The sequence below is a fragment of the Cetorhinus maximus genome, chromosome 3 (genome assembly GCF_964194155.1).
Source record: "Cetorhinus maximus chromosome 3, sCetMax3.hap1.1, whole genome shotgun sequence".
NCBI lineage: Eukaryota > Metazoa > Chordata > Chondrichthyes > Lamniformes > Cetorhinidae > Cetorhinus > Cetorhinus maximus.
In genome coordinates this window covers 189,147,113-189,291,291 of record NC_135881.1, presented here as the reverse complement: position 1 = coordinate 189,291,291, position 144,179 = coordinate 189,147,113, and positions in this window count along the sequence as shown.

Genomic DNA, 144,179 nt, shown 5'->3' with positions numbered 1-144,179 from the left:
GAGTGGAACTTGGACCTTCTGACTGAGGTGAAATTGCTACCAGCTGAGCCACAGCTAATTACTGTATACCTGTATTACATTACCAGTATTGCTTTTGGTTTATTTTAAGTTTGATTTGGAAGGTCATTTTGTCATTTTGGATTTATTTTCACTTGAATTTTCTTCACACAAGGGAGAGAGAAGATCCACCCCCAAACCCCAAGGGCTTCCTGAAAGTGGTATTTATCCCATCCACTGATCAAACCAAATCATTCACAGTAACAAAATTGCTTTTGATTCATCCTTTAGATAAATACCATATTTACTCTCTTCCTGAATCCTTCCCTTATGTTTTAGGTTTGCACCATGAATACAAATGGAAATGAATATTAGCTAAATAGAAAAAAACTAAAATACTTAGTATGCAGGGAATGACATGCATAGTGTTGTTATGATTCACTAGGGCTGGAAACTGCTTGGGAAGGGCATGATTTCCTTTAGCATGCAGATAATGGCGTTCAACTCCTTTCTGTGTAAACACTCTGTGAATTCCAGTATCACCATTCAAGGGACAAAAATAGTTGATACAAAAACATTTGTGGCAAGTCATCTTGTGGGCTGAGCACATGTCCCTGGGTATAAAAATAATTCTATTCACTTAAAGACTTGACAAGAGACACCAAATTATATACCACTGTACCTAATAAATCGCACACTATGATGAAGCAAATAGCCAGTTCTACAGTCACAAATACTGTCCTCTCCCTCCAAATAGCTGAATGGAGAAGTGCAATTTTAAGATGATTTTTCAGACTAAATGCAATCTTCTCCTCTACTACACCAATGGAAGAGTATTAATAATGTGCTACTAGGACCATATGAACATCCAGCTTGTAAAAACATGCACTTGTATGTAAAAGAACTTGCAATCATACAGAATCTTTTATGACCACTTGATGTCCTTATGTAGCATTTTCTAATTAATGAAATGCCCTACCTGAAAACTTTGACAGAATTCTGTGCGCAACAGTGCTAACTTGCACTCAGATGCAGTACTTTGAATTCTGAAGTGATCTGTCAGTCATCATTAGACATCTGAAAGTGATCAAGTGAAGTCACTGACCTGAATTGAATTCACACAGCACTCAGACCACATCAATTGTAAACATTTATTTGCCAGCAAGCATTCAGCTGACATCATTGGTGTTCAAATTACATGGGATGATGCCTCAGCTCTCAGTTAGCTTTGTCTGTGCTCACAGCCAGAACCTCAGGGTTGTTTAACCACTCACAGATAGAAATATATAGGTCCTTGCAGCTGTTCGAAATTTAACTAAGTCCCTGCGTTTTGGCTTAAGTGTGGGTACTAGCAATTATTCATAGCATCCTTGCCTTTGAATCAGAAGGTTGTGGGTTCATGTCCCACTCCCGGAAACCAAGAACTGTGAATGTACTCGAAAGAGTTACATGCGATCTGTTGATAACTCGAAAGAGTTACTAGCAATTATTATGAACTGGCTTCTACACATCTGCCTCCCAATTTCCAGTGTCACAGAAATGTACACGAAACCCTTGACCTACCCCCACCCTCCCCTACTACCCCCACTGACCACCTGACTCCCCCACATCCCAAACCCCCAACCCCTACACCTCACCCCTACACCCCACCCCCTCTACCCCCTACTACCCTCTGCAGCCCCACCCACCACCCTGCTTTATCCTACCCCTACCCTCACCCCCTACCCCCATATGATTACCCTCCCTAACCCTCACATCCTTACCCCCTCTTACCCCCTGCCTCCCTCCTAACCCCCAATCCCTCCCATCCGCCCAGTCCTCTGACTCCCCACACCACTCCTACCCCACCCCCTAACCCGCACCTATCCCCCACCCACTCCTAACCCCAGTACCCCTCTACCCCAACCCCTCCTAACTTCCTATTCCCAGCCACCCCACCACCCACCCCCAACCCGCCCACACCCCACCACCCACCCCTTAAGGCCCCCACCACCCATCCCCTACCCCACCCCATGCTCAGCCTACCCCCCCCACCCCACCACCCCTGCACCCTATCCTCCGTACCCCCATGCCCCCTACCTCCCTACACCCTCCTATCCCGACCAACCTGCTAATCCCCACCCTGCCCCTATCACTGACCATTCCCCTACCCACTCCTAATCCCTACGCCCCTCATACACCCACTGCTACCACTACCCTTACCCCCTGTACCCCCACCCGCTTCCAGGTTGGCGGCTGTTTGGAACCAGAAGTGATGTCGTGGACGACCAGAAGTGACATCAGAGGCTTGTTCAGCACATATGCAGCCTCCGTGGAACCATTTAAAAGCAAGGTAAGGTTTGCACTGTGAAGACTGGGAGGGAGACAAACAGAAAGAGAGAGTAAGACAGAGAGCAAGGCAGAAAAAGAGAGAGAGAGAGAGCGGGGGGGATAGAGGAAGTGAGAGAGACAGAGAACAGGCAGAGAGAGAGAGAGAGAGAGAAGGGCAGAGAGAGAGAGGGAGAGAAACAGACAGACAGACAGAGAAAGAGAGGCAGAGAGACAGAGGGCGAAATCATCCGGCCCCATAGTCATCGGACATCATTGGAGGGCTGGGGGACAGAAATCAGTTTCATGCCGACGTGAAAACACAGTGGATCATCCAATGGTGTCCACCATGGTGGAATGCGAATCTCACTGGAGGCCCGCTAATGGGATGCAGAGTAACGTCCGACCAGAAATGCTCCCCGCATCCTCGATTTACCATTATGCCAGGGGAAAACACGCTGGACCAGAACATGTCTGGACAAACGTGACATGCAGAAGTCAGGACTAACCGTTAGGGCCTTGCTCAGATCACGGACTTCAGAGGAGAAGAAGATGCTGGAGCCCTACAGCTATTGGACCCTGGAGGAAACGTGCATCGCGTGCTGGGTGAATCCTCATGGACATAGCTCCACTGAGAAGCAGCTCTCGGAAGGTGGGAGATCTCTGTTGATGCTTTAGATCTGCTTCGGAACATCACTGTCTTGGCCATGAGCTGCTATGAATGAATGGCGAAGGGGGGTGGTGGGAGAGGAAGTTCTAGCTGTGAGTGGGAGAGGGAGGTGTACCAGGAGGAGGTGGAAGAGGATGGCTTAGGTGTAACTGGGAGAGGAAAGTGTACCATGGGGGGGGTGAGGTTGGCGTGGGCGGGCGAAGGTGTCGGGGGTGTGAAGTTGGGAGGGGAGGATGAAGGTCTCATGGGGAAGTGAGATTGGGAAGGGGAGGAGGGAGTATGGGGGCAGGAGGGTGCAACATGGGAGAGCGCAGCAAGTGGGGAGGTAGGTGTAAGTGGGGGAAGAATATGTAAGGAGGGAGTTCAGAGGGGGGAAGGAGTTTAGAGGGAGTAAGGTATCCGGGGGGGTAGGAAAGTGTCCAGGGATAGGAAGGAGTTTGGAGAGGGGAGGGAGTAAGGGTGGGGGAGGCAATAAGGGTGGAGGAGGGAATAAGGGTGGAGGACGGAGTAAGGGTGGAGATGGGAATAAGTTGGGGGCATGTCCAGGTGAAAGAGCAAGGGAGGGATCTGTAGAGTTAACGACTGCCTTCTGGGGAGCAATCAGAGGGTGGACATGGTAGGAGGGAATGTGTTGTATTGTGGCCTTGTCACCTATTTGTAATAGAGTTAATCTACAGACAACTTTCTAAGTGGCAGCTACACGTGTGTATTCAACTTCATCTCTATCTCGACACTGACTCTGGAGGTAGCCTGCGCTGCTAACACATTGGTTTACACAGATCATGTGATCTTACATCACAGGACGATTCTTAAAAGTACTGTCCAACAAAACCATAATTACTACATTCCTCCCCCTTTAACTTTGCTGTACATATTATATTTACAAGTATATTTATCTCATTAATAATATTTACCAGGTCATGAAATTTACAAATTCAGTCTTTCAGGTGGCTTCTTGATTCATGTGGAACATCGCAGCTCCATGATTTCAGATTATTTTTCCAGAAGCACATTCTCTGGAACTGCATGAACATCAGGTACCTCGGTGGGCACTTGCACTTCAGTGTCTTCCACTCTGATAGAGACATCAGACATGTCAGTCCTTGGTTGAGCTTCTTCAACAGGGAACACTGGTTCAGTAATGGTTACAGGTGGAACCATATCTTGTTGTTATATCTCTCTTTTTCTTAAATGGTCCACATGCTTGCATGATCCGGCCTTCCACTTCCACGTGGTATGATAATGGTTCAGTCGCTGAACTTACTTTACCCAGTAACCACTTCGGTCCTCCACTGAAATTCTTCACATACACTGCTTCTCCAACAGTAAATTGTCTCTCACGACTGTACAAGTCATGCGCAGCTTTTTGATTTCCTTGAATCTTCTCCACCTGCCCCTCCAAATTTGGAAATATTAGGCTCAGTCTTGTCCTAAGACGGCGTCAGTCCGTTTGGTGACAGATGGTACAGTGCAGTCTTTCCATGGGTGATACCATTGAGGCTGATAAATCATTGGAACTCAGCACTTGTGAATGCAGTGCCATTATCGGATACGACTACTTCTGGTAATCCATGGATGGTAAAGCTCTGGCATACTTTCTCTATTGTAGCGCCCGATGTGGGTGACTTCACCTCATAAACATCTAACCACTTGGAATGGGCATCTATAATCAGCAGGAACGTGGTTCCAAGGAAGGGTCTGACGTAGTCGATATGTAACCGCACCCAGGGTCTACCGGGCCACTCCCATGGGTGCAATGGAGCTGCCACCGGCAACTTTTGCAGCTGCTGACATTGCACACAGTGCTTTACCACATTTTCAATATCGCCATCCATCCCCGGACACCATAAGTAGCTGCGCACTATGGTCTCCATTCGGGAGATCCCTGGATGGGCACTGTGTAGTTCAACTAAAAGTGGATCCCTTCCCTTTGGAGGAACTATTACCCGTGCACCCCACAGTAGAATGCCATCTTGACTGCTCATTTTGTGTCTTCGGTTGAAGAATGGTTTCATTTCATCGGAGACTGGCTCCTAGGACCATCTATGTAACGGTTCCCACTCATCCAATCTCGGATCTGTCTGGCACATACTGGCGAGGAATCTAGAAAATTTAACAGTAAAACGAGTTCCTGTGGAACTGGGACGTGTTCGTCATTCTCTTGTAAGGACAGGTGCCTCAGGGCATCAGCATTTGCGATTTGAATTGCGTTTGAATTCACGTGAATGATGCACGAAGGTGTATTCATAAGCCGCCAAAATTAGAGACCATTGTTGTATTCTTGCTGAGGCAATGAGCGGAATAGCCTTTTCCTCGTTAAACAACCCCAATAGCCATTTGTAGTCTGATACAATCATGAAATGCCGGCCGTGCACGTGTTGGTGAAATTTTTTTACACCAAAAATGATCGACAAACCTTCCTTTTCAATCTGAGAATATCCTTTTACAGCTGTGGTAAGTGTCTTGGATACATAGCCTATTGGACGCTCAGTGGCGTCGTCCATTCTATGAGAAAGTACCGCTCCCGCTCCATAGGGAGACGCATCGCATGTTATCACTAAGTCTTTTGTCTGGTCATTAGGCACTAACAGATTGGATGAGTGTAACAGCTGTTTCACTTTCATGAAAGCTTCTTTTTGGGGTGCCTCCCAAGACCAATGTTGGTTCTTTCGTAGCAGTGAAAGCAGAGGCGCCAGAAATATAGGCAAATTAGGTAAAAATCGCCCACAACAATTTATCATTCCTAAAAATGATTTAAGTTCAGAAGTGTTCTTGGGTGCAGGTGCCTCTCTTATTGCTTTAACCTTCTCTTCAACCAGGTGTAACCCCTGAGAATCTACCCAATGGCCCAAATAGATTACTTCCTTTGTTTGAAAAGCGCATTTTCCCTTTTTCAGTCACACTCCTGCTTGTAAAAAGCGTTTCAGGGCTTCCTCTAGGTTAGCCAAATGTTCCTTTTCAGTGAATCCAATTATCAGCACATTGTCTAAGTAGACTACAACCTGGGGTAGTCCATGCAGTAAGCTTTCCATTGTTCTCTGAAAGATGGCACAGGCTGAGAAAACACCGAAAGGCAGGCGTGTCTATTGGTACAACCCTTTGTGGGTATTAATTGTGATGAATTCCCGGGAGGTGTCATCCAACTCTAACTGCTAATGTGCGTGTCTCATGTCAAGCTTTGTATACATTGTTCCTCCTGCTAGCTTGGCATATAGGCCTTCAATTTTTGGAATGGGGTACCTGTCCAGTTTGGCTGCTCTGTTGACTGTTAGGTTATAGTCCCTACAAATTCGGATGCTTTGGTCTGGTTTAAGGACAGGGACTATGGGTGCTGCCCATTCTGAGAACTGAACCATTTTTATGACACCCAACCTCTCTAGTGTCTCTAAGTGGAAACATTAGGTTTATTTACAATACAGCCAACAGCAACAAACGGTGCTTTCAACTCCATCGCTATCTCTACACTGAATGTGGAGGTGACCAATGCTGCTAACACATTGGTTTACGCAGGTCATTTGATCCTACGTCACAGGGCTATTCTTAAATGTACAGTCCAACATCTAACAAAACCATAATTACTACCAAATGGGGAGTATGAGAGGGGGGCAGAGGGAGCCAGTAGGGTGGGAGGGTGATGGTGCATTGTTGTGGTAGAAGGGATGATGAGGGTGGTTTGTGGGGACTTGGAGGCAGATATGACTCTGAGGATGGGAAGGAGGAGGTCGGGGAGGACAATATGGATGGGGGTGGGATCCTAAGGAAGGTAGGGAATGTGCACGTTCACTAGGACATCCTGGAAAGGCAAAGGCTCGGGTTGGTAGGTAACAGTGGGGAGGTGGAAGGTGATGTTGGGAGGGTTGACAGTGATGGGGGAAAGGGCATGGGTGAATAGGTTACGGGAAAGGATGGGGGAGCTGACAATAAACTTGACAACTACCATTTCACAGAAATCAAAAGTGAGCAGAGCCTCAGGTTGGACGGGTAGAGGTACTGCATGGGAGTGCAATCAGTGGATGGATAGAGATGCAGGTCAGCTCGGAAGGACAACTGAAAGAGAACTCCAGCAGCTAGCATTGAAAATGCTTGGGACAGTAAGATGAACGTTATGAATGAAGTCTCTGTGTGCATGGGAGAGTGCTTGCATGTCGCTCCGAAAGACCCTGCCACACACACACTTCTCCCTCCAGAATCATTCGTGGTCTGGCTACGTGCAGCTGAACTGCTAGTGGTGGGGGGAATGTAGTGGGAGGACTCGGGAAGCCTGTCAATGAAGCTGAAAGACAACATTACACATTATTTAGTGAAAGTGAATATATTTTCAGATTATAAAGTGACAAAATGTGTTCACCCGTGCAACCACTTGAGATCAGAATTTCTTAACCTTTCTAGGCCTACCGCTTCTTCTAGGTGCTGCCCTGACATCCGCAGCAGGGGTGGAGACAGCCTGTGCAATGGTTGGCCCTGTTGCCTCTAATAACACCGACGTGTGTCCTCTAGAGAGCAGAAGCCTTGAGACCCCGGCTTGCTTTGAAAGACAATGAGGTTGAGGGGATTACAGGCAAAGGGGACTCGGAGAAAGAGGACAGCCCCTAAAATTCCTGAATGGGTGACCCAGGGGTGCCCAGCTGCCACTCTTCCTCCCTTCAGGTGCCCAATGGCCCCGGACTGACTCCTAGAGGGGAAGAAGCTCCTAGAGGAATGTTGAAATGCCCTGTATCCCTCTCGCATTGCCATTGCACCCATGGTTACCGCGATGGAGTACAGGTCTGCATGCGTCTCCGCACTCTGCTGGACCAAGGTCTCCATAGCGTCCACCATCCTTCCCATGGAGACCTCCATGAGCGCACAAGAGGGCACCACTTCTTCAGAGAGCAGACAGACACACTCCTCCAACTCGTGTGCCACTTTGTTGAAGGCTTCCAACAGCTCTGCGTGATGACCCCCTGCCTTCTGCTGACTCTCTACGATGAGTTGGAAGGTCGAATCCAGAGGCTCTCCATCTGACTCGGACCTCACAGATGCCTCTTCCCCAGCAGTGCTCAGAGTGCCAGAGAGCTTGTCTGAACCTGCCTCCTCCTACTGTGGACATGTGTCCATGTGGTGACCACCAGATTGTGAACCCAAGCCTGCTCTGGATCTAGGTCCCGTTGAGGCGTGTGTCTCTGAGCTGGTAGACGGTATGGGTAAGGACAGTGATGGGTCTTCCAGGCTGCTTATTTACAGCTCTTCAATGGAGGAGGTGTCCTCTTGGCTGGAGGTGAGGACATGGATGGATCTGAGGGACTGGCTGGTTGAGGGTGCCGGTCACTTGGCAGATCTCCCAGTGAAACAGTGTGGAGATAATTATTGCGTAGCAGCAGAGTCAAAAGCAGGAGAGAGAGCACCCACAGTTGCGTTGAGAGAGGGAAGATGTGGTACAGGATCCTCAGGTGGGCGTTCGCCGTCAACCTCACTGTCGCCGTAGGCATGGTCCATGTCCTCACCAGCACATTCCCCACATTGAGCAAGGGATCTAATGTGGGCCACTTCACCCCCAGTCTGGGGCCTCTCCCTGCTGTTGTGAGCCAGCTTCTCCTGCATGAAAACAGATGGAGAGAGTGTGAGCAGGACACATAGTACGGTGTGGAATGTTTGTGTGGTAAGTGGAGCCATGGATAGGATGAGGATGTGAGCTCCAGAGGATATGAGCTTGATGGAGATGTGAGGGTGTGTGTGAGAGCTAGTGATGTTGTCCCTTGAGGTGTGAGATCCCTGTGGATGTGTGATGGGTTTGTGAGTGTGTGAATTGAGAGCGATGAGGTGGTTGACTTACCCTGGCGGAACGGATGAGAGCATTCATCCTCTTCCTGCACTGGATGGCTGACCTACTCTTGTGCTCTCGTGTTGCTGATCACCACTGCCACTGCCTCCCAAGCTGGATTGGTGACTCTGGTGGACCTCCTGTGGCCAGAGCGGGGGCAGAGGACATGGCGGTGGCCTTCCACTGTGTCCAGCAGGCACCCCAGAGCGGTGTCATTAAATTTGTGGGCTGCCGCCTTCTTTTCTTTTGCCCCGACCTGTTACTTGGAGCAGTCCTGGTCTGTAGACATGAAGCAGACTGCGCTCTGGTGTACTTTAAATACGGTGCCTGGAGCGAGGAAGCACTGATGTCATGCTATGGCAGACAAATCTAAGCCTACCTGCCAGTGATCCAGTGTGTTTCTGTGAATGCATTATTAATGAGGCGGGATGAGACAGGAATGGGACAATGCAGCGTGAAAACTCGCCATTGCGGCCGGCGGGTGAAACAACTTCTTTCACGCCCAATGCCGCACTTAGTGCATATCTGGGATGATTCCACCCTGACAGAGAGAGGGGACAGGCTGTGGCAGGGAGGTTGGGAGGAAAACAAGTCTGGAGGGGAGTGGGAAGAGGCTGGTTGGGGAAGGGGCTTGAGGAGGGGGTAAGAGAGGCCGAGGCTTGAGGGTGGGGTGTGTGGGCCCAAGGTTTGAGATGATATTGGGGTGGGCCCTGAAACAGAGGTGGGAGCTAGTACACAGTCCCATGTAGCTACATTTTCGGCAGGCCTGAGAGGGAGGGGAAGGAGCCAGCCTGGTGCTGGGTGTTGGTGACTTACTGCAGAGGAGTGGGATCAGGGAAGAATTGAAGGTGTGCATTGGGCGATATATCTTTTTTAACATTTTTTTTATTCACATTATGTTTTTACCTTTTTCTGACCTCCCCCCTTGAGGCGTAAACCTTGCTGAGATGTTTGGTATTCATGGGCAGTCGCACGGCCTGGATGTTCGGGATGACCCCACCCTGGGCTATGGTGACTTCTCCAGGCAGCTTGTTGAGCTCCCCATCATTGCTGAAGGTGAGCTGCAGGTGGTGGAGGATGGTGTGGGTCTTCTTTTTGCTCCACACCACATTGCCCACCAGCCCCTGGGCTTCTGTGATCAGGTACTGAAGAACAGCAGCCAAGTAGATAGGCTGTTAGGAAAGGGATTCCAAGATTTTGACTCAGCAACAGTGAAGGAATGGTGATAGAGTAGCAAGTCAGGATGTTGTGTGGCTTGGAGAGGAACTTGTGGGCGGTGGTGTTCCCACGTATCTGCTGCCCTTGGCCTACTAGGTGGTAGAGGTCATGGGTTTGGAAGGTGCTGTCGAGGGGCCTTGGTGAATTGCTAACCTTCATATTTCGTTATATACTTTGAAATTTAATTCTACTGCACTGTTACTTCTCAATGGGGGTGCCAGATTTATTTGTTATTTAGATTGTTGACTAGTTCTTTACCCCGCGAAACATTCCGTGTTTTACCCCAGAATTGGTGACCCTAGTAGAGTCAACCGGGCAGAGGCACTGGAAAATGATCAGAAGGAAGGGATAACATGGCAGCAGAAATGGAACGGGTAAGGGAAGTCCTTGGGGGGAAAAAAATCCAAACTAAGCAGTAAGATTTGTTTATTTTTTCCATCGTAACATGTAGGAAGTGGCACTGATATCCTGGGTCGCCTTGAGGCCTAATGGTCACACTTAATGTCTATAATGCCTAATCATCACTTCTGAGCATGAATGATCACTTCCACAACTTTAACAAGCAAGCTATGACTGCTTCAATGATTTGTGATCAATACCCATTCCGAATTACACTGCTTGATATCAGATCAGTGCTGATTACTTAATGAGCTTTAATAAACGCTGAACCGATGGCGGATCTTTCAGCTAGGGCGACGTGCAGTCTACTGTTGTAATGTAGGAAATGCACACAGCAAGATCCCATAAGCAACAATGTCCAGGTCATCTCTTTTAGTGACAAAAACAGAAAATACTGGAAAAACTCCACCTGCTCCATCCACTCTCAAACAGTTAAAAAAACCCATCAAATTTCTACCTCTGTTTAGCTCTGAAGGGGAGTTGCACAGACTCAAAACATTAACTCTGTTTCTCTCTCCACAGATGCTGCCAGACCTGCTGAGCTTTTCCAGCATTTTCTGTTTTTATTTCAGCATCCCGGCATCTGTAGTGTTTTGCTTTTATTTCCTGTTTGAGTGATTTTGGTATATGGATGAACTTTGGCCAGGATACCAGGGAGAACCACACTCCCCCACTTCTTATTCCCGCAATAGTACCATGGAATCATTTATGTCCACCTGAGAGGGCAGACGGTTAAGTATCTCATCCAAAAGGCAGCACCTCCAACAGTGCAGCATTCCTCGGTACTGCATTGAGAGCGGCGACTTGGCCTACGTGCTGAAGTCTCTCGAGCGGAACTTAAACCGTAAACTTCGGAGTCAAAGGCAAGAGGCCCTGACACTGAGCCACATCTAACAATTTGTTAGGTGACTGTCACTTTTATCATTGGATATCAGTGCTGACCACTCAAAAAAAGACCTGTGATAGTTTGGCCAGCCAGCTGTTGGCATTCAGAAACTGAAGGTAAAATCTAGGAGCAATCCTACGGAGTATCTGAACTGTTTTTATTGTTCCTTAATATGGAAACACTTGCGTTCTAAGAGTTTTGATCTCAGTCACACCTTGATGAGTTGATTGAGGCTGGCTGTATTGGACGGACCCGTTTTTTGAAATATCAAAATAGGATCTGATATCTTCTGGAGTTGAATTCAATCACTCCCGACACAGTTGCACAGATTCACCTAAATCAAGACTTTCTCTTTGAAGGGCATCATCCCACCTTCGATGATTCTGTGCCACCGACCACCCATATCTGAAAACACGGCCCTCTCCCTCGTCATCCCATGTTGAAACCAGTCACTGGGCTACTGCCTGTAATTGTGTCCCTCCCTCTGGTCAGTGCTTAAAATTGGGAAAACTCCGTGGCTTAGATATTCCTGAGCTGCTTCAGCCAATAAATGGGCATAAATGAGGTCAAACTGACATCAAATTAGAGTGCAGGTGGATCTCTGCCCATTTGACGTGCTGAGCAAATTATCAGAAGCCTCGCTATTTTGTGTCAATCGATGCAAAGGAGGTCAAAATGATCTAATAACACTGTACAGATGAATTTTCACAGCTTCATGACATGAACCACACAATATGGTTTCCATGGTTCCTAGAGATAATGCTACATGGCTTTAAACAACCCTTTTAAGAAGACTGATGGGAATATTTAGCTGCATTTTCTGCACCATTCATTGTTTTTCTTCCTTCATATTTTTGCAAAAAACTTTTAAGGAAATTGCTTAGTCATTGGCATAGTTCAACACAGCAATGTATGGGAATTACACTTAATTATGAACAACGTACTTTCACATTTAGGGGCAGATAATACCATGGCTTCAGTCCTGGCTCTCTCTAAGATTAGGCACAAAGGCTGACTGGAATATACCAGTTTTGCATGTAAACTGCACACGCCCCTCCAGAAAAGGTCAACCATCTGTACTGTAGTAACCAAGGCAATTAAGGTCATCGCACTGTCCTCAGTGTTAATGGGCTGGAAAAATAAGACCATAAGATGGAGGAGCAGAAGTAGGCCATTTGGCCCATCGAGTCTTCTCCGCCATTCAATGAGAACATGGCTGATCTGATAATCCTCAACTCCACTTTTCTGCCTTTTCCCCATAACCTTTGATTCCCTTACTGATTAAAAATCTATCAATCTCAGCCTTGCATGTATTTAATGATCCAGCTCTACAGCCCTCTGTGGTAGAGAATTCCACAGATTCACTACCCTCTGAGAGAAGAAATTCTTCCTCATCTCTGTCTTAAATAGGCGACCCCTTGCTCTGAGATTATGCCCTCTGGTCCTAGACTCTCCCACAAGAGGAAACAACCTATCAGCATCTACCCTGTCAAGCCCCTAAGAATCTTATATGTTTCAATAAGGTCACCTCTCATTCTTCTAAACTCCAATGAGTACAGGCCCAACCTACTCAACCTCTCCTTATAAGAAAATCCCTCCATACCCGGGATCAACCTAGTGAACTTTCTCTGGACTGCCTCCAATGCCAGTATATCTTTCCTTAGATACGGGGACCAAAAGTGTTCACAGTATTCTAGGAGTGGTCTAACTAGTGCCTTGTATAGTTTTAGCAAGACTTCCCTATTTTTCTTCTCCATTCCCTTTGAAATAAAGGCCAACATTCCATTTGCCTTCCCTGTTACTTGCTGAACTTGTATGCTAGCTTTTTGTGATTCATGCACAAGGACCCCCAAATCCCTCTATGCTGCAGCTTTCTGCAGTCTTTCTCCATTTAAATAATATTCAGCTCCTCTATTCTTCCTGCCAAGGTGCATAACCTCTCATTTCCCCACATTATATTTCATCTGCCAAGTTTTTGCCCACTCACTTAACCTGTCTATATCCCTCTGTAGACTCTTTGTGTCATCCTCACCACTTGCCCTCCCACCTATTTTTATGTCATCCACAAACTTCCTTCATCCAAGTCATTAATATATATTGTAAATAATTTTGGCCCCAGCACTGATCCCTGTGGCACTCCACTAATTACAGGTTGCCATCCTGAAAATGCCGTGTTATCCCAACTGTCTGTCTTCTATTAGTTAGCCAATTCTCTGTCCATGCTAATATACTACCCCCAACACCATGGGCTCTTGTCTTATTAAATAGCCTTATCTGCGGTATCTTTTCAAATGCCTTTTGGAAATCCAAATATATTACATCTACTGGCTCACCTTTATCTATCCTGCCTGTTACCGCCTCAAAGAATTCTAATAAATTTTAATAAATTCCTAATAAATAATATCATGTGAATGACACATGGTGTTATTATTCCACCATTTGAGCCATGAGTCGAGGGATTAAAGGATACCCTGTGAGTTGCAAATCTCCAGAACTTGCTGGTCACTTTATACCATTTGATTCACATAAACAATATCTCAACCTAAGCCTTCACATTATTTTTAAGAACTTTCTGGATTTGTATATTAAACTCGCTGCAGATAGGGCTAGAATGTAACAGCATTAATAACTTTTTAACAAGGTGATAATTGCTGAAAAAAAGAGATATGCTGTCTAAGCTTTTTGTCTCGCACTCATCAGGACAGATTGCAAGATTACCAACAGTAAAGGGAACAACAATTTATACTGCAAGAGAAGAGGGCACTGATTGGTTGGCAAGCAAACTCTGATTGCTAGAGGTGTTGCCAAGGAGAATGCAGCAGGGAACAGTTAGCTGCCAAGCTTTTGTTCAAATTCAAACCTGGCAGGCCAACTCTGATTTGTCAAGGCATTGCAATGGGAAAGGAACCAGGAAATGGCTGTCCCCCAAGCTTTTCTTTAGTTGAAAAAGGTGCAATTCATGGACATGCTCCTTCTGTCTGCAAATCTTAGGGCCCTGTGTATGAATATGTGTGACTTCTAGCATGAGTAAGTGAGCCATGCTATGAGCCCGACTGATAATTTTAAATTCACTTTCAGTGTAATTCTTAGCACAATCAGAATTGTTTAGCAAGTGTTGTCCAATCGCAGAGTCACATCGCACGTTAGACACTATGTTTTGAATTTTGTAAGCATGAGCTGGTTGAGTAGGGCCAGTACTTTGCCTGTTGCTAATAGCCAAAGGTAAGTGTTGTTTTATACGATCCTGGTACATTCCCCTTGGCAATGCCTTGACCAATCAGAGTCGACCTGCCTGGTTTGAATTTGAACAAAAGCTTGGCAGTTAACTGTTTCCTGCTTCATTCTGCATGGCAATGCCTCTATCAATCCGAGTCCACTTGCCAACCAATCAGCACTCTCTCCTAATGCAGTATAAATTGTTGTTCCCTTCACTGTTGGTAATTTTGCAATCTGTCCTGATGAGTGCAAGTCAAAAACCTTAGACAGCACATCCCTTTTTTTCAGCAATACTCAAGTTCTGTACTACCAAACAACTATAAGGTGATAATTGTTAGTACAAGGCCCTAAACAACCAATCTAGCACAGAATGGGAACAATTTAAACTGTTAAATCTCATTCCTGTATGTAGTAAATAATTGTTCCAGATTTTAAAATTAGCAAGTTTTTCAAAACAAAACTTACTATATCCACCTGTTTCAGTTTTCCCCTCTCTTGATCTCCCTTTTGCAATCCAATCTTTCTTTGCTTCTCTTGATTTCTCTTTCCTGATTTGATTAATCGACCCTATTTCCTTCTCATCCATATTGTTCACCAAGGCTCCAGTTTTATTGATATCAGCTAACACAGTGAGCAGAGGTTTTTGAGCTGAGCAATGAGGGGATAATATCTAAAGAGCACAGCAGAAGATGCCATTCCGAGCCAATACAACACATGTTAGTTGATCCATACAAGCCATGATCTTCAACAGGCACAAATTAAGCCTGGAAGCTCTTCCCTCATTAGCTGCACAACTTACAGTTCTCACAAGACTAACAGTTCCTCCCAGGTGTGTTCACCTCATGTCCTTACTTGCACCAAGTCCTGTTCACCCATCAGCCCTGTGCTCACTGACCTACATTAGCTCCCAGTCAAGCAACACTTCAACTTTAAAATATTCACCCTCGTTGTCAAATTCATCCATGGCCTTACCTCTTCCCTAAATCATTAATGTCCTCTAGCTCCAAATCCTGTAAGATATCTGCGCTCCTCTAATTCTGGCCCCTTAAGCATCCCGATTTTCATCACTGCACCATTGGCGGCCATATCTACAGCAGCCTAGGCCTTACGTTCTTTCATTCCCTCCCTCAACTATAATATTTTTGGATTAGTATTGCCCGCCCCAGATCAGCTGGGATGAGAGAGAAAGAGAGCCCTCAAAGCAGAACAACTTAATGGAAATAAATCACAATAAAATTCCTTGTTGAGTGTAGATTTGTTTTTCCATATGCAAGCTAGGCTTGATGCTTCCCTTGGGTATTTGTAACTCAAGTGTATTGAAGTGGTGGAGATATATATTCCAGACTTCAAAGAGTTTTACAACTATCTCCCAATTGGACATAAATAACAAAAATGCTTAAATTAAAAGGGAGACAATTCTAACCTACCAGGGAACTGTACTCCTGGTTTAGTCCCTTCCTAAAAACAGTACTGGTATGAGATGATCTACAATTTTGAAGGACTTTAGAATTAGGATCCTTAGATGCAGTCAGTTCCTGTTGAACAAATGTGCTATTTGCCAAAGGATTCTATTCACTGAATAGGAATTCAGAGCAATGGCCACAACACTTGTTTCAGTTCCTTACTGTTATGACTAAGTTGGAGTCTTAAAAAGTGCTGAAATGATAGAACTCTCCCAACACATCATCAACACAATTGTGACTCTCCGAAAACTGGAACACAATTGTGTTAAAATATGCTTTCTCGCCAATGTAGATACCTTAGTGAAGGAGGCAACTGTAAATGATTCAGTTGTCAGAACAAATTGAAACCATAAAAAAGATTCTGCCACAAAGTACATACATCTCAGTGTATAGATTACATTGTCATGCAAATTTTTATAATGGGGAAACTAAGAATATAACTGCAATTTAATTGCATCTAATCTCTGCAATCCTAAAAATCAATGCATGTTTTTCTATTTTCCTTGGTCAAGTTTTTTGGAGATTAGTTAATTTGATAACAGTGTGACTGGCACAATGACCTCAATGTTTTAGCAATTAGACCAACAAAGATTACAAAAAGAATCTCTAAAGCCCACAGATGATTAACAACTGGGGGTAGAATTTAATGCCTCCCCTTCCCTGCAACCTGCAGGAACAGTGCAGGCGGGGGAGATTAAGATGGTGGGGGATGGGATTATCCTGTGCTTCTGAAGTGCTCCCACTCTCACCATCTTTACTTAATTTAACTCAGGCACCAGAGTGCCGGTGGCCTCCAGGAGGCAGGGAGCTATATCACAGCGAAAGATCGCAACCCACTGACATTATTGGCACCATAAAGGCGCCAGAGTCGGGAGGCTGCTCAGGGCCAATCCTGCTAGCTGAACCATGATAGGAGTTGCAGAACAGCCAAAAGAGGCCACAGTCAGTTTAAAGATTTAATTTTTGTGTGGAACTTTCGTGGGACAGAATGAACAAGAGCATTTCTCGTACCTCGCCTACCTTCTTCCTATTCTGGGCTCTACATTGAGCCATTAAGCATTCCAGCCCTGGTTTTGCCTCTTCTTTTGAGTGCCATGGCTGCCAAAGCCTCTTCCTGGTGCTAACTTAATGCTAGGGATTGTTCCTTGCCGTTCTCAGCATCTTGAGGCTAATGGGCCCACATTTGACTCTGCTAGCCAACACTGACTTCACTCCTTCAGGTTTCAGACAACATTTAAATGAGGCCCCGCAGTTAAAGTAGCTCAGGCCTGGTAGTGAACTTCTCACAAGGCTTCCTCCCCTCCGTTCCACATCGAACACGCCCCCAGTTACAATCAACATTAGCTTTTTGATCGGGTAAGTACAATCGGTTTCTTTCTCTTCAAGGACATTAGTGAACCATGTCGGGTTTTCCCAACAATCTGACAGCTCCGAGGTCACTTTTACTGAGACCAGATTTTTATGTGCAAATTTTGAAAAAAGGAATGTCAACTGAGTTCAGATTCTAAAACATGTTGGGATTATGCGTTTATGCTGACATGAAATGACAGCAGGATCTTCCGATACTGCCATAGAGTCATAGAAAAGTTACAGCACAGAAGGAGGCCATTCAGCCCATCTTGTCCATGCCAGCCCGAGGATACCCAGGTGCCCTTTCTAATCCCACCTTCCTGCACCCGGCCCATAGCCCTGCAGCTTACAGCACTTAAGGGTGCAGATCCAGGTACTTTGTAAAAGAGTTTAGAGTTTCTGCCTCTTCCACCAACTTGGGCAGCAAATTCCAGACACCCACTACCCTCTGCCCTCCATGGCAGTTCGGGAATCCCACTGGAAGCCAGTGTGAAACCCATTTGCTTCCTACTAATGGGATGCAGATGAAAGCCCAACCGGAATCTTCCCCCCACACCTGATTCTCTGTGATGCCAGCAGGAAAACAAGCCAGTCCGAACACGTCTGAACCAATGTGGCGTGCAAAACTCAGGGCTTACCTTAAGGGCCTTGGTCAGCTGGTGGATATCTGAGCAGAAAGCGAAGGTCCCTGGCTACCGGACCCTAGAGCACCTGTACAGCACAGGTTGGATGGAGCCTCATCCGCGTGACTCCTCCGCCAAGCAGCTTCCAAAAGGTGGGAGTTCTGCACGCAGCAACCACGCTCACGCTTTGGACCTTCTCCCAGGGACTTTGCTTTAGCTTCGGACCATTTTCCAGGGACTTCGCCATGGGATCGGACCTTCGAGCTGCAGGGTGGAAAGCAGCAGGAGATACTGTTGGGTGGTGAGGGGCTGTTTGAGGAGGGCAGGGGTGGTTAAAGAAGGCTAGGAGAGGGTCGAAGATGTGGTGGGGAATTGGAGGCCTAGAAGGGGGGTGGGGTGCTGATGGTTGGGGGTGCTGGAAAGGGTATTACAGGGTACTGAGGTGGCAAAGGAAATGGAGTGGTAGGTTGGGAAGGGCTGTGGTTGCCAGGCAGGGGTGGGGGGAAGGCGTTATATCCGGGTGTGTGTGTGTGTGTGTTGGGGGGGTGGGGGGTGTTATGTCCAGGTGTGTGAAGTGGGTGTGTTATGTCAAGGTGTGAAGTGCAGGTGGTGGGTACATCCAAGTGTGTGAAGGTGGATATGTCCGGGTGTGTGAAGGGGCTGACAAGGAGGCACCGGTAGAGTCCAGTGTTGACTCCTAGGGATCGAACGCAGGTTGGGCGTGATACGAGGGAATGGTCAGGGTTACAAGGAGAAGAGGGAGCCAGTAAGGTGGGAAGGTGAGGGTGCAATGGTGTCCCGTGAATGGGCGGCGAGGGTTGTTAGTGGGGACTCATAGGTAGACATGGGCTCGAGGGTTGGGCAGAAGGTTTGGCAGATCAATGTGTGTGGGGGTGGGATTCTTGGGGAGGAAGGGAACGTGTACATTTACCTGGATGTTATCAAATGAGAAGGGTTTGGGTTGGAGGGTAACAGTGGGGAGGTCAAAGGTAATGCCAGGGGGGTCAACGGTAATAGGGGTAATGGTGTGGGTGACTGGGGGAGGGGAAGTAGTGCCGGAGTGCAAAAAAAAGGTTGCAACCACCATACTGGTCTGGTCGAAACTAAGCAGAACCTCGTGTTGGATGGCTCGAGATGCTGCATGGGAGTTGGGTCAGTGGGTGGGAGGAGATGCAACTAATGTGCGCAGGAGGGTGCTTGGGAGGTTTGAGAGGGAGGGGGGTGGCGTTCGCTAAGCCTGAAGAACCATGCTGAAAAAAGACAGTAGACATTGCAGCAACGCAAGTGATTATATTTATAGAAGTTAGAATTGTGACAATCAATCATTTGTTCACCCATGCAAATAGTTGTGATCAAAATTTCTTTATTTTCCATGGCCTATGGCTTCTTCTAGGTCCTCCCTCAACGTCCACAGCAAGGGTGGAGGCAGCCTGCTGACTGGATTGCTTTGTTGTCTTTAATGACTTTAGCAGTTGTCCTCTGGAGAACCGAGACCTGAAGGGCCCTGGCTCCCTTTGGCCTTCCTCCTGTGGGCCAGATGCACCCTCTGCGGTGACAGAGGACGAGGTCGAAGGGATCGCAGGCAAAGGGAATTCGGAAGGTCCAGACAACTTCTGAGATGCCTGACCTAGGGGTGTCCAGCTGTCACTCCTCCTCCCTCAGGGTGATCAAAGGCCCCTCGACTCCTTGAGGGGAAGGGGCACCTGGAGGGAGGTTGAGATGCCCCATCTGCCTTTTGCGTGCCAAACGCAACAGCACCCCCATGGCCACCGTGGAGGAGTGCAGGTCTGCGTGCACCTCTGTGTTCTGCTGGGCTAGGATCTCCATGGAGTCCGCCAGCCTCCCCATGGAGACCTCGATGTGTGCACAGGTCAGCACAAGTTCATCAGAAAGCAGGCGGACAGACTCCTCCAACTTGTGCGCCACTCTGTTGAGGGCCTCCAAAAATCTGCCTGATGTTCCCCCCGCCTCTTGCCGACTCTCCACCAATAGTTGGAAGACCAACTCCAGAGGCCCATCATTGGACCCAGACCTTGCAGATGCCTCTTTTCCAGCAGTCCTCCAAGTGCTGGTGAGCTCGGCTGACCCTGCCTCCTCCTGCTGTGGACACATGTCAGTGGGATGACCACCAGATTGTGAGACTCTTCCTATGCTAGAACTACTAAGGTGTGTGTCCACGGGCTGGTGGAAGGTGCAGGTATCTGCTGTAATGCCTCTATAGGTGCACATCTCTCCTCTTGCCCTCTGTCCCAGCTCCTCTCTGGGCTAGGGCTTCTGCTGAGGCTGGGAGTCCTCATCCTTGGGCCTTGGCCTTTTCCTGGTGGCAGCTGTAAGTGAGAGGGGAGAGAGAGAGTGTGACAGCATGAACTGCCTCCAACATGGAGGCACATTTAGCCCTCAGGTTTCTATACCATGGATGGATCCTTACTGGGTGGAAGCCCAAGTCCAAGCTCCCCATCACCAGCTGCCCGGTCCTGCTTCATGCCTGCTAGCTGAGCTGCCCTCTCTTCAAACTCCATGAGAGGCCTCAGATGTGTGCAACCCCCTCCCATCTTCTCCCGTTCTCAACAATTGTGCCCCATTTTCTCCTCCTCAAAGACAACAGAAAAGGCGGCTTTGAAAGGAGTTGTGTGTTGCATTCATTTGTATATTGCAGTTTGATGTTCAATTCTCACACTTCCACTCTTAAACAGGCCACAGTTGTGTGGCATGGCATTACTGTGCTGCACATTGTGCAGAAGGGTTGGGGCCAGCTCCCTCCAGATCACTGAGCCATCCACATGCAAGGAAAAGCCTCAGACAGACATCTGATTTGGGGAGGTTGCTGATGCCCTCGGTGCCTAAGCCCGTTCCTCACCCCACCCACACCCCGCTTCCATACAGTTTTCTCTGTATGTGGAAGGGTGGAGGAGGCACAGTGGTCACTCCACTGCAGAGTGGATGTACTGCAGTGGGGCTCTGAGGCACGACTATGCCATTGTCACTGAGGGCCATGTGCCCTGGTATGGTCTCATTGTGGTTGGTGCGAGCAGCTGAATCTTTACTTACACTGGTGGAGCGAATGCAGTCATTCATCCTTGGCATCATTGTACTGCTGACCTGCTCTGAGCAGACTGGGCAGGTATAGCATTGGCCACCTGCGCCCATGCAGGGTTGGTTTCCCTGCTTGGCCTCCTCCTCCCGTCAGCTGGGCACAGTGCATTCCTCTAGACCGGGAGGATATGCAGGGAGGCATCGCTGAACTTCAGTGCAGGACTTTCACCTACCCTTCCAGACATCTCTGTGGGTTCTTTTGACAGTGAAGATGTCCGAGGCGCCTTTTAAATATGGCGTCCAGATATGTTGATGGGATGTGTGCCATCCAGCCCACCCCATCGGGAAGCCCCCACATGATTAATGATGCCAGGGCTGCAAGATACCATGGGACTTCCCGGCGGCCTCCACAGTGGTAAACACGACCTGTTCCCATCCTCGCCACCACCATAGGACTTGCCCCGGCTGGGACAATTCCACCCCAGGACTTGATGGTCAAGGATGATGCATTCATAAAGCAGCCAATCTGGTTGATAATCAACCTGCAAATCCTTCCAACATGCTTTTAGCAGGTGGTGAGCATGGGACACATCCCTGGTCAGCCATGTGATGGAAAAGAAGTTGGAGCTTCCACCATCACTATCCATAGCTCCGAGCTACAACATGCATGTAAAAGCACATGTTGCCACAAGGAACTGCGACTCCCTGAGTGATCTGTAAAACACCACTACCACAACAGAAACCATTGCATGGTCACTGTTACAATGTGCTTACTCCATATAGGAGGCCTTCTAGTGTTCAATGAACAATATTCGAATACCATTTATATCAGACATCTGTCCGAGAATAACTGTGACAGGCAACTATTATTTCTCCTTTACTTATTTGGTGTCTCCATATTTGAAAAAGAAATTGCATCTGAAGAGTAGAAACAGCCAAAGTGTCAAGTAGTCATGCTGACAGCTCACACATTCATTATTCCTGAAACAGAATAATTCTTTGTCATTTTAATAAGGGGCTTAATTATAATCCCCCAAATCTGGTAATTAACTTAAATAAGAATCTCATTCAGTGTTAATAACATTATCTGCTGTTATCAGTTCTATCAGACATTAATGGAATTAGCAACCCAGTAGAAAATTAATCTATAGAAGTTTTCAAAAAATAATCCTTTAATTAAGGAACTTTTGTTGTAGCTTGTGGAGACATCCTGGAAATTGAGTAGAACACAGTGCTCCCACTGTTTTGTTGCTGCAGTGACTTAATAAAAAGTATTTATTTTAAAAGGAGCTTTTTAGCAGGAGATGGCTCTCATGAATGACTCCAAGCTACTTGCTATTATGCTGTGACCTCTAACCTGTAACTTACTTTATCACCAGGCTTTTCTCATCCTGTGAGCCAGACACAGTGGGAATGATGAAATTGCCGTGACCAGTTAGGTTTTAACAACACTGTAACATTCCAGAGCTGCAGTAAAAATATTCCACAAAAAATCATATCCAAAAAAATGTAATTTAACTGACTAGCTTAAAATTCTTAAAAGCCCTCATCGTGCAGTGACAGAGAATAGATTAGTCATAGCGTGTCTCCCATTCGATGCTCTCTTGCAGTCTTGGTTTCTTCATCTGTAAACAGTCCCCTGCTTCACAAGGCATTCACAAATTGGCTCGTGTCCACCACAGTTAGCATCTCTCGATATGTGTATTACTTAGTCTATCTCCCCTCCTCGCTTTCTCCCCTTGACACATGCCTTGATATGTTATTTACCCAGGGTCAGAATAATCCATTGTTTCCCTATATTTTATTGGGTTTAGTTTATTTATGTTATTAATGTTTCTAGCCTTTATTTCTTTCTGCTGTGTAAATTATAGATCTCCAATTTACTTCTCCCTCAGTGTTTCTTTCACCAGAGCTATTTTTTTGCTGAATTCCCTTTACATTTAAGTTTTTGACTCTCAGTCCAGAAGATCAGCAACTGTCTCACACTTTTGCTCTCAGCAATCACCGTTGCTGTTACCAACCCGTGCCCTGGTCTCAGGGTCCTCCAAGGTGCTTTAGCTGGCTCACTGCAAAGTTTGCAGGATTATCACTGATGTCCCTCAGGGCCACTTGCTCAGAGTGCTTCACATGTTCTGCTTCTCTCTTCTAGGTTCAGGGAAAATTCCCATCTCCCAGCTCTTTCAATAAACTCCCTGTCTTCTCTTTCCCTTTCAAAGTTGGAATGACTGTTCAGTCAGTCCGAATCAGGGCATCAAACCAAATCTCCCTCTGGGTCTTGGTGTCTGATCCTTTGACCAGTGGTCCTACATGGCTTCTTGTAGATATTTTTAAGCGGCCAAATTTTGTCCTTGATTAAAACAACAATGTGAACCACTTCAAAAGATTGTTCATGATTAGTGCTTCATGCATATCTACAGCTATACCCAGAACACATGCTCACATGACACATTTTAGATAGCTACCACTTGTGGCAAGAAAATGTCCCTGTGCCCCTACCCTTGAAACAGAGGGTTGAAAGTTGGGGCATTTGTCAAACCAGGGTTTCCTGTCTAGAATTTAGTATTTAGTGTAGCTAAACTAGTGTAACTAGTATTTAGTGTAACTATTTAGTGTAAAGTTGCTTAACCGTTTGGATACAATAATATCCTGGACCTTCTTCAACCCATAATTTTAGGTAGTTGGAGAGGAAACTTGCGAGAGAACTGCTAAGTGCAGGTAAAATGTCCTGTAAATTGCCTGATAGGTTCTCACAACAGGATTTCAGCTTAAAGATGTCCATATAAAATGGAGTCAGTAGTTGAACTGAATGCTGGGAAACAGCATGAATGTGAAACTTATTAAAACCATGAAAGTTTCCAAAGCAATAAAACCATAATGGCCTTATGTTGATAAACGGAAATGAGCCACTGGGTAGCAAGGAGAGTTCATTTCGACAGTGACACTACCTCAGTCAGTGCATCTGTAATCGTTGGCAATTCACAAACTGCTCTTGCTCATCCTAATTTTGCAGTAGGTCAGGAACCATTAAAATGATGTTCACCCTCATCTCTTTAAATGGTGCAATCATGAATGTTGCAAAAACCAAAAAGAAGCGTTCGCTTGATTTGATTTAAGTTCTGCTCTAGAGACTTGAGCACATAATCCAGGCTGACACTCCAGTCTGGGAGCTCTGAAGCACAAAAGCTCTGACTACAAATGAACACATGGGGTATAATCTTCGGCTCGATGAGCAGGGGCGGGGGCGGGGCCTGCCGTCACCACGGGTCATTTAGATTTTTAGTTCGGCAGGCGCCCACCGAACTGACAAAGGCCTGTTAAAAAGCTATTAAGGCAATCAGCTGAGCTGCCCGTCCAACCTTAAGGTTGGCGGGGCAGGCGAAGAACACCCAGGTGGCCTTCACATTTTTCATGGAACCTCATCCTCGGGTGCAGTGAGGTTTCATGAATGATTTAAAGTTTTCAGGAAAATTTTTATTAAAATTAATGCCCATGTCCCAGCTCATGAGACAGTTTCACATGAGGGGACATGTCATAAAAAAAAATTTCAACACTTTATTAAACTGTTTAAACTTAAAACTAATCTCCCTGAGGCACCTCTGTCGGGCACTCCCGACTCAGGCAACACTCACCCCCCCTCCGCCTGCACAGGGAGCGCTCAGCACTTCCCGCCCACGTAAAATGGCGGCGCCCACACCCGCACAATCCTCCCGACGGGGAGAAAATTCTCCCGATGCAAATATTTAATTACTTGCATTAATCAAATGCCTATCACTGAGTTCAAAGTAGAAAGGTCGGCTGGTTCAGATGAGATGCATCCTAGGGTGCTGAGAGAAGCAAGGATGGAGATAGTGGAGGCCATAGCCACAGTCTTCTAAACTACCTTAGATATGGGAATGATGCCAGAGGGCTGGAAATTTGCACCTTTTACATCCTTACTCAGTAAAGGAGGGGTAAACCCAGCAATTACAGGTTAGTCAGCTAATGTCAGTGGTAGACAGCTTTTGGAGACAATGAGCCTGATCTTGACAGGTGGGATTGTGTAGGTGCTAAGATGGAGTTTCAGAAAGGAAACCCATAAGCCTCGGTTTTGACTCCACAGTGGGCGTATTTACTTTTGCCAGAGTTCCCGCCTAGAAATCAGCTTCATTGATAGATGAGTAGGCAGCACTCCAGAGTTACAGCTGCTAATGGGAACATGGAGATGGTGGAAGGGGCAGTCCAATTCCTGACCCCAGAGAGGCCTTACTAAGGGGGAAGGATCTGTTGGTGGGAGGGACTGGAACGAACCTAGGCAAGAGGGTAAGCTTGGGAGCCCTCCTACTCCTCTTGGCCCACAAGCAGTGCTATAAAGGCACTTATATTTACCCTGAAGCTGTCCTTTTCTCTCTGTAGCTGCTAGGTTTCCCAAAGCCTGGGAAACCAGGTGGGCCAGGAGTAAACCTGTGAAACAAATCAAATCTACCAGCCTCATTAAAACCTGGAGAGTAGGTTGGATGGAACCCCCTTGCCCCCAGCCTCATCCGTATTCTGGTAAACCTGGAAGTGGGTAGGTTGAAGACAAATTGGGGTCAGGTTTGAGACTTTTAAAGGCCTAACATTTTACCCGATCCCAACTCACCCATTTTTGCACGTTAGACTTACACCAGTATTCCAAGACAAAAATGAATTGACGCTCGGAAATTCATGGGTTAATATGTAACAGCTAGCATAGATTTGATAAAAGCCAATCGTGCTTGTCAACTGTACTTTGATGAAGTAATGGAGCTGGTTGATGGAGGGAGTTGGTTCTTGCTGTATATATGGACTCACATATGGACTCTTAAAAGGTATTGTTAGCAAAATTGAAGCACATGAGATTAAAGAGACTGGGAGCATGGGTGCAAAATAGGCTAAGAGACTGAAAGCAGAGAGTAGTGATAATTGGTCATTTTTCAGACTTGAGTGAAATATGCAGTGATGCCCTACAATTCACTGCTTTCTCAAAATATATTAATGCCCTGAACTTGGGTGTACAGGCATCATTTCAAACTTATCAGATGGCACGATATCTGTAAATGTAGTTAAAAGTGACAAGAACAGTCACAAACTTCAGGAGGCAAGACAAGACCGATGCAATACAACAGAGAAGAGTGAAATGGTGCACTTTGGTAGGAAGAGTGAGAAAAAGTAATACAACTAAATGCCAGTTAAACTAAATAAATAAACTAAATTCAATTAGGTGTCAACTGTTGCTCATTTAGCAGCATTTTGGCCTCTGAGTCGAAGGTTGTGAGTTCTTGACCCATTCCAAGACTTGAACACAAAAATCAAAGATGACACTCAGTGCAGTACAGAGGGAATGCTGTACTGTTGGAGCTCCCGAATTTTGTGATGTGACTTTAGATCGAGGTCCTGACTGATCTCTTAGGTGGATGTAAAAGATCCCATGGTACTATTTTGAAGAGGAGCAGAGGAGTTATCCTTGGTATTCTCACAAATATTTATCTCTCAAACAACATCACAAAAAGTAGATTATCTGGTCATCGTCACATTGCTATTTTTGGCAGCTTGCTCTGTGCATATTGGCTGCTGCATTTCCAACATTACAACAGTGGCTATACATCAAAAGCACTTAATTTGCTGCAAAGCACTTTGGGACATCTTATGGTAATGAGAAGCACTATATAAATGCAAGTTCTCCTGTTTTTTTATTTTTTAAATTTTGAAGTGGGTGTAGGGACAGAGAGATCTGGGTGGGGTTACACATGTACAAATCCTTGAAGGTGGTAGGACAAGTTGAAAAGGCTATTGAAAAAGACCGCATGGGGCAGAATTTTCTTCCTGTCGGGCGGGTAGGCCCGACCCAATCCCCGCCAGAGAAGCGGGCCCCGCCGCCATTTTACGTGGGTGGGCCAATTAAGGCCTGCTCAGCGTGACGTCCAGCGAGAAGCGCTATGCACTCCCTGTGCGGGTGGGGGGGGATTCCCCAAAAGCGAGAGTGCGCTCTTTTGGCATGCGCACAAAAGAGCGCACATCTCCCTGAGGTTAAGTGCTGCCTCAGGGAGATCGCTGACACTTTTAAAACTATTAAAAATAGAAAAGAAAAAGTTCCCTAACATGTCCCCCTCATGTGCCAATGTCACATGAGATGGGACATGTTCATAATTTACATACTAACTTTATTAAAATGTTTAAAACCCTGCATGAAACCTCCTCCCGCCGCTGGATGAGGTTTCATGTTTTATCTATTTGCCGCCGGGGCTCCTGGCCTGCCCACCAACCTTAAGGTTGGACAGGCCGGTCCTTTAATTGTTTAAATGACCCTGTCAGTGGCCTCAATTGGCCATTGACAGGTCGGCGGGCGCACAGCTGATTTCACTGTCCCCCCCGCCTTCCTGAATATTTAAATGGACCGGGATGACGTCGGGGGTTCCACCCAACATCATCCCGCATCATTTTACACGTCGGCGAGCGGGCCCCACTCCCTACTCACTGACGGCAAAATTCTGCCCCATGGTATCCTTGGCTTTATCAACAGAGCCATAGGAAAAAAAAAGCAAGGAAGTTTTGCTAAACCTTTATAAGGCACTGGTTAGGTGCCAGATGGAGTGTCTAATTATGGGCATTACACTTTAGAAAGGATGTCAAGGCCTTGGAGAGACCATAGTGGGGTTTTATTAAAATGGTATCAGGGATGTGGGACTTCAGCCAGGGGGGGAAATTAGGAAAGCTGGAGTTCCTCTCCTCAAAGCCGAGAGGGGGAAGGTTAATAGTGGCGTTCAAATCATGAAGGATTTTGATAGAATAAGTAAGGAGAAACTCTTTCCTCTGGCAGGAGGGTTGGCAACCAGAGGACACAGGTTAAGATTATTGACAAAAGAACCATAGGTGAGATTCGGAATTTTTTTTCTTAATGCAGAGTTGTTATGATCTCTGTGTTTCTCACGTGTCGGTGCAGACTCGATGGGCCGAAGGGCCTCTTCTGCACTGTGTGATTCTGTGATTCTGTGATCTGGAATGCACTGCCTGAAGGGATTGTGAACACAGATTTAACAATAGCTTCCAAAAAGTGATTGGATAAATACTTGAAAGGGAATGATTTACAGGGCTATGGAGGACAAGCAGGGGAATGGTAGTAAGTGGATAGCTCTTTCACTGTTTCAACAGGCAAAGAGAACTTCTGTGCTCTGTGATTCTATGGGCGGAATTTCACAGCCCCTCCCACCGGCGGGATTTTCTGGTCCCGCCAAAGTCAATGGACTTTTGAACAGCTCACCGAATTTTACAACATCGCGCCCGCCATGCTGGGGATGTACAATCCCACCATATGATTCTGCTATTATTTTTGCAAAAGATGAGTTAAATCTGGAGTAAAGCTTCTACGCATTAAATGCAAATGATGATGCATTTAATGGCCCTCTCTCTTTTTTTAAAGGATCCCTAGTGAATCTCATCTGGTGTTGCTCCCAGTGAGTCAGAGGATATGCTATTTAATATAGATTCTGCCGCGTAACACGTGGGAATAATGACATGTTCCCAGTTGGTTGGTGCATCTATCTACGCCCAAGGTTGAGTCACTTGACAACACAATGCAAGTTCATTTGAATTACTTTCCGGAATATGTACTTTACAACGCTTCAGGACAAAGCCGGGATTTTGGATTCCACTAGCCTCCCGGGGAGCGGAGGAAGGGAAGGAGGAAAGGAAAGGAGGAGAAAGGATGAAATATTTGAGATAGGTTTGAAAATAGTTCGTTCAAAGCAATGGTCATGATGTTCAGTTACAAAAGATACAGGTGATTCTGAAAGGATTGGATAGGGAACATTAAAAAAAAAGGGGGGGATGTAGCTCGATTTCTAAAAGACAATGGGTGGAAGTTTCCGTGCCTGCTGGCGTCAGGCGTCATGGCGGGCGTGAGCAGACAATTTGGCGGGAAGGTCAAAAATCGGTTTCACGATGTCGTGAAACAAGTTTGCTATCGTCCGCTCCACCAGTCAATGGCGAGTCGTAATTCCCGCCATCGCATATTAGGAGCTTCATTTTAATACATCTGCATATGATTATAAGCCCAGCTCACTGGAACCATCCACCCACACTGGATCATCTGAGCATGTTGGTGTGATTGCATACGGATGTGTTTCACAACTGAGCGTAAGCGACATGCCGAGCTGCACTTTGCTTGGACTTTGAGGCTAGTTTGTTCAGCACTTGCGGTCATCAGTGCCAGGCTTCGCAGGCAGCACCACATCACTTTTGGAAGGGGGCTGACAGGCAGTTATCTACTTATGAGACCAGCCATAAGGCAGGGGTGGCTTTTCAAAGGCTGCAGGGCTATAGCTTGCTTGCGAAAGGGGGAGAAGTGGCCTCAGGCAAGGGAGAGGCTGCAGGTCTAGTGCGTTACGGGGCAAGGGAGGCATCCCAGGTTGTGTGTGGGGACACACATGTTGATCTGTGCAAGTGACCTCAAGATGGTGAGGAATGAGGAGGCAGTTTCCAGAGGAGATGAGGCCAAATGGAGATGTGAGGATGTGTGTGAGAGAGTGAGTGGTGATGCCCCTTGGCAGTGAGTGAGATGCCAGTGAATGCCTAATGGCCTTGTGAGTGCGTGACTTTAAAGTGATGAGATGGTTGCCTTACCCTGGCGACGCAGATGAGATCATTCATCCTCTTTCTGCACTGGATGGCCAACCTCTTCCATGCAGCGTTGGAACTGACCACCACTGCCTCCCAAGCCATAGTGGTGACACTGATGGGCTTCCTTCAGCCAGAGCGGGGATAGAAGGAGTCCCAGAAGGGGTCCCAGCGATGCGTCACTGAATCAGGGGCTGAAGTCTTCTTGCCCTTCGGGGCCATGTCTTCTGTGTAGCAGTCCTGGGCTGGAAGCACTAAAAGGTGTGCATGCAGCTGCATTTTAAATATGGCGCCCAGGGTGAGGAAACAACAAGGTGACGGTGTGGTGGGTGAATCGGAGGCCACCCGCCAGTGAAATGGCCTGTTTCCCGGGAATGCATGATTACTGAGCTGGGATTGGGGCGATACAGCACGAAAACCCGCCATTGCGGCCAGCGGGTAAACGTCCTTTTTCCCGCACAGTGGAAATCTGGGATGCCTCCGCCCAATATTATTGCAATGGAGAGAGAAGATATTAGTCAACAAAGAAGAGCTTAAGTAATTTGGATGCTTCAAACAGTTGGTCCAAGGTTGATCCAAGGCCTCTATTTTAAGGCTCCAGTAATAACAGGCTTGACAAGATGAAAATAGTTAGACGGGCCACAGAACCAGATGGTGTTCCTATTAAGAGTAGGCTTGGGTTCAGTTACTCAACCATTGCATGAACTGAAGGGGGTGGGGGGAGGGAGAGGTGGGGAACGGAGTCTAGAGAGAGAGAAACAAGGCAGGACTATTTGTATATTCCATCGATGAATGCGTTCTTACTCATTAGGAAAATACTCTGCCAATATATTGGGTTTGGCCCTCAAGATGGTCCTGGGACAATATCCAATCTCTACGTGTGCGAGTGGATGAGCTTAGCTAACAATGATCATAGTGATCAGGTTTCAGCTGCTGAGGAAAATTAGCTTTAAGGGGCACTCGAATCAAAGAGGTTTCAGGAAGTTAGAGCGGTGAGGATGGTGGGTAGGATGCTATTAACAGAGAAAGTTGTAAAGGACTTGAGATCCCACAGTTGCTCCAGTTACCTCTCAAAGGTAACTGCAGCAGGCATTTGCCAGAACTGCTACCAATTTGAGATGCTGGGCCCCAGGCACGGGTCAAAGTTTCCAGTCGGGCTCTATGAGGCCATTGGTGTAACTGGGCTGTGGAGATGGGACCTCTTTAGATGGGAGATTTGTCAATTATCTTTAGCCATAAGCAGCAGAATTCTAGGGTGCAGAGGGATCTAGGTGTTCTAGTGTATGAGTCGCAAAAAAGTTAGTACAGTCAGTAATTAAGAAGGCTAATGGAATCCTATCCTTTATCACAAGAGGAATTGAATGTGAAAGTAAGGATGTTATGCTTCAGTTATACGGGGCATTGGTGAGACCACATCTCAAATATTGCACGCGGTTTTGGTCTCCCTATTTAAGAAAGGATGTAAATGCATTGGAGACGGTTCAGAGGAGGTTTACTAGATTAATACCTGGAATGAGTTGGTTGTCCTATGAGGAAAGGTTAGACAAACTGGCCTCGTTCCCACTGGAGGTTAGAAGAATGAGGAGTGACTTGATTGAAGTATGTAAGATCCTGAATGATATTGACAAGGTGGACATGGAAAGGACGTTTCCGCTGGTGGATGAACCCAGAACTCGGGGGCACTGTTTTAAAATTAGAGGTTGCCCTTTGAGGACAGAGATGAGGAGAATTTTTTTTCTCTCAGAGGGTTGTGCGACTTTAGAACTTTCTGCCTCAGAAGGTGGTGGAGGTGGGGTCATTGAATATTTTTAAGGAAGAGGTGGATAGATTCTTGTTAGGCAAAGGAATCAAAGGTTATCGAGGTTAGATGGGAATGTGAAATTCAAAACACAAACAGATCAGCCATGATCTTATTGAATGGTGGAGCAGGCTTGAGGGGCCAAATGGCCTATTTCTGATCCTATTTGGTATCTTCTTACGTGAAAGAGATCCCACAACCAACAGATCAGAGCAAAGCTCCATTGCCCAACTACATCTAGTCAAGAATAATGGTGGACGACCAGACAACTAATATCTGCAGGAGGTTCTATGAACAACTCCATCCTTACCCAAGGCGGAACCCAGCACGTAAATCCAAGAGCCAAGGCCAAAGTGTTTCCAGATGTCTTCAGCCAAAGGTACTGAGTTGGAAATCCTTCTTGCTTTCTCACGGTCCCAACCAACATATTTAATTTTTTTTGTTTGGAATGCACGGATGCTTTATTTAAGAGCACAGCCCCTTTGGATATTTTGCACAGCTGTGCATGTACATCTGACAGGGACCACTGGTCCTTACTATCATAGAGACCAATGTCCAGCTAATTCATTTTACTCTGCATGGCATTAAGAAGTGGCAGAGTGGCACAGGGCACCCCACAGGCTAGGGGTTCTGACCACATCACAAAAGCTAGGATTAGAAAGACCAATGAGATACCGTGGTCTCCTGGATTGGCCAATGGGGCTAGAGAGAAATCTTTCCTAAACTGGCCACAATTTTTTCTTTTGGCTATCCATTGTTCCAGAAGGTTGCCAGAAGATTGGGGAAATGGGGAGGAACAGGTTGATGGCATTCATGATGGTACCATATCTGGAGAGCGAAAGACTTGTTGAACCAGATGGCTTTTTCTATCCTTTTCTTTTATGCTTGTAGGAATCTGTGAAGCTTTTTTTAGAAGTGCCGAAGGGAAACAAGCAGAATTAGGGCCCCGTAGTACTGACACGGAGCATAATGTTCACGATGGTGCCATTTCTCATGGTGCCATCTCTCATGGTGCCATCTCTCACTTGCTTAGTTTCCTGCCAGCCCACTCTGATAGCTGCACCTGCGACAGAAAAGCAGCAGGTTCAACTTAGGACATAATTGTCACTGGATGAGAGTTAGCTCATTCTTAGGAGAATCATATTTGCCCATAATTTGTTGTCGTTGTCGTGAAGTTCTCTATCAGGTCACCCCTCAGCCTTATCGTCACTAAAATGCCCCAATCTGTTCAGCTTTTCCTGATAAGTAGATCCTCTCAGTTCTGGTAGCATCCTTTGGAATTTTTTTTGTATCTTCACCATTGCATCTACATCTATTTTTATAATACGGATACCAGAACTGCAGAATTGTTGTCTAACCAAGGTTTGGTACATGTTTAACATAGCTTCCCTGATTTTCAAATCTATTCCTCTAGAAATGAACCCCTTTATTTGGCTTGCATTTCTCATGACCTTATTAACCTGTGTCACTACTTTTAGTTATTCATGTACCTGTATTACCTAGATCCCTTTTCTCCTCTATTTGGACTAAAATGATGAGGTCCGAAGAGCTCTGGATTGTGGGCGTCAGACATCATCATAATCTAGATGGCGCTGCATTGGAGCATGCACAGATTAATGGTCCAATTGATAGGTGAGTGATTGAGTTGGGTTGTGGGGGCTGGAAGAAGAATGGATAGGCCTCAGACAATCAACATCCTAGGGGTTACTGTTAACCAGAAACTGAACTGGACTAGCCTTATAAATACTGTGGCTGCAAGATCAGGTCAGAAGTGGGGAATTCTGTGGTGGGTAACTCATTTCCTAACTCCTCAAAACCTCCCACCTGGTAAGCACCTCATCCACCAACCTCAATATTCACACCCCCCCCCATCACTGACACACAGTGGCAGCAGTACAGGATGCACTGCAGCAACTCAACAGCATATTTTAAACCCATGACCTCTACCACATAGACGGATAATGGCGGCAAATGCATGGGTACACCATCACTTGTAAGTTAACCTCCAAATTACACACCATCTCAACATGTATCTATATCGCCATTCCTTTGCGTTGCTGGGTCAAAATCCTGGAACACCCTCCCTAACAATATTGTGTGTGCACCTACATTGGATGGACTGCAGCGGTTCAAGAAGGCAACTCACCGCCACCTTCTCAAGAGCAATTAGGGATGGGTTAACAAATACTGGCCTTACAACAATGCTCACATCCCATGAAAAAATAAAGAAAATGTTCATGTTTGGTGAATAATCAGGAAGGGAGATTTGAGGCCCAAGGAGTATATTGTAGTGTCAAGAGTTCTGTCAAGCATGGGGGCTAAGAAGTTGTGGAAGAGAGATAGGATGAAGGGGATGACTGGAAGATGGGTCTGGAGGAAGGTCAGAGATCTCAGGACCTGGAGTGTCACTGTTTGTAGTAAGTACTTATCCTTTTTCACTTGGTGATGTTTACAGTTAGTTTCCCAGAGGCAATCAAAATTAGCGCTAGCTGCCTCAGAGAAAACAAAAGTTGCTGCAGGAACAAAAAGTAGGTGTTGGGTCTTTTATTTTTATATGACAATAGCCTAATGCCTGCTTCAGACTTGGATAAAGGATGCCTCTCGTTTGTCCTTTATCAAGATTGACTCTTTGTGCACTCTCCATTGGAAATGTGCACCAACCTCTCGGACCATACTTTCTTTCCTTTCATGATCATGATGTGCATGAGAAATGGGTGCCACTTGGCCAAATTTAGTCCTCAAGATGCACCCTAAATCCCTCCTCACATTCGTCTTCACAATATTCTAAAGTTCTATGTTTATAATAGACTTCGCTTAAAATGCTGTAAGAAGTCAGTGACAGGTATGATGTATGGAGAAGGATGTGAATCTGCTCTCACAAGGTCAATCAGTTGCAATCCTGGGGCTGAAAAACATTCGCTATTAGTCTCCTTAATTATCCTGCCTAATAATAGATTTCCAAATGAAATGTGCTCCCTTGCTTTGTCATAAGCGTACACAAGTCCATTCGTGCTTTCAAATGAAACATAGATTTCAAAAGAAGAATTGGAGTAGGTGAAGTGAATACTTAATGGAATTGCCCCAGTAGAACAGATAATGCTCCTTTTATTTCCATGAACATTGCACAGAGAGTTTGACGTCTCCAGGACGGCTTATTTTTCTTTCCTTTATGTTGTTCCTTCCTTCTTTCCTTTCATAAAAGGATTGCAAAAAAAAAAAAAAAATGACTGTGGTTACACTATTTTTGTTAGGGGCCTCTCATCCAGTTTGAAACAAATCCGATTCAAGAAGACTAATCATGTCAAATATTTTTCCCTAGTGCCACATAAGCCTCTGTCTTATGTCATGATTTAAAATTCTATCTGTGTGGTTTTACTTTGCAGGCTGTGGGAACAATAAGTATCAATAAACCATGGAGAGTGAGGATAATGAGGAAAAGGTCCTGTCAAGAAAATGATAAAGCATTCCTGCATTAATTACTGTAATTAGTGTTAAAAAAATAAGCATCATTTAGATGTTAATTACTCCTCGCTTTGCTATCTTCACAAAGCACCTGTGCTGACTAGCAATGTGAGGGATCCCACAATGGAATTTGTCTTTTGAGACAAAACTCCAAGTCCACACTTGACAACTAGAGTATCTAGCACTTTACCAGTTGACCCAAAGTTGGAAGCCACATAATTAAGGTACCTAATTTCCTATTTTGTTGAAAATTGACAGGGAGGCCTGCTTGATTTATTGCCACTCACTGATCATTCATGAAATGCACAGGAAATGCACACTTTTAAAATTCCAATGCTCAAGGCTCTAGGGTAGACTTTTAGAAATTGGAGTTCCTGGCACAGTACTTCCTGTGCATTGAGTTCAGCGACAGAGACCTGAGGAGGGAGCAGAGCTTTCCCGGACCAAGTTCCAATATGTGCGCTCCACACGTGAAGCTGATTGCCAGAGCACATATTTGTAAAATATTCCCTTCTCCTGGCTGTAGCAAAGAAAGTCAATCAATCAATCACAGTGGACCTGCAATAAAGAGCACTTAATGCATCTGAAACAGCCACAAGCTGCTGGTATCCAGTATAAATCTTCCAAAACTCATTAATTCAGCTGTGGGAATAGCATAACGCAATGCAACAATTGTAGCAATGAAAGCTCCTCTTGTCCTGTGTAGTAATTATAATTTTGATAAGGACTGTAGCTTTAAGAATAAGCCTGTGTTGTAAGATCACATGATCTGTGTAAACCCATGAGATAGCAGCGCAGGGAACCTTTGGTGGAGAGTTCTTCTTTAGTTATAGAGTTTGACACAGACTTACAACTGCTGCTGCTGTCTTGTAATAAAGTTAAATGTGTTCCTCCAAGAAAGGTTGCCTGGAAAATCAACTCTATAACATCCTGAATAGTAGAACCAGAGAACATGGTCTGCACTTGAAGGGGGGTAAATTCAAACGTGTCTGCTGTTTTATTTTAGGGATCAAACTAAAATATTCAGAAAGAGATTACACGCAAAAATATTAACCAATATGGCAATTGACCAATAAATAGTAAAACTGAAGTCAATGAAAATCAGGAGAAAAGCTCTCCACTGATCGGAGTTATACAGCACAAAGGAAGATGGTTGTGATGGTTGGAAGTCAATCAACTCAGTATCAGGATATTGCTGCAGGAGTTCCTTAGGATAGTGTCCTAGTCCCAACCATCTTCAGCTGCTTCAGCAATGACTGCCCCTCCCTCATAAGGTCAGGAGTGCAGATGCTTGCTGATGTTTGCACTATGTTTAGTAACATTCGTGACTCAGATATTAAAGCAGTCTGTATTCCTATGTAGCAAGGCCTAGACAACATTCAGCCTTGGGCTAATAAGTAACGATTAATATTCCTGCCACACAAGTGCCAGGCAATGATCATCTCTAATAAGAGAAGCTAACCATCTCCCCTTGACATTCAATGGCATGACCATCGCTGAATCCCCACTGTTAACATCTTAGGGATTATCGTTGACCAGAAACTGACCTGGACCAGCCGTATAAATACTGTGGCTTCAAGTCTTGATCAGAGGATGAGAATTCTGTGACGAGTATCTCAATCCCTGACTCCCCAGAGCCTGTGCACCATCTATAAGGCACAATGAGGTGTCAGCTGTGGCTCAGTTCATAGCACCCTCGCCTTTGAATCAGAGGGTTGTGGGTTCATGTCCCACTCCCGGAAACCAAGAACTGTGATTGTATTCAAAAGAGTTGCAATCTGTGACTGTTGATAACTCAAAAGAGTATCTATAAGGCACAAGTCAGGAGTGTGATGGAATACTTTCCACTGGTCTGGATAAGTGCAGTTCCAACAATACTCAAGAAGCTTGACACCATCCAGGACAAAGCAGCCCATTTGATTGGCATCCTATTCATCACCCTAAACATTCACTCCCTCCATCACCTACACACAGTGACAGCAATACACATGGGGCTGAATTTTTCCCGCCGGCGGTGGGGGGTGGGGGGGGGGGGGGGTGGAGTTGAAGGGCGGGCGCATGCAGGCGCGCTTCCGATCAGCGCCCCTGATTGGGGGCGTGGCGCCATTTTACGTGGGCGGGCCAATTAAGGCCCGCCCACCGTGACGTCCGCACAGAAGCACTGTGCACTCTCTGTGCGGGCGGGGGGGGGGGTAATCCCAAAATTGAGAGTGCGCTCTTTCACGCATGCGCACGAAATAGTGCACTCATCTCCCTGAGGCTAGGGGCAGCCTCAGGGAGATTAGCTCAAAATGTAAAAAACCTAAAAATAGAAAAGTAAAATTTCCCTAACATGTTCCCTCATGTGACAATGTCACATGGGTTGGGGCATGTTCATAATTTTCACAAAAACTTTATTAAAAATTTTTAAAACCTACATGAAACCTGGTCCCGCCTGTGGATGAGGTTTCATGCCTTTTCTAGTTCATGCCGGGGCTCCTGGCCTGCCCGCCAACCTTAAATTTGGACGGGCAGGTCTTTTAATTGCATAATTGACTCTGTCAATGGCCTCAATTGGCCATTGACAGGTCGGCGGGCGTGCAGCTGATTTCGCTGCACCCCCACCTTCCTGAAAATTTAAATGGGGTGCGGTGACATCAGGAGTTCCACCTGACATCACCACACGTCATTTTACGTGTCAGCAAGTGGGCCCCGCCCCCGCTCGCCGCCACGTAAAATCCTGCCCATGGTATTGTGTGTACCGTACACAAGATACTCTGCAGCAAATCACAAAGGCTCTTTCGACAGCACTTTCCAAACCTGTGACCTCTAGCACCTAGAAAGACAAGGACAGATGCATGGGAACAGCACTACCTGCAAGACCCCACTCCCAACCCCAAGCCACATACCATCCTGATCTAGTACAAAGAACAAAGAGAACAAAGAAAAGTACAGTACAGGAACAGGCCCTTCAGCCCTCCAAGCCTGCGCCAATCATATTGCCCGTCAACTAAAACATTTTGCACTTCCGGGTACCGTATCCCTCTATTCCCATCCTTTTCATGTATTTGTCAAGCTGTCTCTTAAACACCACTATCGTACCTGCTTCCACCACCTCCTCTGGCAGCGAATTCCAGACACTCACTACCCTCTGCGTAAAAAACTTGTCCCGCACATCTCCTCTATAGTTTTCTCCTCTCACCTTAAATATATGTCCCCTAGTAATTGACTCTTCCACCCTGGGAAAAAGCTTCTGACTATCTACTCTGTCCATGCCACTCATAATTTTGTAAACTTCTATCAAGTCGCCCCTCAATCTCCGTCGCTCTAGTGAGAATAATCCGAGTTTCTCCAACCTTTCCTCATAGCTAATAACCTCCAGACCAGGCAGCATACTGGTAAACCTCCTCTGCACCCTCTCCAACGCCTCCATATCCTTCTGGTAATGTGGCGGCCAGAATTGCACGCAATATTCCAAGTGTGGCCTAACCAAAATTCTATACAGCTGCAGCATGACTTCCCAGCTTTTATACTCAATACCCTTGCCAATGAAGGCAAGCATGCCATATGCCTTCCCGACTACCTTATCCACCTGCGTTGCCACTTTCAGTGACCTGTGGACCTGTACACCCAGATCCCTCTGCCCGTCAATGCACTTAAGGGTTCTGCCATTTACTGTATAATTCCTGCCTGTATTAGACCTTCCAAAATGCATTACCTCGCATTTGTCCGGATTAAACTCCATCTGCCATTTCTCTGCCCAAGTCTCCAACCGATCTATATCCCGTTGTATCCTTTGACAATCCTCTTCACTATCTGCAACTCCTCCAAACTTAGTGTCGTCTGCAAACTTACTAATTAGCCCAGTTACATTTTCCTCCAAATCATTTATGTATACTACAAACAACAAAGGTCCCAGCACTGATCCCTGCGGAACTCCACTAGTCACAGCACTCCACTCGGTAGATCCCATCTGACCCTGGGGACTTATCCACCTTAATATTCTTCAAGACGCCTAACACCTCCTCTTTTTTGATCTCAACATGATCCAGGCTATCTACACACTCTTCCCTAGACAAATCGACCGCTAAGTCCTTCTCTTTGGTGAATACTGATGAGAAGTATTCATTTAGTATCTCTTCCATTTCTTCTGGCTCCACATACAGATTCCCACCTCTATCCCTGAGTGGGCCTACTCTTTCCCTGGCTACCTTCTCGCTTTTTACATATGTATAAAAGGCCTTGGGATTTTCCTTAATCCTGGTTGCCAGTGACTTTTCATGACCCCTTTTAGCCCTCCTGACTCCTTGCTTAAGTTTCTTCCTACTTTCTTTATATTCTCCACGGGCTTCATCTGTTCCCAGCCTTCTAGCCCTTATGAATTTCATTTTGGCCAATCTCACAATATCCTTCGTTATCCAAGGTTCCTGAAACTTGCCATGCTTATCCTTCATCCTAGCAGGAACATGCCGGTCCTGAATTCTTATCAACTGATGTTTGAAAGCCCCCCCACATGTCAGTTGTTGATTTGCCCTCAAACATCCGCCTCCAGTCTAGATTCCTCTGTTCCTGCCTTATATTGTTTTAATTAGCCTTCCCCCAATTAAGCACCTCAACCCAAGGACTCCTGTTATCCTTATCCACCAGTACCTTGAAATTTACTGAATTATGGTCACTTTTCCCGAAATGCTCCCCTACTGAAACTTCGACCACCTGGCCGGGTTCATTCCCTAATACCAGGTCTAGTGTTGCCCCTTCCCTAGTTGGACTATCTACATATTGTCTCAGGAAGCCCTCCTGGATGCACCTTACAAATTCTGCACCATCCAAACCCCTAGCACTAAGTGATTCCCAGCCAATATAGGGAAAGTTAAAATCACCCACCACAACAACCCTATTGCTTAGTAACCCTAGTAACACCCATAAACTGGGAAAGAATACATTTTAAAAATGATACCAGAGAAAATTACCCTCCTTAGGTCTGAAATTGCATGAATGCTTACGTGTAAATTTTCCCTTTGCATTATTGCAATGAAGGTGTTTAATTAAAATGGATTAATGCATTCATCAGAATATGTTACCAAATACTGGACTGTATATTTTTAACATTTTCTTGTGTAGCAATGAATTTTCACTGCCATTGCTACCAGTTATCTCTCCTGCCAACCTTAGTGGAGACTTTAGAGCCAAAATCAAAAATTTGAATCCTGAAATGTGTGCTGTCCAATTTAGCACACAGGGATAATTTTATTGACATTCCTGCTGCACATGTTTGATCATCAGGAACAGTGACCTGGAAGGTGGGTGGGAGCATCCTGTTGATACTCAAGCCCCAATGTCCACTCCCAGCAGGTGAATCTCAGTGCTGCAGCTGTGAATTTGTGAAAGTATCCCTATTTTCTGAATGTGTTATGATCCAGTTAGAGACCAGTAACTTATTGTTTGAAGTGGACAAAGATTGAAATCCCAGGTACTTACTAAGAGAATAAAGCCACAGGATTCCATGGTTTTCAAACAAACAAAATAAGCTTTACTGTACAAGTCAGAAAAGTAAAACAATTAACATTATGGGCAGAATTTTACGGCCGCATTTCAGCGGGGACGGGGCTGTAAAATGCTGCGGGGCGTTATAAATTCCATTGACGACAGCGGGAACATAGAAACCCACTGTCGTAAAATTCTGCCCTATCTATCTTCTACTCCAGTAAACATAGCCACAGTATAGGGGCATACCCTCTTTTGAGCACCCAAATTAACAAATTAACCAAATTGAACCAAATTAACAAAATGAGATGAGGGTGTAGTCCCTTAAAGGGACACTGTAACTAAAAACAAAATCCCAAAGGAAACGTAGGCCAGAATTTTGAAGTCGGTGTGCAGGGGTGGGCCCGGCAAGCCAGCATGTAAAATGACGCACGGTGATGTCGGGCGTGTGTCCCGGCGTCACCGCGCATCATTTAGATCTTTTGTTCGGGGGGCGCGCGCCCCCGCCAAACTGTCAAAGGCCTGTTAAGGCCATTAGGAAACTGATTGAGATAATTAACAGGGCTGCCCGTCCAACCTTAAGGCTGGCGGGCAGGTGAAGAACCCATGCGGCCATCGCGTTTTTCAGGAAACGTCATCCACGGGCGGGATGAGGTTTCCTGAAGGTTTTATTCAATAAATGAATATTTTTTTCACAATTCATAAACACGTCTCAGCCCACGTGACACTGTCACATGAGGGGAAATGTCTAAATAATTTTAACCTTTCTTTATTTAAACTTTCAATATGAACTTAATCTCCCTGAGGGAGATTTCTGCGCTCTTCTGTGTGCATGCGCCAAAGAGCTCACACGCTGACTCTCCCTCCTCCCCCCTGCCCGCACAGGTAGCGCTGAGTGCTCCCGGCCATGTATCATGCTGGGCGGGCCTTAATTGGCCTGCCTATGTAAAATGGCAGCGCACAGCCTATCGCGGGCGCCAATCGGCTCCACACCCACCCTTGCCCGCTCCTGACCAGCCCACCCTACAGGCAGAAAATTCGGCCCTTAAAAACTTTAAATTAAAATGCCATTGTGGGGACTAATAATGTCCCCCCACCCCCCCCCCCCCCCTCCGGTGCCCGAAGGTGTCAATCATACTGGCAGACATCATGTTTCTCTCTCCAGGGACACCCGGCCACAAACATAGTCGCAGAAGTTGGGCATCCCCTATTTATACTCTTTTGATGAAACAAAAATCAATAAATCAGAAGGGGTAAACAGTCTCTGATGGGGCACTGCAACTAAAACAAAACGTCAAAGAAAACTTACAAAATCAAATCAAAATGTCATTTCCGGGAGTGATAATGCACCCCAGCCCCTGCGATGCATACTCTATTGTATAGCAATGACTTCTAGCTTTAAACCATTCTGTAAACCAACTTGTAAACCTGCACTATTACAGGTTGAATTGTATCTTTCTTTAGTGTGTGTGTGTGTTTGTGTGTGTGTGTGTGTGTGTAAGTGACACAATGTTTAGACTTTCTGGGTGAATGCATGAATAAATAATCCTCTTTATTTAAACCCACAAAAGCTTACCTCTGATTATTTAAAAATTGATCACACACTCAGGGGTTAAGAAACATACCCACCTTCCTTTCCAAAAACCCACTGATGACCGACAGTAAGGGAAAGGGGACAATGGTTTCAGTTCTCTCCCATCCCTGTCCATAAGAAGAGGGCTGTCCTATGATGAGAGGCTGAATAAATTGGATCTGCACTCTCTGAAGTTCATAAGAATGAGAGGTGATCTCAATGAAACCTACAAGATTATGAAGAGGCTTGACAGGGTTGCTACTGAGGGGTTATTTCCCCCAGTTGAGGAATCTAGAACATGGGAGCAGGATAAGGGACTCACCATTTAGGACTGAGATGAGGAGAACTTTCTACGGTCAACAAATTATGAATCTTTGAAGCCTCCACCCTAAAGGGTTGTGGATGCACCATAATTGAATATATTTATGGCTGAGATAGACAGGTTTTTGGTCTCTCAAGGAAGAAAGGGCATGGGGAGCTGGTGGGAAAGTAGAGTTGAAGCCCTACATCAGCCATGATTGGACTCAATGGCTGAGCTGGCTCAATGGGCTGTATGGTCTTCTCCTGCCCGTATTACTTATGTTATTTTGTCCTTATGACATACAGGCCATGATCCTCACTAATGGAACCACCACAGACCCTATCTCAGTAAAGACTGGTGTCAAACAAAGGTGTGTCATTGCAACAACCCTCTTCTCCATTTTCTTTTGCTGCAAAACTGCACCTCACCTCCAACAAACCATCCACAGGTGCAGAGATAATCTACAGAACATAGAGGAAACTGTTCAATCTATGCCAGCTTTAATCCAAAACTAAAATCACCCCAACCTCAGTCATAGAGTTTCAGTACGCAGATGACATTTATGTGCACGTTGACTCAGAAACTGAGCTCCAGGTCATTGTTGGCTCCTTCTCTGAAGCATATGAGAAAATGGGCCTTTCACTAAACACCTGGAAAACTAAGATCCTCTTCAACCAGCTTCCACATCACAACACTTCCCCCCATCAATTAAGATTAATGGCGAGGCCTTGGAAAACATGGACCATTTTCTATATCTTGGGAGCTTCCTCTCAATGATGGCAGACATAGACAATGAAATTTATCGTCGCCTCCAATTTGCCAGCTCAGCCTTCGGCTGACTGAGGAAGACTATTTGAGGACCAGGATCTCAAACCCAAGACTAAGGTCATGGTTTACTGGGCAGCAATGATCCTCATGGTCCTATATGCTTTGAAGGTTTGGACAACTTTCAACAGGTACCCTCAAGGCACTGCCTTGCCTGATCCTCCAAATTTGGTGGCAAGAAAGGTGATCCAACAGCAGTGTGCTCTCCCAAGCCAACATCGAGGTGCTAATCATTCCGAATCGGCTGGGCAGGAATTGTCATTCATGTGCCTGAGATCAGACTCCCAAAGCAAATCTGCTCAGAACTCAGTTGTGGTAGGAGTACAGCAAAAACACTTTAGGGATATCCTCAAAGCATCCTTGAAGAGATCAAACATCCCCATTGGCTCATGGGGAGCCCTGGGTTGTGACCAACCAAAGTGGAGAAGGTTCATTCGGGAAGGCACCAAACACATCCAGAGACATCATCAGAAGCATGCAATGGCAAAAATTGAGGCATCAGAGAGAGCACACAAACTTCCAAACACCTCATCTACCCAACCCTTCAAGCATCACCTGACCTGGATGTAGCCGAATCTGTAGATCGTGTATTAGACTTATCAGACATCTTAGCACCAATCGAACCGGAATGGAAGCAAGTTATCCTAAATCTCGAGGGACTGTCTAAGAAGGAGAAAGAAGGAATTTGAGGTAGAGAGGCAGCGAGGTATAGGGAGGGATTCCAGAGCTTGGGGCCTAGGCAACTGAAGGCACAGCCTTAGGGGAGAAAAATCTGAATAAGCTTCCTCTCCAACTTCTTTAGGACATGAAAACTAGTCGAGGAGATCATATTAGCCTGTCTTGTATTACAGAATACCTAACATTGCTTGACGATCTCCCCCAACACCCCCACAGGTAGCTTTTACTAGAAGGAAATGATTGATCACTGTATGTCTCTTCCACATTGTCATTTCTCTTGTGAGAAAAACATGACTAGTTTCACTTGAGACTTATTAAATTTCAACCTATATCCTTTAGTTTGCTGTTGGGGGTGGTGGCATAGTAGTAATGTTACTGGATTCGTAATCCAGAGGCCTAGACTAATGCTCTGGAGACATGAGTTTAAATCCCACCATGGCAGCTGGGGGGGCACATAAGTTCAATTAAATAATAAATCTGGAATACAAATCTAGTCTCATTAATAATGATCATGCAATTACTGGATTGGTAAAAAATCCATCTGGTTCACTAATGTTCTTCATGGAAGGAAATCTACTGTCCTTATCCAGTCTGGCCTACACATGACTGCATGTCCACAGCCATGTGGTTAACTATAAAATGGCTGAGCAAGCCGCTCGCTGGTACCAAACCACTATACAGTAGAAAGGCACTGCGGGTGTACCTACATCACATGTACTACAGTGGTTCAAGGATGTGGCTCAACATCACCTTTGCCAGGGCAATTAGGCATGGTCAATAAATGCTGGCCTTGCCAGCAACACTCACATCCCAAGAATGAATAAAAAGATGCTCAATGTCAGATAACCTGCGATTTATATCTGTATTACCTCTCTTGACATTTTAAGGCCTCGGAAGATGTTGTTTTCTCCAATGAAAGTTGAAGCCAAGAACTCCAGCTAGCTCAGGAAGTCAGTACACTCAAAATCCTCTTTGATAAAATCTACTAACAACATGTTGGAGGGTGGTGGATATCATTCAGCAGGTCTTAATGAAGTCTTCATAGTCTTAGGTAGGTTAACTATATGCATTTATTAACATAGAACTATGTGTATATGTATGTGATATATATATATATACAGTAAAGGGATCGAGCTGGGAGCTGTCTCCATGCTTGCTTGTGCACATGGCTCTGTCCAACACTAGACTGGCCCCTAGATGCAGATCATGTGTTCTCTTACACCACTGTGTGGGCGGTACTGTACTCAGTCCCATGTTAACCCTATATGTGCCAGACCCTTATACTACAACACAGACCAGAGATCAAACCTGACCTGTCAAGGTCAGGTGAGAGAACCTCAGAGACATTAAGGAGCTGATGAGAGTCATGGAACCATGAAGGTCATCCAGGAATTTGGTGATATGAGACCAAGTACGTGGGTAGATCATAGAGACATTGGGATTTATTTTAATCTTTAGCACTCCCAGTGCAGTGTCTCGTATGCCAAGAAGGCATGTGAGCAATTCAGTGGCTCTGTCTTATTCCTGTAATTTTCCAGCCAGTAATTCTAATTAACCCTAGGAAATGTTCCCCTGAAGGGGGAATTGTTCAGAGAGGAAGGCATGGAGTTGGGTAGGTAGGGGAGGATGGAGTGGGGAGTGAATGTCTTTCATGCAGTGTCCATATTATCCTTACCAATGTCAATATTCTAAAATATTAGCAATTTGTTTTAGTTGATTGCTTTTCTCACCTGCATGGAGAAAGATATTTCCCTGGAAATAGTGGGAGATAATCGGGTGAACTTCCCAATCCCTACAAGTCAGTGGCGAGGGAAAGGTGGGACTGGAAAATCTACAGTCCAAAGAATTGGATCTATACCAATTAAGTGCTGAATGGAAATGTTATACAGGGGAAGATGTGCAACCTCAATAAAGGAGAAGTAACTTAACATAAATGGTTATTTAATATTTAAATTTAAATTAAAACCAAGCACCATCTTCCGTCCACATAAACTGCAATTCAGCTGGATGCTCCCTTTGGAGTGAAGCTGCTCTAGTGACTAAAATCTCAAAAGCTTAGCGAGCATATTACCCTTTATGAGTTGTGCAGTCCATTTTTATTGCAACCTATTCATTTTGCTGGTATTTTAAGGAAGAACATTCATTTTTAAAAAATTCTTTTGGAGGGGTTCTTTTCATGTCGGTGTGTGACATTCAACCTGAAGTGATTGAAGATGGTCCGTCGGTTCATCAAGAAGGCAAATACAACTGAAGAGTTGTATATAAGAGCTGGAGAATAGGAAGAGCTGCAGAAAAAAAGAAAGGGCACAAGGAGATTCTTGCTGCCACCTGAGCATTGTGAGTGAACAATCACTGACAGTTTGCAAATCAGGTAAAACTTAGCAACAGGGTTGTTCTCAAGTGTCTGCTAGCAATACTTTATGGTTGAAGCTGTATGAGGCATGCCATGGAGATCAGCTGACATTGAACTAGACAGCCCACACACCCACAGGTTACCTCATCAACATTGTCCAAAGGCTTTCTCACACCTTAACTGGCAATGACTAGGGAGAGCTCATTCTGAAGACTCCAGGTCAGCAGGAAGACTATTGCAAAATCTGTGCCATCTGCTGCAAGGCTTATCATGGTTAACATCAGCTGTCCTCTGTCACACATGTTGCATTGTCAACCTGGACTTAAGCTTACAGTGCTCAGGAAATAGAGTGGGTGAAGGGGACTGACTGCATTGCTCTACAGAGAGCCAGCATGGACTCAACAGGCTGAATGGTCTCCTTCTTTTGCATCCTGAGTTTATGGCTCTCGAGTGCCAAACCAGAAATATTTCATCTGCCCAACTCATGCATTATTACCCTGCATTGACAGTCAAACGTAACTTCCTCACAGACTCCATTGCAGGCTCCATGTTTATTTTGCTATCCCCTATCCTCCATAAACTTGAGCTCATCTGAAACTGTGCTGTGAGTCCTAACTCGCACCGAGTCCTGTTCACCCATCACCCCGTGCTTACTTGGCTCCCAACTTGGAAGTACCTCAAATTTTAAATTTTCATCTTTTTATCCAAATTTCTTCATGCTTCATCTCTCCCTATCTCTGTGATAACCTTGTCCAACCGTAGAACACTCTGACCTCTACGTTGCTCCAATTCTGGCCTCGTGCATATCCCTGATTTTCATTGCTCCCTTAACTGATGGCTGTGCCTCAGGCTGTCTAGGTCCTAAGCTCTGAGTGTTCTCCCTGAACCTCTTTACCTCTCTCTCTCCTTCTTCAAAATCCACTTTTCAAACTACCTTTTTTACCAAACATTTGGTCACCTATCCTATTATCTACTCATGTTGGTCAGTGTCAAATTTTGTTTGCTAATTGCTCCTGTGAAGAGCTTAGGAATCCTTTACAAAAGACACTGTATAAGTGTATAATGTAAGTTGTTCTACCAAGTTAAGGGAGAGCAGATTTGTGCCAGCAGGCTGACATAATTCAGTCCCCATTTGACAGGAAGTGCACATGCACATTCGATGTTTTATACCTTAAATATTTCTCAATATAAAATGGAGCAATGTTATTAACCAAAAGTACTTACCTTTGGCCTTCCTTGGCCTTGTAAACTCATTCCCAAAAGAATAACTTGACAATCTGCAATGCAGTGCCTCAAAAGGTAGTGGGAGCAGATTCAATGGAAACCCAGGAAACAGGATAGATACTTGAAACGGAAAAGCTTGCAGGGCGATGGGACAGGTGTGGGAGGATGGGGAGTGGGCTAATGGATAATTCTTTCAAAAAGCTGGCAGAAACACAATGAGCCAAACAGCCTTTATGTTCAATGATTCTAACACTCTTTACAGAAATTTCTATTTTGTATATCTGCCATCCTCCTGCAAAGAGTAAAATCGACAATTTAGCACTAATTTGTGCCATGAATTCATAGGCTTAGTAGGGGCTGCTTTGAGACTGTACAAACATGTGACACTTAAAAACCTTGCAGCCATCAGACAGAAAACAGATGCTTTTCATTATATACTAGAAAGCTGTCTTTGTACTTTCTCATCACAGAGAGAAACTTGGTCCTCTGAGCATCGATAGTGTCACTGTTTATATATTCATAGGCTTTTAGTCTGAAAAGTGTTTCATTGGTTTTCTAAGATATGAAGATGTTATAAACTGCCCAGTTTAATGAATATTAATGACACCTTAGAGAATGGATTATAAAAAGTTGCTCATTAGAAGTAAAGGGGAATGAATGAAATAGTGTATAGGGTAAATGAGAAGGAATTTAAGAGGCTTAAATTAAAAGACCTGCAAGCCAGTTTAAATTCTACCTTCCAGTTAGCTGGAGAGAATGATGAAGAAACGGTTTGGAGTTAGCACTTATTGTCAATCACCCTGACCTAATTTCTTCCTATTATTCTACTATGTTTGTGTTGGATGAGATGCCCAACAAGCCCCTGTCTGCCTGTTCAGGTGGATATAAAATGTCCCATGCCATTATTCGACAAGGAACAAGGGAGTTCTCATTAGTGTCCTTCCCAATAATTATCACTCAACCAAGATCACTAAAATGGGTTACTTGATAATTATCAAATTGCTGTTTGTGGGACCTTGCTGCATGGAAATTGGGACCTTGTTGCGTGTAAATTGATTGCCACATTTCCTACATTACAACAGTAACTACACTTCAGAAACTATTTATTAACTGTAAAGATCTTTATGTCCTGAGGCCATGACAGATGCTACATAAATATAAGCTCCATAAGAGTTATATGTGTAATTCTGTTGTGAATATCAAGAAATTCAGAGAGATACTAAACAAAATGTAACAGTAAGTTGCATGGAGAGTTAAAGGAGAATAAAAGGCTACACCAGTTTCTACGCAATTACAATAGCATTGCAACGTTCCACTGTACCACATGAACACCTTTCTAGATGTGAAACTAGATCAGAGAATTAAACCTACATTGATATAGCCCTTGAGACACATCTTGCCATAGGCATGCGGGTCAGCAGCTGCTCACAGGGGCAGGCTGTCTGACCACCCCAATGCCACCCCCTCTCCCCCACCCTAAACCATGGCCAATTTTAGTTGGATTCCCATCTCTGGTAGGAGAGAAAGGTAGTGGAATGGGCTACCTCTGGAGGGAGAAGGGACTAATTGAATGAACCATGACACCTCTGAAGGAAAAGGGGCGATGGACCGAGCTGCCTCCAGAGGAGTGAACCGCCTCTGGGAGAGGGATAGAAGATTGGATTGTCTCTGGCGGAAGATGGGTAGAGAGGGCTGCCTCTGGCATAGAACATACAACATAAAAACAGGACATTCAGCCCAGCTGGTCAATGTCAGTTAAGCTCCATACAAGACTCCTCCCACCCCTCTTCATCTAACCCCATCAGTATAATCTTCCAGCCTTTGCTCCCTTATGTGTTTATCTAGCTTTATCTTAAATGCATCTACGCTACTCATCTCAAATACTCCTTGCGATAGTCAGTACCACATTCTGCTCTCCGGCTTAAGAAGTTTTTTTCCTGAATGCTCCATTGGATTTATAGTGAATATTTTATATTTATAACCTCTAACACTTGACTCTCCCAGAAGTGGATTTCTCCTCCATGTCTACTCTATAAATCCTTTTATAACATTAAACATCTCTATCAGGTGGAAACCAATGTTCTAAAGGAGAAAAATTGATATTGTAGGTGTATGTGGAATTTTAGTGATGCTGCGCATTTGATAAGAGAGGAACTCATAGCTCCTGGAGAGAATTTTCATATCCATTTTACATCATCATAATTTTTAATACAGTTCACAGACTTTGAAATCTGGTCTTGAGCTGCACACAGGCACATAAGAACTTATTTCTTTTCTTTATTCTTTCATGGAATGTGGGCTCCACTGGCAAGGCCAGCATTTGCCGCCAATCCTTAATTGCCCTTTTTATATGTCTGAATACTTCCACGATATGGCTGTATCTTTACTGCTGAAGTCACCCCAATCTATACCTCAGGTTATCTGTGAGAAAAATTATTCTGTGGATTTTAAATAGTTTAAAGGTCAAAACCCAAATACTCAAAATGAGGAAATGTAATGGGACAAGTGGAGAGGATTGTCCAGTCTGTGGCTGTAGGGCTATTTCCACCTCGTGGGCAGCATTTATTGCTCAACTGTTGAAGTCCAAGTTCGACAATCTTTTCCATGTTTGGTGCCAATGGAACATAATAATGCAAATTAAAATGCTTAACTGCTGGAAGTAACACAAATGACCTTTGTTAATGAATGTGATTTATTTTTTAACTGGCAGTAATCAGAGTAGAATGGCTAACCAAATCAGACCGTGGCTTAAACCACAATTTGAAAAGGGCCGTGCAGTAAATATGTTCATTAAGGGAAAAGAGGAAATTACAGGGTTGTAAATTCATTTGTTTATACCAAAGGAGTCTAAGCGGCCTGGAGCAAAGTTATGTCAAATTTAATGAAACATCAAAAAAGCGAGAGCGATGTAGAAGATTGCAGGAATAGACAAATTTGACTTCCAAGACAGCAAGATCCATAATAATGGCCTGAGAATAAAGATTGGAGTTGAGGTAGTTTCAGCACAGAGAACCTTGGATCTTCCAACCCTCCTTGCTCTAGTTTCTTTCATCCCTTCTTCATTTTAGGTCACCCTTTTAAGTGAATTCCAACTCCCCGTGTCCTGCCATTATCATCACTTACCCTGATATTAGTTAGCTGTCAGTAACAGAATAACAGATTCACTTTAAAATCAATGGCACTGGCTTTATGGCCTATTAAAATTTAAATGCCAAGCTGTCATGAAACTAACATTTTTTTTTCATAATAGTTTTCTGGTTTATTGTGAAGTAGGTGTGTGGGGGTAAGTATAGTTGGGTCTGTGAGTGATTTAATTACATTTTGCAGTCAAGTAGACTGCAAGCTTTAAATCATCAAAAGAAGCTAGGTGCTTGCTATGCTAATGAGTAAACAGGGATGCTGGCTTAGCATGTAATGTGTGAAGGGAATTTGCATTTTTAGATAAATGAAGGGATATTTGGATTTCAAAGGGATCTTAGTCTGTTTACAACTAGCCAGATAAGCAAGGCTAAGGAATGTGTTTATTTTTCCCAAAGGTTACTGACTGACAACATATATGGCAACATGAATTTTTTTCTATTATGAGAAAGATACAGTTTCAAAGACATATGGACCAATAGAATTTACATATTAAAAAGAGAAACATATATAAAGTAGAATGAAAAGTTATGTGTCAGAAGGCCATGTAAGGTCTAACAGGAGTGTGTGAAATAGCCTTAATGAAGCCTCCAGCGTTTGTGCATAAGTCTGCTATCTAACGAAATTGAAGCTGGAGAAAAGCCATTTGGAATTCCACTGTCCAGAGTATTGTGTTAACTTGCTGAGTTTGTTTAAATCTAAAATCTATTGTGGATCATTGCCTTAAAGGGAGTGTAACTTGGGGTCAGGTTAATTAGGAATTTTAGGAATTATTATGGTAATAATTGTAGTCTTATATATGCGCTTGAAATCTTTTATATTGCTAATAAATATCTTAATTTAATTTTTTAAAATATCTAAAGGTCTTGATGGACTTATTACTTCTGAATACAGTACACACATCTCATAATCAATACAAATTGCAAAACCATTTTGATGGCGCGACCAAGTTTCCCACGTGGATTTGGCCCACCTGGCACCCATCATAGGCTACATCATAACACATGCCCACCACTCAAGTGTTGCTAAGGCACAAATTGCAGGAGAAATGTTAAGATGCATTTTCAGTTATTTCTATGCAATTATAAAGTGTGTGTCTGCACTTGGATGATGTATTATCTTCCTGATATTACTTACGATGAATAATGTAGGTTGAAATGAGGAGTTAAGGATGGACCATCACAATATCAGTAAGCTTTTATCTGTCACGAAAAGTTATTGAAGAAAAAAGCATCAACAAGAAAATAAATAACAGTAATAGAAAATTTATAAATGCACTGGAAATAATACAAGCTAGCCATTTAAAACAAAAATCAAATGTTGGCATTTAGTATATTACAATTAACTTCTCTGGCACTGTCATTAAATTATTCTTATATTTTCATGACTATGGGAGTTCCACTGGTATGATCCAATTCTTAAGAGATTCCAATTTGAATCTCTCACATTTTGCATTTCAGCCACTCAAATACTCAAAATAATACACAATTATCAAGGATCTTCAGATTTATATAACTGACCATTAAATTTTTTAAAAGCTGTGAATCACACACATTCATTTGATACTGATTATATGTGATGTAAGGCAGAGCGGCTAGGAATCCTGTGTGCGAGTAACTCACTTTCTGACTCCCCAAAGCCTGTCCACCATCTACAAGGCACAAGTCAGGACTGTGATGGAATACTCCCCACTTGCCTGGATGAGTGCAGCTGCAACAACACTCAAGAAGCTTGACACCATCCTGGAAAACGCAGCCCCCTTGATTGGCACCCCATCTACAAACATTCACTCCCTCCACAAACGATGCACAGTAGCAGCAGTGTGTACCATCTACAAGATGCACTGCAGGGACTCACCAAGGCTCATTAGATATCACCTTCCAAACCCACTCCCTTGTCCTTCTGCTACCATCTAGAAGGACAAGGGCAGCAAACACACAAGAACGCCACCATCTGGAAGTTCCCCTCCAAGTCGCTCACCATCCTGACTTGGAACTATATTACTGTCCTTTCACTGCTGCTGGGTCAAAATCCTGGAACTCCCTCCATAATAGCACTGTGGGTATACCTACATCACATGGACTGCAGCGGTTCAAGAAGGCAGCTCATCACCACCTTCTCAAGGGCAGTTGGGGATGGGCAATAAATGCTGGCCTATCCAGCGACGCCCACATCCCATGAATGAGTTAAAAAAAGAAGTCTTTATTGCAATAAGTTTTTCAAGCTGAATATTCAAACAGCAGCTGGGAACAGTGTTGATGAAGGGAAAGCTCATTTTTAAATCATTTTTACATGTTGGATTGTTGGAAAGCAGAAAAACCCAGATGGTGCTATCAAGAAGCAAGCGACATTGTGTCATTAACTGGCTGTGCAAATGAGGCCTTCTTGAGATTGTATGGAACTCATCAATATACAATCATTATCGGAAAATTTGCCAGCTAGTTGGCTGAGATTTGAATGATACGAAGGTTAGAAATGTTGTCAACTGTGATGGTGATACTCTTGAACTTCAAAAGGACGTAGACATGTTGGTGGATTGGGCAGACAAGTGGCTGATGAAGTTCAATGCAGAGAAGTGTGAGGTGATTCATTTTAGCAAGAAAAATATGGTGAAACAGTATAGAATAAAAGGAAAGCCTCTAGAGGAGGTGCTGGAACAGAGGGACCTCAGTGTGTACGTACATAGGTCATTGAAGATGGTAGGGCATGTTAAGAGGGCAGTTAATAAAGTATATAGTGGGCTGAATTTTACGAGTCGGCGAGCGGGGGTGGGGCCCGCTTGCCGACGCGTAAAATGACACGCGGTGACGTTGGGGGGTACTCCCAACGTCACTGCGCCCGATTTAAATTTTCAGGAAGGCGGGAGTGCAGCAAAATCAGCTGTGCGCCCGCCGACTTGTCAATGGACAATCACGGCCATTGACAGGATCATTAAGCAATTAAAGGACCTGCCCGCCCAACCTTAAGGTTGGCGGGCAGGCCAGGAGCCCTGGCGGGAACTAGAAAAAACATGAAACCTCATCTACGGGCGGCATGAGGTTTCATGTAGGCTTTTAAAAATTTTAATAAAGATTGTGTAAAAATTATGGACATGTTCCAACTCATGTGACATTGTCACTTGAGGCGACATGTAAGGGAAATTTTATTTTTCTACTTTTATCTTTTTTACATGTGGAGCCGATCTCCCTGAGGCTAAGTGCAGCCTCAGGGAGATGAGTGCTCTCTTTCGTGCGCATGCGCGAAAGAGCGCGCTCTCGATTTTAGGAATCTTCCCCCCCGCCCCCACAGGGAGCACATAGCGCTTCGCTGCGGATGTCACGGTGGGCGGGCCTTAATTGGCCCGCCCATGTAAAATGGCGCCACACCTCCGATCGGGGGTGCCAATCGGAAGCGGACCCGTAAGCGCCCACCCATCAGCTTCCCCCTCGACAGGGGGAGAATTCAGCCCAGTATCTTAGGCTTTATTAATAGGGACATTGAGTACAAGTGTAAGGAGGTCAGGTTGAACTTGTATAAGACACTAGTTAGGCCTCATTTGTGTCCAGTTCTGGGTGCCATACTTGAGGAAGGATGTGAAGGCATTGGAGAAAGTACAGAGGAGATTCACAAGAATGATTCCTGGGATAAAGAACTGTAGCTATGAGGATGAATTGGAGAGGTTGGGATTCTTTTCTTTGGAGAAAAGAAGACTGAGAGGAGACTTAATAGAGGTATTCAAGATCCTGAGGGATATGGGCAGGGTAAATAATGAAAAATTGTCTCCGCTCAAGAGAACATCAAGAACTAGAGGACACAGGTTCAAGATAATAAAATAATTGGCAAAAGGAGTAAATGTGATGTGAGGAAAACATTTTTCACCTAGAGGGTGGTTGGAGTCTGGGACAAACGTCCTGAAAGGGTGGTGGATGCAGGTTCGATCGAGGTATTCAAAAGGGAATTGGATTGCTAACTGAAAAGAGAGAATGTGCAAGGTTACAGGGATAAGCAGGGGAGTGAGACTAGTTGGAATGTCCTTTCAGAGAACCAGTGCAAACTCAATGAGCCAAATGGCCTCCTTCAGCAATGTAAAGATACTGTGATACTGTGATGCGTAGTTAAACTACTTTTCTGCCATCAGCCACCAGATGGAAAAGGAGCCCCAGGAGATGAACTGGAACATTGCAGGTTTCCATTCTACTTTAATTAAATTGTATACTACTGCGAAAGCTCTCATCAGCCCGCCCCTTGCTCCCACCAGTACCACCCTCCAGCATCCCCCCACCCACTCTCACCCATGCCTCCCTATCTCCCCAAAGCTCACCAGCATCACCTCCCCTGCCGCCCACCCCCATCCCAACCAGCCCCATCCTTCCCTCTCCAACTGTCACCAGCACCACTCCCCCTCCCCAAGTCTCACCAGCACCACTCCCCCTCCCTATGTCTCACCAGTATCACTCCCCCCCCAAGTCTCACCAGCGCACTAGCACCACTGCCCCTCCCCAAGTCTCACCAGCACCACTCCCCCTCCCTATGTCTCACCAGCATCACTCCCCCCCCCAAGTCTCACCAGCTCACTAGCACCACTGCCCCTCCCCAAGTCTCACCAGCACCACTCCCCCTCCCCAAGTCTCACCAGCTCACTAGCACCACTGCCCCTCCCCAAGTCTCACCAGCACCACTCCCCCTCCCCAAGTCTCAGCAGCACCGCTCCCCCTCCCCAAGTCTCACCAGCACCATTCCCCCTTCTATGTCTCACCAGCACCACTGCCCCTCCCCAAGTCTCACCAGCTCACTAGCACCACTGCCCCTCCCCAAGTCTCACCAGCACCACTCCCCCTCCCCAAGTCTCACCAGCACCATTCCCCTTCCCTATGTCTCACCAGCACCACTCCCCCTCCCCAAGTCTCAGCAGCACCACCTCGCCTCCTGCTCCCACAGTTGAAGCACCCCTTATTTTGTTTCCTAACGGTTGGTCACCCTGGTCAACAAGGGACAACATGATCGGTCATGGAAGGACAGCTGTAGCTAACTGATTGTTGTAAGGAGAATGGTAGTCAAAGAGGGAGCTCAGCTTATCATCAGAGAATATTTGTTTTGAGCTCAGAACTCGATATTTACAGTGAACCTAGCGCATAATCGGAAGAATATCTAAGGGAGACCACCTCATCACTGGGAGGATATTTAAGGGAGACCGACTCACCTGCAAAAGAATATTTGAGGGAGCCTGACCTATCATCAGAAGGATATCTACAATCAAAAGTGTTCACCAACTTCGGGGTGAATGTATGACTATTTACCTCGAGCATATTTGGGCATCGTTTTGCTGGAGCATCTTTATTGCTAAGGGTACATTAAGAAAGGTATTGTATTGCCAGGTACACTAAAAAGAGCTTGTACTCTGTTGGAAAGCTATAATTGTATGTATGTGTGTGTATGTTGTGTGTAAGAAAGAATGGGACTATTGGTGTAAGGCCTATGATCTTTGAATGTGTTTAGCACGTTTATTGTCGGTGCCACATAGTCCACAGTAGAATAGAATTTTGCATTGTATGTCTGACCTAATAAAGCTTAATGTTTAATTCAAATATTTGAGTATGCTCTCATTATTCCTCATAATTCTCATCTCCGAACGCTAGAGTAACCTATCAAATGAAAATGGTTACGTCTTAGAATGAATATAGTGGCTTAGTTATTCTCAAATTTGTAATCCAGAAGATTTCCAACTAACAACAAAACCTTGTATAAATAGTGCCTGTGATGTAATAAAACAATGGGACATTTTATAATGTTAAAGGCACTATAGAAATGCAGTTTGTTGTTGTTGTGAATGCCAGCTCTTTGTATGAGTCCCACTTCCCCTCTCTCTCCTGCTGTTTCCTCATAGCCCTGCAAGTTTGATTTTTCTTTTCATGTATCTATCCAATTTCCTTTTGAAAGTTACTATTGCATCTGCTTCCGCTACCCTCTGGGGCACTGCTCTGTCCACCGTAACACATTGTTCCGTTGCGAATGGGCCTATAAGTGGAAAGAAGGTTAAAGGTGAATAGTTTTGATTAATAGCATTGCTTCATCTTATATTGAGAAATGTTTAATATATTGAACATCTTATGTCCTTGTACAGTTCCTGTTGAATAGAGACTGCAATATGTCAGAGTACCCAAGCCCAATTATCCTCTCCCTTTAACTTATACGACAACTTGCATTAATGGAGCACCTTTAACATAATAAAATGTTTAAGGCTCCTCACAGGAGTGTAATCAAACAAAATTTGATGCTGAGCAATGAGCTTAGACAAAGAGGTTTTAAGGAACGCCTTAAAGGAAGAGAGAGAAGTAGGGAGGTTTAGGAAGGGAATTTCAGACATTAGGGCCCAGACAGCTGAAGGCAGAGCCACCAGTGGAGTTGTGAAGGAAATCAGGAATGCTCAAGAGACCCAGAATTGGGAAAGTGTGGAGATCTTGCAGGGTTGTTTTGGGGCTGGAGGAGGTTACAGAGATAGGGAGAATCTTCTGCTCGCTCTCTGGTGGTGAGCTGGGAGGTGGGAAAGGAATTTAATTAGGTGGGATTGTGGCATACCTGAACCCCGCCACCTTCCTGCCCCCGCCAGGATTAAGTTATGGGTGGGGAGGCCCATGGTCAACCTTCCTGCCCCACTGTTAAATGGGGCCCTTAAGTGGCCAAATAATGACCACTTAAGGGCCTTATCCTGCCATCACTGGTATTAACCCAGCTGCAGGCAGGCCTCTTGCCATGCGGTGTGCACAGCAGCTAAAACCATACAGCCAGCTTGTCACCTCCAGAGGAGTCCCCCATCAAAGGCACTTGGTGCTTGATCGAGTGACTGGGCATTGGGAAGGTAGGGGTGCTGTGAGCCACTTCCCTACCCTTGCTGCTGACCCCCCGTACCCCCCACCCTCCTCCCCACGATCCCCACACCGCGAACCCGCCCACCCCCTCCACATGACTTAGCTGTGGCCTGGGTCGATCCGTCACCCTGGGACTCCAATGCCTAACCTGGCAGCAGCCATGCGCTCCCCAGTGGCACTGCTGAGCACAAGAGCTGCTGGCTTCTGATTGGCTGACAGCTCTCGGTAGGCAAGATTTTCGGCCCCGGGGTCTTGAGTCCAGGGGAAGGCCTGCCACTGCCTGGTTGGCTTGTGCCTTCCCGAAAATTGGCAGCTCGGGTTTCTCGCTGGGTCTCCAGCCAGCAGGCGAGATCCCCAACGCCTCAGCAGGATTCCCCCCAGGGGGAGGGATGAGGTTGTGGAGGGATTTAAAAACAAGGATTTCAAAACTAAATTTACAAGGTTTGTATCAGCTGAGTCGGGGGGTATTAATTTAACTGCAGCTGCCTTTTCAACGCCCTAATTTAGAGTTTCTGATGTAAGCTGCAGGAGGGTCCTGTGCCGAATATTTCTTCAGGCGCAATTCCACTGGCTCATTTCTTGCACCTCCCGGAATTTCCCACCAGAGGTGATGCTGACCTTATAAAGTGTTGCCCAAGTATCAACTGGTAGAAATCACCAGCTCTGTGACTACTGCTCCGAGGATCTGTTGGGAAGTTTCTTTAGCTCTTTCATAAATCAGGCTCAGGCACGACTGACCGAACAATCTGCTCCTGTGCTGAATGACTCTATGGCCAAATGAAATTGCACAAGGTGAGAAAGAGCACAAGACTAAGCCAAATGTTACCGGGAAGTGTGTATGCAGGACGTATATGGGCATGGAAATCAATTTTCTCTGATCATCTGTGTACCTTTAATCAGGCTTACAGCATCTCCAAGCAATGGAACACAGCCTTCCTCTCAAAATTGCCTTGCAAAGAATCCTCTTAGAGCATCCATCCAAAAAGTTGTGTTACTAATTGCCATGATGAGAGTTATGCTGGTTATTAAAGATATGTAAAAGTGCTGCACTGATGCAGAGAAAGGTTCTCAAGGACGCAGAAGAAAGGTTGCACGAGTGAGAAAGCAGGCTCATGCAGATTACATTAGACATGCCATGTTGATAAAGAGGATGTACTGCAAGAAGAAATTTCCATGGGCCAAACTACTTCATCTTAATCTACAGTTCTCTTCCATTTAGAGCACAAAGAAAGTGAGTGAAACATTTAGTGGATCCCATCAGAGGCATCTGGGCAGATATATTTTTTTTGCTTTGGAATGTTGGCATTATTTACTGCCCATCCCGACTTGCTTCTTGAACACAGCTGAGTGACTTGCTTGGCCATTTTAGAGGGTAGTTAAAAGTCAAGCCTTTCTGTGGGTCTGGAGTCACATATAGGGCAGGCCAGATAAAAATGGCAGATTTCTTTCCCTAAAGGGGATTAGTGAACCAAATGGGGTTTTATGACAATCTGGTGGTTCAGGGTCACCATTACTGATACCAGCTTTTTATTCCAGATTTACATAATTAGTTAAATTTAAATTCCCCTGCTTCTGTGGTGGGATTTGAACTCACATCTCTGGATCATTAGTCCTGGCCACTGGATTTCTAGACTTGTAACGTAACCACAATACAATAATATAAAGCAAAATATTGATTTCACGTTTTTTGGAGAAGTCAAGCCAAAAACCTTCCGGCCTTCTCAGGTGGATGTAAAAGATCTATTCGAATGAGAGAAAGGGAATTCTCCTCACGATCCTGAGCAACATTTATCCCTCAATTAATGCCACTAAAAAAAACTGATTAGTTGGTCATCATTGCCTTGCTGCTTGTAGGATCTTGTACACAAATTGGCTTCAGCGTCTCTTACATTAATAATTTTGAAATGTAGTCATTGTTATAAACTGTGTGTAGAGCTCTTTGGGACATCATGAGGTCATGAAAAGCACTATATAAATGCAAGTTCTTTGTCTCTTTTTACTGAGCTGTCAACACAATTGTATATAGTCTAAATTACTAATTGTTAATTGCATCAGAGATTGCCTTTACTTTTGCTTCCGTGAACCAGTTTTAATAGCATATCACTTTGGCCAATACATCAAGCTACATTAAGTGGCCAAACCTTATAGTTTCTATCTTCTGAATTGAAGAAGATATAGTAAGCATCATACACCATCTCTCTAAAGCAATTGACTTGGTCTGTACAAGCTTAATGTGACAGTGGGCATAGGATATCATCTACAGTTGATAATATTAGATGTTCTTTCATGGAAACTGTCATTAAGCTGTATTCAGGAGAGGAGAAGAAAAAACTTGAACTGTAACTGCAAAATCGTGCAACTGGTGAACCTCAGAAAGCCAAGAAAAAGCCATCTACATAAAACTCTTGGCACTATTGCTGCAGTCACGATTGAATAATGCGTATTTAACCTGGGTAGTAGAAAGAGGAAATGCCCATGACCTTTCAAGAGGTGACCCTAACTCCTGCTATTCAGTCCTCCCACCACTAATAACACTAGAATAACTCCACCTGCTTTGCATTGTGCCCTAGGCCTACAGCTCACTTAAAGTTCTGCAGCTGCTGGAAATTTGAAATATATTAAAATAAAAAAACAGAAAATGCTGGAAACAGGTTAGGCAGCATCATAGAGAGGGGAAGGTCGGGTTGCCATTTCGAGTCTATGAAAATTTTGTTGACATGTTAACCCTGGTTTCACGAACCTTACTTTGCTGCCAAACTCCTCCCAGATCCTAAGCCCAATGAAAGAACATAAAGAGCAAAAGGTACGTGAATGTGCTACTAATATTGGTCTTCTCTCCCACTCAATCTTCTAAATGTATTCTGTGCAGTTACCTGTGGGGTACATCTCACAAATGCTGCCATTGTGAAGATCTTTTCGATGAAAGCTCTCTTCAAGCTCAATTTATTAAATTTTAAAACAGCCAAGAGCAGATTCAATTGTTTATTAATATATTTTATTACATGATGTGTTATTCCTGGGTCCTGAGATTTTCCTGTCAAGAGCGTCCCTTAGTAATCCATGCATAAACTTCCCCTTGAGGAGCACAAACTCACAAGATTCCCTCTCTAATAAATCACTATTCATTTTGCAGCACAAGGATTTTCAATGCAGCTCAAAAGAAGAACTGTGACTGCCCATCACCACCTGTAACTAGTAAATAGTAATCTGCTGGGGAAATAAGGATGAAGCACAAGGCACTGTACAAGAGTTGAGCCACCATGGGCTTTGTGACAGCTAAGGAGAGATAGAATGTTGCTGGGGGTGGCGGGGGGGTTGTTGGGGGGGGGGGTTGTGGGGGGGGTGGTGGGGGGGGGAGTTGTGGGGGGTGGGGGGGGTGGGGGGGAGTTGGGGGGGTGGGGGGGGTTGGGTGGGGTTGGGTGGGGTGGGGGGGTGGGGGGGTTGGGGGGGGGGTTGGGGGGGGTGGGGGGGGTGAACTGAGTGTGCTACATTCGTGGCCAACAGCTGAACAGACCTCCAGGGCCAAGGGGGCTTTACAAGCTTGTGGATCTTCCACACCAGGATGTCTTACTGTAACATGCCAGAAGAGCTCCGTATATGAGGAAACTGCACTTCAGCAGGTCAATCTCAGTCACTTGTTGCAGTCAGAATTGGAGCCAAACACAAGGGTATACACCACACTTCCTGTGGCTCTCAACTTCTATACCACAGGCTCATTCCAGCTGCAAGTGAAGGGTGCCATCTTTGAAAGGTGCCAACAATATAGTATGTAAAATAGTTGAGATTTGTGTCCTTTAACAACTCCTTTCTATTTCCATGGTTATTCCTGCCCACACAGTGATGCTAGGGTATATTTATTATTCTTCAGTTTGGAATTTATAGAAGATGAATTGAGGACCCAACCTGTGCTACTTCAAAGATTGTGCTACAAGGGCAGGATTTCATTCTTGCTAAATTCAAAAGCATTCCAAAGCAATGATTCTACCATTTCAGACTAGTTGAGTTTACAATTTCATTAGCATTTCCTAATTAACAATGCTACCTCTGCTAGTCTACAACTGTTGTGTTGGTGTTCTCCTCACTGAGCATAGCAACAGTGACATTAGGTAAAGCATCAATGTTAGCTTAAGCTATTATTAAGGCAATTACGGGAAAGTCCACAGCCTATAACATTTTCCTTTTTTACACTGATGCTTTTTTCATTACAAATGAGCTACATTGAACAGACAATATATACGTGATTAAATTTGCAAGGCACATGTGAAGGACAAGTCAAATGTTTCCAAGTATTTGATATAATGAAGGCTGGCAGCTTCAAACAGATCACAGATATCCGAGTGATTTAGACAATTATGAATACAGATCGTCTGTTCCACAAACAATATCAACCACTTAATGATTCAATTATGACTCAACTGCCTCAAAACAGCAGAAGAAGCTTATTTTTGAGGGTAGGTTTTTGTTCTTGGCCCATTATGTCCACCTGGGCTTCGAATTTTGGGAATCTTTCACAGTAAATGATATGAGAAATGACAGAAGTGGTTTTCACATTCACTGTGGGTAAAACCTAATGAACTTTATTTATAATTTGGTTTTGTAAGAATAAAATGAACACGGTCACACATCTATTCAAAAAATTTCAATGAGCATATTAATAATCTCCAAACACTCACATACACAGACATCAAAACAGAAATATTACTTAGCACAGTTAATGGTGCTATGATGATACACATTAGAAAGAAAACCTATTTCAACAGAAGTTAACTTGTCCTTTGAAATGCTGTCTGCTGAAGGATATAGGGGTGGACAAGCTAATTAATTCATTTTCCTGCAAATGAAATATTTATATGCAATCTTATGTTAATTGAAATTTATGTGGATTCAGAGTATTTTTGCATGCTGCGTTACACATGTCTACCAACTCTGCTTCCTTTCTGAAGTATAGCTTTTGTTTGTGAAGGAATGTAACCACAAATACAGAGTTTTAAAAGAATTCCCTAATAAATAGAGTTATAAGATTAAAAATAGTGATTCCCCGGTGAAGTAGGGATTAAAAATTAAAAGCAGAGTTCATCCACTAGACAAAAGTTCAGAAGTTTATAAACATCCCTGGGCATAACTGTGTGCTCAAGGACACCAACATCCTGTGGCATAGAGGATATTGACTAAAACAAAGGATGTTGACTAAAACAAAGGATGTTGTCCAACATGTGTGTTCAATATGCTTCCTGCTGGTTGAGCTTTTTTATGGTATAAATATTAGAATCACAGAATAGGATTTTTAGATTCATTGGATACACTCCACCATCACTCAAGGTAAGCTATAGCTGCTGTAGTGTAGCAACAATAGTTCTCCCCTTAATTGAGATAGAGGTATCTCACTATACTCTATAGCTTTCTACTCAGATATTCAAGTTAAATACTACCTTAAGTATTGATGGAAATCTTAAATATCTCTCAGTAACATTATTTAAAACTGGGGCAGAATTTTCACCCCGTTGGACAGGTGGGAGCAGGCACGAACCCGATTGGCGCCCCCGATCGGGTCCGCACTGTAATTTTATGTGGGCAGGCCAATTAACGCCCGCCCAGCGTGACACGCACCCGGGAGCGCTGTGTGCTCCCTGTGTGGGCGGGTGGGGGGGGATTCCCTTAGTATGGAGTGCGCTCTTTCACGCTCATGCGCACCAAAGAGCACAGAAATCTCCCTGAGAGGTGCCTCAGGGAGATTAGTTAAAGTTTTTAAAAGCTAAATAAAGAAAAGAAAATATTTTAAGACATGTCCCCTCATGTGATAGTGTCACATGAGCCGGGACATGTCAAGGAACATTAGTGGAAAACTTTATTTAATTTATAAAAACTTCATGAAACCTCATCCTGCCTGTGGATGAGGTTCCATGAAAAATGCGAAGGTCGCCTGGGGTCTTTGTCTGCCCGCCAACTTTAAGATTGGACGGGCAGCTTATTTAACTATTTTAATTAGTTTTTAACAGGCCTTAATAGGCCCTTGACAGTTTGGCAGGTGTGTAGCCAACTCGGCTGCGCGCCCGCCGAACTGAAAATCTAAATGACGTGCGGTGATGTTGGTACGCCCGCCTGACGTCTCCGCATGTCATTTTATGCATCAGCGAGCGGGCTGCTCCCCCATTCACCGATTGGAAAATTCTACCCCTAGAGTCTCTAAAGAAAGAAGATTATACTTCTTTTCCTGGAACTGTCAATGTTGCAATTACCACCAAAGGTGAATTGCATGTTCAGTTCTTTAATAATTTTTTAATATGATTTAGAAACTATATTGACTCATATAGTCTTCTGTATCCAAACTCAAGAACCCATCTCCATACCCTCTTCAGTGGAGAGGTACATTACTGAGGAGAGATGCCCTGACCCTTACAATATCCGGGTTGTTATAACCTGGCTAAAATTTATTAAAAAGGCTATCTGGAGTATGATAATATTCTCTGGCAGTTCATTTCCTTCTGGAAGAGTTAGATAAGTTCTTCAGGCCAATTTAAGAGTCTGTGGGGCCGGTCTTTCTCAACCTTAAGTGAGAGTGATGATCCAAGTAATACGCCTGATCTGGAAAAATCCAAAAAAGGGGCTAGGGTTATAATCCACTTCATATTGCTGTCATTCCATGCCTTTTCAATATATAATAAATACTGTTCTCTGCAGCAAAGACAATGAGACCCAAAGGCTGTGTTGCCTACCTGGTGCCAAGGTTAAGGACATCTCTTCAGGGCTGGAAAGGAACTTGGAGTGGGAGGGGAAGGATTCAACTGTTTTGACAGAACGGAGGTTGGAGTTGCTGATCCCAATCAAGCCTCCAAGGTCTGACAAATTCTCGGCCTGCATCAGGTACCAATGACATTGGTAGGACTAGGAAAGAGGTTCTGCTGAGGGACTACGAGCAGCTCAGGGCTAAATTAAAAAGAAGAACCACAAAAGTAATAATCTCTGAATTACTACCTGAGCCACGTGCAAATTGGCGCAGGGTAAATAAGATTAGAGAGGTAAATGCATGGCTCAAAGATTGGTGTGGGAGAAATGGGTTCTGATTCATGGGGCACTGGCACCAGTACTGGGGAAGGACAGAGCTTTTCCTTTGGGGAGGGCTTCATTTTAACCTCAGTGTCCTGGAGAATCGTATAGCTAGCATTGTAGGTAGGACTTTAAGCTAATTAGTGGGAGGGAGCGTTCAAATGAAAGGAAGTTTAAAAAATCAAAAATAAATGAGAGAGCAGAGGTGCAGGGTAGTGAAGAGGTGAACGATAGTCAAAGTGTGACAGGAAGAGGTAGAAAATATAAGCAGAAGATTGCAGCAGAAATTAGAACCAGAATGAGTAATAATGGTAAAAAGTCAAAGCTTAAGGCTCTTTATCTGAATGCATGCAGCATTTGTAACAAGATAGATGAGTTGACTGCACAAGTAGAAATAAACGAATATGACTTGATAACTATTACAGAGACATGGGCCAGGAATTTCTCCCCGGTGAGGGGGGTTGTGCGGGGGTAGGCGGGGATGGGCACGTACCCGATTGGTGCCCCCGATCGGGGATGCGCCGTCATTTTACATGAATGGGCCAATTAAGGCCCGCCCAGTGTGATGCTCGCCCAGAAGCGCTGAGCGCTCCCTGTGCAGGCGGTGGGGGATGCCCCAAGAGGTTCCCTGCGATCTTTCACGCATGCGCGCAAAAGAGCGCAGAGATCTCCCCGAGGCACGGAGGTGCCGCACGCAGGGAGATTTGTTTCAGTGCTAAAGTTTTAAATAAAGGGTTTTAACACTTTTAAAACATGCCCCCTCATGTGAGCTAGGACATGTCAAAGAATAAACGTATTAATTTTTATTAAATTTTAAAACACTCCTTAAAACGTGAAGGCCGCCTGGGCTCTTAAGGTTGGATGGGAAGCTCATTGAATTGAATGAATTAGGTTTTAAATGGCCGCTGCGCGCCCGCTGAACTGAAAATCTAAATGACGCGCGGTGACATCGGGACGCCCGCCCAACGTCACCACGTGTCATTTTACATGTCGGTGAGTGGGCCCCGTCCCCGCTCGCCGACGGGAAAATTCTTCCCATGGTTGCAGGGTGACCAAGACTGTGAACTCAATATTCAAGGATATTCAAAACTATGGAAAAACAGGCAAAAAGGGAAAGGAGGCGGGGTAGCTTTGTTAATAAAGGAAGGTGGCAGTGTGGTGGTGAGTAGTGATATAGGTGCAATAGATCATGACATGGAATCAGTTTGGGTGGAAGTAAGGAATAGCAAGGGGAAGAAGTCACGGGTGGGAGTCGTCTATAGGCCCCCAAAGAGTTGCCTCACTGAGGGAACTGAGTATAAATCGAGAAATAATGTAAGAAGGGTGCCACAATTGTCATGGGTGATTTTAATTTGTATATTGACTGGACAAATCAGATTGGCAGAGGCAACATGGAAGATGAATTTGTAGAACGCATCAAGGATTGTTTCTTAGGGCAATACGTTGCAGAACCTACCCAGGAACAGGCAATTTTAGATCCAGTAACGTGTAATGAGGTGGGATTAATAAGACATAGGGGATAGCGATCACAACATGGTCGAATTTCAAATTCAGTTTGAGGGCGAGCAACTCGGGTCTCAAACCAGTGGCCTCAACTTAAATAAGGGCAATTACAGAGGTATCAAGAAAGAGTTGTCTCAAGCAAGCTGGGAAAATGGACTAAGGGGAAGGTCAGTGGGTGAGCAATGGCAGACAATTAAGCAGATATTTCATAACACTCAGCAAAAATTTATCCCGGTCAAAAAGAAGGAATCAATGAGAAGGGTGAACTGCCCGTGGTTAAGAAAGGTGGTCTAGGAGAGTATCAAATCAAAAACTAAGCATACAAAGCGGCAAAAACTAGTGGTAGGCCAGAGGATTGGGAATTTTTTAGGGACCAGCAGCGGATAATTAAAAAGCTAATAAAGAGAGAGAAAATGATTATGAAAGTAAATTGGCAAGAAATATAAAAACAAACAGCAAGAACTTCTACGGGTATATATATATAAAAAAAGAGTGGCTAAAGTGAGCATTTGACCCTTGGATGACACGATTGGAGAATTGATAACAGGGAACAGAGAAATGCCATATAATTTAAACAAATATTTTGCATCGATCTTCACGGTGGAGGACACTATAAACATCTCAAAGTTATCAGATAAGCAAGAAGCTAATGGGAGGAAAGATTTTGTAACAGTCTCTATCACGAGGGACAAAGTATTTGGCAAATATGGGGTGGAAGGCAGACAAGTAGCCAGGACATGATGGCCTGCATCCAAGGGTTTTAAAGGAAGTGGCTGCAGAGATAGCGGAAGCATTGGTTGAAATATTCCAGAACTCACTGGATTCCAGGAGGGTCCCAGCAGATTGGAAAACAGCTAATGTGACACCCCTGTTTAAGAAGGGAGGGAGACAAAAAGCAGGAAACTATAGGCCAGTCAGCCTAACATCTGCCATTGGAAAATGCTAGAGTCCATTATTAAGGAAAAAAATAGCAGGACATTTAGAAAAGCTTAACACAATCAAACAAAGTCTGGATGAGGTTTTGTGAAAGAGAAATCATGTTTGACAAATTTGCTAGAGTTCTTTGAGAATATAACAAGCAGAGTTGATAAAGAGGAGGTGGTAGATGTAGTGTATTTGGATTTCCAGAAGGCATTCAATAAGGTGTCACATAAAAGGTTAAGCACAAGATAGGAGCTCATAGTATTGGGGGTAATGTATTAGCATGGATTGAGGATTGGTTAACACACAGAAGACAGAGAGTCGGGATTAATGGGTCTTTATCAGGTTGGAAAGACATAACTAGTGGAGTGCCACAAGGATCAGTCCTAGGGCCTCAATTATTTACTATCTATATTAATGACTTGGAGAAGGGGGCAGAGTGTAATGTATCCAAATTTACTGATGATACAAAAATAGGTGGGAAGGCATGTTGCGATGAGGACATAAGAAATCTACAAGGGGATATAGATAGGTTGAATGAGTGGGCAAAAACACGGCAGATGGAGTTTAATGTAGGAAAGTGTGAGGTCATGCACTTTGATTGGAAGAATCAAAATGCAGACTATTATTTAAATGGAGAGAGACTCCAAAAGAGTGCAGCACAGAGGGATCTGGGTGTTCTTGTGCATGAAACACAAAAAGTTAGCATGCAGGTGCAGTAAGTAATTAAGAAGGCAAATGGAATTTTGGCCTGTATTGCTAGGGGATTGGAGTTTAAAAATAGGGAAATCTTGTTACAACTGTTGGTGAGGCCGCACCTAGAGTACTGTGTACAGTTTTGGTCCCCGTATTTAAGAAAGGATATACTGGCATTGGAAGCTGTTCAGAAGAGATTCACGAGGCTGATTCCTGGGATGAAGGGGTTGACTTTTCAAGAACTGCTAAACAAGTTAGGCCTTTATTCATTAGAGTTTAAAAGAATGGAGAGTGATCTTATTGAAACGGACAAGATTCTGACGGGGCTTGACAGGGTAGATGTTAAGAAGATGTTTCCATTAGTGGGGGAATCTAAAACTAAGGGACGTAGTTACAGAATAAAGGGACACTCATTTAAAACTGAGATGCGAAGGAATTTCTTCTCTCAGAGGATAGTGAATGTCTAGAATTCTCTAGTCTAGAGAGTTGTGGAGGCTAGGCCACTGAAAGTATTTAAAGAGGAGGTAGATAGATTTTTGAAATATCAGGGAGTTGAGGGCTATGAGGAGCTGACATGAAAGAGGAGTTGAGGCCTGGGGCAGATCAGCCATGATTTTATTGAATGGCAGGGCAAGCTTGAGGGACCGAATGGCCTTCTCCTGCTCCTATTTCTTATGTTCTTATAAGTAATTGTTAGTGTTAATAATTAATTCCCAATTTAAAAGGGAGAGGCATTCCATTAATGGTACTTTTACTTCCACTTTGAATGCAACAGTATGGGTTTAACACATTATTTACCATTATTGAACCAAAACTTATTTCTTATGTTATGGCAGTAATTACACTTCAAAAGAAGTTCATTGCTTGCAAAGCACTTTGCAATGTCTTGAAAAAATGAAAGTCAAAGTCTAAACATGAGTTCCTTGCTTCCTAAAAACACTACTGAGTCAATTAGGAGCAGTGCCGAAGCAACTAAAGTACAGAGGTAGTCATGGATTCTTACCAACAGGTGAGGAGAGCTACTTAACCCATTCACAGAGAATAGTAAAGAAGTCTTTGTCACACCTTCCCTAAAAACAAACTACTGCACACTTGTTCCTCCACCCTGCAACACAAACAGGCTGGTTTTGAAAGAAGTAACATATTGAGGCATTGCTGCAAAATCACTGTTAGTGATTTATCTTTTTTTAGCGTTGCATCAGAGAGAAATTTAACCAGGTATTTTCCAATGTTTTTATATTTTGATGTTCACCATATTATCACTAGATTATCTGAGAATTGTCTAATTACTTGATGACGTTGACATTGTACACATCAGGCTCTCATTTGCAAATCCCCCCAAAACTGGGTTTTATGTCATTCCTTCCAATTTTAAACAGCCTCCCTGCACATGGAAAATATGTACATGGAGGTAGGCCAGGAGTTTGATTGAACGTAAATTGGACAACTGGGACAATCAAGTGTATAGAAAATGTGCTGAAGAATTGTCATATTGGACTCGAAACATTAACTCTGTTTCTCTCTCTCCACAGATGCTGCCAGACCTGCTGAGATTTTCCAACACTTTCTGTTTTTATTTCAGATCTCCAACATCCACAGTATGTTGCTTTTATTTCAGTTTAGAAATTGTTGTTCACCCTTAAAGAGGGGGAGAGCATTATTGGATTGGATGAAGGTGCAGGAGTGTTGTCACCTTTGCAATAACTGGGAAGAAGATACTTGCATTTATATAGCTCCTTTTACACCACAGTACATCCCAACGTGCTTTATAGCCAATGAAGCACTTCTGAAGTGTGGTCACTGTTGTAATGTAGGAAATGTGGCAGCCAATTTCCTTACAACAGGGTCCCATGGACAGCAATGTGATAATGACCTCTGTATTTGTAATGTTGTTTGGGGATTAAGTACTAGGACACCCAGGATAATGCCCCTACTCTTCTTTAACATAGTGTTATGGCATCATTTATGTCCACCTGAGACAGCAGACAGGACCTCAGTTTAATGCCTCATCTGAAAGACCTCAGTACTGCACTGGAGTGTCAGCCATGATTTTTGTGCTCCATGTCCTGATGTGGGACTTGAATCTACAACCTTCTGACTGAGGGGCAAGAGTGACACCAATTGAGCCACGGATGACCCATGGTCTGCAGGTCAACCTGTAATAAGGGGCAAGCTCAATCACTGCTTCTCTGGCGAAGTAAAAGCTCCAGAGACAGGTCCTTCTTTTGGGAACAGGAGCTGGCCATTCAGCCCCTCGAACCTGTTCCTCCATTCAGTTGGATCAGAGTGCATCATTATCTTAACTTCAATTACCCACATTGATTCTGTAGCTCTTGTTTAACAAAAAAATGTACCAATCTCAGTTTTGACATTTTCAATTGACCTAGCTTCAACAGCTTTTTGGGGAGAGAGTTCCAGATTTCCACTGCCCTTTGTGTGGAAAAATGATCCCTGACATCATCCCATAATAGCCTAGCTCTAATTTTAAGACACTGCCTCCTAGTTCTTGACTCGCCCTGCAGAGAAAGCAATTTCTCTCTATTTACCCTCTTGACATCCTTGTGTACAATGGTCATCAGTTGAATACTATTGTTACCAGGCCTTTGTCAAGGGCACATTGCCACTGACTATGCTTCATGGGTTTACCCCTTTCCATCTCATAAAGCTATTGAATACCCAAAAGACACTTTGTATCCAATTTCCTTTAAGACCATCCTTAAAATCCACCTCTTTGACCCTCCTAATCTCTCCTTCTCTGGCTCAGCATTCATTTTTCCCTTTTGTCTCGGAAATGCCTTGGATGAATGAAGGTGCTGTGAAATGCAAGTTGTTGATGGTCTAGGAAAGACAGCTAACAGATGAGGGTGAACACAGCAGTTTCGATAGAGAAAGAAACTGCGGCAATGAAAGGGAATCCTTTGCAATCATTGCTCATACATACATTGGTCTGTTCACCTACAGCAGAGCTGTATATTTCACATAAAATTAGAGGGCATTGAATGGGCACATCCCATGAAAGAATAAATTTAAAAAGTACAATTTCTAGTGCAACAGCTTCTTCATTAATATGACAGCCATACTTTGGCGTGATATTTGTTTCTCATTTCATGACTTAAAATGACAGGATTGAAATAATGGCTTGTTGCTAAATATTCTTCACAACCTAATAGGACGTCAGATTGAAAAAGTTCAGATCTAACTGCTTACTGCGTCCTCACATTCCTGGGTAAGATATATTTTGCAGCTATTAACCCATCTAAACTAAATAGGTTAACATCTACATTAAAAGTGTGTGTGATGCAGGAAGGTAGTATAAGATTGCCAGGCAGTAACATGTGAACTTTGTCAATCACTAGTTTTATCTTATAGTGATAATTGTATTCCACTGATCTACCAGAGTGGGTTTTATAGATCTAACCTCACTGATGGTTGCAGGAATAGAAATATACTTTGTATTTCACATGAGTCTTCAAATAAGAAGTAATTTTGAAATTGCCAGAAACCAGATTGTAAAACTGATGGATAAGCCATATTCCCTCTTGTACCTATTTTTGATTATTATACTGAAGATCATCACCATGGCAACGGCTCAGGTGGGAGCTTCAAGCCATCTCTCCACATTACCTCCAGGCTAGCTCAACCTCGTTAGCTACTTGCTTCTGGGTTACTCATACTTGTGACATTTAATAATCTGACCATTTTGGGATATAGTGCATACAAGCTCTTGACATTTCCATTTGATCCCCAATTGCAACAAGCTAGTGAGATTCCAACTCAATAATTAAACCTTTCAATCCTTGGCTCAACTCTCCATTGTCCAATTTCACTCAAGCTTTGCCATAATCCTTTAGACTTTGTCCCTAATGTATAGCTTGTGTTTTAGATGATAAATGAAGTGAGGTCGGGCAAGCTGGTGGGTGGGGAGCAAAGGCAAGAGTTGGAATTGCTGTCTGATGTTTTATTGAGAGACTGATTAATTTAATTTTGTTTAGGAAAAAGGTTGATTTTCCATTTAATCTTGGTGGCATAAAGTGATTACCTTATCTATTTATGGTGCACAACTTCTCTACAATATTATCTGTATTTCCTCATTATCTTTCCAGCCTGGACATGTTCTTTTTTTTTTTACAGGACTCATCTCTTGATAATCACATTACCCTTGGTAACATACTGTGCCACTTGATTGAAGAAATAAAGTGTCCCTCTATTGTAAAATTCAACAGACTAATCATACAAAATATGGATGGCTAATGACAGCTGAGAAAAAAGGTGACAGTGTGTCCTTTCACAATGCCATGAAGGACTCATTAACTCCCACACACATTTTAAACTGTGAATTAATGAATTCACTTCCAAAAAGAACACACAAACATATTCTCATTTCAGGTGATGCAATACTTGAACGCCTGTTATGGCAGGGTGCAGGACATTAATTTTGTTTTACAGGCGGCTACAAAATAATTTGCAGGATTACAGATGAATCCACATGACCTCACAACGCAATGAAACATGTTTAACTACACATTGTGACAAGCTGCCTTGTAGCACAAATCTCTTCCTAACTCAATAGCTAGTTCAACTGAAAGATATTAGCATCAAAAGCAGCGAAACTCGATAACCTCCAAAATGAGGTACGTGTATTGCAATGCATGATTAATCCATGCCCATTGACTGTGATGCAGGAAAACATTGAAGAATGGCACAACATGGGAAAGAACAGGCTCTAAGGTTATTGGAGGCTATACCGCAGGTCTTGATGGAGGAGGTGGAAAGGAGGAGAGATTTTCTCTAACCACAGAGGGCCAGGAGGCAAAGACTCAGAAGGTAGTGGGAATTGTGACAGGAGCCAATCAGGATGCAGTGCCACAAGAAGTTCAATGACCTCACATAAATGATCACAGTCAGTGAATCCATCTTCAAATGCCATATCCTACCAACAGGACCACTAGCCTCAGACACTGTTGAATTTTTACCCAACCCCATCATTCACCTACTGAGAATCTCTATCAATCAGCACTCATACATAACATTCATGGGCTTCAGTGCACCCTGACATATTTAGCACTCATGTATAACACAAGTAATCTCTTCTTAACTCTGTAGCTGTTTCACCTGAAAGGCATTAGAATCAAAGAGAGTTAAATTTGATCATTTCCAAAACTGGGCACAGTGATTAAGCTGTTCTCATTTATTGTGCTGCAGGCAGTACCCCAACTTTATTCTGCCTGCTCATTGCAGTGATTTCAGGCTGCATGCAGCCTCACATCCACATGTCACAGTGTGCGCACATTTCCAGCTATTCAATCATGACAGCCACATTGTACAACAATCATTGATACACTTCTCTCTCTTTTGCAGCAGGCAAGCGGAGGCAGCAGGAACTCACCAAAGGGGGACAGGCGCAACTTCATGTCTTGACCCCCCATGCATTATTGGGCAACAGTCATTGAGGTAGCACTGTGTAGAATCACTAGGACAGACAATGGCACACAGAAGACAGGCTCTAAGGGAATGCACAGGTGTGATTAGTTAGCTTTTGTATGCAATATGGCATGGTTTAATTGATAAATTTTGTTTGAATGTTTATTTTGTGCTTTTATTTTTGCAATGTGGTCAAGCAGGTATTGTGGTGGTCAGAGACAGAGGGAACGTAAGGTGTGGAACTGATGCTGAATGTGACATTAGGGTTGTGGTACTGGTACTGCACTTGAATAAGTTCTTCACAAATAGTTTGTCCAGAAAGAGGCCATCTAGCTTGCTTTCTTTCTTGCTCTTCCTCCTCTTCCTCACTCCCCTGCTCCTCAGCTGCTCACCCATACACCATATGGCAAGAACTGCCCTCAGGTTGTGCAGCTGAGGTTGTGCAGCGTGCAATAGACCACCATGAATTTTGCCGCCGATCTTCACAGCCAATAGCAATGAGGTCCTTGCTGTACTCTGGATTTGCAGTTGTGGTTAGATCAGGCGGCAGATTTCAGTAAGGACGTCCTCACTGAAGCACAGACATCTCACACGTTTTCCTCCGCCGAGGTTTGGGTCGGAGAATTGCCCCCTGAACACCCTGAGGAAAGACGACCTCCTGCTCAGAGCCCTTCTCCTCCTCCCTTCCTCCTTCTTCCAGCAGCTTGGCTGTGCGGTCTCTCTTCATTGTCCCAGGTCTGCTATGTTTGAAGGGAAATGACTTTGAATGCACCCAAGTCACAGAGTAACTGATTTGTTTAGAAGCTTTGAAGTCAATAGAAACTCCTTCAGCGCCCACCACACCACCCCTTGCAGCCATTTACATCTTTAAGCAACCATACAAAGCAACAAACATTAGTAGAATGGAAGCAACAGTTAGAAGAAATCAACCAGCAACTAACTTGTAGTTAGTTAATGATCCTTTTATGTAGGGCTGGTGGTGAGGGTGCTTCTTGCTGAGGAGCATGTGATGTTAAGAGAATGTGATAGCTGAAGCATGAGCAGCAATATGGCAGCACTGGTGTCAAATCAACATTGCACATGAATTGACGGCATGCAAACAGGCAGATCATACTTCTGGTGGACATTCAATGCATGCACTAACAGCCTCACCAGTATGATTTACGATGCGATTTGCCCCTCGTGAGGGTATGCAGAGCTGTCACCAGTTTGCAGCTCTAAGGGCACTCATCACTCCCGAAAAACGAGCACAAATAATCCTAATATTTTCAATAAGGCAGGTCCATCCTGTCTGTCCCGGATCCTTGAAAGGACTCTCTCATTTGACCCGCTCCCCTGCTCTTTCCCCAGAGCCCTGCAAATGTTTCCATTTCAAGTAACTATCCAAGTCCCCTTTGAAAGTCACTATCGAATCTGCTTTCACCGCCTTTTCAGGCAAGGCATTTCAGATCATCACCTCTTGTTGTGTAATAAGTAATTAGTAATAAACTAATAATGATCTAAATGCATATTAAAGATAAAGGCTAAAGCATTATGGCAAAAATTGAGTCAACAAGTAGTAAAGATTAATAAGTAATTCATGCAAAGTTATTATTGCAAAAATCTTTTACACTCAAGGCAGTCTAGAAAATTAGACATCTTTGTTACAAGGTATTTGTTTTAAACAAAGGGGAGAGGCAATTCTTTTAGTGCCTCAGTTGATGCTCCACAAATGATGAAGCCAGGTTAGATTTGCAGACTTATGCAGAGGTATCTGATTTCAGTGACACTGATGGCTGAAGCATTGCAATTGGCCTTGGCATCCGTACATTTGGGAGTGGCCCTTCAGGCCAGGGCTGAAAGAGTTCATGTGTTTGTGCATGTAAGGCGAGGACAGAATGTAGCTTTGGCTGTGATGCCTTTCTATGCTGAAACAGGCTGTCAACCTACTCAGCATCTGGGATCCCATGTAAAAAATTGGCGCAAAAACAGGATGGAAAAACTCAGCGGGTCTGACAGCATCCAGGGAGGGAGAAAAACGAAAGTTAACGTTTCGAGTACATATGACCCTTCTTCAGAGACGAAGAGAAGTGAAAATCTGATGCAATTTATACTGTTTAAGGGGGAGGGTGGGGCAGTTGGAGATGGATAGAAGGCCAGCGATAGGTGGGGACAAAGGAGGAATTGACAAAGATGTCATGAACTAAAGGACAAAGGAAGTGTTAATGGTAGTGGTTAGTGCTAAAAAAAAAGGCTCTAATAGTGGCATAAAGGTAAGAAAACAGAATGTGATTATAGCAGAACAAGGGTAGCGTGGCGCGAAAGGACAACATGGAACAAGTGACAGACGGCCCTGTAGGTGATGGGGTGGAGGGAGGGGGCAGTGGTGGGGGAAATAAAGGATAGAAAATGGGATAAAGGGGATAAAACTGCAGATAAATGAATAAAAGTAAAATAAATTGGCACTTCGGGGAAGTACCAAAGAGCACGGAACTGTGCTCCAATATGAGTCAATCGGGGTAGGGGGAGAAAAGGCTTCATTTGTATTCAAAATGCATTTCTACATTGATTGTAGGTACCGTAGTTATTTAATTTGATGATTCAAACCCCAGATTGGTATGGAATCAGTTCCCATGCCTATTTATCAAGCGTCTTCAAGATCTAAAAGGGATTTCAAAACAATTCCCTCATTAAAACACAAAACCTTATTCTCACCGAGGTTGAATACTCCAATATTTCTTCTCCCCCACTTACCTCTGCTTATGCTAGCACCAGTAACAATTTCACAAGATTGGAAAAACTGAATATTGCTGGAAATTTTCTAAATACTCAAATATTGGATCTGGCCCTTAGCTTAGTAGTAGGAGTGTGAATGAATACTCTCCCCTAGGGTGGATGAGTGCAGCTCCAACAACACTCAAGAAGCTCATCATCATCCAGCACAAGGTAGCCCATCCACTACCTTAAACATTCACTCCCTCCACCACCAGTGCACCACGTCTGCAGAGTGTACTATTTACAAGACGTACTGCAACCACTCGCCTGTCTTCTTCAACACTATCTCCCAAACTTGCGACCTCTATCACTTAGGAGGACAAGTTCAATGGGAGCACCACCACCTGCAAGTTCCCTTCCAAGTCACATACCATCCTGACTTGGAACTATATCGCCGTTCCTTCGCTGTCAAGGGACCAAAGGCCTGAAACTCCTTACCTAACAGTGCTCTGTGGGAGTGCCTTCGCTACACAGATTGCAGAGGTTTAAGGAGGCAGCTCACCACTACCTCTGAAGAGCAATTAGGAATTGGCAATAAATGTTGGTGTTGCCAATAATGCACACATTCTGTGAATGAATGAAACAAAATTTCATCCAGAGTCAGAAGATGATGGATTCGAGCCCCAATCCAGACAGTGGAAACTAGAATAAATAAAAGCAAAAAAGGCTATAAATATTCAGCCAGTCTGACAGCATCTGTGGAGGGAGAAACAGAGTTAATGTTTAAGGTCAATAACCTTTCATGAGAACTGGCAAAAGTTAGAAATATAATAGATTTTAAGTAGGTCAAATGCTTTGGCTGGAAAAAGAACAAATGGGAAGATCTATGATAGTGTAGAAGCCATTAACTGACAAAGAGGTTAGTGGTGCAGAATCAAAGGGAGTGGTAATAGGATAAGTAAAGAAATAAAAGTTGTATCTGAGGAGGTGTAAATGGCAGAATAATAAGCAGTTGTTGTCTGTAAGTAAAAACATGAGCAAAACAAGATAAAGACCAAAACATGCAAATAAAAAAAATGGGGACAGAGATTATGATCTGAAACTGTTGGAAACATTGATTTTCATGTTTTATTAATTCACAGGATGTGTGCCTTATTGGCAACAGCAATATTGATGTTTTTTTCAGAAAGCTGTAAAGGGCTTAATTGAGAGATGAGGTGCTGTCCCTCAAGTTTTTGTGGAGCTTCATTGGAACACTTCGAGAGGCCTAGGATGGAGAGGTCAGAGTGAGAACCAGATGGAAAATAAAAATGGCAGAGTACTTAAAGCTCAAAGTCATGCTTGAGAACTAAATGGATCTGTGTGTGTTTGGTCTCCCCCCCGCCTCAGAGAGCAGACCAAATTGTGAGCAACAAGTACTATATACTAAATTGAAAGAAGCATCTGTAAGTCATTGTTTCACCTGGAAGGAATGTTTGGGAGCTTGAACGTTGAGGAGAGAGGAGGTAAAGGTGTTGCAACTCCTGAACGTCCATGGAAAGGTGCCATGGGAACGGGACAGGGTGTTGGGGGTGAGGCTAGGAGTCCTCCCTCCACACAGTGGACCTCATTTCCCATATCCCCCACCTGGCCTCTTACCCTTTTCAGATCTTTCATTTGAGAACTGCCAGCGTCGCATTCACCATGTCAGTTTCTCTGCTCCCCTTACTCAATCTAACCCAACGCACTCTGAACTTGCTGAATTTCATCCTCTCAGATCCAACCCTAACATTGTCACCAAACCTGCCGACAAGGTGCTGTTGTCGTCTGGCAAACTGACCTCTACTAACAAGGCCAAACGCAAATCTCCTGCACTTCCCCCTAACTCCCCGGACTATGGCTCCACCACCAAACATGAAGTTAATATAAAAGCAAAATACTGGGAACCCGAAATAAAAACAGAAAATGCTGGAAAAAAACTCAGCAAGTCTGGCAGCATCTGTGGAGAGAGAACCAGAGTTGGCGTTTCGAGTCCACATAGAAGAGTCACATGGAATAGAAACGTTCACTCTGTTTCTCTCGCCACAGATGCTGCCAAGCCTGCTGAGTTTTTCCAGCGGTTTCTGTTTTTATACCAAACATCAAGTCATTGTTTCCAGAACTGACCTCATCCCCCTGGAGATGTTCCTCCAGACCATCTCCCCTTCATCATGGATGTCCAATTCTCTCTACGCTTCCATCCACCACCAAGAGCAGAGTTGCATAAGCTGCTCCCATGCCATAGTGAAGGCTGGCTGCAGGGAAGTGCAGCCAAAAGTGAGTGAAGTGCTGGGCAGGTGAAGCGCCTTCCACGAAGTTGGCAATCAAAGGACAAGCAGTAATACCAGCCTCTGAGAGAAGAAGCGCTTTGATAACAGCCTCTCGCCCAGCCCTGACTGGAGTTCTTCAGTTTCACTGATCTAAGCTTTCCCAACTTCTCAGATTCACTGAAGAAACTCTTCCTACTGTGCACTTACCTCAGTGACCCTGGTTAGTTGCTGACAGGTTGAGGAATGGAAAACAAGGACTCGGAGCTAAAACAACTCATAACTCACTTCTTAACAGGCTCAACAATTTCTACAGGACTTATCCGCCAGACCTGGGGAAAGCCGGAACAGGATGGGATCACATTGGGATCCCGACCTGCATTAATTTCCTAGACTTTCCACCCTCACTTTCCCCCGAACTCACTTCCAATGGGAAAATTCTTCCACAAAATTCTATTCGATACTCCAAGGGCAGAATCGTCCCAGATAAGTGTGGTCACAGGCGAAAAAAAGGATGTTTTACCCATTGGCTGCAATGGCGGCTCTTCGAACTGTATCATCCCATTCCTGGTGTGTCCCACCTCATTAATAATACATTCCCGGAAAACACGCTGGGTCACTGGTAGGGCGGCCTCGGATTCACCCGCCCCGCTTCAGGCCTTCAGTAATCCAGGCACCATGTTTAAAGGGCATCCCTGCACAGAGTTAGCGCTGTCTAAGGCATCAGAAGCTGCTGGAAACTCATGGCTGCAAAAAAGAAGGAAACATGCTGCCCCCAAATTTAGCAATGCCTCCCTCAAGCACCTACCGGACGCAGTGGAGGCTCACCATGAAGTCCTCTACCCCTGAGTGGGCAAAGACTAGCAAGCAAGGTCACCAATGCAGCATGGGAGGTGGTGGCAGCGGTGGTCAGTGCCATCGCCTTGCAAAAGAGGACAGCCACCCAGTGCCTAAAGAGGATGAATGATCTCCTCCGTTCCGCCAGGGTATGTCACTCTTCTCATCACTCTCAACTCTCGCACTCACAAGCCCCTCACATATCCACAGGGATCTCACTCACTGCCAGTTCAAGGGCCATCACCGTTCATTATCTCACAAGCACCTTCACTTGCTCTGCGGATCATGTTCTCATCCTGCCCATGGCACAACTCACTGCCCACACATGCCAGGCATCCTTCTCATCTATAAAAACAAAAAGCTAAAAGCTACTGCGGATGCTGGAAATCCAAAACAAAAACAGAATTACCTGGAAAAACTCAGCAGGTCTGGCAGCATCGGCGGAGAAGAAATCAGTTAATGTTTCGAGCCTTCATGGCCCTTCGGCAGAACTGCCGAAGGGCCATGAAGGCTCGAAACGTTAACTGATTTCTTCTCCGCCGATGCTGCCAGACCTGCTGAGTTTTTCCAGGTAATTCTGTTTTTATCCTTCTCATCTAGCCTGGCAGGCATCCTGCTTACACTCTCTCCATCTGTATTCACAAAGGACAAGCTAGCACACAGCAAAAGGGAGAGGTTGCAGACTGTGGAGGAATGCCTAACAGACTTTGAAATTGGAGTCATCCAGCTGGCCAGTGATGATCTGGACCAGTCCTGTGCTGATGGTGAGGTCAGCGGTACTCTACCAAGTGAGGATCCAGCAGTTCAACATCCATCAGACAACCAGTTCCCCTGCACTGCAGTCCCCTGCCATGCACTAATTATCTCTCCTTGCTTTCGCAGACATATCTGGGAAGCAGCCAAGGGGGTCCACAACTCAGGTCCTTGAGTCAATCCCCAAAGACACCTCTGAAGAAGAATCTGATGACACCCTAATTGAAGACCCATCACAGTGCTCAGCCACACCCTCCACCAGCACAGACACACCTCGGTGAGACTTAGCTCTAAAGTAGCCTCAGGGTCACAATCTGGTGAGTACATTGTCTGATCCACAACAGGTGGCAGCAGGGTCTTCCCAGGTTTCCAGCACTCAGAAGACTGCTGGAGGCCAGAGATCTGCTGAACCCAAGTCAGATGACAAGTCTTTGTTTTTGGTTATACCTCAGCTGCTGGAGCTGCAGAGGCAAGCTCGGGAACATCAGGAAGGGATGTCCGCTGCACGCCTCAGATTGCAAGGCGTGATGGAGGAGCCTGTCCACCTTCAGTCCGAGGTGATAGCGCCAGCATGCCAACGTACTGAGGACAACACTTGTAGGATGACGGCCGCCATGGCGACCTTGGTCCAGGACATGCACTGTTGTGTGGGCTGAAATCCATAGATGACGCCATAGTTGGCCTGCAACAGTATTAATGTGAGAGGGGAGTGGGACAGCTTGATCTCACTCCAGCTTCCCCTTCTCCTTAAGGAGTCAGCCAGGGGCCCTTGGGCACCCATCGGGAGGAGGGTCATCCACCCAGGTAACTCCAAAATGTCCAACCCATCTGAATCCCCACTTCCTGTGCCCTCAGCTCCACACGCTGAGGAGGGTGCCACTGCCACACAGCAGGATCCCGAGATTAGGCCGGGGTCTCCAGGTTTTGGGCCTCCAGAGGACACCCGTCATGTCATCACAGCCAGGGCGTAGCAGTCAGCAGGCTGCCTCCACCTCTGTTAAGGTTAAGAAAATGTTGTTTCACAACCTGGGCACAGGTAATCACTTGTACATAATGTTGACTATTGTAAATAAACTCCCAACAATGTCACCCTGTCTATGGCTCCTTGTTATGATGAGTAGTATTCATGTCAGTCTGAAGTGAAAGCTTTGTTCCTGCACAAGATAAAAGCAGGTGTCTCAGTCCAGGGCTTCCTCCCTGTGCTTTGTGCAGCCTTCCCAGCACATTGATGGTGCACCTTCACTCTCACTGGACACATCAGTCATGCCTGCATCTTGATGAGGCTTATCATTGCTGCTAGAATGTCCTGGGCTGGTGGCATAGAGTTCTGTCATCTTCTCTATGTGCTTTCAGCACCTTTAAGGTGCATCTGCCCCACCTCCATCTGAACAGCATCTGTGTCCAGTGACAGTGTGTTCCTAAATGGTTCAGCTCACGAAGGATGCCATAGGTTCAGGAGTTTCCCTACTGCATCTCTATGATATGACCCTGGTCAGAGTGCCAGCGAGCTGCCCTGGGCCAGACAGGAGTCAGACATTCACATAAGCTACGTGAGGATCTATGGAGTGTCCCCACTGCATGTTGTTACCATCCTCCACGAATCTAGCAGCTATGAGGGCCTCCCAAGTGCACCTGCCTCATCTGGACAGCGTGATGGCCTCATGGCCATCATACGCACCTTTAAGGGCCTCATCACCCTCATTCCTGTCAAAGTCCTCCTTACAAGAGGAAACATGCAGCTCTTCCATCTCCTCTTCAGACAGCTCCTCTCCCCCTTGCAGCGCCAGATTGTACAGGGCACAGCAGGCAACAACAATGTGTGACACCCTCTATGGACTGCATCGCAGGGCTCCACTAGACTGGTCCAGGCACCAGAACCTCATTTTAAACATCCCAATGGTTTGCTCCACCAAAGTGCGAGTTGTGGTATGAGCCTCATTGTAACTTATCTCCGCAGCAGTCTGAGGCCGCCACACGGGTGTCAGCAGCCACATCCTCTGCAGGCAGCCCTTGTCCCCAAAGAGCCAACCCTGCAGCCTCTGTGGAGTCTGGAAGACGTCAGGGGTCTGAGGCCTACTGAGAGTGCAGGAGCAATTGATCCTCCCTGGGAATTGTGCGCAGACCTGTAGGATGCGTTTGTGGTGGTTACAGACCAGCTGCACATTCAGCGAATGGAAGCCCTTGCAGTTGACATAGTTAACTGCTTGTTGCCATGGAGATCTGTGCACCATGTGAGTGCAGTCGACGGCACCCTGCACCTGTGGAAAACCTGAGACCTCTCCAAGGAATAGAAGCCCTCCTTACTTTTGCTTCCAAAATACACCATGTCTTAATTATCTATACTAAAATCTCTTTGCCTTTGTGCATCCATTCTTCAAGTTTATTCATTTCTTTTTGTATTTTGTCATGCTCTGCTCTGTATTAACTATAATCTTGCAACTTAGTGTCATTGGCAAATTTTGAAATTCTGCTTTGAATTCCAGAGTCCAAATTGTTAATTCAAATAGTTCATGGTGAGGACTGGACCATTGCATGCAATCTGAAGAGCTATTCCGCACATGTTGGTCTAAACATTTTGAAACAAAATGATGTAAATGTTATCCACCAGACCTCTACTCATCACCTGCAATAACTTTTAATTCAAAAATTTGTGTGTTTTCAGCTAATTTCAAGATATCCCTGGATGGGTCAGGAAAGTAGGGCTTTTTAAAAATTATTCTTTCATGGGATGTATGTGTTACTTGCAAGGCCAACTTTTGTTACCCATCCCTGGTGGCCCTTGAACAGAGGGCAGTTAAGAGTCAACCATATTGCTGTGGGTCTGGAGTCACATATATAGGCCACACCAGATAAGGATGGCAGATTTCCTTCCCTACAGGGCACTGGCGAACCCGTTCGGTTTTTACAATAATTGATGATACTGAGACTGGCTTTCAATTCCAGAATTTTTATTCAACGAATTTAAATTCCACCAGCAGCTGTGGCGGAATCTGAACCCATGTCCCCACAGCATTCGCCTGGGCTTCTGGATCACTAGTCCAAAAAAATAAGCGCCATCTCCCAAGGATGGTGCTTATCAGTTCTGGCACTAACAACCCAATTAGAAGAGCAGCTCATATCCCACAGTAAATTGTGATATTCCATATATTTTGTGAGCTGGCACCAGGAACAAGTGATCTGCCAGTGCTGTAAAAACACAATGGGCAGGATTTTTCAGCTGGTGGGGCTTCCCTCCCCGCCACCGACAATGTCTGTGGGGAACACATCCCCGCCAGTGTCAGCAGCCCCGCAGCCCTCTAGTGCTCCATAGAGCTTTTAGTTCACTGGAGACGGGACTTCAGCCCCTCACTCGGGAGGAAGTCCCTCCTCAGAGAGCTGCCAGCCAATTTGATTGGCCAGGAGCCTCAGCAACTCCACCAGGAACGGTGGCCATTGCTGAGGAAGCAAGGGGCCCTGCAGCCAAAGGCAATTAAAATAAAATTATATCACCAAGGATAGAGGGGAAACCGCTCCAAGGGAAGTGTTGGGACTGCAGGGCTGCCAACCCTGCCTGCAGCCCCCTCTTTGCCAGGCTGCCAGTGGGAGGTCATCCCTTTGTAAATAGCGGCCTCCCCACCAGGCTGTTTGCCAATGACCTGGTAAAATGGATCTGAATATGGCCTTTTACATATTCAGATTGGCTTTCTGCCCCCTTGTGGCCTCCCTTGCCCACCGTTGGTAAAATTCACCAATGGTGGGGGACATGATGGAGCTGATCTGCCTCAGCTTCCCCCTTGATTCTGCATGCCCCCCACCCTCGCAATGCCACCAGCCTCATTCCTGCCTTGCCCGAGCAGGTGAAATTCTCTCGGTGGTTTTCTGAAGGGACTTTTAGATCATAGTGGGGTCCAACTCCAGGGGAGCGTGGGAATGCTCAGCAATACTATTTGACAGAGGTGGGACAAAGCATTGCTGTTGATAGTGCTCAAGTTCAGAATTCCTGGTCCCCATGGGGTATTCTGGTGTCTAGGTTCTGATCATAATTTCAAGCCTCAAGAGTCTAACATAACCAAAAATTTTTCAAAATGGTGTCAGGTCAGCTCCCTCAGCTTGATTTTTATTTCACACACTAAGGCCTATCCATTTTAAACTCTACAATGATTCCTTGATAGATAACAAGCTCGGTGTTAACTAGACTCTCAGCAACCAGGATGCTCTTTGAAGATTCCCAGTGCCAATTGATTCAATCTCAAGGGATTCATTTGTAATGTGGCTACATAGGTGTGTGGCATTAGCCCCAGCAGTGAAACATAAAACAGATCTGAGCCAAGACTATCTTGTTAGTTGTAATGATACAGTTTGGAGAGAACATTTTCCTCCACTGCTTCATGTAGCAGAGTTCAATATTTCGCAAAGGAGAGATGTGAAATTTCCTTGGCTCCTATTGGATGATTACAGCCTCAAATACCAGTTAAAATAATTTTGCAGCTCGGAGTGAAAACCCATCAAAGTTTGAAGATAAGTTGAAGGTGGGCAAACTCAAAACTAGACAAAGTGTGTCTGAAGACAGTGATATCCAAAGTTGAAGGAACTATTGTCCCTCTTCTGCTGGGCAGCTTAACTGGGCTGGCTAATATGCAAGGGTTTTTGTGAGAAAATACAGCAAGTCTTCCAAGGAACAAAGTAAAAGGCAAGTCCACTTTTTTTTTATGTTCTCCTCGTAGGTATATTATTCAACTCGTCGAACCCTCCATTCCTGAAGGTTGGGGTGCGTAAAAAGCAGGTTAACTTGCTTTCTGTTCATTTAGTAAACACAAGAAAATTTAATCCATATAGCGAATCTTGATCTCAGCACAATTTGTATAACTGGCCCACAATCCACTACAAGTGGTATCTGGCGTAGGATATGTAGGAATACATAGGATATATGACACAGAAACAGACCATTCAGTCTCACCAGCTCATGCTAGTGTTTATGTTCAACTTAAGCCTCCTCCCATCTTTTCTCATCTAAATCCACTATCATAGACATCTAATCCCTTCTTCTTCATATGCTTGTCTATTGTTTCTCCATAAATGCATCTATTCACTTCAACCACTCCATGTGGTAGCGAGTTCCACATTCTCATCATGCTCTCTTTAAGTAAAGAAGTTTCTTATGAATTCCCCCTATCGATGGCCTCTAGTTATGAGAGAAGGAATTCTCTCTGTATTCACTTTACTAGCAAAACCTTTCGTAATATTCTTCTTGTGTTCTCTGCCCAAAGGCAGGTCCGACCAACAACATCACAATCTCCACCATGGGTAAGGGTAGGAGGCATGTCCTAAATCCACCCCAGTCAGAACAGGGCTCAAATCCCATGCTGTTGGCACCAATCTGATCCACACCAGCCATCCAGAAAACTGGGCCAACCAGCCTCCCACAAGGAGTCCAAGTTGCTGTGGCAACATGCACTTTTACATGCATGTTGTAGCCTGGACCTATGGATAGTGATGGTTGAGACTCCAATTTCATTCCATCACATGGCTGACCAGTGATCTCTCCCACTCTTTATCCTGCCATTGCTACGTGTTAGAAGAATTTACAAGTTGATACTCAACCTCTTTGGCTACAGTATGAACACACCTTCCTTAGTCATCAGGTCCTTGAGTGGGTCTTGAACCTGGAGCATCTGGCTCAGAAGCAGGGACGCTATCCACTGGGTCACATGACCTCCCTTCATAATTTTAAAGATGCCTATTAGATCACCTCTCAACCTTCTTTTTTCAAAACAAAAGAGACACAACCTGTCATGGATAGCCATGCATTTCTGGTATCATTGTTGTAAATGTCCTCTGTACCAACTCCAATGCCTCTATCTTTTTTATAATGCACTGCGTGCAGTTCTATCCCTCGAGAAATAAAGCCTAGTGCTTGGTTGGGCTTTTCTTGTGGTGTGGCTAACCTATGGCACAACTTTTAGTCTTTGGTGTTTTTGTACACATATATCTCTTTGTTCCTCTCCATCACCTACTCTTGCAGCTTGGAGACCTTAATGAAACTTTTAAAATAATTAATTTAACTTAGGTTTAAAAGGTTTAAATGTAGTCTTCAACATGGGTATCCCAGGGCAAAGTAAACTTACCAGTGAAACAGAGACATGCTTGAGCTGGAGTTCAGTGGGAGATTTTAATTTGTGATTGCCCCATCAGATTACAACATCGCTTACTTTAGTTTGTGTCTCAGTTCCTTCTGGCAGACACAGAGAGTTCCTGTGTGCATACATCTTTTTTCTCCATTTTGAAGACTTTTAAACTGACAGGAACAGGGTGGGAAGTGTATTGGATGTGCTTGGTAGTACAACAGCGGAGGAAGTCCATCGCCATCCATGATAGCAACAAGGTGCTGTGGTGGTATCAGCACATGCACACCAGAGAGCGAGACAGGGGGATGTTGTACAGGAGAGGGCTGAGATCACAGGATGCATTATCCACATCACAGGTGTTGTGAAACAGTGCTCTATATCAAAAAATGATTTTTGAATTTACAGGCTGGAAACCCTTAATTGATATCTTAACAAAAGATTAAAACCACAATCCATTGACTTGTGATTATCATCAAAGATGGCTGCACATTTGCATCAATGTACCTTTTACATTCCAAAACTATTGAAATGGAGACAAACTGGCTGCAAAGCCGCACCAGGAACAATGCCTTTGAAAGAGGATGAATGCGGGCCAGCTCCTATCCTATTAACAAAGCATCCAGGCAATCGTCTGGGTACTCAACTGAATGGAGACAAACCATTAGACATAATTACTTGGACAATGGGGCCCTGGCTAAGAGAGGAATTCCCAGCCATAATCTAATCAATGTGACTGGAGTACACTAGCCATGACTATATTGGGTCACTGGGCAGTTGGAGAGGGGTCATGTGATAAGCCAACCCTTTACATGTTTAAGCACATGTTTTCTCTGCAGAACTGGACAAGCAACTGAGACACTGAAAGATCAAGGCCCTGAGTAGGTCCTCTCTGTCTCTCTCTCCATCCAACATGCAAGTTTTGAACCCTCTCTGCTAATTTTGACTATCCAGGTGCCACAGGCAGAGATTTTAAAAAGAACTCAACCTAGCGATGTTGTCTCCAGAAGAATAGATGAATTATCTGTCTGCAGTTTTAAACCACAGCATGTCGAAAAGAGCAGGACCACCTAGTGAAAGCCACAGGAGTACCAAGTTCAGCCTGAAGCTAGCTGAGTCACTGACCTTCAAGAGCCGTATAGCTCTTTAATTTTACTGGACTCTAAATTACTTAATATTCTCTTCCCAATCTGTAATCTATTTGTGTGTTGTTAGAATATAGAAATAGTTTAACTAAGTTATATTGGTATTTGTGGGTGTTAGGAGTGAGTTTTAGCTTTAATGTTTAAATTTGATTTGTATTTCTGTATCTCTGTATTAAGAAAAGGTCAAATTGAGTTTTAGTTTCACTTTAAAAGTTGCCTGCATTTCCAATTTGAATTTTACGACTGTTGCAGCTAAGTTAAACAAACAAGAGTAGAGAAAATGTTACCTAGCAACAGGGGTCCAGAGAGGCAGGTGCCTCCCATAGACACACACACAGAAGAAACTAGAAACAGTAGTTTGATTTGGAAGCTGCTTGAGTTCAGTTGGTTTTGAAGACAGCTGCCAGAAGAAACTAGAGCAAAGGGGACAGATAGCCAGTCCCAAGCTAAAGAAACAACCCCAAAATCCAGGGGAGTGGAACAGGAGAAAGTCCCAAGCAGACCTTCAAGTCAAAAGTAGGACAGGAACCTGGGAAAAGGTCCTGCTAAGTGAAGTTAAGAGTGGGGGAAGAGAAAAGCTCTAAGCTTCAAATTTAAAACTTCAAGCTTAAAGGGATAAAGGCTTGAGAAGTCAGAAGGTCCAAAAAGACAACTAAAGGTCTATAACTCTTTGTTATGGGCATGTGAAACAGTGGTGTATTGTTGATGGCTGAATCAGTGAGAGTGAGAGGAAGATAGTTTGAATACATGTGGTGACCCAGGGGAGAGGGACATTGGAAAGAGAGTTTGAAACCCTGGAGGTGAATCCGTACAGAAGGCATCTGAGATTTGGGAGAAGATTCCAAAGTGTGTTCTTGGAGAGTGGAGATTGGAAACCTCATGTGAAAGATGAAGTTCAGTGAGACTGATTGGCTCAAAGTGTGAAAATTGTCTGGGGGGAGTTGAGGAGAGATCCATAGCATCTGGTTGAGGTGGCATGTGTAACTTGGTTTCAGAGTGCGGTATGCCTGACTACAGGTCGCCAATTGGTTTACATGAATTGTGTACTTACTGTGAACATTAAAGTGTAAGATAGCTTTTGTAACTTGTGTTATCCTCACAAATCTGTATATAATTGTAAAGGTATAGCTGTGGGTGAAGGAGTTTGTAATTATAATTCATCTTCTGTTTAATAAATGTTTTATGCTTATGTTAAAAGTTCATCTGACTCCTGTGACTCTGTTCAGTAGCCCCTCCCCATGTATCTAAACAAACAAAGTTAGGATCTATCAAATTGGGTTCCATCCTGGGATTAGGCTTGTCCAGTGGTAACCTCAGCCAGGATCATAACAGTGTGTGTGAACCTCGAGAGAGAGAGAGAGAGAGAGAAAGTGAGTGTGAGTGTGAGGGTGTGTGTGAGTGTGTGATTATGAGTGTGTGAGTGCGAGTGTGTAGGAGTGAGAGAAAATTAGTGTTTTTAAATATTTTTTACTTTTACTCTCTTTTCAAAAACTCAAGAAAAAATGCATGAATGTGTATTTTATGGTCATAGCACTTGTAGAATGTGCAAGTATATCTATTAAAAAAAAAACCTGTTGCAGGCAAATGAGGAGAGGGAAAAGAGGGGAGCTATTAGACCCCTCCTCACCGGATTGTAACACAGGGTTTACAGACAGATGCTCAGCTTTGTTGGCTTATTAAAAAAGCAGCACTTCCACTGGCTGAGGTTGTCACATCAGGCGATGGCAGTCAACTGCAGCCTCCTTGGAGAAGAACCTGATACCTGCCGAGCCTGATGGACATGCATTACCAGTGGCTGTGAATGTCACACACCCTCAATATGTTTGCCCCTGGCCCCTTTCAAGATGCTACCAGAGACATCGAACTGCACATAAATTGAAAGGTCCGAGGAATACTCTGGTGCAAAATTTCAACACTCAGAGTCCAGCTGCAATATTCAAGTGGTTCCTTTATTACGCATCCAGGGAACAAACACTGGGCAATCCAGACGCTTCTCCACCGAGGTTCAAATGAGCACAGTTTATATTTTTTTACTATCGGTTACAACTTAATGGTATTAGTTAGACAAAGGCCACAGCACAATGACCCCCCCGGTGGGCTGATAATTGTGTTTTTGTACAGTAATTGCAGTGCAGAGACTGGGTATTGTCCTTTTGGAGATAGCAAAGAATGTATGTTTGTTCTGTACAAACGGCTTACAGAGGCTGACTGGATGTGGTTTGAGGCTATCAGACGGTGTTAAATGGCCTTCCCCATTTCATGATCGAGTCATCCCATGCCCCCGCCCGTGTGTGTCTCCCATTTCCTAATTGCAAATTTACACCTGAGCCCTTTGTACAAGTTTTTAGCTTTCATGTAAGGCTGTGATTGTCTGCGTATGCTTTGGCACCCTAGCTGCTGGTCCTGGCTGGCACTTTAAAATAAATCCAAATTTTCTGCATCTTCAAATGCATAAGGCATGTGACAGAGGGATTGTTTGTCAGGACTGGGAGTTATGTAAACATCTCCTGTTATGACAATAGCCAGAACGAGTGGGCATTCATGGTCATCTCTCTGACTAGATTCCCACAGATACATGGCAAACTGGCATGAGCACAGCTACCAGGAGATTTATAAACTGCATGGGATATTTTTTCCATCAATGCACAAATGGTTTGCAATCACAAGAGGTCATGTGTGCTAGAGTGCCAGGGAGTTTTCATGACTTATTTATACTATGGTGTTCTACATTCCAGACCTTATAGGTGCTGGAAGCAGACTTGAGGGCTGACACATAAGAGTCAAAGGATACTCCCTTTAAACTTGACACTTCACACCTGCGAGGAACCCCACTAATGATGGGTAAGATCATGACAATGAGAGCCACATGGCCAGATGTGTTACAGGGCAATCCAATGGAGTATTGATGATGCACTTCATATGCTTGGATAGGTCTATATGTACCCTTCAGCGAGGGACTCCAGAACAATACTGGTGAGCAGCATCCTGCACAGCATTGCACAGCAGAGAAGATTGCAGATGGAGGACAATGAAGGGGCTCATTAAATATCATCAGTTGAAGAGAATATAGAGAAAATAACTTTGCCTGACCAGCCACTTACATTGCTCCCCAGAAGGCATAATATTGCAAAGTTTCACCCAGTGTTAAAAATAAGAAATGAAATTCTGTGGTCCACTCCCACCATCAGCTCCACCCTTTCCCCATCCTTTGCACATGATAGCTCTTCAACCACTTATCCACTCATTGTACATCTGTCAAGTGACAGCTTACATTGTGAGACAAGTGAAAAGTTGAGTTCACACTGGGGACAGAATAACATGCAAGGTGTGGAAGTGGTATCAGTCAATGAATTCTACGCATTATTAATACAGGAAACTTAACAACACAATATTTTGTAAAACATCCATGTGCATACCCTTGGTGAATTACAACTTCTTGAACTCAGACAGTGAATAGGCATGCAATGTGACTTCAGCAGAGGTGGAGGCAGAACGCTAAGGTTCTTGCTCGGACTGCCGAAATGCCCTCTGAGGTTTTGAGAATCTGAGGGCTATTCCAAAGACTGCTTCACCTGTGCCTTTGCAGGAGCAGACTTGGCCCATTGGAAGACATGTTGGGCACTAGCTGAGCGTGAGAGGCCGGGTAGCAATGAGTGAGAAGTGGGAGAACTTTGTTCCCTCTTTCCATGTCTCCTTTCACCATCATTCCTTTCCTGGGCCACTCCCCTGCAGACCCGCTTGGTGGAGATCAGTGATGAATTATATGACCACTGATAGGGGATTTATCATCTTGTTTAAGATGGCAGACTTCTCTTGCATGACTGTGGTCAGGGACTTCAGAGACAGACTCATTTCAGAGCTGTCCTTGAAACTCCATGAAGGTGGCCACTTTCTCCATGGCCGACATTCTCGTGCCACCAGTCCTCCATCTTCTCTGCCAGTGTGGAGGGTGTGAGTGACACATCCGTCAGAGTCTACCTAAATTGCTGATACACCTCCTACATCTCCTTCTCAATGATAACCCCCGAGGTGCAGTGTCTATGCCCGATTGAGCAGAGATTAGAGAGAATTGCGCCCTCGATGTCGACTCTTCACAGCTGTCCCTGCCACCTGTGTCTGCCTGTGCTTATTTGTGAGGTGTGAATCATCAGGCAAAAACCTATGTAACAACCTAAATGGATCCACCTACATGTGCATATTTATGCTGGCGTATGGCTACAAGTCCTGTGACATAGCACCCTCTGAAGGAATGTGGTCTTCTGAGGAATTGTCCTCATTTATATCCTATGATTCTTGCTGTAGCATAAAGACCCTGGACGATAAAGGAAAAGGCTATGATTTCAGTCTGGCAAAGTGACAACCTTGACAATCACCACACTGTACTCAGTGTTCCCATAACTCAATCATTGATGAAAGAAAAGAAGCAACACCTTCCTGCACCCGCCCTGATTAAGCCCATGGACAGCCTTCCCAACCCGCTGCCAAATGAAACCCTTAAGTGGCCAAATGGTAGTTGCTATTAACTCAGTGCCAGGTGGGGGGGGGTACATTAAGCAAACCTGTGTGGGGCGCTTGTGGGCTCCCAGGGGCTGGGTTGTGAGGGGGAGGGGCTCCTTTGGCCAAAGGCACTCAGCTCCTGATCAAAGGGACCCAGCATCAGGAAGGAAGGCCTGCTGTAAACCGCATCCCCCCCCCCCCACCTTTTTTGTCGATCACCCCACCTCTCTCCATGATGCCCCCACCTCATGACTCCTACCCCTCCCCCACAAATTCCGCCATCGCTTACTTCCAGCCTGGGACCCAGCGGTGATTCCAGGCCTCAGGCGGGTGTCATTCCAGCAGCAGATGCCGCCTCCCCAGTGGCGGATGCCGCCTCCCCAGCGGCGCTGCCATCCGATACAGAGGCCGGCAGCTCTCGACGGAGGTGGGGGGGAGGGGGGTGGGGTCTTCCTCCCCCGGGGTCCTTAATCCTAGGGAATGCACACTGCAGGCCTGATTGGCACATGACCACAACGGGCCTGCCTGAAGAGAGGTGATGCAGGGCTCTCACCAGCTCTCCAACCAGCAGCAGAGACCTGTGGCCTCCACACGATCCCACCCTTCTTGTTGAGAGCCGCAGTTCCTTTTCTCCCATTGCTGGAGGAATGCATCCTTGCTGCTCCTAACTGCACCTCGCAGTAATTCCTGTGATGAAACGGCATGCTGCTCTTGCTGGAAGTGCAGCATCCATCACAAACATTCATTTTGAATTTTGACCCGTGTCCTTTGAACATGGCTGAGATCACGTCTTGCTGCACAGCTTGGGAAGGCAAAACCCAGAAGTCGAAATTAATTGCTTCAATCGAGTTGGGATCAAAGATTCGGACTTGCTGAGCTGACTTCCACAATTCGCTCGCACATTTCTACCATTGCGCTCCTCCCTTCCCTCCCACCCCTCTCGGATTCATATCGGGCCTATGGCATCACGTCGCAGTGTTGTAGCTGCAGGAGGTGGTTATACCATATGGCGAGCTCCTGGTCAGATACAGGAGCAGGAGGTTAGCCCCACGAGCCTGTTCCACTATTCATTTGGATCATGGTCGATCTGTGCCGTATCTACATTTACCCACCTTCTTCCATAACCCTTAATACCTAACAATGCCTAACAAGAAGCTATCAATCTCGAGCTTTGCAATTTTCAGTTGACTCAGCTTCAGCTTTTAACGTCTTAACTAAAAGATTCTAACATATAGCATTATTTCTACGTGGTCCTCCAACTTGCCAGCCCTCATCTCGGCCATAGGTTTCTCAAACACACCTGTGATGAATGGCATAGGGATCCATCACGTTGACTTTCCAATTATGCACAAGTTTAGCTTTTTAATAGAGCACTGGAGATTGACAAATGATTCACACATGGAAAATCATGGGGTGAATAATGTGATTTACACAAGCCTGCAATTTATTTTTTATATATGAAAACACTATTAAGTGCATTTCTGGTTGGTTCTGCTACTTTTATTCTGAGGTTCAGACTTTAGCTTACCTCTCCCAGAGCTATTTTCCTTACCTCTCCCTGAGCTATTTTCCTTACCTCTCCCTGAGCTATTTTCCTTACCTCTCCCTGAGCTATTTTCCTTACCTCTCCCTGAGCTATTTTCCTTACCTCTCCCTGAGCTATTTTCCTTACCTCTCCCTGAGCTATTTTCCTTACCTCTCCCAGAGCGATTTTCCTTACCTCTCCCAGAGCGATTTTCCTTACCTCTCCCAGAGCTATTTTCCTTACCTCTCCCACAGCGATTTTCCTTACCTCTCCCAGAGCTATTTTCTTTTGTGTTCATGACCCCCACATGCAGACACATAATTTTCCACGATTGCCTAGTGCTCTCAATGTGTACTTATAAGGCGAGCTTCCCTCATCAAAAAATGTACTCTCCCGGCCCCGCATAGCATTGCAGCTCTATCCCAATTAAACAAGTTTGTGTAATTGTTCTGCACTTCACATAAAAAAAAAACCAAAATACTGCATCACTATCCAAGCTGTACAGTCCCACAAAGGGTTAAAGAGTAAATGTGCCCAACGTTCACCTCTCCAACCCCACCCCCCACTCCCACTCTCTCACAAGAGTTCAGCCAGAGAAACATTTTCATTCAGTCAGCTGCACTAATTTGACACTCAAGATTATCGTCAGCTACAGTGAAATTATAATGTCAAAAGTCTCTCAGTAAGTCTGCAGTTACATGCCACAGAGATCATCACTAAGCACCAAGTTTAATTAACACAAGAGCTGTTTCTCATCATTTCCAAGATTTTCTTTTCCTACTGAAGCTCATGCATCAGTAGATCATTTACATACTCAGTCACTCTCTGGATCCAAATGAAACATTGTTTCTCTTCACCAATACTTGTTCAGGTTAATTTTTAGAAAAAAGGTACACAGTTGAATAGTTTCCTCAGCCTTTTAACAACATGGGATGTTGTTCAACTGCCATCCTACTTTGAATCAAAAAATATGGTTGGGTGCTTTCTTCCCAATTTTTGTCGGATCATTTTCATTGCCCGCACGAGAGCTGGTCATAAAATGTAGAGAAATGCTACCATTTTCAGATGTAGTGCCAGTATATTTCTATTCAAATGCACTCCCCTCGTTCGAGCAGCAGGTAGTGGTATCCAATAAGCAGCATACATTTTCACTTCCCCCACCCCACCCCACTGTCACCAGCTGGCACAGCTACTCACTGAACTAGACAATGTTCATGCTCAATGTCACTGCTTCGCTACCATCTCTGCTGATGCAATTTCTTTTGCGTGCCTTTATTTCTCTTCAGGTTTCTTGCACCCCCCCACCCACCTGCTCTACCCCACCAATTTTATCTCTTTCATTCCTCTTGTGTGTTGTCCACCCTCCTGCCGTTGATCACTCCCACTCGATTTGCTTCTTTTACTCTCTTGGTTGAGAGATTGGGAAATGGCAACTAAGGGACCGATTTCTTGCTCATCACCAATCGTGTGGAATTACCTCTTACCCCCCACCCCCCCAACCCCCTTTTTTTTGTTTCAATGTTCCTCTGATGTTTTTCCCTTCCTTCACGAAGGAGCTGACCCAGTGATCTACAAGAATCCTCCCATACTTCGTCCAAGTGGCAATTCCTCGTGTGGCCAAAGAAGGTTGAACACCCGTAGGCTATTGTATCATGGGCCATTGCATAAAAGGTTGACACCTACATATCCAGCAAACCCACTGGATGAGGAATCGGGAATGTTTGATTGATTTTCCCTTCCCTAATTGAGGGGATCCATTCTTGATCAATGTCTAATGACCCCCTTGGAATGGGGCGATGAGGCTTGCCTGTAGTGAACTCTGCAGTTGAAATGTCTGCTGACACCCTGCCCTTCCCTCTCCAACCTCCAGCTACCTCCAGGGCTGACTGACAGGGATTATTTCATTGTTTCATGGCAGATCAGTCAGATTGGCATGGCCTCTACATCCCCAACCTCTCAGGGTTCTCACCCAGTCGCTATGGGCTCCTCATATTATGGATTCCTGCACTCATCTTCTCCCAGAAAAATAAAACAGCCTTGTGCATAGGTATACGCATGACGAATAGCAAGGTATAGAAAGAGGAAAACTAACAGGACTGGACTCAAGTAGAGCAGAAAATTGCAATTTTTTAGATGACCAAAATAACTGGCGAAGAAAGAGAAACCAGTGTTCAGGAAATACCAAAGACATCACTAACAGCTAGAGGTAAAGCTCAATAGGATCCCAGTCTACCTCCATCCATGATCTCATCTTTCCCTCTATTACAGAATCACAGAATCGTTACGACACAGAAGAAGGCCACTCAGCCCGTCGTGTCTCTTCCAGTTCTCCGTACGAGCAATTTACCGACTGCCGCATCCTCGCCTTTGCCCCGTAGCCCTGCACATTCTTCCTTTTTAGATAATAGTTCAATTCTTTCTTGAATGCCTCGCTTGAAGCTGCCTCCACCACAGTCTCAGGCAGTGCATTCCATTATTCATCTAGAAAGCTAGACGTGAATCTTTAAACGGTTAACCTAGAGAGGATAAGCGGAGAGGGGGAGGGGGGGGCTGCATCTCAGACAAACCAGAGCCTCCTTTCCCCTATCTGCATGGACCCAGTTCTTTTTTGCAGCACCTGATTAAAAAACCTTTAGGAAACAGGGAGTGCTGTCTTCCACATCATAGCACTGAATACATTTTCATGCTTGTAAATTAATCCTGGCTCAATAATAAATGGCTACAGGTCACGTGGCTGTGCTGAGCTGCAGCATCAGACTTTACAAGTGAACAGATGGCCGGAACGTGGAAATCTCAGCCTTCAGACTGAATTAAGCCTGATAAAAATATATATATATATTTTAAAAAGTGTTTCAAAATTGTTTGAATGCATCAAACACAGGTGCCGTTTGGTGCTTTGCTGTAAGAGTTTAAATATGCAAGCAATGACCAGAGACAAAATACAGCACAAATATATAAACGTAAGCAACAAAAGCTGTAGGTCATTCCACATCACACTTTCTAAGTATTATAAACTTCTTCAAATTTGTTGCAAAATGAAAAGACATCCATTCTTCCACTTTCGCACAGAAGTAGGCCATTCAATCCCTCAAACCTGTTCTGTTATTTAGTTAGATCTTGGCTTATTTGTATCTTAACTCCAGCCTTGGTTTTGCAATCTTTAATACACTTACCTAATGATCTTACCTAATTTTCTTAAAAATCTATCAATCTGGGTCTTGAGGTTTTCACTTGACTTAGTTTCAACAGCTGTTCAACTCCTTTTATTCATCTCAAACATCTCAATTTGATCACTCTTAATCCTCTATAAAGGGGCCAGTTAATGCAATAGGCTAAGAGTGTGGTGCAGAGTAATAGCAGCAGCACAGGTTCAATCCCTGGATGTGCTAAAGTAGATCATAGGGCCTACTCCTCACCTTGCCCCATAGTATGATAAAAGGATAGATTACAGCAAAGGATGAAAGCAGAAAATCGACCTGGTCTGCCCACCCATTTTGGCTGCCAACCTACCCAGACTTCTTGGATCCTCCTTGCCCCTGAGATTGTGTGAAAGCAGCTGAGAGAGTGGGCAGAAGAAGCACACGCCCTTCCTCTCCTAATCAAAATTCCTTAGTGTGCGTTTAATCTGACCTTTGAAATCACTTACAACTCTAACAGTGGAAAATTCTAGCACTACTACTAATCTTCTATACTAATGGGAATACAAGCTGAGTTCTGAAAATTTAACCCTATCATTCCGCTATCATTCCCATAAATCTGCACTGAACCCCCTTCAAGGCCAATATGTCCTCCCTGAAGGGGGGTCCCCAGAAATTAACGCAGTCCTTTAAACGTGGTGGAGACAGGCCTTTATATAATTGCAAGGTTAACTTCTACCCATTTATATTCCAGACCCCTCGAGATATAGGTCAACATTCCATTAACCTTTTTATTTTTTATATGCCTGTCCATTGGCATTTAGTGATTTCTGCATATGGGCCCTTAAATCCCTCTGCTCCTCCACAGTTCCCAGCTTCTCAACATTTAGAAAATATCCTGATCTTAGGTCCAAAGTGGATGAGCTCACACTCAACTCCATCTGCCATGGTTTTGCCCACTTACTTAATCTCTCCATGTCCCTTTTCAACCTTCTGCACCCATCTAAACTCTATTTACTATTCCGCCTAACTTGTAGTCAACAGCAAACTGTGCATTTACTGTGCCGCTATTGAGCTTTTATTTTAAGATTAGGTTCTCTACTGCTTCTTCCACACTTAGAAGAATGAGAGGGGATCTCATTGAAACATATAAAATTCTGTCAGGGATGGATGGGTGCTGGAAATCTGAAAAAAAACAGAAAATGCTGGGAAAACTCAGCAGGTCTGACAGCACCTGTGGAGAGAGATAAAGAAAGTTAATGTTTCAAGTCTGTATGACCCTGCTTTGGACTGGACAGACTGGATGCAGGGATGATATTTCCTCTGGCTGGGAGGTCTAGAACAAGGGGTCACAATCTCAGGATAAGGGGTGGTCCACTTAGGACTCAGATGAGGAGAAACTTCTTCACTCAGAAGGTGGTGAACCCGTGGAATTCTCCACCGCAGAAGGCTGTGGAGGCCAAGTTACTGAGTATATTTAAGAAGGAAATAGATTTCTAAACTCTAAAGGCGTCAAGGGGTATAGGGAGAGTGCAGGAGTATGGAGTTGAGATAGAGGATCAGCCATGATCATATTGAATGGCGGAGCAGGCTCGAAGGGCTGAATGACCTATTCCTGCTTCTATTTCTCTATGTTCTATGTTTCTACATCATTTAAATCCTCCAGCTGCTTTTATTTCCCAAGAGCAAATTATATTTTAATCCACAAAAAAGCTTACAACTTGGCAACCAAGAAACACTGCAATACAAACAGAAACTACTAGAATCACACAACAGCCAGTCAGCACATTTAGAGAAAGACAGTGGTAATGTCACTCGGCTAGTAATCCAGAGGCCCAGTTTAATGTGGGGACTTGGGTTGCAATCCCACCATGGCAGTAAATAAAACTGGAATACAGTCTCAGTATTGGTGACTATGCATGGAACTATTCATTGTTTTTTTCTTAAAAATGCCTCTTGCTCACTAATGAATCTGCCATTCTCACCCTGGTCTGTCTTACATGTGACTCCAGACCCACCAGCAATATGGTTAGCGACGCATTGCTATCGAGCAGGCCACTCAGTTCAAGGGCAGTTAGGGACAGACAATAAAGCAATGCCCACATCCCATTGAAAGAAAAAAAAAGTTAGGCTGACACTTCAGCTAAGGCAGTTAAAAGGATAAGTGTTTGAATCCTCACACTTTGCAATATGCAGTGAGAATGTCAAAAGATTGCAGCTCCTGTGACTTTCCAATGAGTATTTGCAGCTTGTGAGGTGCCTGGCAGTGAGCAATGATTTAGAAAATGATAGGAACACACTGAAGGGTTATTTGTTTTCAATTCCTAGATTTTTAACATCTGCAATTGAAGAATTACTGCAACTTTGTTGGAGTTAGATAATGATAGATGCAAGAAATTTGAGGTTAAAATAAAAGTTTTATTCCCTCTCTGTTTTTCATCCTCTTAGTTAAGTTCCATCATATGATGCATCATTACCCAATTGGCAAGCCACAGGATCCAGGCCCCTGCCAGCGCTGTTAATGGTTGACTTATGGGGCGATATGCAAGTACAATCTTGCTTCACTTATCTTCCAGTTCTTATTCCCTTAGGTAAAAGCATTGTGCCTGTTCTCTGAACTCCCTCGACAGTATCTTACCCTGGGGATTTGTAGATAGAATCTATGTCACTGTGCATTTGCTGTACTATCTAATGAGATTCTATTTTAAGAATAGGATTGATTAGATTATACAGTGAATGCAGTTAATCAGAGGGTGAAGTCCTATTTTGTCATCTTGTGCTGGACGCAAGTAGGACTCAGATTTTGGGGAAATTATGCATCCATCTTGAAAACTCTATATCAGAGAAGGCCCATGCTGAGGGCAAAAGATGAGGTGGTGCATGTTAGAACATAAGAAACAGGGGCAGGAGTGGGCCATTCAGCCCTTTGAGCCTCCTCCCCCATTCAATGAGATCATGGCTGATCCTTTACTTCAATACCCTTTTCCTGCACAATGTCCATATCCCTTGATGTTTTTAATATGTAGAAATCTATCAATCTCAGTCTTGAATATACTCAATGGCTGAGCCTCCACAGCCCCCTGGGGCTGAGAATTCCAAAGATTATTGAACCTCTGAGCGAAGAAATTACTCCTCATCTCAGTGCTAACTAACCTGTCCCTTATTCTGAGTCTGTGTCCTCTGGTTCTAGGCACCCCAGCCATTTACCTGTCAATCCCTGTAAGTATTTTGTATGTTTGAATGAGATCACCTCTCATTCTTCTAAACTCAAGACAATAAAGGCCCAATCTATTTAATCGTTCCTCATAGGACAAACCCTGCATCCTAGGAATTAATTTAGTGAACCTTCATTGCACTCCCTCTATGGCAAGTATATCATTCCTTAGGTAAGGAGACCAAAGCTGCATGAAACACTCCAGGTGCAGTCTCACCAAGGCTCTATATAATTGCAATAAGACATCTTTGTTCCTATACTCAAATCCTCTTGCAATAAAGGCCAACATACCATTTACCTTCTTAATTGTTTACTATACCTACATGTTAGCTGTCAGTGAATCGTGAACAAACACACTCAAGTCCCTTAGAATGTCAATATTTCCCAGCCTCTCACCATTAAAGAATTACTCTGTATTTCTGTTTTTCCTACCAAAGTGGATAACCTCACATTTCTCCACATTGTATTCCATCTGCCAAATTTTTACCCACTCACTGAGCCTGTCTTAATCCCCTTGAAGTGTTTTGTATCCTCCTTACAACTCATTCTTCCGCCTAGTTTCTTCAAACTTGGAATTACCTTTAATCAGCACATCCAAATCATTGATACAGATTGTGAATAGCTGGGGCCCAAGCACAAATCCATGTGCAGCCTACCAACCTTTATTCCAACCTTTATTTTCTTTACTGTCCATTAACCAGTTCTAAATCCATGTCGGCATAATCTCCCAAATCCATGTGCTGTAATTTTGTTTACCAACCTCTTGTGTGGGACCTTATCAAAAGCTTTCTGAAAATCTAAATATAGCAAATTCACCGGTTCCCCCTTTTCTATTCTGCCAGTTACATCCTCAAAAATCTCCCAACAGCTCTGTTAAACATGATTTCCCTTTTATAAATCTATGTTGACTTTGGCCAATCCTACCCTTATGTTCTAAGTGTCCTTTAACACATCCTTTATTATAGACTTTGGCATTTTCCCTACAACTGATGTCCAGCTAATGGGTCTCTTGTGCCCCCCACCCCACTTTTCTCTCTCACCCGTTTCTTATATAGTGGGGTTGCATTTGACACCTTCCAATCTGCAGAAGAGTCTACAGAATTTTGAAAGTTGACCACCAATGCATCTTCTACCTCTACAGCCACCTTTTTAAACACTCTGAGATGTAGATCGTCAGGTCCAGGGGATTTATCTACTTTAAATCCCATTAATTTCTCGAGTACTTCTTTTCAACTAATATGAATATCTTGCAGTTCCTTCTTTACACTGGTCCCTTGATTCTCCATAATTTCTGGGAGGTTTTTAGCATTTTCCTTTGTGAAGACGGACACAAAGGGTGGAATTCTCCTTGAACCCTGGGGTCGGGTGTGTTTGGCGGTGTGAGCAGACAATATTGCGAGAAGGCCAAAAATCGGTTTTACGATGTTGTGAAACTAGTTTGCAATCATCCACTCGATCCGTTGATACTGGCCGTATTTCCCACCGTTGGACATCGAGAACATCTGCATATCATTATAAGCCCATCCGGCCGGAACCATCCCCCCCACACCATGCTGGATCATCTGGCCAATTCGGCAGGAATGCATGCTGGTGCAGGGCTCATCTTGAAAAGTGTGACGTGCAGAAGTCCGGACTTACCATCAGGGCCTTGCTCACATTGCAGACGTCCGAGGAGCAGGAGATGCCGGAGCCCGACAGCAACCGAACCCTGGAGGAACGTCCATCAACTGCTGGGTGGATTCTTATGGACATGTCTCCACCGCGAAGCAGCTCACGGGAGGTGGAAAGTCACCGTTGAGGGTCTGCTCACAACGGGTGATCGTCAAGGTGGTGGAGAGGAAGGTCCAGCTGTGTTTGGGAGAGGAAGATGTTCTGGGCGTGGGAAAGGAAAGTCTACGATCGACTGGGAGAGGAAGGTGTTTCGGGTTGGGGGCGGGGAGTGAGGTTGAGAGAAGGGGAACAAAGGTGTTGGGGGGGTGAGGTTTGGGGGGGGAGTAAAGGTGTCGGGAGGGTGAGGTTGGGGGGTGTTGGGTACAGGTGAGTACAGGTGGAGGAGGGGGTATTGGAGGAGAAGATGGCAACTGGGGAGGTACGTGTAAAAGTGGAGGAAGGTTTAAGGGAAGGAGTTCGTAGTGGGGAAGGAGTCGGAAAGGGGGAAGGAGTAAGGCTGGAAGAAAAAGTAAGGGTGGAGGAAGGAGTCAGGAAGGGGGAAGGAATAAGGTGGGGGAAGGGGGGAAGTCCAGGGACGGGGGGAGTCTGGGGGTGGGGGTAGGAGTTCAAAGGGGGAAGGAGTTCCAAAAGGGGAAGCAGACCGGAGGGGTGGCCGTCCAGGTGTATGTACAAGGGAGGGCCCTGAGGAGTCCATGACTCTCCTGGGGAACGAACTGAGGATGAGCATGGTAAAAGGGAATGGAGAGAATAACGAAGGGCAGAGTGAGGTGGTAGGATGGGAGGGTTAGGATGCAACAGTATCAGTAGAAGGGACGCCTCATTCTGGATTAGTGATGTTGCTGCCAATCATGCAGTCAAAGCAGGAGTAGAGGACATCAGGGCAGGCCACCACTGCATCCAAAAGACAACCGAGGAATGTGTCATTAAACTGGGGGGGTCGCACTCTACTTGCCTTCCATGGCCATGTCTTGTTTACAGCAGTCCTTTGGCTGGAAGAAGTGAGAGGTGTGCACATGGCTGGACTTTAAATATGACGCCTGGCATGATGAAGTGGCGAGGTGATTGCTTGGCGGGTGAATGAGAGCCTGCCCGCCACCGAAACAGCGTGTTTCCCGGGAATGCATAATTAGTGAGACGGGATTGGGATGATGCGGCATGAAAAGCCGCCATTGCTGCCGGCGGGTAAATTGTCCTTTTTCCCACTGCTACTGCACTTCATGGAAATCTGGGACAATTCCACCCAAAGTATTTGTTTAGTTTCTCTGCCATTTCCTTATTCCCCATTATAAATTCTCCCAACTCCACTTGTAATGAACCCACATTTGTTTTACTAATCTTTTCATTTTTACATACCTATTGTTATGACACAGCAGTTGGTAAAGGCTGTTATTTAAAATCCCAGAGGGCAACTTTAAGCAACTGTCATAACCTATATTTTCAAGCGGTATGTTTTGAGTTGCAGTTCTAAATTTAGGAATAAGACCACCAGTTCTCGAGAGGTTTTTATTTCAAACTACATGAGACATTTGTTAATTTACATAAGTTAAACATATACACATGGCTACAATTACTACTATCATAACTTTTTTTGCAAATTTCCAAACTAACCGCCACTAACACAACAACAACCAATAGACTTAATCAGACACCAGGCAAAGAATTTTCACCTTACGAATCCAAAATAAGGTTCCTTTCACCATGGTTTATTTGCATAAAATTGTAGGCTTAAGCTGCTTTGATGTTACATGTCTCTGCTCTGCACACACAAAACTGCTTTCTGTTATACCTAGCATTGCTATTTCAATGGAAATGCTCATTGTATCACCAGGCTCTTTGAATTGCACCTCTTCTAATAGTAAAACCCTTTTCATAGTAATAATTTTATTAGTAATATAAACACATTGCTTGATCTCTGCTAGCTGGGTGCAAGATTTCACTCCCTTCTTGAATGCTGTATTCAACAAAATGCAAATACACTTGACCTTACTGTTTACATCTTAAAACCACTATACATCAAAGCACCCAGACTAGCTGGCTTTAATCCAATTAAAATACACACAGACACGCCCACAGGCTAAACTTTTATTTTTTTTTAAAAATTCAATAACATTATACACATCAGTAGCTTCATGACACCTATAGAATCTTTAACAGTCCGTTTTTGTTTCTTGTTAGTTTACTCTTATATTATATTTTCCCGTTCTCAGGCTGGAATTTTCCAGCTCCATTGGTGCCGGTTGTAATGGCGGGCACGGGGGTGGGGGGACAATATGGCAAGAAGGCCAAAAATCGGTTTCACACTGTCGAGAAACCAATTTGCGATCGTCTGCTTCAGCCATCAATGGTGGGCTGCATTTCCCGCCATCACATGTCGGGAACCTAATTTCAATACTTTAGCAATTCATTATAAGTCCTGCTTTCTGGAGTGATCGCCCCACGCTGGATCATCCAGGCACATCAGCATGATTGCACATCGATGTGTTTCACAACTGTACATAAGCAACATGCACCTGGCAAGCTGCACTTTGCTCAGGACTTTGAGGTTTGCTGGCCTACCTTGCTTTGGGCAGCACTTGCAATCATCAGCGCCAGACTTCGCAGGCAGCGCCACATCACATTTAAGGGGGCTCACGGGCAGGTCTCTACCTACGAGACCAAAGGTACAGCCCCCACTCTCCCCAGTACTGATGCCAGTGCTCATGAACCAGAACCTACTTCTGTCACACCAGTCTTTGGGCCACATATTCATCTCTCTGATTTTATTTACCATATACCAATTTGCACATGGCTCAGCTAATAATCCAGAGATTATAATCTTTGAGGTTCTGCTTTTTAATTTAATGCCTAGCTCCTCATGCTCCCTATCAGAACCTCTCTCCTAATTCTCCTATTTCAATGGTACCTACATGGACCACGGCAACTGGATCCTCCCCCTGCCACTGTAAGTTCCTCTCCAGCCTTGTGCAGATATCCCAAACTCTGGCATCGGGCTTCTGGATTCTCATTCTGTTGCAGAGGTCAGTGTCTATCCTCCTAACTATACTGTCCCCTACTACCACAACATTTATTTTAACTCCTCCTACTTGGATGGCTTCCTGTACCATGGTGCCATTGTCAACCTACTCATCTACATTGCAGCCCTTGTTCATGTGCAAACAACCTGAAAGAATCTTGAACTTGTTGCTCAATTGCAAGAGCTGAGTCTCCTCCCCTCCCATCTTCTCGATCCTCTTACCTGCCTGTCTTGCAGTCACACCCTCTTGTCCCTGATCACTGACCAAATCAGGCGACTCTAACCTAAGGGGTGTGACTACCTTCTGGAACAAGGTGTCCAGATAACTTTCCCCCCTCCCTGATGTGTCATGATGTCTGCAGCTCAACCCCCAACTTGCTAAGTCTGAGCTGAAGCTCCTCAGCTGCAGACACTTACTACAGGTGTGGTTGCCATGGTTTACAGTGGCATCCAGAGGCTCCTACATGCTGCAGCCATGACACACCACCCATCTTGCCATCTTTATTGTGTTAATTTAATTTATTTTTCTTAATTAATTCATAACCCCCCCTCTTCATCGAACTCCCTCATTCACCAAACCCCAGCTTGACACTATGGGCACTCAAGCAGCACTCACTGCATATCAAGTAGCACTGCAAAAGCCCTGTATTTATATTTTAGAAAAACAAATAAGTCAAGCTCTGCTCAAGCTCAGAAACCAGTTTAAGCCAGCTTCCTAATTAACTAGCTACAGCTGCTCTCACAGAGCTTGTATGTCCCTATTTAAGACTGAAATAAGCTTAACTTACCTTAAACTTAACTTAAACGGTGATTTTTAGTTAATTGCTAAATTAAAGAAAAAAACTAGACTTTAGAGAGAAATTAAAAAGGTAGATGCTGTATGTCATTTGAAAAATACTGGACTATTACACACTTGAAAGACAAGTCAGGTATCAATCCTTATGCAGATAAAGTCCACCATTGGCTTGGCTCAATGGTAGCTTTCTCATCATCGGTTCAAAATCATTGGTTCAACCCCTACTCCAGGATTTGAGCGCAATGCTCCATTGTCAAGAGTCTCCAGCATTCAGATGAGATGTTAAACCTAGATCCCATCTTCCCTCTTGGGAAAAAGATCACCTGGGATTTTTATGTCCACTTGAGAAAAGAGATGGGTCTTTGCTTTAGCATCTCATCCAAAAGACGACACCTCCCTGAGCACTCCGCTAGAATGTTAGCCTAAATATTTGCGCTCTGGAGTGAGACTCAAACCTACAACTATCTGACTCGAGGTGTGAGTGCTACCCGGCAAGCCCCGGTTGACATAGCATTACTTCTGCATTTTTCTAACCTATTATCTTTTACGCTGATTAAGAGATAATTAATTGTTAGCCGAACAGTAAGAGCACACCTAGCCAACAGAAAGCTCTAATTATTAAAACTCATGATTCTGATTGGGAATCGTGAGCTAGCTTAACAAGCCACAGGTGTTTATCTGAACACAGAATTTGCAGTACAGAAGCATCTCTTTTATGTCTACTCCGTCAAACGCCTTCATAATTTTAAAGACCTCGATTAGGTCACCCCTATTTCTTTACAATACAAACCGTATGATGTTCGAGATAATGGACTGAACCATATGAATAACTAAAGGCAGCCTCAGTCAACAGCTTTGTGCTGACAATAAATCACTTTGTCACAAGTGAATGCAATCAACCTTTTCCCCATTAATATTCTATTAAAGTGGCATAGGATGCTTATCACTTACAAGGTTCCAGAGATGCACTGTTTCCTGCTAGCATCTCAGTGACGCTTCATTAAATTGGATTATGCTTGTGATCTGATCATGAAATCTGCTTTGAGGACAGGATGACTTCTTATCTTAATGTTGTGTGATAAATGGCCTTTTTAAAATGTTTGAGCTCAATAGAAATAACAATTTAAGTCTTATTTCCATATTTAATAACTTTGACCAGAAATGTGTAATCACAAGGTCACACTGAACAATAGTTAATTGAGTAATTCTGCATGAAAACATTAGCATACCCAGCGCTAATTTGGTATCTCATTGGGGTTTCTCCCCCACTGAGTATTCTGAAGAGATAATTTAGCTTCCTACATGTATGGGAGGCGTCAGTACTACTCTGATGCCTCACTTTATTAACCTTACTTTGGTAAAGTTTCAAATAAAATTATTATTGAGAAACAAATTCTATTAACGATACTGTCATGGGAAAAAAAATAACTTGAAGCAGTAAAACAACATTATTTTTTGCAATTGCTTTCCCTAAATTTTCCACACCTCACCCCATTTTCATATTCCATAATATTCCTGCTACAGGGGAGGAGTTTCTAAGACTAGCCACAGCTTTTATTTGGCCAACCAATGTGAGTTGTGATTGACCGACAGAAACAAGAGGTGCCCTGTTACCCTTTTCACTTTGGTGCTTCAAACAATATAGTCCAAATTAAATATGTACAAATACCCAATTTCCAGTGATCACAGAAGAAAATCTTCAAGAAAAGAAAATCTAAAAGACCATCCAGTAACTTGCCGGTGTGATCTTATGTTTGTTAGGAAGAGTTGAAACAATCACAAACCAATTTTATCTAACATCCTCAAGTAATCAAACAGGAGGCTTTCACCCCACCGGTACAGACAGAATTTGAACCCTAACCCAAAAATAAGATAGGTCAACATACACCTTGTTCAGAAATAAAGGGCGGAATCTTGTGGGGGCACTGGGCATCTCAGCCATTGGCTGGAGAGCTGGAGAGTCCCCCGCGCCGCATCTTTTTCAGAAGGCCTGCTGCATCTTGTGCCACTCAGGCACTTGACAGGCCAGCGGCAGGATTTTACCTGGGATCGAGGACCCTGGGTCAGAAAACCTCCAAGAACCGCTGGCCAATCAGGCACTCACCAGAGAGGCAGTGGCTGCTGTCGGTTATGACACCCATCCTGTGGTCTCAAATTGAGGAGGGACCCAGGAACAGGTGAGTGATAGATGGCGGTGGGGAGGGGAGGGGTGGGGGGCGGGGGTGGGGGGGCAGTAAGGTTGGGTTCATGCAAGCGGCAAGGGCATAGGGGTGGTTTTCAGTGACCCATCCCTTCCTGATGCCAGGCTCCTTGGTCAGGTTCTGAGTGCCTTTGAACAAAGGACCCCCACTGGGAGTCCACAAGCAAACATGTTTGTTGTGCTCCCTGCATGGCAAGTCCCTTGCCCGCCTGAGTTAACACTAGCAGTGGCAGGATGTGGCCCTTTAGTGGGCATTAATTGTCCACCCATGGGTCTTCCCACCACAGACTTAATTGGGATGGTGGCAGCAAGGTGGCAGGGTCTTGAGCCGAAACCCACCACCCAATTAGATGCCCCTCCTGCCACCAAATGCAAGATTCCGTCCGAGGTTTTGAAGCGTTTGTAAAGTTGAATAAAGGATGACAGAAAACATATAGCAACAAATAACAAACATGAAGCATAGAGCAATTCTTCAGCATCTCAACAATTCAAATAAAAAAAACAGAAAAATCTATTTCACTGGCAGCAGAACAGAAAACCTTAACCTCCTGTTAACAGAATCTATTCTGCAGCTCAGCTTCCTGAATTGTCAATAGGAATAATAAAATATCAAGAGAAGGGAGGAAAGCCTTGGTGCCTGTCCTCCATTGCATCATAATTCTACCAATATATTTAACTTAATATCTTAAGAAGGCTAATAAATCTCCAAAGAGTTTAATTTATCAATCTAAATCAGCACTAAGTTCAAAACATAAAAAATTCTTAAGTACGTTGTTCAAAAATGGATCTTTCAAGGCGGAACCTGGGGACTTGATGCTTCAAAGGAACAAGAAGCTAATTCACCTAGACTCTGGGTGGTTAATTAATCCATCAAATAACTCCTGAGCAAGACACATCAATTACTTTAACATGGGGCTCAATCAGCAAAATAGTGAATAGCTCTCCACCGTTCCAACCAGACATTTGGAATCCAGTTTTTTTTTAAAAAGGCTTCATTTTTCTTTAAAAATTAAAAATTAATATTGCAAATGACAATGCAGCATAGTATCTGCATAATCAGCTGATATAAAGTTTTTCAAACAAAAGATAATGATTATCATTTCTTGTCAGACATGGTGCCTTATTAGGGAACAGGTCCACTGGCACCAGTAATAGGGCGCATCTCTAATAGTCTCCAAGCTTAGACTTCAGTGAGCACTATAGCGTGTTGCTATTTGACCATGGGCATCACACCAACCTGAGTTATTTTCTTGCTAAACATTTCTCATGCGCAAGCATTCGAGAAGACCATCATGGTTCAAGCTAACAGTGCAGCCTTGCAGCGCGGGTTAAGAGAATGCTTGCGCCTGAGCTGAGAGCACAGTATGCAGTCCTGTGGGCAAAGCTGCTGCCAATTGATCAGGTGGAGTGAGGCAGAGGAGGGTGGAGTTTCGAACAGCCATGCAGCACACTAGTCTCTGGCCATCCAAGTGGTGGCCAGCACTCTCTGGGATGCCTTAAGGGGCCTTCAGGCTTAACCAAGACAGGTTCCTAGTGCACTCTAGCTAACCCACGCATTTCTCTCTTTCATCCTGCAGGAGTACATCAGGATCATGGAGCCTGGTGAACTAGCTGTATGCCTCCTGATGTACAGAGAGTGAAGACAACAGAGAAGAGAGTGACCAAGGTGCCTGGCTGCGCAGAGGGAGGAGCAGCACCCTCTGGAAGAAGGGGTGGATGGAGCTCTCGCACACGTCCCTGAAGAGCCACAGCTGGTCGGCGCCGAGCTAGACCCAGTATCTATAGACTCCCCCTTTCATTCCTGCAGATGACCGAGACCCAGCGTCGCCAAAGACTGTACATGTCTAGGGAACTGGTCAGCCACATCTGCCAGCTACTGCAGGATTCGGCACCATGTGGGCATGGTGGGCATCTACTGCCAGTGGCTGTGAAAGTGACAGCGGCGCTCAATTTATACGCCAGTGGCTCCTTTCAGGGCTCCACAGGTGACCTCTGTTGGATATCACAAGCCTCCACACACAAATGCATCCATGAATGATGTGTCCTGTTTAATCAGCCACTTCCATGCACTAATTATCTCTCCTTGTTTTCGCAGGCACATCTACCAAACAGCCGACGCAGTTCATGACCCAGGGCCTCCAATCAAGCCCTGATGAAACCTCTGAAGAGGAATCTGGAGGCACCCTCCTTGAAGACCTGTCACAGCCTCCACCAGTGCAGAGACACACACCTCAGTGTGACCTAGCTTTACATTAGCCTCGGGATAACAATCTGGTGAGCGCATCACACTTTCTGATTCACAGTAGGAGGTGGCAGGGACTTCCCAGGTGTCTGGCACTTGGAAGATAGCTGGAGGCCAGAAAAGGCTCTGGACTCGGTCATGTCAAAGTTGCTGGAGCTGCAAAGGCAAGCTCAGGAACATCAGGAAGGGGTGTCTGCTGCATCCTCAGATTGCAAGGCACGATGGAGGAGTCCGTCCATCTTCAGTCTGAGGTTATAGCGCTGGCTTGCCAATGCACCGAGGTCAACATTGGTAGGATGGCGGCTGCCATGGAGATGTTGGTCCAGGATGTCGCTCCTGCACTGCTGCGCAGCTGAACTCCATCACTGATGCCACAGTTGGCCTCCAGCAATGTGTACGTGAGAGGGGTGCTGGGCAGCTCCATCTCACTCCACCAACCCCTTCTCCTCAAGGAGTCAGCCAGTGGCCCTTGGGCACCCACAGGGAGGACGATCAGCAGGTGCACACCCCAGGGCTATCCACCCAGGTGACTCTGGGAGTGTCTGGCCCATCTGAATCTACACAGATGCTGCCTGGCCTGCTGAGTTTTTCCAGCATTTTCTGTTTTCATTTCAGATATCTAGCATCCCACAGCATTCCGCTTTTCGAATAGTTAATAGTTAATTTGGAACGACGTTACAATTTTATGTTTGCATTCACACGGGCCATGCAACTGTAAGCTCATAACAGCCTTGTGGTGCGCTGCAGAATTCAATTGATTTCATGTACTGAGACAACCCTATGAATGTAATACTTAATCTGCGTTGGGGGATTTTCACGTCAGCTCTGAAAAGAGACAGCTCACATGAAACACAGATTAAAGCTCTCTGCAGTTGTATTAGTTGCTTCAAAATTTAAGTAAAGGATAAAGCTTCCAAAAAGACATTTTGCAGTCGGAATAAGCATGTATTTAGATCACAAGTATTTATCCCTTCAGCTGATCACAATACTTGGACGTTACTCACTCCGTCACAGCAATGTTTAGCACAGTGAGTCACAAAGTGTCCTTGGTTAAAAGATTTTATTTCACATCATTCTTGTCAAGATTCTCTACCACTTTGTAGACACAGGGCAGCCAAGAATAGTTGCATTTCCGGAGAAGTTAAAACCTTCAGTGAAGCTTTAGATGTGGAAGAGCCAGTTGTTTAAATTAATCGACTGAACTTGTTTAATTGGAGTTTCAAAAAGAGAAATAAAGGGTGGAATTTTCCCCGAACCATGGGACTGGGCTTGAAGGTGGGACCGGGAGGAAATTTGCGAAACTTTGCTTTGGGTCAGCAGGCAATCTACCCAGAGGCACGTCACCAACGGCAATGGCTACCCGCTTGGCAGTAGCAGGTAGCTAACCTGCATAATTAAATGCCCAATTGTGAACTGATTGAGGACACCACCCAGATGTTCAAGTGGTGGACAGGCCCTCCTCTGAGGGAGAAGACCAGCAGATACCAGGATACGGCTTGCCAGCGGCTGGCCAGCAAGGTCTCCCACAGTCATCCCGGAGCCACAACTATCAGTTGTCCACACCTGTGATCGCTGACCATCAGGATTTCCCCTCCACAGGGATGGACTGGCATTGTTACTTCATTAAATTTCAAACCTCGAGCTGGAGACTTGAGCCCTGAGCCTGCAGAGGCAGCACCCATCTCTGCTGGTGGTACTGCCCTCCCTCCAAGGCTGCAGGCCCATTGTTTGGGCCTCCAGCCTCAGAAGCCTGCCCGCTTTCCTTAATTGGAATGTGGACCCAGAGACGGCCAATTAAGAGGCCGCCTCCAGGAAGCTCTCCCATGTACTGACAGCCAGTACAGGTCCCAGGAATGGACCCAACTCATGATTATTTTTGAAAGGGCACAATATTCCATCCAGAGTAACCAGGTGGGGCAGACTGGTCTTAAATAAGTGTTTTTGCTCCTTTCAATCCAAATAGCTAAATAGCTGCCAGTGGAAAAAGTTAAAGGTGTTTGAACTGAGAACAAGACCCGTTCTACATAGAGTTCCCTATGCTGCAACGTTTCCAAAGTTCCAAGCCTCATACATTGCTTATTATTCCTAGTGAAGGAAAACATTAATATATTTTACTCGAAGGTTAGTCCAAATTAGAAGAACAAAAGCTAAGTATGTCATTACGATCTCTGGAAAGCACTCGTCCTTCCTCCAACTAATAAGCCAGGTAGGAGTGAATTACACTCAACAATGGTGGCTACATGCCCATCATCTGCCTGTTTGTAACTCACTCAGCTATAACTTTTTCCACTTCATCTTCAGGGCGAGATGGTGGTGTAGTGGTAAAGTCATTAGACTTGTAATCTAGAAGCCCAGGCTAATTCTCTGGGGAAAATGGGTTTGAATCTCACTATGGCCCAATATTCAATTAATAAATCTGGAATTGAAAGCTAGTCTCAGTGAAGGTGATAATGAAGCCATTATAGATTGTCATAAAAACCCATCTGGTTCACTAATGTCCTTTAGGAAAGGAAATCTGCTATACTTACCTGGCCTACAGGTTGACTCTTAACTGACCCCAGAAATAGCTGAGCAAGGCAATTAGGGATGGTCAACAAATACTGGCCTTTTGTCCGCATCATGCAAGAATAAAGAAAATAATTGTAGCACTGGAGAGTGGATGGAGATGGATTTGTTTTTGGAACGTTGTCTTTTTTTGGAGTCCAGAATAGCTGTGCCCATATTCATGAATCCAACATGGTTGTTCTCTACGAAGATTAGCAAACTAACCCATTTTTCTCTACCTCTACAATAGTCCAAGAGAGAGGTGTGGATAGACCCCACACCTACATTAGCAAGAATTATGCCATTATGTTAGGGACAGATCACCTACCTGGACAACTACCAATGAAAATGGACACCATCTGTCAAAGTTCAGGCTGCAGCCATTTTCTGAGAAAATGAATGCAGTGACTTTAGCCCAGGGCATTTCAAATGCTGGTTTAATGGCTGCAGGCATCTGTCCAACTTACCCTTGTCCCAGCAGTTGGATTCCGCTGCTACCCGCACATGCCCAGGACACCTAGAAGGTAGCAATTATAAAACTTCACAGAATAAATCTCATTCCACTGTAGTGAGCGGGGCAGCAGGTTCCTGTTGCATGCTTGTTTTATGCTCACACAGACGTTTTATCACCAGCTTCCAATGGAGCACTGGGCACAGCTGGTTTCAAGCAGCAACTTATTTAAGTCGAGGAACGGATAAAGAGATGGCTCTTTAAAGTATCACAGGCCCTCGATGCCATGCTGGACTATCAACGGGCCAGATACAACAGGCTTCGCTCCACAATTCAGCAGGACAATTGCAAATCAAATAAATTCTGTTTGCTGGTGAACTATCATGGGGTGAGTCATCAGGGGAATGAAAAGGTGAGATTTGTAATCAGATTGTACATCCACGTGAACGTGGGAGATAGGCGTTCCCATCTTCAGATCAAAATATTTTTCAACAAAGAAAGAGTGTGAGAAACCGAAGCTACAATTGCCAGCAGGTATGCGATCTCATGGAAACCTTTGGGGCAAAAACAAGGAATAAGAAAAGGCAGCGAGGATAAAGAGACGGCCTCAGCAGAAGGTCACAAGCCTGGAGGGAAAGAGAAACATTTCAAAACCCCAAATGAGAGCTGCCTTTTTTTTTGTTATATAAACAGAGAGCTGTCCTCCAAACTCAGCACAAATTTTTGTTCCAATGCTTCTTTCCATTCCCAAAAGGTGCTACTTGTTTGGGGCGGGGAGTGCAAATGAAAAGAAAAAGAGAAAAATGAACATGGTATGACTGGGGAGTGGTATCAAGACAGTGAAACAGCAGACACACCATTTGTCATACTTGACAGACCATTAAATGAAATCTACACCAGTTAACTCTTTAGTCTCTCCATCTTCTTTCTACAAACTTAAACTTAGTGAAGGGGGCACAGCAGTTGACATTAAAGCACCATGTGAAAGAAGGAAGGCAGGGATTCAGGATTAATCGCTTTCAAGTTCCTAACCTCCGTCAAGCTGTTTGTGGTAAAGTGGAGTGCTATGCACTTTTAACAGAAAGTAGTTGATTGACCATGTTGACTGTATTGACCAATCGCTGAACAGCGCGGGCAAGTTTGGCAACTGTAATTCTAGAGCTGGAGGTGATTGCAGAAGCACACAATGCGTTAATGTCTGTTCTTAGTTCCAATAAGCCACCAGTGTTTGTTCAGTCAATCGGTCTCTCTGCCTATACAGTATCAAGCACCAACTAATGTGTTAATATCAAGGACACAGATTGCGTTCGCAGGACAAAGCTAAATTGATAATCAAAAAAACATAAAACTGTTGTTAGAAGGTATCAACTGAGAGTCAGGCATTTCTGTAGGGAGGAGCAGTCAGAAGTGCACCCAAGCTATTCTTATGTAAACCTCCACCCAGTTGCTGGCTATAGTGCACTGTTAACATAGCAGCTGCTCACCTCTTGAAGCAGGCAGTCCAACCAACTGTGGCGGAGGGGAAAGGATGAAACGGGTTGGAAACTGAGCAAACCTTTCTTTAAAAGAAGTGTGCACTATAGTTGCTTGAATTATTACATTTCTTATTTTAGAATTTACAGTTCATCTGATCGTTGAAAAGTGCATCAGGACTCACGGTGTCATGGATCTCATTTTTGAATTTATTTTTTATGCAGTTGATTAAATAATCTGGTATGCGTTCTCTGAAAGTGTGGTAGAAGCAGATTCAATAACTGTATTCAAAAATGGGACTGCATAAATTGAGAAAGGAAACATTTTCAGGGCTATGGGAAAAATGCGAGTGAGTGGAACTAATTGGATTGCTAAAAGAGCCAACACAGACACAATGGGCTCAATACCTATTTCTGTGTTATATAATTTTTAAATTCTTTTGACATCGATCTAGAAATTAGAAATAAAAACTAGAAAATGCTGGAAAAACTCAGCAGGTCTGGCAGCATCAGTGGTAAGAGAAACAGAGTTAACATTTCAAGTCCGTATGATTCTTCTTCAGAGCCTTGGGCCTGAATTTTACCCTTGGCGGACGGGCCTGCAACCGATCAGGAAACAGGTCGCTGCCCGTGATGGGCCCCCGGCCGCGATTTCACGCTGGCTAGCCAATTAAGGCCCGCCCAGCGTGAAATGCATCTTCCCAATGGTCGGGAAGGGGACGAGCGGGGACGGGGACCTGTCGGCCACCAGGTCTAGTAGCAACCCAGTAGCTGGTTTAAAAATGGCGCAGGCAGCTCCTTGAAGGCTGCCAGGGAAGTACATATTTGCGGGATCTGAACACCAAAGTTATGGCCTCAAGCGCGGCTGGCAACGCCAGGCGAGAGGGCAGGTCGGGTGGTCACTCGGCCCCCCCATTTTTTGGACGGGTGCCTCGCTGTCCTCCTGGAGGAGGTGGCTGTCAGGAGGGACACCCTAGCCCCCAGGGATGGAAGGAAGAGGGCACCGCACCTCACAATAAGAGCTTGGGAGGAGGTGACAGCGCAGGTCAGCAGCCACAACATTGTGCGGCGCACATGGGTGCAGTGCCGCAAAAGGTTTAACAACTTGCTGCGCTCGGGAAGGGTGAGTACCATGTTGACATGTTTTGTGGTGTTAAGGTCTGGCTGTCCCACCATGGAGCTCAGGGGTGTTAGAGTCTGAGTGCCAACTGTCAATGACGCCGGAGCTGACCAAGAGGGTGAGCCCTGGCTGCTTGGACTGAGTGCCTTGTAGCTTGAGGGTCACGACTCAGATGTGCCCTGCAAGGTGTTCCTCAGCTGGGGTTGGCCAGGCTGCAATGGCACTGCAGGTGGAGAGTGGACTAATCCATGCTCCTCTGTCCTTTCAGGAAACAATGGCTTAAAGCAACACTGAAAGGTCAAGGACAGGCGGAGGCCACACAAACTCCCTAATCCTATGCAGATTGGAGCAGGTTGCCTTGGAGCTGGACAGGCACCATGCACCTTGGTCAACCGGCCGCGGAGAGGCTGGGGTGTCAGATGAAGGTAAGAGTGCAGTGCACAGAGGTGAGAGTTTCTGATAGTGCAAACATTCTTGTGTAATCCCTTCATTGATGGGTGCCTCAAAACTGGAATCCCCATTGATCATTGAAAGATGATGGCACCGTGATGCAGATCTTCATGGTCTCACCAGGGTGCCTGGCATGCACAGTGACAGTGTGATGGCTTTAGCTAATGACATGTTGTTGTTTTCCCTTAGATTCACCAGCATGCACTTAATCGCAGGACCCCAAAGAGCCACCCCTGACGCCAGAGGACCGCTAGGCATCACAGGCACCGGCGCAGATACCAGTGCCTCTGTGGGCGTTAGCTAGAATGTTGGAGAACAGCAGTGAGGGCACTTCACACTTGCTTGAGGAGCAGGCAGAAGCAGAGAGTGCCCAGTGTGCCGGCAGTTGGAGGACTGCTGGCGACCAAGATGATGCTGAGTCGAAGGCAGATGATGAGCCTCTGGAGTCATCCATTAGGTGGCAGATGCTGGACATTCAGTGGGGTTTTCAGAAGGATCTGGTGGAGATCCATGAGAGTATAAGTGCCATGGTCTCTGTTGTGGAGGAGTCCATGCAGAGCGTGAGCACTGCGTTGACCCTTATGAGCAAGTGCACTGCCTGCTCCATCGAGAGAGTGGCGATTCTCATGGAGAGGCAGCTTCAGAAACAGAATCAAGGGTTCCTGGGGTTGCACTCGGACCTGCCAGCCCTCACACAGGCAATGACCTCAGCTGGTCAGTGTCAGTGTGGGAGATGGATTGGGCACCCAGTATCCCAGCTAGGTGCCCTTCCATCAATGGCAAGCAGGGAGGTCCAAAGAGACCTCACGTTGGCGCACGAGCTGTTCATCATCTTGGCGGGCTCCTCTCAGGGCGCACTGGATGATGGAAGCAGATCCTCCGCCCCTCTGCCAGTGACCGTGGCATCTGACGAGGCTGCGATGACTGGGGAGATGTCAGCCATGGCACTGGCCACTCCCTCTCAGGTGGGGCCAGCACAGGCTCCACTGGCCAGAGGACGCCAAGGTCACCAAGGGCAACAAGACAGAACAGTCAGCAGGCTGTCTCCAATGCCGCTGCCAGCAAAGGGGAGGCATCAAGACATAGCACTTGTAAATGTAGGTTTAAGGCACCATGAGCACAAGAGTGAGGACTGGTCATGCATGATCTTCTGTTATGTACTGTTTTGTTTCTGTTTACTGGTCTGGGAATGAAGACCAGAGAAGGTGGTGTTAATTGTTTTGGATTGTCAAAATGAGATCAATTTTGTCTTTGTCGTAATGGCCTGAGTATGCTTCACCCTTTTTGTTTGGTGCGGGGTACGCCAGTATGTAATGCTGGACGTGAGTGGCTCTAAACTATATTGCACAGGCACTGAGTGGACTTTGTGTTCAAATGAAAGGGTCATTTCAGACACCCGGGATGGAGGCAGCAGCCCTGGCATGAGGTGGAAGCAGATCTTTGGCAGCCTAGCTGAAGGAGCGTTGGATCAAGGCGTCCCTGGTGTCCCTGCCTCCCTGAAGGATCCAGAGGTCTGTCTCCATGACCTCATTGTGCTCCTCACTACTGGATTCATCATCTGTGGCCTGTGGAGCTGCTTCAAGATCCTCTTCCTCCATTGGGTCCCCCTCGCCAGTGCCAGATTGCGGACAGCGCAGCATGCAACCACTATCAGTGACACCCGCTCTGGGAGATATTCTAGTGCTCACCTTCATGGCCCAGGCATCGGAAATGCATCTTCAGAAGACCTGTGGTCCTCTCTATCACCACCCTTGTGAAGGCATGATTCATATTGTAACGCTGCTCTGCCTCGGTTCTTGGGTGGTGGAGAGGTGTCATGAGCCACCTTTTTAATGGATAACCCTTGTCACCCAGCAGCCATCCATCCAGTTGGCCTGGAGCACTGAAGAGCCTCGGCACCTGGGAGTGTCTCAGGATATAAGCATCATGGGAGCTGCAGGGTACCTTGCACAGACTTGCAGAACCTGCGGCCTGTGGTCGCAAACTATCTGGATGTTCATCGAGTAGAATCCCTTCCTGCTGACAAAGGCACCCGGCTGACCCGCTGGATCCTTGATGGCCATGTGTGCAGTCGATTGCACCCTGGATTCGAGGGAACCCAGCAATCGCTGCAAACCCTTTGGCTCACTCAGCCTGACTGGCCTCGTCTGTATGGAAATGAATAAAGATCAATACCCACCTAAACAGAGCTTCTGCCGCCAGTTTGACGCAGCTATGGACAGCTGATTGGGACACTCCACAAAGATCCCACTGACCCCTAGAAAGAGCCGGAGGCATTGAAGTTGAGGGCCACTGTGACTTTCAGAGCCACTGGCATGGGGTGTGCATTCATACAGTTGGAGGTGATCTCAGGCCCAAGGTGGCTAATGATGCCTCTTCACTACCCAAGAACCGAGGCAGAGCGGTGTTACAATATGAGTCATGCCTCCACAAGGGCGGTGATAAGAGAGGACCATAGGTCTTCTGAATATGTGTTTCCGATGCCTGGGCCATGAAGGTGAGCACTACAATATCCCCCAGAGTGGGTGTCACTGATAGTGGTTGCATGCTGCGCTGTCCACAATCTGGCACTGGCAAGGGGGACCCACTGGAGGAAGAAAATGGAGGTCATGGTCTCCCTGGAGAGGCGAAGCTTCCCTCAGCATTGCACCTCAGACATACTGAGGTAGCTGCATTGCCGCCTGTAGACCCTGGTAGCAGGATAGTGGTGTCTTCTTTGGCTCCTCCTGCCTTGGACTACCTGCTGGACATGCGCCCCTTGTGCTTGCGCCTCTCCCCCCCTGGTCACTCCCCTGGAATCTGCATTGGAACACCAGGCCCCCTCTCCCTTCTGCCCCTCTCTTCCTCCTCAGAGGAGAAGCCACCAACGGAGACCATAATCCCCATTACCAGGGTAACAGAAGACTGTCTGATACCTGGAAGGGTCCACACAGTCAAACTCCTCCGGGGGACATTGGAGACACCAATGAGTCCTGAAATTAAACCTGGAAATGCTAAGAATGAAGCTCAGAACAAAGGTGAAGCTTTCATGTTCAAACATGCAACTAGCAGCAAACTATCTCCTAAACTCTTCACTACTCACAACTTACAATGGCAATGCTGCTGATCCTCTTTACCCCTTGAATGGGTTTCGCAAAATGTAGGCTTCCCGCCTGATCGTTTTGCCCGTGCAACGAGCGCGAAATCACACGGGCAACGTAAAATCAGTTTCACTTGGGTTTTTAATGGCCTTAAGTGGCCTCTTAATTGATGGCGGGTGCAGCTCCGACTCCTGCGTGCGGCCACCGACATGAAGATTGCGTGCATGCGGAATGATGTCGGGATGTTCGCCCGACATCTTCTCAAGCTATTTTACCCATTATCGGGTTGGGCACACCCCCGCCCATGAGTGGTAAAATTCTGCCCTTGGAAACATTCACCCCGGCAATTAAGATTGGTTGTGCTCACTGGTGTCGGGTTTGCTGATAAACCTACTTGCATACTTGACGTGTTCTGACATTCATATAGCCAATATTATGCTGCAAGACTATGAACATTGCTCAACACCTTCAGGAGGTTGAGCTGGTTGACCTCCTGTAAGTGGAATGCTGAGCCAAAACCAAGATGGGGATACACATAAAAATAAAAGCAAAGTGCTGTGGATGCTGAAAATCTGAAATAAAAATAGAAAGTACTGGAAATACTCAGCAGCCTGCCTGGAGAGTGAAACAGAGTTAATGTTTCGAGTCAAATGTAACTCTTCTTTAGAACTGAAGGAAGGTAGAAAGGTGATGGGTTTTTATGCCACATAACAAGAGGCAGTGCTGTTGGTGTACCAGGCATGGATGGATCATATTCTTTTTACCGCACAATTGTAAAATATTGGAACGAATTACATTAATGGTTAAAGCCGGAGAAATATTTTGATGTGTTTTTGTGTGTCTTTGTCACAAAGGGAAAGTAACTAACTGCTAATGGTGAGTTACTGCCCAATTATCATGATCCAAAGACTATAATTATATTCCTAATAGCTGGAGCAATAAACTCCAAACCCATATTACATGGAACAAAAGCTAATTAACCTTTTACATAATTTAGTTTATTTGCTATTTGCAGCAAGTGAACAAAGATTCTGTTCATTGAGGGGGTGGGAGCTGGGCGGAGGGGGTAAAGTGCACTGCACATCCTTCACTGGAGCTGGTCACAATGCAAGGGAAGGCCAAAGGTTCATGTTAACACGTCAGTAGGTTTTTTGAAAATAATACATAGGAAGAAAGGTCACCAGAAACACCACCGTGCCTTAAAGGTGCAAACCACCGTTGAAGATTGAGTGGTGAGTTTTTTTTTATAGCCTTTGTATACAAAGATTTGCAGTGACTACATTACAAAGTATACCATCATCTTCGAGTTAGCCCCCAAGTCATTCACTGTCCCGGCTTGGGCATCCTTCCTTGTTGCTATTGAAGCCCCTGGAATTCCTGACCCAACAGCATAGGGCGAGCGTATTCACACTGACTACAGTGATTCACGAAAGGCTGCCACCACTTCTCAGGGCAACTAGAAATGGATGACAAACACCAGCCACGCTAGTGATGCCCACAACCCAAGAATTAACATCTGAATTGTTGTTCTTTCAGGCTGCCAATAGCCTCTTCTTAATTTGATCAATTAACACTGGTTTGGTTTGAAGTTTGGCAAGTAACTATCAGGTTTCCTTCTGGTGCATATTAAAGTGGAACAATCCGTATGCAAGTTCCAAAATTCTGCATCTGCCTCTCATTTCTATTGAAAAGAAGTGACAAAATTTTCACAAGGCTATGCTTACAGGATTTTAGTTGCAATATGTTGGAAGTTGCTTGGAGAATCAGAGAACTCATGAGCAGTACTTACCAGTAACTGTCAGCCTGACGAACCAGGCTAGTTTGTATAGACAAAACAGTAAAGTGCAGTTCATTTTTAAACAGTGCAGTCTTATTGACTATCACAAGGCCAAGTTACTTCCTAATACTGTCTGAGAGCAACCACTTTCTTATCTCCAGAGGTGAAAATTTGTGAATATGTAAATCTGACCTTGTACATAACTAGTTTCACTGGCGATGCATGAATGCTGGTACAACTTATATCACCTCTTGTATATTATAATTGACCCAAAATGTACTTGGGGAAGATGCTTTATAACCAACACCTGCAGCAAGAGTGAAAGCTGATAGCCGCAAGGAAGGAAATAGTGAACGGACCAAATATAGCCACACTGGTTCCTCGTATTAACCGCAAAGGAGAAAATGTGCAGGCATCAGGAAGAAGGCAAAAGGTTAACGGTCCTTACTTTTGTACACGTTGCCAGTGCAGCTAACTATGGTGCAAACCAACATTAGGGAATACCATCTCCGTCAGAAGGTTCAATTTCAAGCATTGGGCACATTCTTTTACTGTTCCAAACTGCCTGGTAAACTTCGTGAATATTGAGGTAGCAGCCTAGGAATTATGAAGAGATGCAGAACCCAGCTCAGGGGGCTCCTCTGCTGGTAATCGGCAGATCTGCTCCCTCAAGATGCCCACCCAGTCAGCCTTCAGGTAACAGGGGCATCTTGAACTGATGCACAAGGGAGACGTCATCTCAGCATCCTTCAAGATGGCTCTGATGTGCAGAATGTAGTCAGATATCACCTGTAAATGGAGTGCTGAACCATTCTCTTAAATATGGCATATCGAAGAGCCCTGATGACTGACATTGGGTAACATTAAGGAAATGCTCATGGCTTAGGCTGGGTAATGATTGTAGTCTTGTATATCTGTAAATAGTTATGTTTATACAATAAACAGTTATTGTTCAGACATACCTTTGTCCCTTAGCCAGTCACAACCTACATACAACAACACCTTAATGGAACACCTTTTGGAAATCCAAATACACTACATCTACTGGTTCCCCTTTATCCACCCTGTCTGTTGCACCCTCAAAGAACTTGAATAAATTTGTCAAACATGATTTCCTTTCACAAAACCATTATGATTTTCTAAAAGTCCTGCTATCACCTCCTTAAGTTTACAGTCTACATGATTTGTTTATTCAGTGAAACACTCAATTTGTTATTTGGAATTAGTCAAGAAGTCACCATTTGCAGCCATTTTCTTCTAATTTATAATTAGTTGCAAATCCACTATTCAATGTGGGTAGTGGCAGTTCTCCAAGCCATATTGAACCAACTGATGAAAATCAGACTAGAGCATTTTAAAATGTGATCTTATTGTTTAGAACTTCTGTCTCTTCACTAAAGTTATCAAGAGAGGAAAATGTGGTCCATTTCGAGGAGGTGAAGCTTATCCAGAAAGAGAGAGAACTTCCAAGAGACAGTTGTAAAAAAAATGCAGTTTAGGATAAACATTGACCTTAGGAGGGCACCACTATCCAACGTGATGCATAAACTAATATATATCTGGGAATGAGATGCAGGGTAACTCAACTGAGAAGATTAAATTAAAATAAACTGTCAGAGTGGAGGGTTTGAGGCATTTATGAATGTCATCTGAAACCTTCAATTGCACACAGTATTTACCGTAGTTTCTTTTAAATCTACTGCTGATATTTTAATGAATATTTATGATGTGGGATTGACTACACAGATGTGAAACCAAAATAATCTTCACAAGCAATAGTAGGCAAGAACTTGCAAGAGTGGTTCCCTGAGCTGGAATTACTTTTTATATTTATTCTCAAGATGTAGGTGTTGTGGGTGAGGCTTATATTCATATCCCACCCCTAGTTGTCCAAGAAGATGCAGGGCCTTACGTAGTGGTTGAATGGTTGGCTACTTTGGAGGGCAGTTAAGAGTCAACACCTCAGTGCAGGCTTGGCCCAACAGGGTAAAGACAGCAAATTTCCATCACTAAATTGGACATACATCAGTTGGGTTTTTAACAGCAACCTGACATCATGACCACAGTGCTCTCACCTGGTCCCATTCTTATCCATCTAATTGTAGCCAGAGTGTATTACTTGCAATAGTTTCCATTCCTGCTCCCCCCTTCATTACCTCTGATGTTCCCCAAGGATCTATCCTTAGCCCGTTCCTATTTCCCATCTAAATTCTGCCCCTGGTGAAATCATCAGAAAGCACAGCATTAGTTTTCATATAAGATAAAAGCAAAAAAACTGGATGCTGGAAATCCAAAACAAAAACAAAAATGCCTGGAAAAACTCAGCAGATCTGGCAGCATCTGCGGAGAGGAGCACAGTTAACATTTCGAGTCCGAATTACCCTTCAACAGAACTAAGTAAAAATAGAATAGAGGTGAAATATAAGCTAGTTTAAGGGGAGGGTGGGACAAGTAGAGCTGGATAGAGGGCCAATGATAGGTGGAGATAACCAAAAGATGTCACAGACAAAAGGACAAAGAGGTGTTGAAGGTGGTGATATTATCTGAGGAATGTGCTAATTAAGGGTAGAAAGCAGGACAAGCAAGGTACAGATAGCCCTAGTGGGGGTGGGGTGGGGTGAAGGAATCAAAAAAGGCTAAAAGGTAGGAAAGGTAAAAAACAATGGATGGAAATATATTTAAAAATAATGGAAGTAGGTGGGAAAAGAAAAATCTCTATAAATTATTGGGAAAAAAAGGGGGGGAATCGGAAAGGGGGTGGGGATGGTTAGTTTTTAGCTTTCATATGTTCACTGATGACACTGAGCTCTACCTCATCACCACCTCTCTGAACTCCTCCACTTCTGCTAAATAACTGCTTATCTGACATCCACAACTGGATGAGCAGAAATTTTCTCCAATTAAAATTGATAAGATTATTATTTTTGGTCCCTACTCCAAACTCCGTTCCCTAGCTAGCAATTCCATCCCTCTCCCTGGCAACTGTCTGAAACTAAACTAGACTGTTTACAATCTTGGGTGTCATATTTGACATCGAGATGAGCTTCCAACCACACTAAAACCACCTATTTCCAACCCCATTACGTCACCTGACTTTATTTCTGCCTCAGCTCTTCTGTTGTTGAAAACCTCATTCATGCCTTCCTTACTTCTAGACCTGACCGTTCCAATGCACTTCTGGCAGGTCTCCCACATTCTACCCTCGGTAAACTTGAGGTCATCCAAAACTCTGCTGCTGTGTTCTTACTCACACAGAGTCCTGTTCACCTTTCATCCCTGTGCACGTAACTGAATTATATTGGCCCCAGGTCAAGCAACACCTTGATTTTAAAATTCTCATCCTTCTTCCTTTATCCCCTTCCCATGGCCTTGCTTATCTCAGTGATCTCCATCTCTAGCCCTACAACTCTGCGCGATATCAGCACTCAGTTAATTTTGGCTTCTTGAGCATTCCTCATTTTGCTCCATCCACCAAGCCTGGCCTTCAGCTACCTGGGCCCTAAACTCTGAAATTCCCTCTCTACTTCTCTCTGATCTGCTAGCTTGCTTTCCCTCTTTAAGACACTCCTACCTCTTTGACCAAGTTTTTGATCATCTGTCCTAATATCTCCTTATGTGGCTTGGTGTCATTCTTTTCTTGATAATGCTCCTGTGAAGTGCCTTGGGATGTTTCAGTGCATTACAGGCACGTTAATAAACGTTACATGTTGTTGTAATACCAGGTGGAGAGCAAGGTCACTTTAGCTTGTGAATTACAAACGCAAAAGTGCCAGTAACAGGTATTCTAGATGCAGTGACAGAGGGTGGAATTTTAACCCCCAAGAATGGGGGTTTAGGGGTGGAGGTGAGGGGGGTGGTGGTTGAAATAACTAAGTTTGACATTAAGATAAAAGCAAAATACTGCGGATGCTGGAAATCTGAAACAAAAACAAAAAAACAAAAAAAAACAAATTAGACATTAACCTGGTTCCAATATGACCAAGACATGTTTGGATGTCTCTTTGCCAAATTCAGGGCTTTCATTAGTTCAGGCAGGTAGGTACTTATTGCAGCAATTAACATCATGAGGAGGTGTTAATGAGACCTTTCTGCATTGAATTTTATTTAACTTTGAATTCAACATTTCCAGCACAGGTTTTCTGGGGATTGGAAAATGACCTTTTCTGGGAACTGCAATTTAGATGGGTATTTAAACTTGTGATTGCCCCAGCTGAATAAAACCTCACTTATTTTAACTGGAGTCACAGTTCCCCACCCCCCGGCAAAGTTTAAAAAAACCCCAAAAATGCCGGAAACACTCAACAGTTCAGGCAGCCTCTGTGCAGAGAAACAGGTTAAATGATGCTGCCCAACCTGCAGAGCATTTCCAGCATTTTCTGTTCTTGTTTCAGAATTCCAGCATCTGCAAAGTTTTCTTCTGGATTTGGCGGAGAGGTCCTGTGTGGCTGTAGCTTTTTCTAAACATTGGAGACTTTCAAACCAGCAAGATCAGAATGTGAGTTGTGTTGGACGTCCTTGACAGGAGGGCAGAAGAAGGAAAACTGTCACTATGGCGACAACCTGTTGTGATGGGATCAAGGTTGCAGGGGGCACATCAGTGTTTACAGACAAAAGCTCAGCTTCCTTGACCTTAGCTTCTGCAGGCTGAGGCTGTCAAACCAGGTGATTGCAGAAATCTATAGCTTTTGAGGAGACTTGCTACCTGCTGGCCATACAATACCAATGGCTGTGAATGTCCCACTGTCCTCAAACTTTTTGCCTCCGGTACTTTATAGGGGCTGTTATATTTTGACTATAATCACGAACTGATTACATGCTTATTTGTTGGCAGGCAAGTCGATGACAATATACGGTTTGCAGAAACCAATATGAAATGAAGCACATACTATTTTATTTTCACAAACAGCAGAGCATTAACATGAGGTGTGCTTCTCCAGCCAGCTCTTACTTTATGCTAACATTAACCTGGTAGCCCATGCTACACTGCTATTGGGTCTTACAGTCACGTGGTCAATTTGCTCACATTCTCTTAAAGGTGTACTACACCTCAGGTTACCACATCCCTCCCACTTTACTTGAAAGTACATTTTACAATATATTAACTACTTACAAAAATGAACTATTTACAAATTTAGTCTCTCAGGAGGCTTTTTCAAATGTGTCGATCATTGTAGTTCTATGACTTCGGATGCTTTACCTGAAGCCTCCCTCTCAGGAGATATCTGTCCACTAGGCACCCCAGTAGGAACCTGCAAATTTTCCTCTTCAACTCTCTCAGGCTCAATGGGTTCTGCTGGTACTTCCAAAGTGAGAGGAGATCCTTCTACCTGTGGTGTAGTCTCCAATGGGAATGCTTGGTGCACCTTTTTTTGTGGATCTGTTTCCTGACTCCTGAGGTGATCTATATGTCTCCTGATTATCTGGCCTTCCACAGATATATGGTAGGGCAGGGGTCCTGTCACTGCACTGACTTCACCTGATAGCCATTTGGGCCCATTTCCAAACTTCTTCAAGAAAACAGTTTCCTCTGCAGTGAAGTTTCTTTCATGACCATGGTAATTGTGTCGTCTCTTCATTAATAACTCTGTTGGGGCAACACTGGTGGTCATATGTAGCATGGTTCTGTAGCTGAGCAGGAAGTGTGATAACTTCATTGCTATAGACTCCCCCTCTAGTTTTTCCAGACTGCCCTCTCAGCCAACCCATTGGATGCAGGGTGGTATGGCGAAGCTTTGACATGTGTTATGCCATAGAGAGTTGTAAATCTTTGGAACACCTTGCTAGTGAATGCCATTCCATTGTCAGACACTATTAACTCCGGTAAACTGAGTATCGCGAAACTCTGACGCAATTTGTCTTTGGCGGCGGCAGATGTGGGTGATCACACCTCGTATACATCCATCCATTTGGAGTGAGAGTCGATAAGTAAGAGGAACATTCTGCCCAAAAAAGGTCCCACGTAGTCAACATGGAGGCAGGCCCATGGACTTCCGGGCCATTCCCAAAGACGCAGAGGAGCAGAAGGAGGCAATTTCTGTTGGCACTGCATGCAGCCCTTGTTTTTGATTTCAATGTCCATCTCTGGCCACCATAAGTAGCTGCGCGCTAACATTTTCATTCTGGAAATGCCAGAGTGAGCGCAATGCAATCCTATCAATAATGGTTGTCTTCCTCTGGGAGGCAGAATGACTCTTGCTCCCCACAGTAAAATGTCATCCTGGCAGCTGACCTCATACCTCCTGTTGAAATAGGGCTTCATTTCGTCCGACTTTGGCTCATTAGACCATCCCTGCAAGACTTGTTCCCTGACATGAGACAAAATTGGATCGCAATGTGTCCATTCTCTGATCTGTTTGGCATTCACTGGCGATGAATCAAGAAAAGTTAATAACAAGACAAGTCCTTGAGGGATGGGGACATTTACATTGCTGTCCTTTAGGGGTAATCAGCTCAGTGTGTCAGCATTGGCAATCTGGCTTCCCGGCCGGTGGATAAAAATATATCCGTAAGCAGCTAGAATCAGCGCCCATCTTTGGATGCGTGCTGAGGCGATTGTGGGTATTGCCTTACCTTCCCCAAACAAGCCTAGTAGTGGCTTGTGGTCAGATACTATAGTGAAGTGGCGACCATGGATGCATTGGCGGAATTTCTTAACGCCAAATACGATGAGTAAGCCTTCTTTTTCTATTTCTAAGTATCATCGTTCTGCCTCACTGAGTGTTCTTGAAATGTAGCCAATAGCCGTTCGGAGCCATCTGTCATCCGGTGGGAGAATACTGCCCCTACTCCATAAGGTGGTGCTTCATATGTTAGAATCAATTGTTTCTTTGGGTCAAAATGTACCAACAGGGCTGATGAATGTAGTAACTGCTGTAAAAGTCTGTTGTTGTGGGGCTTTGCCAAGTCCACCTGTGGTTTTTCTTGAGTAACCCATAAAATGGAGCCAGTAGTGTCAACAAATTTGGAAGAAAACAGCTGTAGTAGTTAACCATTCCCTAGAAGGGTTTGAATTTTGTGGAATTTTTCGGGGCTGGCACCTCACGAATAGCTCTCACCTTGGTCTTCTACTGGGTGAAGGCCCTGTGAGTTGACCCTGTGACCCAGGTAAACCACTTCTTTTGCTTGGAAGATACATTTTTCCCTTTTCAAGTGTACTCCGGCTTGTGAGAAATTCTTCAATACCTCTTCCAAGCTAGTCAGGTGTTCTTCATCAGTGTGTCCTGTTACTAGGACATCATTGTGATAAACCATTTCATGGGGTAGTCCATGGAGCAAATTTTCCATAGTCTGTTGGAAAATGGCACAAGTTGATAAGACTCTGAAGGGTGACCTGGTATACTGGTATAACCCCCTATGTGTGTTGATAGTAACAAAATCCTGAGAGGTCTTTTCTAGCTCGACTTGCTGGTAAGTGTGGCTCATGTCAAGTTTCATATATGCAGTTCCCCCTGCCAGCTTGGAGTACAATTCATCAATTTTTGGTATAGAGTGCCTATGAAGTCTGGCCACTTTGTTAACTGTCAACTTGTAGTCCCCGAATATTTGCACACTCTGGTCAGGCTTTAGAACTGGATCTATGGGCGCTGCCCATTTGGAAAATTGTAAGACTCCCAACCTTCCCAGGCTGTCTAATTCAATATCCGCCTTTTCTCGTAATGCACAGGGGACTGGCCAATCCTTCAAATATCTGGGGGTTGCTCTGGGATGTACGTGGACTTTAGCTTGCAGCCCCTGAATCTTCCGGAGCTCTTCCCTGAATACAGGGGCATATTTCTGTAATAATTCTTGTAGGTCTTTCATTCTATGTGGAAATTTGCAGTCCATTCTAATTTTATTTCATTAAGCCAGTTCTGACCAAGTAGAGTTGGACCCTCCCCTGCTATCACTATTAGGGGTAGGTCAGTAGACTGGCCTCCATATTATACTGGAACCTTGCAAATACCTTTCGCTCTTATGTTTTCGCCAGTATGTGTCTTTAGTCTGGCATCTGAGTTTTCCAGCTTTAGTGAGTGGCTTCCTCCATTCAGATACTTAAAAGTGTGTTCCCCTATAACTGTTATGGATGCGCCCATATCCACCTTCAGTCGAATGGGTTTTCTGTTGACTTCTACTGTCACGTAGATTGGCTCTGTCTTACCCATTCTTAAATTGTGTATGGAGTAAATATCTGACTCTGTTTCTTCCGGCTCCTCCATTATATAAATTTCATGACCTCTACCATTTTGTTTGAACTCTGGCCTTGATCTTTTTTTACAATATTACATAATGTGCCCGTTGTGATGGCAGTAGAAACACTCGGTCCTTTTAAATTGTTGTTTATTTGTAGGCTTTCTGGTTCCAATTCTGCTATTATAAATGTGGTTTTTCTCCATTAAACCATTGCTTGTTGCTGGTCTGTTAATGGTGGCTGTTTCCCGCCTTTCCGCGGAGCCCTGTGCTTCTGCACCATTTCTAGCTGGTGCCTCCCTCCTGACATGAAGGACGGTGCCATTTTGTGCTCCCTTGATTTCTCCTGAGTCCCTGACTGTACTTTCCATTGTGAGCACCAACTCCAGGGCTTTGCTGAAATCCAAATTTGTCTCAGACAGCAAACATTTTGAATGGCGTCTTCGTTAATCCAACACACCAGTCGATTACAATATACGGCAGATGCAGAGACCAATGTGAAACGAAGCACATACTATTTTATTTACACAAACACCAGAGTATTAACATAATGTGTGCTTCTCCAGCCAGACCCTACTCTAGACTAACATTAACCTGGTGGCCCGCGCTTCACAGCTATTGGATCTTACAGTCACATGGTCAATCTGTTCACATACGACCGTAAGACCATAAGACACAGGAGCAGAAATTAGGCCATTCGGCCCATCGAGTTTGCTCCGCCATTCAATCATGGCTGATAAGTTTCTCAATCCCATTCTCCCGCCTTCTCCCCGTAACCTTTGATCCCCTTACCAATCAAGAACCTATCTATCTCGGTCTTAAATACACTCAATGACCTGGCCTCCACAGCCTTCTGTGTATTATTCTCACAGTCTCTTAAAGATGTATTACACCTTAGACTACCACAGGGACCTACTAGAGACAGAAGATCTCACAGTCCCTTGCAGATATTTGCATAAGGCAGGTGAGGAATGGACTGTTCACCACAACTGGGAATTATATGAATCTCCCCTGTTATGTCAATAGATAGAATAAGTGGGCACTCGGATTCACCTCTCTTGCTCACTTGTGAATGGAGCATCACCAGGAGAAAAAACCCAATTTGCTGTTTAAGTGAATCTACCAAGTGAGTGTTTGAACTGATGTGTGACTATATGTCCTGTAATGGTCCACCCTCTGGAGGAATTAGCTCCATTGAGGAATCATCCTCATATATGTCCTGCAACACTTTCTGTATCATGAAGTCCCTGGAAGACAAAAGGGATAAGATTTAGCTGTATCAACCATAGGCTCAATCATACCCAACCTCATCTAGCTCAGATGTTGATGAAATAAAGTCAGCATGTGTGTCAGAGATATTTGTAATTCTATCATCAGCTATTCCACGAGGTTGTTGTCTCTCCATCTCTAACTGAAGGGTATGCAGATGTGCCAGTTATCTCTCGAGCCTCCTCTTTTGCATTAGTTAGCTTAATTATTGTGTGGGCCACCTCCCATCCTCTTATTCGCATTTTCTCCCACAAGAGGCAAGAAAACAGACAGGTGAGTGGAGATCATGTAATGACCAATGGATGCAGTGTATTCGGTGAGAGCGATTATGAGACAGATGCACCATATTGCATAAGGAGTGGGGCAATTGGCAATTGGGAGGTGATGAAGTGAACAGAAAGTGAAAGCTAGGTGCTGCTGAATATTGAGTGGGTGGGACAAGTGATATGATGGAGAATACTTGACAAGAGAGAGTGAAAGGGTGCTAGAACTTAAACTACAGGGTATAATTGAATTAGCAAATTACTCACTTTTTCTGACCTGGTTAGGCTATTAAGCCACTTCCTTCATTGTATTCAATGCTCCTTGGTGCCCACCTCCTCAGCTACCTCCAAACATGCCCCCTTGTGGAGAGCTGTCAGTTTCTTCCTCCCATTGCTGAGGAACTATGTCTTTCCTGCTCTGGACTACACCCAGCAGTAATTTCAACTACACTTAACTGAATCAGGGCATGCTATCTGTGCAGTACCTATTGTGGCTACCACCTGGATCCTCCAATTTCTATTTGTACGTTGCCTCTTTTGATATAGCTGACAGCGTGTCATATGGGTGCACATTATGCCTACAGTGAAGTTTGGAGATGAATGACCTTGAAATCAAAAAAGTATTGTTTCAATTAAATTACAATTGCAGATTCCAACTCACTGAGTTGACATAAGAACATACAAACATATTAACATATGAATTAGGAGCAGGAGTAGGCCATTTGGCCCTATGAGTCTGCTCCGCCATTCAATAAGATCATGGCTGAGCTGATTGTGGTCTCAACTCCACATTCCTGCCTACCCCCGATATCCCTTGATTCCCTTGTTAGTCAAGAATCTATCCACTTCTACCTTAACATATTCAAAGACCCTGCCTGTGCTGCTTTCTGGGGAAGAGAGTTCTAAAGACTCACAGCCCTTTGAAAGAAAACATTTCTCCTCATCTCAATCTTAAATAGGAGGCCCCTTATTTTTAAAATGTGTCCCCTAGTTTTGGCCTCTCCCATAAGAGGAAATATCCTTTCAACATCCACCTTGTCAAGCCCCCTCAGGATCTTATATGTTTCAATAAGGTCACCTCTCAGTCTTCTAAACTCCAATGGATAGAGGCCCAGCCTGTCCAACCTTTCCTAATTAGATAGCCCCACATCCTGCCCATTACTAGGTATCAGTCAAGTGAACATTCCCTGAACTGCTTCTAACGCATTTGTAACCTTTCTTAAATAAGGAGACCAAAACTGTACACAGTACTCCAGATGTAGTCTCGCCTTGTAGCAAAACATACCTGCTTTTATATTCAATTCCCCTTGCAATAAATACCAACATTCAATTTGCCTTAATCACTTGCTGTACCTTCCAGGTTTTGCTAACACAATTCTAGCCCCATCCTGCCACCAACCCCAATCGGAAGCAAAGAAAATTACACACTGAACCACTTAAAGAAATATTTGGATAGATGCCCAGGCGCTTGGTTAAAAGTAGGTTTTAAGGAATGCCTTAAATGCAGGAGAGAGGTAGAGAGGCAGAGAAGGTTAGGAAGGCAATTCTAGAGCTTAGGCCCTGGACAGATGGAGGCACAATGCCTAACCACCTCCAGGGATTAGTGAATTAGGTTAGACTGGAGAAGCTGGGATTGTTCTCCTTGGGGCAAAGGAGGTTCAGGGAAGATCTGATAGAGATGTAAGATTATGACAGGTTCAGACAAAGGTAGACAAAGAAAAGCTGTTTCTATTAGATGATGGCACAAGGACTAGGGGACGCAGGTTTCAGGTTTTATGCAAGGGATATGGGGGGAATGTAAGGAAGAGCTTTACTATGCAGTGAGTGGTATTGACTTGGAACTTGTGGCCCAAGAGAGATGGTGGAATGAGTCACAATAAATGATTCCAAATGGAAAATAGATAGGTACTTGAGGGAAATAAACTTACAAAGCTACAGGAATAGAGTTGGAGTTGGGCTGACTGGATTGCTCTACAGAGAGCTGGCATGGACTCACTGGCTGAATGGCCTCCTCCTGTACCATTATGACTCTACGGGCTGGATTTTATGTTCGCAAATCAATCAGGCCACCACCCACCCCTCCACACCCACACACCCACACCCCGTGTGAATGTAAAATATGGTGTGATGATGTCATGTTAAGGTTGTTAACAACCCAATTGTCCACAATTTTACGTTGTCCACCACATTTTTTGGATGTCGGATGGTGCCAAAAGGGCAGTAGAAAAGGCTGCCACTGGGACCATGGTTGGATGCACTAGCAGATTCTGCTGGGGAAGGTGGCAGCAACTGTATGACTTCTGTGTTTTTTTAAAATCTTTTTGTGCTTTCAATAAACAATAAACAATGGATTCCGCGAGGAGGGGTGCTTTACAATTCTAGCCTTGACCGACTTCCTGCTTGCAGTATGTCCCAGCCTACAGTGACGATTGGGTGCAGAGCACCCTGCCCCCACCACTTTGCTCCTCTTATTAGTCTCCTTCCCACTGGAAGGTCATTAATTGGCGTTTGATTAGACATGCAGAGACAGTGGGTGGGAACGAGCAGAGTTCATAGTTTTCGTTCCGCCTCACTCAACGCTAAGTGTAAAATCCAGCCTTATGACTCATGAATGGTGCAGTGAATAAAATCAGTGATGTGCCAAGGCTAAGAATTAGAGGAGCACGGAGTTCTATCAAAGACAGTCACCATAGGATAATTCCTAGAGTCCTATGCAATTTTGTCTTTGAGGCTTTGACCACAGATTCTATGCATTAGCACCCCCAACCTATATCTTGACACACACCTCCAACTATGATGTGGCTAGTGTGCTCCTTTCACAGCCAGCCTGCTTCAAGATCAAAGCAAACATTTGTGCAGGGGGGTAAAAGTTAAACATGACAAAAGATGTGCATAATCCCAAACAAAAACAGAATTACCTGGAAAAACTCAGCAGGTCTGGCAGCATCGGCGGAGAAGAAAAGAGTTGACGTTTCGAGTCCCCATGACCCTTCAGCACGTGCCTAGTCCCTGTTGCTTTTACATGTATTATTTAATGGAAAAGAATAATGGACTGACCCTCTATACTTTTACTGCATAGCAGACAGACAGCAAAGAGATAGCACCAGTTCATTTTAGTGTGGTAAAGGGCTTAAACATTCACTCCCTCCACCACTGACACACGGTGGCAGCAGTGTGTACCGTCTACTAGATGAACTACAGGAACTCACCAAGGCTCCTTCGACAGCAGCTACTAACTGTCCAACTTATGGGAGTCCCTGGCTTGTGACTGATAAAATGGAGAAGGTCCATTCGGGAAGGCATCAAAAACATCAAGAGACTTCATTGGGAACACGCAAAGGCAAAGTCAAGAAGTCGGAGAGAGTGCACAAACCTCCAAACACCTCATCGGCCCAGCCCTTCAAGCACCAGCTGCCCCACATGGGGCAGAGTCTGCAGAATGCACTTTGGACTGATCAGCCATCTCAGAACCCATCAAACTAGAGTGGAAGCGAATCACCCTCGATCCCGAGGGACTGCCTAAGGACAAGGTACGTGTATCCTATCACATTATCCAACTTTGCCTGTTTCAGAATTTAACCAAACCTCGTACCAAAACCTTTCCTTAGGAATACACACCTTCTTTATTTAAAAAAAATAATATTCTACAGTTGTGATATTCAGTTTAGGATCTCTTGGGAAGTTTTGAGTTCTCAGAGAAGAACAGGGCGAGCATCACATTAGCTTCAAAACCAAAGGAGAGTGAATAATGTCACATTTCAAAACAACCATTTCAATGTTTAAAGCTGAAGTTTTCATTCAGCATTTGCATATATATTGGTTCCTAGACACCAGTGTGGAAAGTTTCCAGGATACATGTTGAAACAAATATTATTATAGTTCAAACTTCTGTGGCTCAGGAAGATGCTATGCTTCAATTTATCAATGACTTCTCACCAATTTCCCTAACCCAATATGCATAGCCACATACTGATAGGACTTTGGACACAGATAAGTCAATACACCGAAAAAGGTTGTGACTGATTGGCAGGATACCATTGCTTTTTTTCTTTCCTTTCTTCCCCTAATGACTTGGCTGTGCAGGTATTGATGTAATGCAACAGGTAAACTGTAGGCAAGCTTCATGAATGACAATGAAAACTCTGCCAATTCTCAAAGTAAACAGCTGCTTCCAGCAACTCTTGTCACTTCAGTTACTGTTTAATATCCAGTGGTAATGTGCCAGACAAGAAATATGCTGCATATTCTGACGCTGGTGACAGGCTCAGCCAGCACTGTCGTCCGAGCCTTTAGCTCAGAACAAGTAAAGAAGTTTCACATTAGATCAACCATCCCTTTTAGATACAGGTTAACCCACTATTCCAATTCGAATGCAGCAACTATCATCTCCTATAATTTAACCCATCACTTTCCTCTTTCTATTCCAGCCAAACTCATCTCAGCACATTATTTTACTCTGCTCGTGGAAGAGCAATCTCCCCACGGTGTTAGACGGGGAAGCCAAGACCACGCAGTCATTGTCAGGACAAGCGGGATTAGAAGCCAAATATAACTGAGCATGCGGATGTAAAGCATCTTGTGATTTAAAGATTAAGTGTAAGGTTAGCACAAGGCATAAACTACTTCAGTCTTGCATTTTTCTATATTTACGGAAAAGTTTACAGCCATTTGGGAAGTCAAGCTGCTTGGAGCAGAAGTGTTCCTCAGCAGTAGAGGCAGTGGAGCTACAGAATTGGAAACAAAGTTAACAAGCACAGCAGAAACAAAAATGTGACCAGTAATAAGGGTGTGTAGACAGGAAATTCATAGCTGCAAAACCGATTATATCCAGTCCTCCCAAGGCAAGGTGTGATAACTAAAATTTCTATCCTCTTCCCACTGAGTATGAATATCAAGCAACTATGGGCGGAATTTTCCATGCCCGTTGGCATCAGGCGTGTTTGGTGGTGTGAGCGGACAATATGGCAAGAAGGCCAAAAACTGGTTTCACAGCATCGTGAAACCAGTTTGCGATCGTCCGCTCAGCCTGTCAATGGCAGGCTGCATTTCCTGCCATCGGCTATCAGGAACCTCATTGTAATGCATCTGCAAATCATTATAAGGCCAGCCCGCCTGAATCATCCCTCCATGCTGGTTTGTCCGAGTCACACCGACATGTTTCACAACAGCATATATAAGGCGTCCACTTGGTGGGCTGCACCTTTGGGGGAACTCGGAGGTGAGTGCACAGTAATGTTACGCAGTGATCGCAAGGGTCGCCTGTTGGACTTCAAGGTTGAGGTGCATTGGAGAGGTGAGGGTGGGGGTGGGGGCAGGGGCTGCCCTGCAGTTGAGACGACTTGGGCTGAGGGGGGGCAAGGGCTGCCCTGTGGTTCAGACAACTTGGGCGGGGCTGGGGGCCAAGGGATGCCCTGCAGTTGATGCAATTCTGGGGGGTTGCCCTATGGTGCTGCCCTATGGTTGATGGTACTGCACAAGCACATTCCAGGTTGGGGGTAGGGAAGTGGCCACACATTAGGGAAACCTTGTGTAAATTGACCATTCGTCCAAAGCTGAGACAGTTCAGATGCAGCTACATTAACATTCTTGGAGTCAGGCCTCTTGCTTATCTCATACTATTGTCATGAAGAGATATTAATGTCCACAGTGTTATTGGAAATTATTTTAAAAATGGAATTGTAGTGGGGTCTGTGCCTATGTGTTTGACTGTGTGCGTCTTAATTGGATTAAAGCCAGCTAGTTTGGGTGCTTTGATGTATAGAAGTTTTGAGATGTTAATTAGATAAACAGTAAGGAGGATAGAAGGTAAGGTGTAAATTTGCATTTAAGAGTGGGAGTAAAATCTTGCACCTAGCTAGAAGACACCAAGTAATGTATTCATTTTTTTCAGCTTACTAATAAAATTGATGGAATGAAAGGATATTATTGTTAGGAGAGGTAACATTAAAAGTCTGGTGATACAATGGAAAATTTATATTCAAAGGAAAAGCTAGGTATAAACAGAAAGGAGCTTCTGTGTTTAAGGCAGAGGCATTTAAGATCTAACCAACCTGTAAGGCTATAACTGTTTCTGCAAAGGAACCAAACTGCAAGGAACCTCATTTTGAATTCATGAGGTCAAATGTGCTTTGTTTGGTATCTGTTTAAAGTCTATGGGTTACTGTTGCCTTGGTGGAGATTTACCTGGGAGTGATTAGTTTAGGGATTTGTTTAAAAGTTAATATGGTAGTAATTTGTAGATATGCGTATGTGTTTAATTTGTTGTAAATTAATAAATGTTTAATTTAGTTTCATATAAACAACGCCTTGAGGCTCAATGGTCTTATTCCTGAATTCAGAGCAGCATCTCAAACAATCCAATTGAAAATATAGGTTATGACAGTTGTTTCAAGTTTCCCCCTGGGATTTAAACAACTCAGCCTTTACCAACTGCTGTGTCATAACATTATGCAGAGGCATGAAAGTGCCACCAAGTGCTCCATAGCTTTTACCCCTTGGGCATAGACTGCAAGCTAAAGAACGCTTTAGTTAGACGACTGGGCACGTTGTACAATCTATTTGCTAAATCTAGCCATGGAGCAGTCACTGGTGGACGCGCTCATAGCCCCTTGCAATGTCATCATTCTGGTTTGGACCATGTCTCCCTCTTTGTTCAATCTAATAGTGCAGCCTTGCAGTACACGTTAGGAGAATGTCTGCGCCTGAGCTGAGAGCACAGCATGCAGTCCAGTGGGCAAAGCTGCCAACAAGCGGTCAGGTGGAGTGGGACGGAGGAGGGTGGGGTTTCCGGCAGCCATGTAGCATATTAATCTCTGGACATCCAAGTAGTGGCTAGTATTCGCTGGGGTGCATTAAGGGGCCTTGAGACGTAACCAAGAGAGATTCTTAGAGCACCCAAACTAACCCACGTGTCTCTCTCTTTCATCCTGCAGGAGGAGGACATCAGGATCATGGAGCCTGGTGATCTAGCTGTATGCCTCATGGCTTACAGAGAGTGAAGACGATGGAGGGGAGAGTGAAGAAGGTACCTGGGTGTGCAGAGGGAGAAGCAGCACCCTCAGGAAGAAGAGGAAGCTGGGGCTCCCACAAATGCTGCTGAAGAGCCACAGTGAGCCGTCGTTGGCCGGTGGCTAGCGACACCCAGGGTCTATAGACACCACCTTTCATTCTTGCAGATGACCAAGAACCAGTGTCGCCGAAGACTGTGCATGTCTAGGGAACTGGTCAGTCACAGCTGCCACCTGGTGCAGGATTTGGCGCCATGGGGACATGGAAGGCATCTACTGTCAGTGGCCATGAAAGTGACCGTGGTGCTCAATTTCTATGCCAGTGGCTCCTTTCAGGGCTCCACAGGTGACCTCTGTGGGATATCACAAGCCTCCACCCACAAATGCAATCGTGGGTTTACAGGCGCCATCTTTGCAAGGGCACACACTTTGTGCATTTCGTCCGGGACCATGAGAGCCAGGATCCAAGAGCAATTGGATTTGCCCAGCTCTTGGGTTTCCCACAGGTGCAGGGTGCCATCGACTGCACTCAGGTGACGCTCAGATCTCCATCGCAACACTTGGTCAACTATGTCAACCACAAGGGATTCCATTCGTTGAATGTGCAGCTGGTATGTGACCACCATAAATGCATCCTGCTGGTTTGCGCACAGTTTCCAGAGAGTGTCTACCACCCCTACATTCTCAGTCGGTCACAGATCCCTGACATCTTCCAGGGTCCACAGAAGCTGCAGGGATGTCTCCTCGGGGACAAGGTCTACTCGCACAAGACATGGCTGATTACACCCATGCGGTGGCCTCAGACTGCAGCAGAGCGAAGGTACGACAGGACTCATGCTGCAACTCACAACTTGGCGGAGCAAACCACCAATGCCTGGGCCAATCTGGTGGAGCCCTGCAATATAGTCCAAAGAGGGCAGCGTGCATTATCATTGCCTGCTGCACCCTCTACAACCTGGCACTGCAATGGGGAGAGGAGCTGGCTGAGGGGGAGATGCAGGAGCTGGAGGTCTCCTCTGATGAGTAGGACATCAATGGGGATGAAGGTGAAGAGGTCCTCGAAGACAGCAATGATGGCGATGAGGCCCTCACACTGGCCAGGCAAGGCAGGAGCATTCAGGGGGCCCTCATAGCTGCTGGATTTATGGAGGAGGATGATGACATGCGTTGAAAGACACCGTAGACCCTGACATTGCACCTATGATCGTTTAACTCCAGTCTGGCTTATGGCAGTGCACATACCTTCTGTGATAATGCTCCATTTGTGGAGGCGCAGACGGGGCCTTAATAGTCATTCGATTCCAGGAGGATGATGCCGACATGCAGTGAGGACAGTCATGGATCTTCACGTAACCTCTGAGAATGTCTGACTCCTGTCTGGTCGAGGGCAGCTTCCTTGCACTCTGTGATCAGAGACATCTCATGGCAATGCAGCCATGAAACTTTAAAAGCACCTGACTCTTTGTCAGCCTTCAGCACCTGACCCCTTCAAGAGCACAGCATCACTGGTCACAGGTGCAGAAGAGTTGGGGGCCAGCCCCACCACAAAGGTGCTGAGAGCACACAGAGAGAATGACAGAACTTTGCGACGCCTGCCCACAACATTCTGGCAGCAATGACAAGCACCATCGAGGTGCAGGCATTAGTAATGCCTCCAGGGAGTGTGAGGCCAGACCACACTCTGGTCTGAAGACACAGAGTGCACAAGACACAGCGAAGAGGCCCTGGACTGAGATACCTGCCTTTATCTTATGCAGAAAGGTTTCACATCTGAGTGACATGAACACTGCTTGAACATGAACAAGGAGCCAAAGGCAGGGAGACATTCTTGAGAGTTTATTGGCAATAGTGAACAGTATGTACAAGTGATTAACACCCATGCCCAGGCTGTGCAGCGGAAGGGGGTCGGGAAGGAGGAGGACCTCCTCGTGAACCTGCTCCTGGGCTTGGCCAGATTGGCCATTAATAAGTCTAGGCAGCGGGCGATCGAGGGGGGAGTCCCGCCCGATTGTTTGTCCCTCTTCCGTGGCTACGTTCGCGGCCGGGTGTCCCTGGAGAGGGAGCACGCGGTGTCTGCTGGCACCATCGATGCCTTCCGTGCCCGGTGGGCACCGCGGGGACTGGGGTGTTTTGTTGACCCCTTTAATCACATCTTGATTTGATGTTTGTAAGGTTCCTTTAAAGTTTTTTTCCTTGATTTTACAGCTGACCTGACTTAGGGGCTGTGCTTGATTTCTCCCTTGTTATTATTAATTTAGTTAATTGTTTTGACTCGAAAAGAGTTACACCTCCTTAACCTTCCCAACCCTGCCGCTACGTCTTGGTGCTCTCCGGACATCCACAGCGGAGATGGAGGCAGCCTGCTGACTGTGACATCCTGCCTATGATGACCTTGGTGGGTGTCCTCGGGGGGGTCAAGACCTGGAGGGCCCCGGCCTGTTTTCGTGGTCCTGCTGTGTGGTAGTGGCACCCTCCTCTATTTGTGGAACTGGAGCTGCTGGGGTCACAGAAAGAGGGGAATCAGTTGGGTCAGACACTCCCGGAGTCATCTGGGCGGATGGCTCCAGGGTGTGCACCTGCTGATCCTCCTCCCTTTGGGTGCCCAAGGGCCCCTGGCTGACTCCTTGAGGTGATGGGCAAGCTGCAGTGAGATTGATCTGCCCTGTACCCCTCTCTTGTACACACTGTTGGAGGCCAACTATGGCATGAGCGATGGAGTTCACCCGCGCAGCAGTGCAGGTGCGATGTCCTGGACCAAGGTCTCCATGGCGGACGCCATCCTACCAGTGTTGACCTGGGTGTGTTGGCATGCCGTTGCTATCACCTCAGACTGAAGGCAGACTGACTCCTACAGCATATCTTGCAATCTGAGGGGTGCAGTGGACATCCCTTCCTGATGTTCTCGAGCTTGCCTTTGCAGCTTCAGCAACTGAGGTATGACTGAGTCCAGAGGCTCGTCATCTGATTCAGACTCAGCAAATTTCTGGCCTCCAGTAGTCCTCCGAGTGCCGGACACCTGGGAAGTCCCTGCTGCCGGCTGCTGTGGATCAGAAAGTGTGATGTGCTCACCAGATTGTGATTTTGAGCCTACTCTAAAGCTAGGTCCCACCGAGGTATGTGTGTGTCTGCGCTGATGGAGGGTGTGGGTAAGCGCTGTGATGGGACTTCAATGAGGATGCCTCCAGATTCCTCTTCAGAGGTTTCTTCGGTGCTTGATTGGAGGCCCTGGGTTGCAGACTTCATCGGCTGTTTCCCAGATGTGGCTGCGAAAGCAAGGAGAGATAATTAGTGTATGGTAGGGACCTGTGAATCAGGACACATCACTCACAGCATGGTTGCCTGATGGATATTGCAGTCACCATCAGCGCAGGAATGGGGTCCACACCCTTGCCAGCCAGCTGGATGGCCCTGTTTTCAAAGTCTGTGATGACCTTGATTTCAGGCATTCCTCCGCCAGTCCGTGACCTTTCCCCCTTGTTGTGTGCCAGCTTGTCCTGCATAAATAGAGATCGAGAGAGTGTAAGCAGGATACCTGCCTGGCCAAATGATAAGTATGCCTGGCATTAGTGGGTGGTGAGTGGCCCCATGGATGGGATGAGGACAATGGCGTGAGAGAGTGAATGGTGATGTCCCTTGAACTGGCAGTGAGTGAGGGCCCTGTGGATGTGTGATGGGTTTGTGAATGTGTTAGTTGAGAGTGATGAGAAGAGTGATTTACCCTGGTGGAATAGAGGAGATCATTCACCCTTTTTCAGCACTGGGTAGCTGTCCTCATTTGCAGGGCATTGGCCTCCACTGCGTCCAAAAGGCACTCGAAAGATGCATCATTAAGCCTGGGGGCTGCAGTCTCCTTGACTTTCGGGGCCATGTCTTCTGTGCAGCAGTCCTGGGCTGGAAGCACTGAGAGGTATGAGGCACGGCTGTATTTTAAATATGGCGCCAGGTGTGATAAAGTGGCCAGGTGATGGCGTAGCGGGCGAATGAGAGCCCGCCCACCATCGAAATGGTGTGTTCCCGGGAAGGCATAATTAATATGGCAGGATTGGGACGATACAACGTGAGAAGCCGCCATTGTGGCCGGCGGGTAAAACATAGCCTTTCCCCTCCGCTACCGCACTTATTGCAAACCTGGGACGATTCCGCCCTATGTATCCCAGCTTACGTGTGGTGTGTTGATCAAGTGCAATAAACTGTTTTGATATAGTGCCAGCAACTCGCCCTGTTACAGTATCAGAGTAAAATTATTATTTTCCATACGTGTGTACAGCCTTAGAGAATAATGCTGAGTAGTGCTGAATTATATGCATTTAATTGCACACAGGTCAGATTTGAGGCAATGTAGGGAAAGGATTCTAAGGTTCTCAGTGCTCTGAGGTGCTGTTAAAGGGAGCAGAATTCCATTCAGTCTGAATTGGATTTGAAACCATACCTGAGCAAACTGCAGGCAACCCAAATGCTGCCCCATCCCACAGAGCAAGCAAATGGAGTCTGTCCAGAAGAGGATAGAGGGAGAGGTGTCCCCTACCACCTTAACAGCTTGAGAAAGTCAGCAAACGCCTACCAAACCGTAAGTATTCGACCGTATAAGGTCTAAGTTTGAAATCCTAGTGAGGTGTATTTAAAATGTTGTTACATAACCTGTCCTTTTGGCTGTTGTGAAAGGACTTTCATGTTGAAATATTGGTTCCAAAGAACAACTATCCTCAATTTGCAGTCAGAAATATAACAATGACAGGAGCTGAGCTGATGACAGAGATTCCTGTCACCAGGGAAAAGTAGACCATGACCTTAGTGCCACTTTCTGGGTAAAATAACCTCTCATTGAGCTTTGAAGCTTGATAACTACAGCAGGTCAGTCCCATAGCCTACTGATGAAAGGAGCAGAGATTACCAGACTATCAGTATACTGCTTGGCTGCAGCATATAAGAAAACAAACTTGAAAGCCTTGTTGTATTAGCAGACAAGTGAGTATAGCTTCCAGATTCTCCCCTTCTTTTTCCTGAGGTGAATTTTACAGCCCACCCCACCCCCGACCCCCTTGGGCTAAATTTTATGGCCTGTCCACCTTCCCACCCACCACCAACCTATCTCTCACATCACGGTGGTGGGGAAAGCATCAAGCAGCCCATCCACCCTCAGACCGATTGGTAATTTGTTTCCTCCTACAAGTGCCCTGAGTCATTCTATAACCGACTCTCTCTCCATCCTGGTGCTGAGGACGCTTCTCCACCACCATCATTCCCCACTCTTACCAAGCTCCCACCCCATTTCTCCCTACCCAGTGGGGCCCTTGCCCCGCAGCACATTCCCATGCATCTGGCCAGGTTCCCCACCACTTCCCCAGAGGATGCTTTACCCGACAGCACATTATAAGCCACTCCCACCTTACCGCCGGTCTGATAGGTAAAGACTGGCCTCTGACAACCCCTGAGGACGATGTGGTGCGAAGCCTGGCGCGGAGCCTGGGTTGCCGCGAGTACTGCATGATGCAAAGTAGGCAAACGACCCTCGAAGTCACCGGCAAAGTGTAGGTCACCAGGTGCACGTTGCTTCTATGCCGTTATGAAACGTGTCGGTCTAATTGGACACCAACATGCCCCCTTGATGCAGCGTTGGGGGGAAGATATGGGCAAACAGGCCTTATAATGAGAAGCAAGTGTATTAAGATGACATTCCCGACATGTCGGTGGTGGGAAACGTGGCCCGCCATTGATGGCTGGAGCGGATGGTCCAGGCTGTTGGTACAACAGCGGTAAGCTGATTTTTCTGATCTTACGATATTTCCCACTCCCACCCACAGCGGCAGGGCTGGATAATCCTGCCCATTGACTTTTTAATGGCTGGATGCTATAATGTGCTGTTAGCCAAAGCTCAGTCAGTAGCACGCATCACCTCTGATTTAAAAGGTTCAAGTCCCACTCCAGGACTTGACCCTAAAAATCAATTTTGTCACTCCAGTGTCGTACCGAGGGAGTGCTGCACTGCCAAAGGTGCTGATTTTGGATGAGATATAAACTGAGGCTCCATCTGCTCTCTGATGAAAACATCAAAATATTTTATAGCACTCTTTCAAGGAAGAATAGTAGAGTTATCTCTAGTGTCTGGACCAATAGTTATCCCTTAATCAAAGCACGAAAACAGATTATCTGGTCATTAGCACATAGCAGTTTGTGGGAGTTGCAGAGTGTAAATTGGCAGCTGTATTTTTTAAAAAATCCATTCATGGGATGTGGGCTTCGCTGGCTGGGCCAGCATTTATTGCCCATCCACAGTTGCCCTTGAGAAGGTGGTCGTGAGCTGCCTTCTTGAACTGCTGCAGTCCATGTGGTGTAGGTACACCCACAGTGCTGTTAGGGAGTACCAGGTTTTTGACCCAGCAACAGTGAAGGAACAGCAATATATTTCCAAGTCAGGATGGTGAGTGACTTAGAGGGGAACTTCCAAATGGTGGTGTTCCCTTCTATCTGCTGCCCTTGTCCTTCTAAGTGGTGGTGGTCGTGGGTTTGGCAGGTGCTGTCTAAGGACCCTTGGTGAATTCCTGAAGTGCATCTTGTAGATGGTACACACTGCTGCTATTGTGTGTCAGTGGTGGAGGGAGTGAATATTTGTGGATATGGTGCCAATCAAGCGGACTGCTTTGTCCTGGATGGTGTCCAGCTTCTTCAGTGTTGTAGGACCTGCACTCATCCAGGCAAGTGTGATGGAGTATTCCATCACACTCCTGACTTGTGCCTTGTGGATGGTGGACAGGGTTTGGGGAGTCAGGAGGAGAATTACTCATCACACGATTCCTAGCCTCTGACCTGCTCTTGTCGCCACAGTATTTATATGGCTAGTCCAGTTCAGTTTCTGGTTAATGGTAACCCCCTACATTACAACATTTCCGACTTTACAGCACTTCAAACATATTTAATTGTCTGTAAAATACTTTGGGATGTCCTGTGATTGTGAAAGGCATTATATAAAGACAAACCTTTCTCTCCATTAAGCCATTCACCATATTCTTTCGGGCCTCATTTGATAACAGCACAGCAATCTATGCATGTTGTTTATAAAGTCTTTCTTCAACTTTAAACTTTAATAATTTTAGACATACACATGGTTAGGAACAAATTATAAATGGCATACAAAGGATCATTCATAAATTATTTTTAATGTTAATGTGGTTATGGTCTTCTGTTCTGCTAAACATAACACACAGTTCAGCTTTTCTTCTACTGTTGCTACTGTCAATCAGTTTCAGCAGCTGAAATTGAAACAACATTAATATGGCATTGACAAGATGAACAGTAAAAAAAACTTTATGAATTATGTTTTCAAATATGAATTTGTATGCTTCCATCCTTTGCATTTCCAAAGTTATTACAGTTTAAATTTGCACAGGGTTTTATAAACAACATGTACACCCCACAAATTTATTGATGCACTCAACAGTATTAATAGCACTTAAAGCCTTTCTCAAAGGTGATGTTCCAATTAGTTCCTTATTTGCACATTAATTGTGATGCAACCAATTGAGGATGCAGATGCAGCAAACTTGTCTGTTCCTTTGAGGAAAGTTTAAAAAATTGAAGAAAGTGCACTTTCATTTAACCCAGCATCAATGAACTGAGAGCAAATCGAAACCCCAAGTGAATAATCTGCATTGCTAT